The 121896-nt window shown below is 27.4% G+C and overlaps 1 protein-coding gene and 1 long non-coding RNA gene across 2 annotated transcripts; one reads left to right on the forward strand and one right to left on the reverse strand.

Moving 5' to 3' along the window:
• The first annotated feature begins 50296 nt into the window (after positions 1-50296).
• LOC136978764 (uncharacterized) lies at positions 50297-61675 on the forward strand. Its single transcript, XR_010881279.1, has 3 exons — positions 50297-50429; positions 52323-52424; positions 61500-61675. It is a non-coding gene; the product is annotated as an uncharacterized lncRNA (long non-coding RNA).
• A 463-nt stretch (positions 61676-62138) lies between these two features.
• On the reverse strand, positions 62139-116809 carry Rpn3 (regulatory particle non-ATPase 3). Its single transcript, XM_067274577.1, has 12 exons — positions 116736-116809; positions 109955-110072; positions 106138-106334; positions 102405-102575; positions 98815-98951; positions 93345-93535; positions 91058-91161; positions 88865-88979; positions 86274-86497; positions 80353-80508; positions 70867-70917; positions 62139-62347 (listed from the first exon to the last, which is right to left on the reverse strand). Exons 2-12 carry the CDS (start codon positions 110061-110063, stop codon positions 62273-62275), a joined length of 1530 nt encoding a protein of 509 aa, XP_067130678.1. The 5' UTR covers positions 110064-110072; positions 116736-116809; the 3' UTR covers positions 62139-62272.
• Between the last annotated feature and the right edge of the window lie 5087 nt (positions 116810-121896).

Genomic DNA, 121896 nt, shown 5'->3' on the forward strand with positions numbered 1-121896 from the left:
TAAGATCTATTCAATGATATATTACTATTCTAAAATTAAATTTATTCATATCGACATCAGAATTTATGAATTTAACCGAATGTATACCATAAAAGATCATCTCGTCTCAGATAATTTAGAATTATTCAATTTTAATTTTTTTCTAAGCCAAGTTTCTGTTTGGAAGTATTCTATATATATTACACTATAACTTCCTTTGAATGGCTTCATTCTACAACAAAATTATTTGAAAAGTGAACTTTTAATGCAGATCTATGAAATGAAATTTTTTAAAAACTATAATTTTATAGGAAAGTAAATTTAATTCATAAAATTATATATATATATATATTTAAAAAAAATATCAGTTAAAAATTAAAAAGGATCTGATAATAAAAATTATTTGAATAGTTATCATTAACCTGTTAATAAACAAATTGAAACTTACAAAATTTTCTAATATTATGGTTATTTCTGCTTCATAAAAAAATTATTCTCGTCTTAAAAATACAAATCATGAAATAAAATTCAAAATTTTTAAAATATAAAATGTTTATTTGAATCCATATCAATACAACTTACCTATTTGAATCACATTTAAAATTTTCCATATTATTAACTCGAATCACAGCAATATTTTAATGTATAGGCCTATAATAAATAAAATCATGAAAACCAATATAATTCTTATATCATACAAGTTATAATGAAAGAAGCCACAAACATTTCCCATATAATTTTTTTAAAATATATTAGGCTTTTATTTTTAGTCTTCTATTCAATTTTCTAAAACTTTTAAATTATTTTGAAGTATATAAATATATCAAATAAAAAATTATATTAATTTTGATAGCTCAATTTTTAAAATAGTTTGAAAGCTTTTTTATCACCAAAACAACCCTTTTTTAAAATTTAATTTTAAATTAATCATTTACGTTACTTGATGTAACATGATAGAAATAACTAAATTAATATTACTCATCAGTCATTTGTAGTAAAAAAAATTTAGTATTTATGATGAGATATCAGGTATAGATTACATATAAGATAGATACTGAAATTATTACTAAATATTAATACAAAATGTCATGCTTTTTCTAAATCATCTTCTACAGAAAACATGAAGATAGGCCTATACTTACATAAACTATTAAGCTATAATTTAATCAAATATACTTTGCAATATTTCTTCTAATCATACAAATTATTGAATGAAAATATACTGAATATCTTCCTTATAAATTTATTTTTAATAATCAACTGGCTGTTATTTATCTTACTCCAAAATCTCCCCTAATAAATAGGCTACAGGTATATTGTTGTAACAATAGCAGGTTAAAACTCTAATATTAACTGGGTTTTAATCGTTTAATTATTATTATTTTTTTATGTGTCAATAAACGAGATTTTTGGATAAATTCTGATCAAATATTATGTTTTTCAATTAAACTGGTTTTTTTTTCTTTGCGTAATATGATAGCCTATACTTATAAAAATTTTATTCGTTTAGGCTATCTTATCAAATAGCCTATGATTAGTTTAGAGTCATCAGATGACTAAGTCTCTGCTGACATTATTATTATTTTTTTAAAGAATAAAAAGGTACAGTCGGCTTGTAAAGAATGAAAAGCCTAAGATAAAAAAATAATTCGACGTGTCTAATAACTATAACAGTAAAAATGTCCATTAAAATACTGATATTTAATTAACTAAACTTGCGATTGTTAGAAATATTATGATATTTTGTGGCTTAAATAAAATCAAGATTATATTTTAAACAAAAACATTTTAACAATTAGGACAGAAGGGAAAATATTTAATGTGTAACAGATATATTCATATCTTTACAATATGCTAGGCTTCGAGACGGTCAAAATGAACGTCTTAGAAATCTAGTAGATTAATCTTTCGAATCTTGAATATTCGGGCGGCTGATTATGTCTTATCAGGATCTTCAAGATCTGCAAGATAAGTCTTTGACCATTTTTAAATTTCTAGTTATACTGATTAATATCAATATAGCCATAAATTATGCTAAAATAATTATTAAAAACTGTCTTAGATTGTCTATTAATATTATGTTTATATTTAAATTATGTTTGAATTAATAAAAACACAGGATTTAAATCTAAATAATATTTTTTATCTGAACTACAAAAATATTAAGTATTATATATTTCTCTAATTAGTATTTAAAAGCCAAAACAATTTCTGTACTAAAAAAAAAATAAATAAAAAGAATAATTATTTATTATTTTTCAATATCATTCAATATGATAAATTACTGAAAATATTCTGTATTTTGTAAATACATAGATTTATTTAAAGTACTAAATTTGAAAGCAGAATATTTCTAATTTTAGTTAGTTAAGCAAGGTAGTATATAAATTTTTAAACGCTTATACCACTTAGAAACTTTAGATACATTAGTTTTAAATTTTAATCTGTTATTAGGTCTAATTCTTGTTCTTGAATTAAATAAAATATCAAAAATATTTTTCAATATATCTTAGAAATAAATAAAAAATTAAATTCTGCCAATTATCAATTTGAGAACCTCTAAACTTGCGTATTAATTCAATTTAACATACAGCTAAACTCTAATTCTTATTTTTCTTATAATAAAGAAGTGTGAACGTTGAGAGAGAAACAAATTAAATATTTAAATACTATTTGTATTTTATTTAAAATTGTTAAACAATTAAATGAAATACTGCTCGAGCCTGTAAGCAAAAATTGCATTTATATTTGGAATAATTCTGCAGTTTTCGTTGTGTATGCAAATTTTTAGAGAATAAATCTCGATAATGATAGATTTTGGAAACATATACGATGTAATTTACATTATATACGTTATTCATCAATATTAAATATACCTTTTAAGGTTTTACTGAAAGATATAAAGTGATGTAAAGAAGTTTTCCGTATGTAAATTTATTGAAAATTTTTAATTACAAGAGCAAATCATAATTTACTTATAACTTACATTTTAAACACTCTCTAAAACTTTCTAAACATGAAAATGTTAAATATAATCTATTTAGTTAGATATAATTTTATTTTTAAATGACAAATTTTATCGAAAATATTTTTAGATTATTTATTATTTTTTAAGTAGGAAAAAAAATCCTTGTCGTGTTCTAAAGTATTATTGAAATGTTTAATAAACGAAGAAAAATTTAATGATGATTTTTAATTAAAGGAAAACAATTTTAATTGTTTACGTCAAGATAGACTTTATATACAAATAATTAAACGATTTAATTTATAATTCATTTAATAAATTTATTAGATTCAGTTGTTTTTAGAGTATTTTCTTATTTATCACTTTTAATTGGTTTTAAATTAAAATTTTTAAGTTTGATAGCTTTTTAAGTGTTTACTTTTTCTAATTTCAATAAATTATGTTACGTAGACCTATTACTTTTATTTTAAATATTTTATATTACTTATATTCTATTGTTATATTTCTATATCCGTATGTTATAAACAATGCGCAACAATTTAGCCTATTTATTTTTTATTAATTATTTAGATATTAAACTATTATTTGATTAAGAAATTACAGTTTAAGGCTATTTTTGAAAATTTTATAAGCATGAATAAGTCTATTTCTTAAAGACTAATCATTCAAACTATGTATAAAAATATTTTAATTTATCTTTTTCATCAATTTACTTTTTAGGAAATGAAAACGAATTTTAAAAATCGAAATTATCAACGCTTCTTCAATAAAGGGCATTTTATTGTTTATTATATAGAATATATATATGCTGTTTAATTCTTTCTAATTATAATGAGAAGGTTTGAAATTGTAAAGTAATTATTAATTAAAAGAATTACAAGAATATTAGGCTTTCAGCAGTCTCACCTGTGATGTTAGAGGTGCTGGATCTTTAGCTACTGGCCATTGGTTTGTGTATAGAGATTTTTTTTATCTGAGAAAAATTTCCGGTTTGAAATTAGAATAAGTAGGGTCTACACTCTAATCTCTAAAACCTGAAATGATTAAAAACTCCGCAAATTACAGCGCTATTTTTCAACACGAACTCTTAATTGTATTGTTTTAAGTATTCCTGTCTATTTTTGTATGGACAATAAGATATAAAAATGTATAGGTTTGAAAATAATAACCGCGATGTTAAAAAAGAAAAATAGAAAATGCATACAGTATATTACAAAATAACAAGAGAATAATATGGCAAAATGCATGCATTTATATCCTAAAAGTCTATCCAATTTCCATTTTTGTAAGTTTATAAGTAATTAGAATAAAAATTTATTATGTTATTTTTTAATACCAAAAATTTTAAAAGCGATTGAACAAAAAATAAAAAACTATAAAAGGATATTATGTAATTTAATATATTCTTTGACGGATGCTAATTGATATTACGACAATGCAAATATCCTTAATATGTTATAAAAAATAATTTTAATTCAGAATTAAAATAAAACCGTTAAGATTTGTATTACATTCGATTGGCCTATGGATATTAAATCCGATATCACAGCAGCGTTGTCTTTAATATTTTAATGGTTTTATATTTGAAATATTTCTGAATTTTTTTCCATTTATATATTTAAATTTATAAAAAGTATTTAATTAATATATATTTATTTACAGTTCTGCATCATAGGATCTTTATTATATGGTAACCTAAACAAGCATTTGCTAAAATACAGACTAAAACATAAACTGAGGTCATTTAAGTACTTATAAATTTTTAATTTATAAGATGCTTATGTAGTAAAATTTTCATAGTTTTAAAAATTTATATTTTTATACACAGGGTGAACCAAAAGTAGGTGGACAGTAGGCGAAATGTGGTTTGCGTTAGGATTATACTATAACAATAGCGTATATTTAACTTGGTTCTGGTTCTGGTTGAAAAATTACATCAGAGATGCGTTTAAAGAAATTAATACACAAAGATACGTGTGCAAAAACGTTTGTCGAAGCGTGAAATGGTGACTTTAAAGCTGTATAAATTGTGGACAGCAGTTTGAGCACCTACGTTGATAAAATTGTATTGTATTAATAAATATAATTTATATGTATTCTCAAAATTTATATTTATATGTAATCTCAATAAATGTTGTCATATACTGCCCATTTACTTTTGGTTCACCCTGTATAAATAATTTGAAAAGAAATATATAAATACATATATATGAAGAGTTTTGAATTTCTTTTTATTAATTTTAATTTATTCATATTCTACGATATTGTTTTCATAATTGATAAATTACATATCAGAATTAATATAATCTATTTTAAAAATATATCAAATCTAATATAATCTTTAAAAAACATGGCAATACAATCCTACTAAATTATTTAGACTTTTAAAATATTAATCACGATGTAATTTTTTTATTACTAATTAAAAGTTATTATGTAGGCTTAAGTGTTTCTTTAAATCTTTTAAAGTTGTACAGTTATAATATTAAAATTAGAACTTATTGCCAGTAATTAGAATTATTAATTTATAATTATAAATAATTCGTTGAAAAATTATTATATTGTTATAAAATTATGTTTAAATAACTTTTTTTAATCTAATGTATCTTATTGCTTACTAAAGAAGGAATACAAAATATAAATATGAAATCAAGTGTAGGCACATCTCTTGTTTTTATGTTAACTTCATTTATTATTTTAAGTTTTTATATTAAAATAGTCTATATGAGTATATCATTGCTAGTACTAGCAAAATTTTATAATAATATAAAAAATGTCAACTTTAGATATATTAATTACAATGGTTCTAATAATATTAATATTGTGTATGAAATTGCTCAATATTCGTAGAAAAAGAACATAATTATAATATTAATGTAATTACAATAATCAAAAAGTATATTATTAATTTACATTCCTATTAAGAAATATGTTAAATTTGTTTAATATTTTTATATTCCTGTATTATTATACAGTTAATTATAACATAAAGAGCGTGATGAGAAATAATATTTTCATCTTCGATCTAATGTTTGCATCAGTTATATTTTTCTAAAGAATTTTCTTTTCTTAAAGAATTAGAAAAATCAATAACTTAAAAACATAATAAATTAATATGTTTTCCTATACAGATGTAGGCCTATATCAAATTTTACAAATTCTTCTTCTTGATAATATCATTAATACTCTAATATGTTTAAATTTTCCTTTTATTAAAAGACTTTTATGTAAAAAATGTGATAGAAAAATAATCTTACAGACCTAATTTCTTAGTGAAGACTATACAGATATTTCAACGTATATTTAAACTTATAAATCATTTTAAACTGCATCAAAATACGCAAAAATACATTTACAGCTACTTATATTTGAAAATTTAGATCAAATCGTCAATCACGTCCAAATGTAAACTTTCAAAACTATAATAATATGTGTTTAATATATTATGAATATATTTTTTGATTGTAAAAACTTACAGGTTAACTTTAATTTATAGTCGATTTGCTTTTCATAAAATAAAAAGTATTGTCAATTTGATTTCGATCATTCATCCTTGATAAATTTCCCTTCCGAACCCTTAAATTATCACTTAATTAATCAGCAAAAACACGTCGCGTTTTTATATTCTGCAAGCAGTTCTAAATGACAATTACTTTTAATTATCTGTTTCTATTCAGTAGGTCTATTCATAATTACAGTTTGAGATCTCTATCTGAGGGCGAAGCTAATGATGTAATATATAATTTTTTCTTATTTAGAATTGACAGGGAATAAATGTCACATTCATTTCAGTTTCATTCATAGAAATTGTTATTTTTATAATAATTTTTTAATCAAAAAAAGGTTTATTATACGAACCGATAATTTGATGATTATTTAGAAAATATTCCGTTAAGAAAAAGCTTAGAAGGTGAAATCAGTTTCGTAAATAATATGAAAGGAGTATCTAACCTCTTTTATAACTATTATTACACTTTAATATTCATATTTTATCAAATTCAGCGAGTAGTAATATTTTTTATGCTTGCTTTGTTAAGTTTTATTATAGTAATATTACTCAAGTAGTCATATTATAATTTGGAATCCCTATAATTTATCATAATGAATGACATAATTTTGGATATTAGGTTTTTTTTAAACTCTGAAGAACATTTAATAACTATTATTACAATAACTTTTTTTAAATATTTCAAACCGAAACAATTGTGCCAAAGTTTTTTCTACTCGATTATTATTATTAGCGTATTGTAATGTTCTAAAGTCTGTAATAATGTTATATATATAAAGAGTTAACTAACTATAAAATAAATTCAAAGTCTAAGTACTTGTAAGATCTATAAAAGAAATTCAATCTTTTATTTTCAAATTTTTACATTAATTTCAGATTTTCGAATATTGAATTATTTAAAAATAATTCGAATAAAGTATTTTATATTTAATTTCTGTTAAATGCTTTGATAATTATAGAAAGGAATTTAAATAGTTTTATTTTTTGGTATATTTTTATTGATTTTTTTAAAGATTTAAATGAATAGTCATAATATTAGATACGCGCTAAAAACATACTAATTGTTTTAAATGTATTCTTTAATGAAGAATATTATACAAACGAGATATTAAAATTTAAATGTTAAAATTAAGAAACTGTATATTTAATTCAAAATTACTTAAAGATAAGAATTTAATTTTATTCAGCTACTATTTTAAAAATTTGATAGAATCAAATCATTCTCATATAACTTATCAGTTGTTAGATATTCATTATAATGAGGATAGCGAGCAATTTTCTTTTCTTTTGGAGAGAATCTGTGTATAAACATCCTTGCTCAAACTTAAGCTCTGTAAATTAATCGTATCGTTGCATTTTTCGTTTATATGATTACTCAATTAATCCTTGAATCCTTTAGCACGACAAAATAAAAAGTAGAACGGATATCACGCAAATCCGAAGCATTTTCATTAATAAATCAATTTTGTAAAAAAATTTTTAAAGTCGAATAAAACTGATCAACGATATAAATAAATGTTTTTTATATAATAAATTTCAATTAATGAATTTATTACGAAAGTTTTATTAATTTTAAAATTAATTCTGATCGATATTACTGACTTTTTAACATAAATGTACCTGATTTGAAGCAGGGAACAAGTTACTATTTAGAATGAACATAATATAAATGGAAGCAACGATTATGATAGGAATTTTTGTATTGTCTAATGAAATACAGTTAAGAATTTTTTATGACTTGAATTTTATTTGATATAATTTTTATGGTAATTTTAATCTTGAAATTTCTAAAAATCACTTAAAATTATGATAATTATTCAATGTTTAATATTATTTATATATTATTAAGTATTGAGTAAGTATCGTCACTTTAATAAAATCATTAATCACTTACAATAAATTATAATAATTCTATATTTATTTTTATATTGGTAATTAATGTGAAAAATCATATTAAAAATCATATTAATCAAATACTTGTGTATATTAATGAATAATGAAAGAATAAATATAAAAAAGAAACAGTTATTTTAATACAATTATATCAATACTTTTAGTCTATCTTTTTTAAATTATTAGTTGAGTTGTAATTTATATAATTTCATTTATAATATTTTAATTATGAATATATTTTCTTGAAATTTTATGAATTACTTAAAAAATATATTTCATATTACGTTAGGAAATTTTCCTGATTACTTAAGTAAATAATACTTTTCTTACAGAAAATTTTTAAAATCGCATCCAATAACAAACACATGTACAGTACAGCACTATCCTTAATAAAATTTATAAAAGAACTTGCAAGTTTTATTTTTAAATTTAAATGGATATTAACAACTTTTTAGATTTATTTTTAAAATGCGAATGATATAAATGTAAATATAAACAGAGATACGAGTCAGAAGTAGTAATTTTGAATATGGTAAAGAAGTTTTTCTTCCATTAGTGGTAACTTCCATCAACTTTAACTACCAAAGTTACCTTACTTGTGTTTATTTTAATCGCTCGTTTTCCATTTACAACGATATAAATTTCTACTTGACATTAATTTATGGTCATTAAGTGGCGGCCATAGCAGTGGTCTACAAGCGCATCTTTAAAGTTTATGCTTATCTTTTGCGTACTCCTTTTGTGGAAACACCCATGTTTAGTAGAATCTTCATACTATGTTACTACACAGAAATGATTGATATCCTAAAGTTACTAAACTTTTCTGAAATAAGAACTGTTGCAACAATAACAAGTTATTCTATAATTTTAATTATTTATTGCAAATAAATAATAATTTATATAATTTAATCATATCTTAAAGATAGACGCTAAAAATATAGCTATATCATTCGTCAATTATATTTATCTTACCATCTGGATTATTTAAAATTAATCATTAAGATATTTTAAAACAATTCAATTTGAATTAGTTTAAACTATAAAATAATGTCGAAAAATCCCAATTATAGTTGATTATAAAAATTTTATAATAATTAATATGCCTATTTAATTAAAATTAAAATATTTATTTGCATCAAAATATAAAAGATTACATATTATTAAAAATAAATGTATTTCAATTGTAATACATTCAAAGCAAAATTTTGATTTAACATTTGTTTTTAAACGTTTTATATTTTAAATAATGAAAAATATTATAATTAAGAAAATTAATTTTTAACAAATTACTGGATACCTTATATTAAAACATTTAATTTTCTACAGATTATGCATTTTTAATTTCTTTCAATGTTTGTAATTAATTGATTTATTTATAATTCATATACAGTACTGTACATTCAATATGTAGAGTAAAATATTTGTGAATGTTTTGAATGCTAAGTAAACTTTGTATAATTTATTATCTACTAAATATACAAAACAATAGGCCTATAGACCTATTGGCCTCTTTTACATTTACATTTAAATGGGTCTATCATCTTGGTTACTTCTTTCGATTTAATTTTTAGAATACAGGAAATGTAAAGATGCAATATTTTTCTTATAATTCGATATAATAAAAGTTATATTATATTAATTAAGATAAAATAATTATCTAGTTTTTCGGTTAAATTAGTGCTTTTACAACTTAATAATAAGAATAAATTATTTAAAAATTTAATAAGAGTTAGATCGTTTATAAAAAAAAATACTTATAATTTGTTGAAAACGAATATTGTATCTAAAAATAGTATATATTGACTAATCTGTCCAATGTCCATTCAAAAATGATATAGTAAAAAAAAAGATAATAGAGCAGACAGCCGTCTCTAGTGCAGAAGCAGAAGTGAAGCCCAGATCACGTGAGTGTCCTGAAACCGGTAAAGGGTGGATAAAAGAGGGTGAGTTTTTTAAGTGTCTATCGGGTCGCAAGAATCCACCGTGCCTTGATGTAAGCACACATAGGTTCTTGATTCCCAGACTAGGTTGGCCCACGTGTTTCTCTGCCATGTTGATTTTGCCCCACCCTCGTGCAACAGGCAAGTTTTACTTATTTACTTTTTTTTTAAATTTGTGATTCTATTAAAGTTTTAATTTAAAAAATTCTGTTATATTGATTTAAAGAATCGATAATTCTTCTTTTATAAATATTAATTTTACAAAACACAGACTCAATAATATTTATGCACACAGACTAAAATAAATAATTGGCATTTTAAAAAAAAATCTAAATCCTAGTAACTCGGATTTATATTTATTATATTTAATTTATTAAATTAATTATTTTAATATTTTGTTTAAAATAATTCTTTATGTAATATAATAACATGATTCGAAATTTTAACTTTGTTAATGATTTGCTGTTAAATAATTGTTGTTTCAAAGACTTGCAGGACTAAGTTAATAAAAAAATTTCGGATTTTAATTCGACGAAGACAATCGGAATAATATGCATTCAACATTGTAACTTGTCGATTTTAGAAGAAGGAATTTACATAGACGGTTCAATCAAAAACTGCGTTATAAGAGAACTGTAGGTCGCGAGGACATTAAATATTGCACGCGATTCATACACGCATTTCATTTTTTAATTGCAAAATCCATTTTCTAAATTTTTTTTCCTTGAAAAGTCGAATTGTCTAAATGATACTGCAGGCCTATAAATCATAATTATTCTAAATAAATATATTTTTAACGTTCATAAAAACCTTTGAAATATAGCTTAAAATTTCCGAAAACGTGCAATATGTCTATATTATTTCAGACGTATTGCTTTTTAATATTAAACTTCGGTTTAAATTTTACATAACATTCATTATTAATATAGTTTTTCATTTTTTTTTCTCGTATAAAGCAGACAGACAAACAGACTTGCAGTGAATATTAATGTAATATTTTGTTGTTAGTTAATTTTTTCAAAACGAAAAATCTTTAAAATATTTTTAAAACATAGCTCTTCAGTTTTCATTATATATATAATGAAATATTATATATAATATATATTATAAATGATGACAGTTTTTAAAATAAAATTTACGAATTTCGAGTTTAATATATTAGAATTATTGAAAATTTTTACTTTTATATTTATTTATATTTCAAAATTAAATATAAATTTCATACCAGGATGATATTCTTGTTAGTTATTTTATAAATTATTTAAAAATTTATATTTTATTACATTATACTCGCAAATTTAAACTTAGGCTATAACAGTGGTTTTAAAAAAAAACATTTGATTATTTAAATTATTTACGGTTATTTATTTATTCTTAATAAATATTTATTAATTTTTCTAGTTAAATATTAACAACTATTGCTGTATATATTTATATTTTAATGATATATTTTTAGCAATTAAAAATATATTATTTTTATGGAAAAAAGTTTGGAAAAAATTTTATTTTATATGTTAAAAAAATTTACATCTCTTTTGTTATACGGTTAAATGAATTGTGATAAGATTGATAATTTTTTTTATTTATTAAATAGCAATAGTTTATTTTTTTATCGTTTTTGATATTTATATATTTTATTAAACATCATTGCAATATCAAAAAAGTTCATAAAATTTGAAATTCAATAACAGAAATTAACTTAATAAGCAATAAAATATTAAATATAACATTTAATATTGACTTGATAAAATATAGCAATCAGTGCAAGAAGTAAGGAATAGAAGATAGCATTGCCATAATACTAAATTGCATAAGGAGTAAACTTAGAATATTTTTACGTTTCAGAACATTTACTTAAAATTTAATGAACCAAGCTACCAGTTTTTGTGCATAATATGCAGAATAATGTACAAACTTTGAAAATATGGAAATTAAAGCCTAAAAGAAAAAAAAATTCTTGTAATACAAGTAAATTTAAAATTAATTGAAATAAGAAAACTCATTAAAAAATTTAATTTTTGCTCACGACAATCTGGAACTTTTTGTTTACAGGAGAGTTAAAAGCTACTTAATATGTGTATTGCATTTTTAATTTTCTAGAAAAAATTACTAGAAATGAATATTCAAATTATAAGAAACAACTCTTTATGATGTTGTGCACGTTATGATTACACAAAATCTGTTTCTTCCTATAAAACTAGAACTTTTATGAAAGAGTCTCACGAATATTCAAAAACTGGCTAAGAAAGAAAAAAAAAAAAAATCTCTTCTTTAGATATAAATAAATATTCATGAATATAATGCATTCAAGTATTTTGAAAAAAGTATAATTATATAAATATTTATATTTTTTCTTATTACTTTCATTCATACGACGTTTTAAAAAGATCGTAAAGTATATTATATAGTATTATCGTAAAAAAGGGAAATTTATATTGTTATGTCTTGTTATAATTATTTAATTAATTTTACACGTTATAATTAATTGCATAAATATATGGCCCTATTATATAACACAGTATACATACATTTAGATGTAAATTATATATGTAGGTAGACAGAGCCATACATTTATGAAGCTAATTTTTTTACTACAAGCGTGATTACACTGAAATTAAAATCTAAACATATGTAAGTGATGGATTTACTAACTTATATCATAAAAAATAGATATAATTATAAATTGTAATTATTACAATTTATCTAAATGTAAAATAAACTTGTGTATATCTTAAATGCCAATAATGTACTGTACAGTACAGTACAGTATAGTAGCCTATCTGTAGAGGCGTATACAATCTACTATTAATAAAACGAGTAAATATTTTAAACAAATAATAAATGAATGCACTATACACAGTAAGTTATATATAAATGCTAAATTTATGTTTTAAAATTGATGTGTTTGTCTAGGCTCACGGGATTTTTAAAAGGCCAGAGTTAAAAAAATAATGATTTTTTTTCGTGTCATAGTCTATTAATTTTTTAGAGTAACACAATACAGTAGACTAAGGAGGAACTGAACGGGTACAAAATAAATATACGTTATATATAATATGTTGTTTCGTTTTAATTTTATTTAATTTTTTAATTCTTTCCGAATGGGAGGATAAATTCCCAAAACTTTCCATCTGCACGGCCTTGACTTGGTTCCTTTTATAGAGAGCATAATAAATTAGTTTTATCTACAAAATGTTACGCATATTTTAGAACAGATACGAACGCTATAATAAGAGGATAGTTATTTTTATTCTTTCAAAAGAACAAATGGTTTTATAGTATGTAATATCTCGCCTATTTATATATTAAATTAAATAATATATAATGTTATAAGTTTAAATGTATTTGAAAATTACGATTAAAATTGATAAGGATCTGAATCGGAATATATTATGTTTACGTCTAAGATTATTATTTTACAAAGACATTGTGTTTGAACTCTTGATCTTGAATAATATTTTTGCGAAGGAAATCATTAGGCCTCATTTATAATGGGTGTAAACGAGATACCTATGGTATAAATATATTTTAATAATAAAAATAACGTTGAAAACCATTAGTACTTTAGAATAAAATGCATTCGAGAATTATTTTTGTCACGTTTACTTTAAAAATCTTAAGACATTTAAATAATAATTAATTTTTTAAGATAAATTTTATTAGATATTTAATGAGTTAATTTTAATTTATTTTTCTTAAAATTTTGGGCGTAATTTATAAATAAGAGTTATTTTCTTGGACAAGATAAGTTAATAACGTATCTTTATTACTTAAATTAGTTTATAATGAATAAATTTATTAATTTTTTAAAGAATGATGATTTTAAATTAAAGATACCTTCCATGCTTTGAGTAATGAAAGCATTTAATGTTTAATGTATCATGTCTACCTTATTTAAACATCAAGTACAAAAATAAATTGTTATAACGTGATATTATAAAAGATGTAATGTTCCCTACAGGATATTTAATGAGCGTTATATCTATTAAAGCAATTAAAATCTAAAGCTCAAAGAAACAAAATTGTAAAACTCTCATAATCTTTTAAAAGATTAAAATACTTAGAATGGTAATTGTGCCGATTATTGATGTATTTTTAGTCAGCCAATTTATTATCTTAAGCTTCTCACATTTTGTGATGTTCTTAACATCAAAAGCCGGCCAACATATCCAGGATTTGGAAGAAATTATCTCACGAATGTTCACGATTTCTCGATCAAAATTAATCTTACAGTTTCTGGTAACGAAATTTTGTAAAAGACGCAGCTTAATAATTATCTATTCCTCTTCATCATCATAAAGACATTTCGTGACTGCTAAGTCGCGATAAAGAAAATCGTTAAACAAGTCGAGTAACACACGGAAATTGTATTAACCTGAAATTTCCAGAGCGCAAGAAAATTTAACGATTGCTAACGTTTCACTTTTTTTTCTCCTTCTTCTAATCAGCGGTTGAGCCTTCTGCAGGCTAGTTTGCTTGCTTGTCACGTGATGCTGATCATTAGCAAGCGTATCACGTGACTGTTGGCGGCGTGCCAAGAAACTTGGTTGTGTTTGCCGCATGTAATTAACAGAGGACGTTCTCTGATTCGTTAACAAATCTGCAACGGATTTGGGTGAAATTTTAATGACGCCAGCTTCTGACGAATGAAAGGACAGCGAACTCTCACATAACGACCCGTTAGCATACCGTAGTGTATAAGCGAAACTCGAATATTAATGCGCTCTACGTTGCAAAGGATGTGGGCGTTTCGAATTTCCAAGTGTTTGTTTGGATAGTAGTGAACATTTGAGTGCCCACTTTACCGTCCACGTAGGAGGGTCAACAGTTATGTCCTGTTCAGAAATTCTACGTTTTAACTCCGAGCGATTTAACATGAATTCTATTTAAGCGTAGCGTTTCCATTATATTATCAAAGAGGTACCGCGAATTGTTCTCCATCCTTAGTTTCTACTGGACCATCTCTAAGGAGCCTTTAAGACGATTATGTAGTCGAAATTTTGTTGATGCAAATCATTGTTTTACTCTCACTTATTTAATTAATATTCGCGAGGACCACGAGTAAAATCATAAAAATAAAATATCCATTTAATTATTTAACAATAACATTCACGTTAAAATTTGTATCAAAATTTGATACTTAAATTGAGCAATAGTTTAAAAAATTAAATAAAAATACATCATGAAAATTCATTTACTCCATTCGAAAATTTATTTTATCGAAGAATGAATACCATAGAATGATGCAAATTTGATTCATTTTAGAAATTTATAAACGTATTTTTAAGTATCATCAACATGGACATAACCTACAACCTATATCATATTCTATGTGTTTTTATTTGCAGTGAACTTTGAATAATTGTATTATTTGTTTTTCATATCAAGTGTTAAATTGCCTAGATCTTAATAATGGTAGATATTTATGCTTTATTAAATTTTAAGATTTGTAAATAACGATTGAACACCAATGTTTACGTTTCAATGAAATTCATGGTGAAAAATTTTCAAATATCAAATATATATTCGTTTAATTATTCTCAATTTCGTTTCCAAAATAACTTAAAACCATATTTTAAGTTTCTATCCATTTATTTGAATTTTTCTGAAGATATTACACCTTATAATTATAAGTTTAAACAAGAGAATCGAACGGCCTAAAAATCAAATTCTAGTCTCCAAGATATAAAAAGTTACAATTAATCTTAAATTTATATTTGTAAATATTTAAACATTCAATTTGTAAAAAAAATATTATAAAACTAAGTAATTTATATAACTTACTACAGTATCATTGTCATTAAATATAAGTATTTAAATTTGTAATAAGTAAAATTTAAAAATTTTCTTGATAAAAAAGAATTTAATGAACAAATTTTATTCCGTTTTTAATCCTAATAATAACAAATTTAGATCATTCATTTTTTATGCAAGAAAAATATTAAAATCATTATTATATTTATTTATATTTATATAAAATGTTTAATTACTAGACTACTTAATAAAATCAATTTTTCTTTAATGAAAATGAAATATTTATGCTTAATATAAAGGAAAGTTAGCATTTTCATCAACATTTTTAGCTTATGATAATTCGATTAACAATGTTTTAAATAAAATAACATAATTTCTGTTGAAAGACTTTGTATTACAGATAAAATTGAGTGCAAAATGTAATGTAGTTTAGGATAATATTTGTTATGAATCAAGTATTTTGTAGTGTATTTTGTATTCTATAAGTTTAATTCTCGAAAACATTTTGCCCTTTTTAAAAAATTACAAATGTCTAGCCTCAAAAGAAAACTTAATTATAAAAATAATCTTCTTTCAAGCCCAATAAAATTGTTGAAGTGGAGTAACAAAATAAATAAATAAGATATAAAAGGTTATTCTGCAGTGAAATCGCAGCAGCATTAAAATATTGAACTAAATGAAGAATGGCAGAACAAAAATATTAATATTAGTTTGTTATTAAAATTTAAAAATCAGAATTATAGAGTAATATATCAGTTAAAATTGTACTGTACAAGCGTAATATTAAATATAAACAAAACTTTGTTTATTTGCAGGTTTATTAAAATATAAAATAATATATTCTAAATAGATTTAATATCAATTCATATTATATTTTACATTAATTTTAGATTTTGATTGTCAATCATTTTGTTTAAATTATTATTTAATTTAATGTGAACATGAGTGTGGTTGTAGAATATTCTCGGTAGAGCCATAAATTTTCTACAGGAATATGAAATTTGGCCAGAAATCAAATGTCAAATTTCCAAAATTCTGTTTATAAATAGCTTAGACAATTGCATGTCTTAACTAGTGTAGGGCAGTTGTGGTTTAAACATAGTAGAGAGAGCGAGAGAGAGAGGCAGAATAGTTGATAACATCAATCTCCAGTATTATATATTAAAATATCGGGCCATATTTTAAAAATGAATCATTATTATTTCAGCAATCCGCTTTAAAACGAATTGCGACATTTTGATATTGTCGAAGTTAACGTGAAGTAGAAAAAAATCTTATTCGTTAACTGATTAAGGTAATGTAATTTTATTTTATTAATTATTTTTATATTCATTTATAAGAACAATAATAAAATACTTTTTTTAATTACATTAATCTGTTAAAAATTCAGATAATATGAACATATTTTATTATAAATGCCAGATTTTCCTTTGCTTCATAAACAATTATTTTCAAATCAAATTTATGTAAAATAATTAGATTTTATTAAATAATTGGTATATCGTTATGAAACATATTTGTTTTAATTTAAAGATTTTAATGTGTTTTCTAATGAGTTCTTTTCATAAGAAGAACGGAATAAACGATATTATTTTATTATTTATTTTTTAATAAAAAGTATACAAAAGTAATTTATTAGATAATACGATATTTAATTTATTACAATGAATCTTATATAGATTTATATAAGCAAAATTTAAAAAACTTTTCCTGAAATTTAATGGAAACTTTTCATAATCACAATAATTCGTTTGTTTACAATAAACATTTTAAGCATTTTTCTTATTTCGATTATTCTATAGTTCTAATGAATTCTACTTAAATTAATCAAAAGCATATAAAATAAACACTCAACTTTATTGCTAAATCGAAGATCTTGTTATCCATTTATAATTTACATACAAATCTCAAGAACCTTAAAAATAATAGTTATTATTATTAAATATGCAAATAAATACCTTCTGAATTTGTTTAAACTTGAAATTTTCTTTAAATTCAGCTTTTAAAATATTTCTTAACGGGTTAATCCGTTAACTTTACTATGAATATGAATATTTATATACCTTAAGATCAAAACATAGATATTTAAATAAAAATTAACAGATTACAATGACATAAATTATTCTCGTATTAATCAAAACTTAAGGCTACGCAAGACTTCAAAGTCCTCTATTTAACGAGAATGCCGAAAAGAAGTCGAATTCATAGCTTTTTAAATTATGTTGAAAAATATTCACGATAAAATATAAATCAAACTACAGGAATTTGGTAATCTTCATGTCATTTGCAAATTGCTGAATCCAAAGATCGGTAGCCAGATTTCCATAAAACTTTTCAAAGTTTTGATGAATTGGTTGCTTCGAAATCGATAAAATAAATTTATTTGCTAAAATCTTATTTATAAAATCGTATCAAAATCGACTAAAGTAATTATGGCAAAATTAATTTTAAATGCAGAACTTTGTTTTAATATAATAAATAAATCTTAAATTCATTTCTATACAGATTATATCTTACATTAAATTCAAAAGAATCTACAAGAAATTAAATAAGTCGGAGTAGTTTAGATTACACCCATTTATATTAAGGAAACTCTTCTGGATTCTCAGACAAAACAGCTAAAATATCCTTAATTTTTTTAAATTTATAATTTAGTTATAGTTTTAAGAGTAATGTCAGTATATACTAAATATAAATTTAATAAAATAAGCATTTTTAGCTACATTTTTTACTAGTTTACTACTATATTTTTACTACTGTTAAATAAATACTACTAAATAAATATTGCTCCTTAAGAAAATTCTCTAGTTTCTTCTGGGAATGTAACCTGAATATATTCCTTTGATATATCTTAATACAATACTTTAGTTAATTAAAGGCATGAGATGTGTTAAATAATATAAAAATACTTTAGATGGTCTTAAGAATATCAAGCATTTCTTGATTTCGGATCACAAATGATTATTACTTCTAGAATAATTTTACTCCATTGCTTTACTAAATTAATAAAATAAATGTAAACTTATCCTATTAAATACATATATCTACCTTTATTTCGCTGTTCACAATGGGAATTAATTTAATTCTGAAACTTCGACCTAATTCTAAATCTTATTATTAGATTAATAGAATCTACAAACCATTTTACTCGAATATTAAGTCTTATTTAAACAATTTGCAAATGGACATGTCTACTTTATGTTAAAATATTAAATATGAACTTAAAATTCTAATTTTTGAAAAATATTTTTTAACAAACACGATTTAAGAATGTGTGATAAATGAATAAACATTTATTGTATACTAAAACAGATTAAATTAACTTCTTATTTTGTAACATTTAGAGCAGATTCAAAAATTAATTTTAAAATTATCTTGAGGATTATTATTTTTAATGTATTTTGCGATAATCAAAATAAAAAAAAATCCAACGTGCAAAATATTTCTGTAATAATTTATTGAATTTTTATAACAATTATAATATGATTACTCTTTAAATGCGTAAAAAACCTTGGTCTATATAATACATGAAGGTAGTTTGAAATTCGATTTATATTAAATAAATAACAATTTTAATATGGATTATTTCGATATAGGCCTATATATTACTTATATGTTATCAAAAAGACAAAATATTGTCGTAATAAAATATAATTTTAAGGACGAAAATAATGAAATAAAAATAAATTCTCTCCATGATTTTTTAAAGAATTAATAATACACGTAACACGTGTTATTTTATTAAGGAAACAATGTAATAAATAGAAGATAGAAAGTATTTAATATTAAACAAATACACAGTTTTTATGATAGATTTATTTTTTACAATCATTAATTTACTCTTAACTTAAGTTTACAATCTACAATTAATTTATAAAAAGTGAAAATAACTCAAGCTATAATTTGTAGTGTGTAGTATGTAATTATAACATTAAATTTTAATTGATAAACCGGATTATAAGTCTAAATAATTGGTTTACATATTTATATAACGAGAAAAAATCAAAGTAGCTCTTGAAAATTTTTAAAGTCGTTCAGCCATTTAAAATTCGTTAAAATTACCGATCTAGGTTAAAAATATGAATGAAAAATAGATTTTATTCTTCGAAATGTTTAAAATTTTTTCTTTGATTCACATATAAACGAAATTTTTTTAAATATATATATTTTAAAACTTGGATTACTCGAATAAGATATTAGTAATAAAGAAGTGATAACTGGAGTATTAAATTAAACGTTAAAAGTTAAATAATTAAATACCAAAATTGGGTAAATCAAAATAGAAAATGTAGAATTTTCTGTTTCTTATTTAAGAAAAACAATTCATAAGAAAGTTAAGTTCATTAAGTTATAAATAATTCTTTAAACATGTTTATCATTTAATGTTTTATTAATATTCTATATGCAAAATTTTAAGATAGACAAAATTAATATGAATTTATCTTCTTTAAGAAAATAAAATGATCATTTATATACTAAATAATCTGTAGGCCTTGTTTTATTTTTATAATTTAAAAAAATATATATGAACTTATTAAATAAAAAAATTATATTTAAGGTGAAATTATTTGTATAGTAAATTGTCATCATCTGTATATGAAAAACTGTAAATATTCTAACCAGTTTGTTACTACTTAGGCTATATAATATAAGAAAATATAACAACACAATTTCTAAAATGATTAGTAAATTCAATAAGTTAAGTTTTTATTTTACTCCTGAAAAATATTTCACAAGAAATAATGCAATTTAATTAATTCTGGTGTAAGTTCTTTAACTAGAAATTAATAATTAGCTTAAAATAGGATTATTTTGAATAAAATTAATGCTAAATTAGCTCTTTAAATTTATTTTTTAAAGTATATTTGTGTCTATTTAAAAGATAGAAAATAAAATAGATTTTATGATGTTAGTAAGTGTTTTTCATAGTTAAAAATATACCATTTTAATAATTTGACTTAGAAATTCTATGAAAAAATATTTTATTTGATATATAATGCATAATTAATATTTAAGTGAGTTTACGAGCTTTAAAACATTAATAAACGTAGAAATTAAAAAGAAAATTTAAAATAAGTAAATAACAACAATAAATTTAAATAACGAAAAAAGAATCAATTAAATTAACTGAGAAATAATTAAATTTGAAACAGATTTTTTCACAGTTTTTAACTGAAAGGAGAAAAAAATAGATTGAATAATGCTTGGCATGTGTGCATAGTTCCACAGGAACAGCAGGTCACGAAAACACGGAAGTCAAATATAGAGTTAAAAACCGATAAAGAGGAACCGTCCCCACTTGTTCCCGGAGTATCGGATCACATGTTAATAAAAAAGAGCCCCTCTCCTGCATACTTAGAGGGGTGAGGCGATCCGAAACGCTTGTCAAAAAAACATTCGTGAGAGGGGGCCGTTTGGGTGAAGCGGAGCTATTTAAAACAAATTCTGCTATACTTAGTACTTCATGCAAAATGGGGGTATAAAAACGTCAACCGGGGGATTTAGGAGGGGATGTTTGTGGTCTCCCCTCTTTTAACAAGGGTGAGCGGGGTGTGTGGGGTCGGGAGAAGTGAAAAAACATTAATAGGCCAATTGACGTTTTTTCACGGCTTACAAAGGTCGATCCATGTCAATCCACCTTGTTTGTTAAAAGAGGGTTCACTTGTAGGGAAAAACGATTTATCAAATTTTAACTATATGGGCAGGCCTCTTGTGTTCCCTGGGGTGGGGATGTAATGGAGATGTTTTTCATCCCCTGTGGGGACCGTGACCGGTTTTTAGACACGCGGCCTCCACTCTCTTGTCACAATTTTGTGTAAAATGGGCGTTTAGGGTAGAACTGGATTTGCTCTTTTATGTTTATTGACCACACATGATGATCTCGAATCGCTTTTTTATTTCGTTTTTTTCATCTACAGCTATCAATTTGTTTTGCTTCTATTTAAGTTTTGATTGCTCTACAGGATAAAATGATTATATAACGCTTATAACTATTACACAAAATTTTAATTTACTCTTTCGTTGGAATATATTATATAAATTACTATATACATGCATATATAAAACATAAACTCGTGATTTAAAATTCGAGTTTATAGAAATTATGTTGCAAAATTTCTCCGAGAAGAAAAGTTTTTCATCTAAGCAAACAGAAATAAAATTAATATGTTACACTACAGTAAAATTTTATAATTATTTTGATATTAATATACATTATAATAAAGTTTGTTAATATTTATAAGGAAATATTAATTTACCCAATAAGTTGGTTCCAGTTTTTCACAATTACACAAAATCTGTTTGAGATAATCTTCTATTTAAGTAAATATAAATTATTTAATCACTTGAAATTTAACAATTTTTTCTTACAAAAACTAATTTAAATTCCTGTAATATTTCCTAATTGATCTAATTGTTCGGTAGATATACAGAAATAAATAACTAAAAATATAATAATAACCTTTATCGTCGTTAATAATAAGAAAATTATCATCCGTGTGAAGTTTTACAAATAAATATATGCATTAAAAAATTTGTAAGACATGTTAAATCAAAATGAAATAGTCTATAATTCTCGTCTCTACTTATGTATTAGTATTTCTCTTGTTAATTCAACACTATTCTAATTTTAGATTATCTGAACAGAATAAATAGACAATTTCATATTTAAAACGAGAAAGGTTTCATCCCTCTTTCTTCCACTCAAACTGAGAAATGTCAAGAATATAATTTTAAGTAAGGATTGTTCAATAAGCTTATTTCACAAAACTAATCCTTTCCTTTTTAATAACTCACATAATTAAATAGGGATAAGATCTCTTATCAGGAAAGTAGCACGATTGTTATGTAGCGTGATGAATTCGACACATGTAATCTTATTTTTAAAAATAATTCCATTTGTAATGTATTTTATTTATTCGTTTAATTTTTATAAAATTATTTTAGATTTTCACGTGCAATTTTTTTTAAAAATATTTCGAATATTAATCTCAGAGATTAAATATCCTTTATATCAACCATTTTAAATGATATGTCTGCATTAATTAAGATTCTTGGTATCCTAGTATATCATCAATAAATGTTTCTGGGTAAAAGTTTCCATTTTGGATGTACAGTACCATAATTTCTATGTGTCAGATGTAGTACTCTTACTTAATTAACAATTAAATATTTAGATTAAGTTTACAATTTAAAGCAGTTAACTTTGCAATAGAGCACTAGAATTCCGCATAGGCCTAAAATATTTAAAAGTTTAAACTTACAAATGTTTACATAAAATTGGAGACATATTACTTGCTTTTAATTTTAAATATGGAAAAGTTACTATGCGCATTAAGTTGTATTTGTTAGAATTTTTAAAGATAACACTTCAGCACTGTTCTAATAAAAATATGTTCTATATTATTCTATTTGGGTTTATTTTAAAGATTTCAACATAAATTTTTTAAAAAATCCATTAGTTAATTCTCTACAGTTAAGGGCTTATATTTAAATTATTGTTAATCTGGTAGATATATACACGAATATCTTATATATTCATGTAGGCCCGAGGTTATTCACAAACATTAACAATATTTATAAATAACTGGTGTATTATAAGTGCTCTTTAATATTTATCGTTGTTTACCAAAGAATTTAAAATAAAGAAAATTAATACAATTCTCTTGTTTGTTTTATAAAGAGTGCTTTTACATTTGATAAGGTAATTTCGATCGATATTATTTAAGTAAAAATGATATATTTAAATAAATGACAAAATAACCTGTATTTAAATTGAACTTTCCTTACTAAAAGTAAACCTTTTACTAATAATCAATATTCAATCTTCACTCTAAAACTGTAGTTGATTGCATAAAGATTTTAGCAGCTAAAACTTTTGATAGGCCTACTTTAACTTCATTAAAATACGATAAACCAGTAACTGTTGAATCTGTACTTAAGTTTTCAATAATATATACTCTAAGATTATGCTAAAGAGATATTTAATTGAAAATTAATTGGATTAGTATGAGTTTTAATTATCATTGATTGGGACTATGTTATTAAAAATATTGTCTAATGGCAGCATGAACACTAGTCGACAATCATATTTGCATAATACGCATTACATGAAAGAATACTCTTGCAGGCATATTTTCAAATGTCTTCAAGGCTATTTCTTCGATTATGCGATGTGGAAATAAGAAACAACGTGACCATCTTTCGTTTCGCATATGAACTGATGCTGTTATCTCTCACATGCCAATAGCCTTTGAAATAACTTACTTTCATTATCACGAATAAAAATGAAATATAAAAACTATGTTAATCATATTAATAATTTATTGATTAAGCATAATTTTAAATATATTAACAAGTCTTATAATGAGAATAAATCCGTTCTATTAAAGACGAGATACCATAATATTTAATATGTTACAAATTGTTCTTAATATTCTTAACAAATTCAAAATATTATACATGAAAGATTTGAATTATATTATAAAAATATTTATAAGAATAATTTTATATAATACCCATACAGTATTAAGTTTCTAAAGAATCATATGGAAACATTGCAGATAAATAGAATAAACAATGTTTAAATTATTGTTGCGTGGATTATATTTACCAAAGAAATCAAATTTTAATATACAATGTTAAAAAGTTTTAAAAAAATCAAACTTAAATTGTATCGTTTTTTCAATAAAATTAAATAAGAAACTTTTTAAATAAAGACTTCAATTAATAGCGGCAAATTATAATACTTTATTGTATTAATTTTCTTAAAATAATATTAAAATCTGTTAATTAACAATCGCAGTATACAGTAAATATAGGCTAATAATCAATCTTAAGATTCAGAAGAATGATTAATTGAAAAATCGCTGTTTTATATAAACTAACTCTATATAACAGATAGTTTTCTTTGTAATCTTCTATTTAACAAAAATATAAGCATTTTAATGAATTTTTATATTTTCTTACTTATAATTATGTAATAAAACGATGCAATAAAAAAATTGTTGTTGAATATAAGTGAATAAATAAGTTTTTCTCAAATATATAATACTAATCTTTACGCATTTATCTTGAATGACGGATTATTCCTTCAAAATTTATTAAAATAGAAATAATTTTAACTTCTTTTAAATTAAAATTTCTATCGAAAACGTTTAATAAATCACTTTCTTACTACAAAATAACTTAATATTAGTTTAATAATAATTTTTATCTTATTATTTAAATTAGATTATTACAACCGAAAGCAAAATATTTCCATGCTAAATTATATAAATTTTAATATTTAGGTTTTTATGTAAGCACTTTAAATGATCACTCAATACAGAATTATGTTTTCTATCGCCTACGCTATATAAACTAATACTTTTATTTAGATTTTAAATTCTCGAAACCTTTTAGAATATTCTTATTTGCTTATAAATCTTATAAGTCTTTCCTGAAACGTAAATATAATATCCGCATTGGATTTTGATGTATCGCACCATAATTACTTATTTGTATATGGTATAGGTCTACATTCTAAGTCTGATTTATTTACAGAATATTTCATTTTGCATAAGAATCTTACGTGTTAACTTTCTAGTTATATCGCTTGTAAATTTTAATAATATATTTTTTATTTGGATGTTAATCATAAATGTTTGAATTTATACGTTTGATAAATTTTTAAATATCACAGAAAATAGAAAATAATTCTACTTTAATTGTAATTTTTCATTTTGATTTTTAAGTAGGCCTATTATAAACTAAATGTTTAAGATTATATTGTCAAGTAATTTTCATTTTTACTACTAATATTTAACAATTTACTTATTAGCAGTTTGCTAAACTTCAATATTCTTATGAAAAGCATAAAATATCAAGCTATAAACCAAGAATAAGTTCTATTACTGAAATATTTTATCTTTTGAGCTTTAATAATTGAATTTTTTACTTCTCTATCATGCACATTATTAATAAAAACAACACTTAAAACTATAAAGAACACTAATAATTAAAAACAACGAACTTTAGAAAAAAAATAAAAGATATACTAAATTAGATTGGTGATGTTCATCAATACAATTTTCCGAATGTATTTCAGCTATTTCTAATTTTCTTCTATTTACAAATATTGGCTATGCTGTTACTACAGTTCTCCAAGTTTATTTAACTATTTATTATGTTGTTAATAAATGTAAACAACGTAAACACTAACACAAATAAGACGTAGTCTATGTGTACACAACCAAATAATAAATTTATTCATCATAAGAATTTTTTGATAAAAATTATGTAACTGTAATTCTAATTATTTCTATGATTTAAAAGAACTATCGGTCTTTATCTTATATTTTAATTCAATCAAATCATTTAATTTTTTTCTTGTATGCAGTATAAGACCGTGATAAATTATATATTCTTTCATTCTATGAAAGCTTTATTTCATTTTATTCTTGAGCTTATTTTTAAGTTGTTTCACAGTTATATATTCATTCAATAAACAGCCTTTTTAAATTTAATATAAATTTTCTATTTAGGCTTCTTAAACTTGTATTAATACCTCGTATAATATTTAATATACTTCTATAGGTGTAACTTTGAAACAAATCCTGATAAATCTTGCGAAGAATTCCCGAATGTTTGTAGACGTTTATCTTGCCTCTTTTTTTGGATTAAATTAAGCAATTCTCTAAGAAAGATAATGTCTTTTTTATTTTTTTGAAACACTTTTTTTTGTTCTTTTTATGTTTTGTTCTGCCTTAAGACATTCTCTAGACGTCTCAACTTCCATGTCACATTTCTATGAAAACGAATTATCCTTAGCGTTCTGGGTATTCAATGTTTCCCAATGTTTTTATGTCAAAATAATATAAAGTAGATATAACTAATGTATTTTTTAAATTACGATTAATTAGCTTTCTTATGGAAATCCGCCAGAAAAGAACATCGAGCAAGTGTTTTTCTCTCTTGCTACCGCGAAGACACGAGTTTGAAATGTTCCGAACGAAGATGACTTTGCATAAGTAGTTCGAGTTCAGTTTTGTTTTTCATTATACGTCTATATTCTTCAACTTTCATTTTAGATCAGGTCCACAAAACTGAACGTAGATAAATATTCGATTACGCAGAAGCTTTGAGGATAAACCTAATCTAACACAACAGAACAGTTTACTTTTCGAAAACTATTCTATGTTTATAAAAGTATTTTGTTTATATTTAATTAATGCATCAATAAATTAACTTAAACTTTTCAATTTGGATTATTAGTGAAATTTATTTTTCTAATAAATGATGAAATGTAGGCATTTACAGTACATAAGATTTTAAAACAAGTCATTTTTTTTAAAGATAATGATGATGCATTATGTAATTATTAGTTAGTTATGCAATTTTTAACGTTTATAAGTTTAAAAAGTCGAGTTACATATTAAATAAAAATTGCTATGCCTGAATTTTTAATCAAATTCTATTACTATTTTATAATCCAACCTTTGCAGTTTGCTTAGGCCAAGTTATTTCATGTATTAATAGAAAAATGTAGTATTATAACTATTTAGATATAATAGAATTCATATTTAGTTAACTCTAACTTTGAAATTGACTTAATAAACTTTATAAATATTAAAAATTATTAGATCAGTTTGAAATTGTTAGTTATATTTATCTAATTGAACATGTAACAATAAACGCAGATTAATGTTGAATTTACACTAATTTATATTAAATATGTAAATTTATATCGAATTTTTTTTGTTAAAAATACCATAAGTAAATTTCTCTGCTATTATTCTTTGTGGTATCTATCAATTCTTTAAGTTTTATTTAGATCTGCCGTGTTTATTTTTCCAGGCCTGCATTTATTATACGCTTGACGTGTTAAATAAATCTTTAAACATTTTTTGTATTAATATAAAATAAGATAGTCTTTATCATTTTTGAAGAGTTTTTGTTTGTTTCCTGATGAATTAATCTATATTTCCCTTATTTCTTTATTTTAAATTCTGTTGTTTTCATTATATTTTGATAGGCTATATATATATGCATATACACATGTATATCATAGTATCAACAGTAAGTAATCAAGTACTATATCATAGGCCTATATCCAGACTCAAGTATTTTAATTTTACTTACATAAATCTAGAGAATCAGGACCAACGAATGAAGACATATTAGATGTAATTTACATCCTGCACGCACAATAATAATGTGATACAAGTTTGTTACTTTTGGCAGGTATAATGTGATATCTGTTGAATTTTTTTTAATGAAAAATAAGAGGAAGACATTAAATACAGTTTGCTTTCTATCAGTTCGGTGATGGATGCCACTTTTAATATTTTGTTGTCTTCTAAGATTTTGTGGTTTTTATAAATATGGGTATTAGACGAAGGGACATCGGAAGAATATATTTAAGTGGTGTTAAGAAGAGGACTGTAGCAAAGAGAAGAAAACCGAAACAGAAAAAGAAAAAGGTGCATTTCATAAGTATTTCAGCAAACCTTTCTCAACAAATGTAGAAGAGCAAGTGAAGTCATAACACAGTAAAGTCTATAATAAACTTTATCTACAGATATATCTCCAAGACTTTATAGATCTTGGCTGCGAGCCTGGAAATCCGCAAAAATGTGTTTCCAATTGGGCGCCGCAGTTTCTAAGGCCAGCCCTGATAACATAGCCATTCGTAAGATTTTCATTTAATTCTTTATAACTAATCATAATCAGTTGTAGATAATTGGTATCAGAAGGAACCTTTTATAATATTTTATATTAATTTAATAAGAAGCTTTTGAGCGACGTCTACGTGGTACTCGTATATATGTATGGAATGGTATAGGCTATTTATTTCAGTCTTAAATTTTATTTAAATTAAAATATAAATGATTTTTATTAAAATCTGTTTAAAATAAATAAATACAAATTTATTTTATTTTTCTATTTAATATTAAAAAAAATTATGTTCTATTAAAGATAACGGTTTTGCGTTATTAAAGTATTTTAAATAAACATAAACTAATTAAAAATAGTTTTTCGTTTACTTTACTTTTTTAAATTTCTATTTTCATTCAAGGATTGTATATAGACTATTTAAATCAAGAATATTTATTGCTTTTATATATGATTTTCCTTCATTTGGGGTGATTAAATATTCATAAATAAAAAATTTATAAATAAAAACAATCGTAAATTATAATATTTTAAGCTATTTCATAATTGATAATCCTTTAAGGCAGTGTTTCTTAATCCTTTTGAGCTAGTACGCTCACAATTTTTGGTGGCACCCTAATGAGCCAGCGCTCTTACATTTATAAACGAAAACTTGAATATCTGCTATTTTTAACCTAAAAAATATATATAAATAATATTAAAAAGTAAAGAAATAATTAGTTTTTTAAATTATTTTTCCATATTTAGTGTCTATATATAATAGCTATATCATATATATAATAGCTATATCAATAATATTGGATATAGTACGAAGGCGCAATGGACTATATCCCGATTTCCTTATTTATTACAAGAATCTGTTTACTCTTACCATATACAGTTTCTAAGAGTTTAATTAATTTATTTTTAATGAAAATAATGTAAAAACCTAAACAGATTACTGTATTTTTTAATCAGAATTCTTAGAAATGAACGGACTAATGTTATATTTGATGATAAATATTTCGAACAAAATATTATTGTTTAGCAATTACAGCTTACAATAAGGTATTATTAAAAAATGTTTTGTTTTTATTAAATTTATTTTAGTTTAGTTTAATAAACAATAAATAACATTGTTGAATTACATTCATATTTATTCTCAGTATTAATCAAGAATTTAAGTTCCTATTGAAGAAATATTGCTGTTTATGCAACCATATTTTTATTTAATTTAACATTCGTAATGTTAGCATTATGTTACGATAACTTAATATTTGAAATTTATAAGTATTATAGCTTTAAAGATCAGTAATGTTTATAAATCCAATATTATAATATCCATAATAGTGTAATATACTAATAAAAGGTTTGAAATTTATCTTATTTATTTATTTACTAACACTATAAGTACTTATAATAAAAATAAGCGCTTATAAAAGTTTAGATTTTTGCATTAAAGATCTTTAAAGATAGGTAATATTTACAAAATCTAAATTTTTATGCAAAAGATTAAATCTAAAACATAGGAAATTAAATAAAAATTATACTTATTTTAATTATTAATCATTGTTATATATAGGCTATATAACTTACTCTTAATTCTCAGAATTTTAAAAACACTATCATGCTGTTATATTATAATAATTGAATTTTCATTTTGTTAAACAAAGATTTGGAATAATTTTTCTTAATAAATTTTCATGTAATTGAACATTCTAAGAGTTATTTTAAATGTCATTAATTGCTATAATAATTAATGACAATTGAAATACGTAGTCCGATATTAATAAATTAAAATAGGAAATCTTAAAAAATCTTTCTTCAATTACCTTTCTTTTTATTTATTTTAAATATTTAAAAAATATATATATATATAAGATAAAACTATTTTTAAACGAAGAGTTTTACTGTTTAACTCATAGAACACAATGTAGAATTCCTTAAAAACTCAGCCATTTATCTGATAAATATTAATTTGGTTAAATTTGATTTTTATTAGCTAATAAAAACAATGATTTTATTATAAATATTATAATATTAATAAATTTTCTAATTCATATTTCGAAAAGAAGTTCGAAAAATCAGCCTAAATTATTTTCAAACATAAATATGAGTAAATCTAAATTTGTAATACTCCAAGACCAGTATTTTGCTAATTTTTAAGATTCGTGTGTTATTAAAATATATTAAATAGAAAAAAAATAAATAACGTGAATGATTTTGTTTTATCAAACCTTACAATAAAATATTTAAATAAGCTATTTACATACAAATTTAAAGCGGAAAGAATAAATTTGATTTATCTATAGAAAAGATTTCATGAACGTAAACATAAAGTTTTATCGAAAAACAGATTGTATAATTTAAATCCTTATACTTATTGATAAATTTATAAAACTGGCGAAGTTATAAGCTAATTTTCTGTACTTAGACCTAAAAAATAATTAAAGCCTGAAAGAAAATTACAAGAAAATAAATATCAGATGAACTTATGAAAGCATTAATTACTTTAGCGTATCGTATTACTGTTTATTAATGTTTAATTATATTTTTATTATTAATAGTAAATTAATTGTCGGTATATTCAAATTTGTTTTCTTTTCTGCACTTATAAAATAAATAAACAAATTTTAAATATAAACTGTAATAGTCTTAATTATCACGTATTGAAACAAGAATTCGATCTAAAAAATGCGTTAATACTGGATATTAAACGGTAAGAAAGCTTGATGCTTGATATTTAATATTAATTTAAGTTAAATTATAAAAATAAAATAATATAAACCACTTATATACTACCCAAAAACTATAAACCAGACAGGAAAAAATACGAAATGTGCCAAAAGTAGAATCTGATCTTACATTCTTCAGCAACATGTTCTTTTAATTTAAATAATGGTGTAAATTCAGGTTTTTCTAGGTCAAGTAACTTATATTTCTTTTTACAGATCAAAATTCTTCATTTTGAATAGATATTTTATTCACATACACTTACTAAAGTTTATATTTTAGAAGTTATTTAAAATTGTTCAGAAGATCAACCATTTAGGTATTACGTGTAGTGTACTGAATTGTACTCTACAGTATATATAGGCCTACTTTTATTGTACTATTACAATCTACTGCACTGTGTGTAGAAATTTGTATACTTACATATAAATAACTCTTTAAGAATCTTAAAATTACCTTTATAAACTTTATTATATTTAAATTTTTCAAGGTCTTTTTATTAATACAAAAGATCTTAAAGAATACTTCTAAACTTTTACAGCAAATTAATTGTCATTATTGCAAAAGAATTGTATTGTATTAATCACGAGGATATTAATATATTGATAAATATGCATTTTATTTAAGAATTTTGACATTCTCTAGTGAGATTAAGACTTAATAATATATAGACATATATATATAAAAGAAAATTTATATATAATAAATGTGTAATTTAAATGTATAAAGCGAATGCGCATATGTATAGTAAATATATAGTTTTGTATATAATGAATGAACTTTTAAACGAAATATTTATAATAAAAATAAACAAAATAAAATTTGTTACATAAAAATAAAGTAATATTAAAAATACAACACATATAACTTGTATAATCGTTTATTTATAGATTAATTTAATGCAATAAAATTCCTTATTAAGTTGGGAAACAATTCCCCTATCTAAAGATATAAGTAAAATAATTTACAAAACAAAAATAGATAAGGAAATTATTTCATTTTTCAGTAAATTATTCAATTGAATCATTTATAGATTAATCAGATTTCATTAATAAAATAATTTCACAAAACAAATTTCAACGAATGAATTTTGAATGAATTATCTTAGTTGATCATCTAAAAACATTCATTAATAATCAAAAATAACTTATATTAAGCTGGAAATTATTTATATTTTCGATCAAAAATTTGATAAAATCAAAAAATATAAAGAAATCCATAGTTCTAATTACTGACATTTTGTTTTTTGCCTTGAAAAAATCTGAAAATAATTTCTTTTAAATAAACAAATAAATTATAAACAAAAAATATTACTCGTTAAATAATAAATTCACAGATAATACTTTATTATATATATTTAATCAAATATTCTATAAAATTATACTATAAATTGAAAAACCTCAGATATCCTTACTAGTTACATAGTTAAAATATTCTATTTCTGCATAAAACAATATTTAAAACGATGGATATATTCAGTTTACAATAAATGAAACCGGAGATTTATCCAACTCTTTAATATAGCATAAGTTATTTGAAACAAAATTTTTAAATTATTTAATATAATATAAATTTGATTATTAAATCTAAAATCTAAAAAGTTTATCTAGCTTATATCTTCAGTACTGAAATATAAAATTTGAGATAATGTATTTAACATTAAAGTTCGATTAAAATTAAACTAGAAAATTAGAAAATAAAATGGCATTTCCCTATGAATTCTTATATTTTGGAAGTAAACGAATTAATTCCATATATTTATATAACAGAACGTATAGTTTTCATATAGATATCAACAATCGCTTACTAGTCTTTTTCTAACTTATTGTATTAATAAAAATAAATTCTTAAGTATGAAAGCTGCTTTATGATTATTACTTTGTTACAGGATTCGTTTAATTGTAATTTTAAGGATTTTAATTGTAATTATATATTATAGTAATTTTATATTCGATAAATCTAGTAATTCAGTTATTAGTATGTGTTATTTCATTTTTCTTTAGTTATATATGCTATCTTTTTACTTTTTATTCTCCATGTTTTGTTTAAATTAAAATAACACGACCATTTTAATTAAAAATGTTTTAATTTTTACTTGAAAAACATGATTTCGATAATAATTAAACTAGTAACACTTTATATATATTTTATCTTAAAAATTTCTACATTTTTAATTTAAATTATGATTATTTTCTGTATTATTAAATTATAAATATTATATATACCCTATTAATGAAGTCGTTATTGAATTGTTTAAATTAAAATTGTATTGATATTAAGACATAATTTAAAAAATAACGATGGGAAATTATCTTGATTTTAGTAAAATTCGTTGGCTACAAATCTATTAGAAACAGATAAACTTAATTGTGTTGTTCATAATTGTTCCTCGTGTAATAAATTTCATAATTATAAAATTTCGTTTATTAATTTATTTTCTTAATAAGTGTTCGACTCGTTAAATTAATGCGTGAAATTTTATATAAAACTTTAGCATACTCCCTTCCGTAAGGAAAATTTCATTTTAGATACTTTGCGCATCTACATTCTCCCTTGACAGTGATTAAAACAAATTATTTTAACTTATCTTTATTCCATGAATTTTTAATGTTGTATTTGTCAATAAAAATGAATAATACTTCCTGGATTAATGCCTTATAAATTATAATCTTAAGTTGACTTCAATACAGTGATAACGTACAGTACAATATGGAATAGTAGAATGACAATGGAAATTCTTATTTATTGTTTTATTACTTTTACATTTTGTTCCTTAAAGTTAAAATAAATTCCATATTCGTTGCAATATATATATATATATAGTTCAAATTACTAATAGATCTAAATAATCACGAAACTTTCTAATAAAAATTACTTTTCTGTGATAAAAATTTCACTTTCATTAAAATAACTTGAACCTTTTTTTAAGAATTAAAAGTTAATCCCTCTAAATTATTCCATTAAATAAATCTAAATTCCTTTGCTTGTGTAAAATTCTATAAATTTAATATACTTAATTAACACTTCTCTATTTTTTATGGATAAAATTTTAAAAAAATCCTTTACGGATTTAGAAAATAAAATTTCATTTGTCTCAATGATAAGTCATTCTTTCTTTAAATTAATATCGAATTACAGTATAATAAGAATTTAAAAAATCGAGACGCAGATGTTTAAATGCCTATTTAACTTAATTAAGTACTTGAAAAAATGATTTTATAGCTAATTTGATCTTTAAATTACGAAATATATTTTGTAACTTAGTAGATATCAATTAGATCATATGTAAACTTTTTTTTTTCATAGCATATGCGAGACTCGGATTAATGGCTTATATGAAAAAATATTATCAAAAGATCATAGATATAAATACATGTATATTTAATTACACAGAAGGCGTTTTATTAAATTGTTAAAATGCAACGTAATCTTTAAGAGCGCATTCGATGGTGTTGTAGGTAGAATTAATAACAAAATATCGCGTTGAAAGTCGGAAAAAGCATAAAATTTAAGCCACTTATAAATTATGTTAACATTAAAAATAACATTTGAAATTATACGGTTGTATCAAATTTGATTACAAAATATTCTTCAATAATTTTCCGTTTTAATTTCTACCACCGCAAAACTTACAGACGGCCTAATATCGCGTTGAATTACTTTTAAAATAGTTTATAATATAGTGAATTTTTAAAAATAAAATAATTAATATAGATTTTATTATTATTTTGTTTATTTTACTTCCATTTCGTTCGTTGGATTAATTTCATTTTGTTTATTTTAGAAAATAATAAATTATATACAAAATTTTCTTTTCGGTAAGTCTATATTAATTAGTTTTATTTAATTTTCTTTGAAATTTATAACTTAGCAAAATAATTTCCATTTATTTAAAAAAAATAAATAAAATAAGTCCTAAATTTTAATAAATGAAAATTTCCATATTTTTATTACATAAAATACACAGAAACAAAACTAATTTTAGTGGATTTTCTTCTTAAAATACATTTAAATATTAAAGAATATTTTATTTATTTAAGTACATCTATTAAAATATTTGCATAAATTATTAAAATGATGTTTTATTCGGTAATTCAGTTATTACATTCGCCAATTGGAAATAAGCTTCTTGGAAAATTTAATAACAAGTAGAAGTAGGTTTTAAATGTTAAAATTTGGGCGAATTATAATTATAAAAGGCTACTATTAATAGAAAGTGCAAAAATATTATTCTAAAACTTGCGAATTCAGAAAGTTATGACAGAAAACCCAAGAGGATTGTCAGTTTCATATAATTATATATCTTAAGATGGCTCGGGAGGTACCTAATTCTGAATTTATGTCGTTCTTGATATTTTATAATTAGAACTACATTCCAAGTTAATAATAATAATAATAACGTAAAGATTGAAAGACATTTTTTAAAGAAGAAACTTATAGAACTCAATAAAATTATTAATTAATTAAAAGAAATATAACGAAAATTGAATTATACTGCAAAATCGTTAGAAATTTATCTAGAATTTACAGAAAAAGAAACTGAGAAAGTTCTCATTTTTCATTTATATTTTATTACAATAAACTTCATGCATTTTCTTTATATTTCGACTTATTAATTATTATTTATTTCTAGGCCTAAATTTTGATGATGTTTATGTATACTACGCACCAATATGACTTAATAATGAATTTAAAAAGAGCTATAAAAAGCTAGGCCTACACTTAATAATAAAGAGTAACAACTTCTCTATTAATTTACCTAAATATAAAGAAGATAAAGTAAGAATAATTTCACATTTTCGTTAAGTATTTTATTTTCATCGTCGAAGGAGAAGCAAAAAGTAAATTATCGATAACAAGAAATATAAATTTGAAGCTAAAAATCTCATTTGAGAATTTTAATAATTAAGTGGGATAATGTAAGCCGGAAAGCTGGATGTGTGTATTGCATCTATTTCTGTTGAATTGTAGTTTACATATATCATTTACAATTTTTCATTTTATTATTATAAAATTTTGTTTCTTCTTGCAGATTTTTGTTCATGTTAAGTTTATCAAGAACAAAATAATATACGAAAATCTCATATTAAGATTTTAACTAAAAGAATAAAATGAGTTATTCTTTTAATAAATTTTTTTTTATTGTAAGTTTAGGAACTTAAAACTTGAAAAGTAGTGTGTTAATAAACGCAGAACTTCTTCAAAACTGATATTTATTTTGCAATTTAGGCAATAATTACGTAAAATAAGCCTAAGCCCAAGTTTAAATAGCAATACGAAACTGTAAATATATAGTTACTAAAAATATGTTGAATTTTATTAGAAATAAATCAACTTCTTTTGGATACGAAGCAATAATAAAAAGTATTTCTTATCTCTTGATAACAATATTTCTCTGTTTTTAACATTTAATTTACAGGCTTTTATATTCGGTAAATGAAAAGAGATTTAACAAATAAAGTATATTATAGATTTAAAATTGATTTTCTTCAAAAAATATAAACAAAGCGCATAATTTTATTGATTGTTAACATCAAATAATTTTCTTTAGATTAAATTCGCGTAACAGAATAATAATTAAAATGAGAATAAAATTACAGAAACCTTTAATGTGTTTGTAATTTTAACAAAAAGTAATCTCCAAATTATTCTACAAATTAACCAAAACAATTAATTTATTTAATTAGTATTCTGATTATAATTGGACTTAATTCGGTAAAGTTTCAAACTCAATAGTGGCAAAGTATAATAGCCACTGATATCAAAAACATAATTTTGCTTAAGAGAATGTCAACTTTTACTACAGTAAATCATATTTCAAGGCTATCGTGAAATGTTAGTATATTTTTGAATTCATTTTGCAGTAAAACAATAAATAAGAATCTATAAATATTTCATCATTTCTGCTCGAGGTAATGAAGACTTTCCTTTTCTTGTTGCAAATAACTCAAAGCACGAGACTCGTTGACTATCAAATTGTTTATCTTCCTTCAATCAAATTAAAAATAATTTAATGTATCCCAAATTGCAATCTTAGAAATCGCCCTGCAGAAAGCTTTCCATGCTTCATGACTTACGTTTTAAATCATAGGGTATTTTAAACTCTAGAGATTTAGAAATGCATTGTATAGTGTAGAATAGGTCTTCACTAAATATTTCCAATGTAATTTTCTTATAGATAGAAGACATGAATTATAGATGTCATTTTAAATAGCCTATATATGAATTATTACAGACAAAAGACTAGTTTACATAATTTTCTCCAGACATACAAACTAATTTACATAACTTAAGTTTTAAAAAAACTTGTTTAAACCAGTTTAAATAATTTAAAATTACAAATTCCTTGGTTATTAAATCAAATATAACAATTAATATACAATTGCTTATTAAATTGAATTATAATTTCTCTTATTTCAATTAATCTTGTCTTAGTTTTGATAAGACAAGATTAATTAAGATAAGACAAGATGAAGATATTTGAATACAAATATCAGCTTTTTACACAGAATAAGTATAGTCTACTGTATTGCCAGAACTAAAAAAGTATTAGAATGAATATCCATCAACATTCATTAAAATTATTTTAAAAATAATATTAGAATAAAATATACGCATGAAATTAAATAGAAATATATAAATAAAATATTAGACAAGAAAAACAATTAATGCATTGGGTGATTTAGAATAAAATTCTATTCTAGTTGGATAAACGTTGTGTAAATATCAGATTATAAAAAAATTTTAAATAATTTAAACTTTTATTTGTCTAAATATACTAAACCTCATGCTTACAACAATAATTCTTTTATTAACTTCATATTTCTTGCATAAATGAAAGATTTAACGTTGTAAGCCCGAGGTTTGAGTCTGGTTATACTTCGACGATAAGTACTAATCGTCAAATAATTAAAAATATAATAAATCAACATCTAACCAACGAGGAGTTGAAATAAATTTATAATATAATTACAGTTACAATTATATTATATTTTATATTCGACCCAAAATTAGTAAATTTAGTTCTCTGTTATATTTTTGAAATTAAGATAGTACTTTTTATACTATTGTCAGTGTAAATAAAGGCTAAAGTTTAAAGACATTTTGTAAAAACAAATTTTAAAAAATTCTAATAGAGAATATTTTGTTTTAAAATTATTATAGTCATTTTATTTAAATAGTCCCTTCTTTTGTAGAAATCATTTCAGTTCTACTCACAACTAAAGAAATTTAATTTTATATTTATTATTATTATTTCTATTTAATAGTATTAACTTAAAAGGAAAACTGAAATGAAAATAAAAAGCGATAAGAATTAGAAATATATTTTTAATAAAGTTTTCGATATTTTATTTTATTCTATTCTTATATTAATGCTTTATTTTATACATTTATTATTTTTACTAAGTATGTAATTTATTAGTTTAATTTTTCCTCTACATTTTTTATTACTTCCCCGTACGCGATTTTATATACCGAATCTATACGCTTTTTTTCATATAAAACTTATTTATTGAAGTACTTTCTAGTTAATGTCAAACATAAATTTCCTTTGAAATTTCAAACTTGTGTAAAAATTGAAATTTGATTTGGGGAAAGTCTGGTAAATCAGAAATTTTGTACTAAATTATAATTAAATTTATTAAAAATGATAGCCTTTTCTATGTATTATTAATTTTCAGTAATTTAGCTCTTATTTATTAAAAATATTTTCATTATTTTTAATAAAATAACAAAGAAATTTCTTAAAATAGTTTTTCAGATGAAGAAATTTTTAGATTTTCAAATAGTAGTTATGTATACAAGTTAATAAAAGTCTTTCCTTTAAAATAAACTGAAAAAGATGAAAATATTTTGAACTTTTATTAAAGTTTCATGTAACATGAATAAGTGAATTACCTTTTGCATAATTCAAACTAAAACAATAGCCTAAAAAATGTATCAAATTCCTAAACAGAAATTTGATATTTTCTTCAAGTAAGAAAATATTTGCTTAACCCAAAAACCATAATTTGCGTTCGTTTAAAAACTTGTTAAATTGTTTATTTAGTCATTATTTAAACATTAAATTTTGTTTTTAATATTTAAGCTTTATATCTAGAATACGATTGATTTATTCAATATATAAGCATAAGTTATAGAGAACATAAAATGACTTAAAGTTTTATCAGTTAGATACATTGTTATAAATTATAAATTAGATAAATAATTTATATATAATATAAAAATTGTGTGTATTTTCGTTTAATAAGAAAAAAGGATGATCTATAAATGTTACGAATGATATACAGATGAATGAAACGACGTTTAACTTCCTTAAAAATACGAGATTTTAAAGGTTTAGAATTAATAAATCTTAAAAGAAAATTAAATAATTGAAAAGTAAAGCATTAGAATAAGTATTATATTTAATGATTTCAATGGTTTTTATAAGGAAAATCTATTTAAAATCAATTTTAAGGTTTTTCATTAATAAGATACATTATAAGATTAGCTTTGTAGGTCTGAGCTACAACGAAGTAATCTAAGAAATTTTATAATAAGCTAAGAGAATTTCTCTGTAATATAAAAATTATATTTCGCAGTCTAATTTTATAGTTTTCATCGAGTTTTGAATTCTACTTTTGTTATAGATTAATGCATAAAAAATATATTAAGCTAAAATTATATATAATTAGCTTACATAAATGATTTCGTTTCTAACTCAAAATGGAAAAAATTAGTTAATTATTTAATTTATAAGTATTTATAAAAAATTATCTTTAATGTAATCGTAAAATTTAAGTTTCTTTTTATTTGAAAAAATAATAAAATAATATTTTGTAATGTAAGTTTTGTATTAAAATTAAGAATTTTCAGAGAAAATCGCAAAACTGAATTGAAAATTTCGATTAATTAAATGAGTATTTAAAAATGAAAGAAAATTCAACAATGGTAAAGATTATTAATTGTATCTTAAATTTTAACGATGATTGAATTAAACCTTTAGACAATAAATTTTTTAACAGTTTGGATTCTCCTACGGAGCATAAGACGAATTTAAAATAATTAAACATAAGTAAATTGAGAAATTTTAAGAATTTTTCCCATAAAAGAACTAAACGTCACAATGTCTGATCATAAAATGAATGTACAGTACTGTACTGTACGTTATAAATTTTTGATTTTGTATGTATTTATTTAGTTTGATTAATACGTTTAAATATATTTATATAATGACACAAGATAAAGTAAATTTAATATTAAATTCAAGAATAAAAATCTTTGCCTTTTACGTTTACTTAAGAGTAGGCCTGATAAATTTTTTTGTAACCTGTTTTCAAGTTTTAGAGAAATTTAAAATGAATATATCTAGAAAAATGTGTAACGTAATTTAAATCTATATTGTTATATTTCTCTTATTATTATATTATTTAATATTTTTGAAAATTTGTAATAAATATTGCTCTTGTTTATAGAGACTTGTTTAGTTATTTTATGTTAATTAAATTGTTTGTGTCATTTATATACAGTAGGATATAAATATGAATATATTATTGTTATATTTCATTATTTAATTGTTTTGTTTGTGTTTATTATTCACGTATGTTTGTAGTCTATATATTTCTCTATATTTTGCATTTATTTATCTAATTACTGTATATTTTTCATTTATTATGCATGTATTTATTTACAGTTCTTATTAGGCCTATACGTTTAGGTATTGTATTTTCATCTTTGTAAATCCTGTTATCGTTCGTTTAGATTTTAATTAATTAATTAACTAATTTTTTATTGGTTTCTACTTTTTGATTTGGTACTGTATATAGCCTTTATTACTTTCGTACCAAAGAATTATCAATTATATTTATAAAACCTTTAATAATGGCATTAAGAAAATGAATTTAGGTTTTCAAACAACAATAAACACCTTATAGAATAATAATAAATGATATATTTATAATGTATTATATTATAAGTAAACAATCTTCTAAATTTCCGCATTATATAAAAGTTAGAAGCATACATTTAATCATTGAATATATTAAACGTAAATTTGCTTTCATTTTGCCAAAGAAAATTTAAACAAAATATTTGTTTTAAAAAGATTATACAAAGTTATATTTTTAAAAATATTTGATATTTGTACGTAGGCTTGCACTATAATTTAAGATCTATATATGAAAAATGTTGATATTGTTTATTCTATCATTATTCGTTCATCGCATGTTCGGTTGAGAAGTTTGAAGACTTTGTTCATTAGTAAAGTGTATATTATGATAAAATATAATTTTAAATTCAAGAAAACGAGCTTTGAAAAATAAATTGTTTTTATGTAAGTCGGAAAAATATTATTTTGTGGCATTAAGGAAGTAATGTAAACTTCCTTGATGCCAATTTATTAAAAATTTTTTATATTTTAAATTTATAGAATTAATACTCTATTTAAAAAATAAATTTTCAAAATATAAACATATAAAACGTCATTTTATTATGGATATTATTATCATTCTAGAAAACTTTTAGATTTCCTTTAATAAATTGTTTTTTGTTTGCTAATTCTGAATTGTTTCCTCTTCTGTTCTTTGCTTATTCTTGAACGTTTTATATTTATTTTTGCATTTAAAAAATGATTTTCAAAAATTTAAGTTTAATTATTTATACAATTTAACAAATCTTCGAAAGCGCATTATATATATATATAAAGTAAGCAATGATTTTCTAAATAATTTTTCTTAACTTTCTTTCCTAAAACATTGAAGCGATTGTTCCTATTACATTAGCTAAGTTTGAATATTTCAAATTCATTATTCATGTATTTTTTCGTTTTAAATGTTAAAATATTTATGTAATCTTTAAATTATTGTTCAAAAGTTATAAATACAACAATGAATTTAAACATTAAATAGTTGTAAAGAATTATGCTTAATTTAATTAATGCAGAAAAAATTTTATAGGGTCTATCCCTATAAATTTTTATTAAGATATTATTATAATTTTGTAGCTTTATAGAAGTATTACTTATAATTCTTCAATAATAATTATTATTTTGATTATTTTAATTGGATAATCATGCAGTTTTGAATTAATGCTTATGTAACAATACCAATTAAAATAATCAAAATAATAATAATTATTTAAATACTATTATGTTCTTAAGTTATTAAATAATATGAAATATATGCTTTATTCTTTATATATTTATTTATATAAGGCATACAAATTTTTTTAATGTCGAATAAACTTTTAGAATTCACTCGAAGGTTTATAAATCTATATTAATGTTTTATAGGGGACTAAAATTTATTTTAATTACGACTTTAATGTGTAATTATAAAATAAAATCATCTCCTTTATTTAAATTAAAATTAATGTGCACATTTATTAAAATAAAAGCTATTAGTAGTTATCAAAATTCGTTTAAAGTAACTTTTTTTTTAAAAAATCTTTAAAAAACAAATGCACTTTTGATTGATTCTCTGTTTGAAAATATGCTTTAAATTCATTGCTAAATTGAAATTTTTCGCTAATCAAATTATCAAAAGAAATATAATATGAGAATTACTTGTAATTCATTCGGAATTCCTCACCAAAACAGTTAAAATATATGCCAAAATAGTTTCGAATTTAACATTTGAATTAACAATTATTGGAATAAATAGTCTTTATGTAACTATACTAAATCCGTCTGTATTTTTAATTTAATCTTTTAATATAAAAATAAATGAATAAAATAATTCTTAAAATATTCCGAAGAATATAAAATAAAAGTTTATGATTTTCTGCACATTTCCATAGACGATTCAACAAATTTTTATATTAAACGAAGAATGATGTATTAGTAGTATCGATAATACATTACTGTATTTTATTTTAAAAAAGTAATGTAAAACTTAATAACTTGTAAAGTGCGCTCTGAGTGAAAGCCTTACATTAAATAATTTAACAACATAATGCTATTAATTGATAAGAAATTATTTTTATTTATAAAATTAATAGTAAACTTATATCTTAAAATGAAATTGAAGACATTTTAATTTATTTAATTCATTTTACATATTTATTTCTTAGAATTTTAGGCTTTTATAGTTAGATACTTCCTTTAAAATTTAGAAAACCCACAAAATATCTGTACTTTTTTCTTAAATTATCTAATTATAGATATAGAAATTATCTAAGGTATATGTTTTGCCTTAATAATATAAACAGTATATATATATATATATACACATGGATTAGATTATTCCATTAAACTATACAGTATTAAATATTAGACTAATATTAGGATTAAACATTAGCCTAATTTTAATGGTTTGTGTCTATTTTATATAATGATAAGATGTAGGCCTAATTTTTGTTAATATTTTCAATAAAAATAATAGTTTTACTTGTTATATCAGAGCTTTATTATAAACGAATTTATCTGAAGTAAGTCACATTTAAACTTTAAACAGTATTTAATATCCAAAAGAAAAAAATGGGAGTAGGCTATTTGTATTTAGTTATTTTGTATAAATACGTAGATCAATTTTAGAGTTAAAAGAAGTTCATAAAGCAATGAAGAAGCCAAAATTTAATGATTTTTAGTAGTTTTACAATTGTCTAACAAATGTTTTAACGTCACTTATTTACTGAATAACATTTGAAAAACTGGTTTTTGCATTATTCAAAACCTATATTATTGCCTTTTTTTTTCTTCTTTTTTGGTCTGAGATGTTACATTGAACATTGATAATATAAATAAAAGCAATAAGCTAGATATATGTTCCATTACTCTTATTTATTTATCTTTATTTTTGTAAAGAAAAACATCCGAACCCGTAGAAAACTTGAAAAACTTAAGGTCAATGAACCTAAAACTGTAATAGACTATATTATAGTTTTCGTTTGCTTGTAAAATACTTAATTTATAAATTTAGGAAATATTAATGTTTAATTTTTAATACTCGAATAGTCTAATAATCTAATTAACATCCTATTATTAATAGTTTGATAGATTTAATCAATTGGAATAAGTAATAATATTTAAAATTATCTAAAGTTCAATTTTTGTAAGTGAATATATGATTTAAGAACTTGAATTAAAACTTTAAAACTGTCTTATTTGAAATTTATAAAAGTGTTTTAACGAACAATTTATGTCTAAAATGCCCAGGCTCATTGTAGAATATATCCTAGACGTACTGTACTGTACCTATAGTTAATAGGCTAAATAATTGGCTTCTTTCATTGAATGGACACTGGGTTAAAGAATGTACTACCGGTAGTGATTTGAGTGATTTGTTTAGCTACTAAGAAGACTCAGTTATCCATAAATAACTTAGATAAATACGGATAATTGAAAGAATATTTGAATTGTTTGTTACATAGTATGGATAATGTCAAAGAAGAAAAGGTTAATGGTACTCTTTATCAGAAAAATAGAAATAGTTAGGAAGGAAATAGTGTAAAATAGCAATATAAAATTTGACAGTCAATAATATGATATTTAAATAAATATAAACAACGTATAATAAATAAACACATTAAAACTGATACAGTAAATGAAACTGATTTTTACTTAGACCAACGATAGATAACCCTTTTTCGAAAGTGGTCAAAATTGAATTCGAGTAATTAAAAATAATCATAACAACAAAAATTGCTTACAAATTTTACTTTATTTAAATTTTCAATCTATATAAAAAAATAACAATAAATTCTCTATAAGTAAAAATAAAATAATAATATGATTATAATGGAACCAAATATTTCGTTTAAATATTGCTGCTGTTTATTTGATATCGTTTCTACCCGAGGTTTATATATAATTAGTAGCCTTTAAAGCTTTACACGATAACCTTTACTTCCACGCTACATATAAAAAATATTTAACAGATTTTAAAATATTGCATGCTTTAAAAAACCTAATAATACTTTCTAAACATTCAATGCGAGCACCTTGAAATCATGGCGCAGGTCATAGGTTCGCCATCGCTGGTCTAGACCTCTATAAGGTTGTATTGTACTATTAGGTATAAAGAAGTATCATACTATAAAGCAGTAATTAATTATGTTCTCAACAAAAAATAGATTAGAACTGATTAGAATAATGTTTTAAGATATTTGAGATAAAGAATAAATACCTACAATTAGAAATACAAATTTACATTGAGGCCAGTTAAGAACATAAATAGATTAATTCTAACGGATTTAAAGATTTGAGTATATTATCATACTAAATACTAGGATGCTGTGAAATTATAATTGATTTTAAGAAGAGCTATACTTTATTAAAATGTATTAAGTTAGTCAGTTACTATTGGACGGGTGGTTATAGTTTTTGAATTATATGCATTTTGTAAATGTATAAAAATAAATTCGATCATTATTCTGTTTTAAAACTTTTAATTACATCTAATTATCCAAAACTTAGATTTAATGAATTCAAAATTTATTCATAAAGTACCTAACTACTTTAATTCATTATTTTCCATCTAAACTTTTAGAATATATTATTATTTGCATCTAAATTAATTTTTCTACTTTCAAAAAAGTTAGTATAGATTTAATATTTTATCATAATCTATTTGTTCCATGCAAGGCCAATTTAAAATTAATTTAAGTTTGAATGCTATGTAAGTTAAAAAATAAAAAATAAAAATGATTTGTATCTTATTTAAAATCATTCCAATAAAAATCTGAGGTCAACATTCTTATAAACTGAAAAAAAATATATTTATTACATTTTAACGAAGTATTTAATAAAAAAAATTAAGAATAAAAAGTAATGAATACCATTTTCTAAAAATATATATTGTAAGATGAAAAAAACTAATGTAAGAAATATTTTCATCTGGCATTTTTCTTTTTTTACTAACAGCTGATGTTTTTAAACAAGGAACTGATATCATAGAAACTCTTCATGTGTGATAGTTTTTCTTCTGTAAAGCTAATCAAAAGAATGAACAGTTGAGCACATAAAAAACTTAATAGATTATTAAGATAAGTATCACTTTAAAAAAATATCATTCATTATAAGTTAAATAAAAGTTATTATATGTATAAAAATAATTGTTAATAATTACCATTCATCCATTTTAAATAGGCCTACATGAAAGTGTTTAAAATATTTCTTTAGAAAAATATTCACAGCTCTCAGAGTTCAAATATCAAAAACCTTTGCTAAATAAGAATATTCTTAATTATTTATTTTAAAAACAATATTGGCTTTAAATAATCTTTGTTATTTAACATTCTGGATTAATGCAGATTTGTTATTATTTGTAAAATTAATTGTTTTTCTTTTCATCCTTTTTTTTCGTTAGTAAGATTCATTTCAATTTAGTCATATGGATTAGAAATTTGTATTTTAATTCTGATATTAATGTTTATATTTACATTACACTACATCTGTTTACAAGTATTTCAAGAATGTTTATGATCCGATGATTAATTCTTACACCTTTAATGAATTATTTCCTTTATTTGTACGGTTTATAGTTTTACTTTTATTATTTTTCTCTAGGCTATTTTTTAAAATTCAAATTTTAAAATTCTTTTAAATATTTTATATTAAGCAAATTTTAAGCAAAACCTTATTTTATAAACTATTTAAGCAAATTAGAATGAATTTTATGTAGGCCTATTATAGGAAAATTAAGCTTTTTTTCTATAAAGGTTGTCTGAGCATAAAATATAGCGTTAATTTAAAATGTCATAATTGTTATTTTATAAAAGTTTGCATATGTTAATCTTGCACAATGTTACAGCTGCAACTTTTATTTATAAATTCATAGTTAATCTAGCAAATATGTCATTAAATTTATCTTCCAAATTTTGAAAATTTTAGTCCATATTTTTTTAAAATCAACTTTAAATTTTAATTAATGTTCTCTCGAATTTAAAACACTTCAGGCCTACTTGCAGGCCTAACAATTGCAAATAGGACTATTTATTCTAGTTTTACCAACGTATAAAGTCTAAGCATTTAATACTGATAAAAAAGTCGAATAAACTGTTAAAATGATTTATGTATATTAAACTGTTATCTATCAAAATACAATGTAAGTAGTTTATATAGTGTAATTTTTATTTCTGGTAAATTGTGAATGTCCAACAATTTACAGATAAAATAAAAATTTCTTATGAGGGTCTATCAACGTTGTACACATGGAGGATCTGGAATTTAACTCCTCCAATTTTGGAAGAAATGAAAAATTAAATCGAATTAAAGCTAAACAGTTTATGGACCATGTTTATTTTGTATTCATGCAGTTCCTCCTAATTCTACTGTATTGTGTTACTCTGTAAAACACTGCAAAAAGTAGTAAACTACACCATGAAAAAATGTATTATTTAACACATAATAATAATTATTATTATCATGTGTTAAAGGCTTGGAGCCTATGTTTATAACCGTCTCGAGAAAAATTAGTTGATGTATTTATTTTGATTTATGAAGAATTCTTCCTTCTCTTTTCAGAATTTTATCATTTTTTATCCGAAAATAACTATCATATTTATAATTCCGCTCTTACGAATTCAATAGGCCTAAAATGTAAATTCTATTCAATAAAAATATCGTTTTAAAACCTGTTTCGAAATAGGCTTACAGACGATATTTTACAACAAACAATAGATCATAAAATTTAATTTCTTTGACGCATGTATACATTAAATAGGCTTAAAATCGTTTTATAAAACCAGCAAATTCGTAATAAACAGAAAAATAAAATTTAGATACGTTTTTGCTAAAGATTTTCATTTAATCATATAGATTTCGAACGTTTAACTCGTCCAAATAAAGGAAAATTGGCCTATAATAAAAATTTAAGAAATTTATTAAATAGAGTATTTTTAAAAGTAATTATTTATATTTAAGACTTTATAAAATAATAAGTATATTTCTGCTTATGTAAAATTTTGTAAACGAACAAATGAGAACATGTTCTGTGACATTATAATGTTTTCTATACGTTTGACTGTAAAAATGAGTTATATTCGTCGCTATAAAGAAAAGAATAAACCAGATTGAGAAGAAGACATAGGTAAATAAAAAGTAGTTCTTAGTTGAACCCATGAAACTCAGACAAGGAAGCAAAAAGTGCGCCAAGAGTGTGGGAAACTTGGAACGGGATCTAAAGGGTTAAAGATACACCGTTGTGTTTACGTCGTCTGGTCACAGCGGAGAGACCAGTTTTTCTGATGGGCTCTGCATGTTACTGTATGTACAGCCTGAACTCTTTCTCTCTAACACAAAAGAGTCTACGGTTTGCCTGCTTTAACCTGGTCAGTTTGCTGTCTACAATGTCATACTGTAGTTGCGCCAAAGCCCATACTTTTAACAGCGAGAACAGGATCAGATAAAGAAAATTTCTCAACATATTTTATTGGTAAAAATATTATAAAATTTAAAATTTTAAATTAATAGGCTCTAAACTTATTTATTTATTTTTTTATTTCTTTAAATAGAATGGATTTTTGAAATTTAAAAATGTCTGATTAAATCTTGCTCCAAAAATTCAATTTTTACAGGATTTAACTCGAGAGATTCTTAAAGGATAAAAGTTTTTATTTTACAGAAACTTCAAAAGTTGAGAGATTAAACATTTATCTTAAATTGCGTTTGAAGTAATTTAAAAATTTTTACTTGAGTAGCATTCAGGTTTCCTTTACAGTGAAACACATAGAATTGGGATTTTACACAATCAGCACAGAAGATAGTTAATGATCATGTCCTATGCAGAAGTCTAGAGATTTACGTCATGACTGGTGTTTCTCCACTGGCATTGATCCTGTGCATCCGTTTTGTAATATTTTAGTGTCTGCATATTGTTGAAGGATGATGAAGAGTTGGTTAAATTTCGCTTAGCTAAATATCTGATTTTAATTCCTGAATATTCAGGAACTAAAGTTGGACTGTTTCATAATAATATTCTGAAGAATTATCTTTCCTAAATTACTATCGGTTAATTTGAAAATAATTTGATGCGAATTTTTTAAAATATGCTTTGTTTGAATATATATTAACTTTTTATTTCGATTTTAAACGAATATTTTTATTATTCTTTTTCTTACTTAAATATTTCATTTATTTAAATTTTATTTTGTTAAATGATTTTATTTATTATCTAATTTTATTTATTTATTTTTTTAAATCAATAAAAAGCTTAATATTTTATTTTATTTTTTAAGATTTAGCTTAAATATATAGGCTAATTAATATTTATCATATATCTAAGTCTAAATAGAATATTTAATAGAAAATGTATTTCTTTATATGCTTATATTTTAAAGCTTCATATAAATTAATATAGACCTATATAATTGTTTAATGATAATTTCTTAAAAATTACACTTTAATAATACGTAGAGTATTATTAAAGTTAATCAAGAATTAACTTTTATTTTAAAACAAAGCATTGTTGTTTATGCAAAAGCTTAAAGGTTAATTGATCATCTCGGCTTGTCTTGTTAAAGTGTTAAAAGATTCTTAGCCTCAAGGCTTAAGGTATTTTTTTTTATGTACTAAACCAGGTGGTTCTTGGTCTGCGATGTTTAACAAGTCTAGCCTTGGGCTGTTTTACTAGCTCATCCACCAGATGGCGCTCTTGTTTATCGCCATCCTCATCAAGATGGCGGAAAGACTCTAATCAAGATAGTGGAGGATGCACTTCAGCAGGATGTTAGGGGAAAAAAGTGGCCTTTCTAATTTTTACATAGTAGTTAAAGCCATTGTTCTAAGCATAAGCTTTTTAAACGTTACTTAATCTGATGATATAAGAGAAATTCGATCGAATAGCAAGTCAATGCTTATAAATGTGATACTAAATCAAATAAAAATAAATAAATAAAATAATTTTTAAAAAAAGATAATAAACGAAATAAGGGCAATTTTGAATCAATATGTTTTGTCTGATTCGACGTTTATAAATTTTAATTAATATTTAAAAACTAAGCAATACAAATTTTAATACAAGAGTGATGATTTTACAATGATGTAGACAGTTTTGTATTATTAATTTATTTTTCTTTCGAAATTCTAGGTCATATTTAAACATTGGTAAGTTTTTCTCAAACGAATACTTGTTAATTACAATTATAATTTATACCATGTTAAATTTTAAGAGAATATTTTGTATAGAAATCCCTTTATCTGAAAGATCATAAGTTTGAAACCTATAATTAAAAACAAGTAGTCATATCAATATATAACTGTTATAATTGATTATATTAGAGTCAATAGAAGATAACAATCTTTAGGAAATCTAAAGATGGAGAAATCCAATTAAAGAACATTTTAATCCATTTTGGCTTATAGAGTCAAACTGATTAAAACATTAGCTTCGATTAACTTAATTAGAATAAATAAAATTTCCACGGTAATTTCTATAATAAATGTACAGTACTGCGCAGTTTTAGTGATAATTCGCAGCAGAATTTGTATTAAGAACTCGTTTTATATGTAAAATAGAGAAATTCTTATTTTATGGAGGATTCTTTCTGTTTCTTAATCTAAGAATTAAACCCTTATCATGTTTTTTATTAGATAAATTTAGTAGATTAATCAACTATGTAACATAATTTCAATAATATAATTTATTTATGATTATACTAAAATGCATTTATTGAAAAATGTTGTTGTTATTGAAACAAATTTATACAATTTTATGTTATTAAAATTTTAAACATGCAACCTTTTAGTATAGTTTTTAAATGAGGAAAAAACAGCATAAAGCATAGTCCCTTATCTTGTAACTAATCTCCAACCTGTTCTTGTTATATTTTCTTATAAGTGATTAGAATAATAATTATAAATTTAATTCAATATTTTAAAAGTTTTATTTCACAACAATGTTTCTATTTATTTATATAAATATATATTTTTTTAATAATTAAGAGTTTCAGCTTGTTTATTGAAAACCTTCAGCGATGCTGTTAAAAACTAAATGATATTTATGTACAAAGTAAATTCATTTACATTTTATATTATTTTAATTAGAAAATTTTCGATTAAGATTTTGATAATATATAAACATTATTTATGTAATAAAATAATTATATTTGTAAATAGATAGATTAGAACTGAGAAATTACCATTAATAATAATAATAAAACGTTTAACTTCTGTATAGGCTTTATATATACAAAAAAACCCTCTTAATATTTCAAAAATATAATTCATCTCATTGGTTAATTTACTTTATTATTTCGAATTCGATTCTTCTTATCATTAATATAATTTTTTGTTTGTTTATTTTCCTGTTTTTAAAGGCTTCTAGTGTTATTTTAAGGCATCCTTTTAATCTATTTTGTAAATTATTATTACTAAAAATTTATTAACTTATATTTAAAAAAATATATAGACGAATAAATAGATTTTAAATTTGAATTTGGTAAGATATACAACAATTAAGTTAAATTATACTACATATACTGTACTGTACATGTATTGTACTGTAAATATAAGCTTATACAGTGATGTAGGCCTACATATTTCTAATTTACTTTTGAATTTTTCAAACAATAATTATGAGTCAACAAAAAAATATTTTTAATATTTAAAAATGATCATGCAATGAATTGTAACATAAAAATTATTTTTTAAGTTTCATATTTTATATAATTTAAAATATTTTAATTTATATAACATAATTGTTTGGCAGATGCAACTGTTTTGCATGCAATCTGCCTGAAAAAAATTATTAATATTTGTGCTAACAGTTGTCTTAAATGTTATTCTAAAAACTAATTTTAATTTAAAAATATTGATTTTTTTTTAAAAAAAAGTTGAATTTGTATTGTTATATTGTGAAATTTTTAGTCATAATATAATTTTAACATGTACTGTACTGTCTGTACTGTACAAGTTAGAGCATCTGGTAATTTTCTATAGAATAGCTATAGAAATCAATAATTGTTATGATATTTATTAATGTTTATTTATATATTATAGGATTATTTCTCATTGAAATATATATTACGAAAGAAAACTGAATTGTGGATCGATCCAAATGAGGAAATATCCTGATTGGTGTCACTACTAGAGTCTAAAAAAGTAAACTTTTTAATAATTTATAAATAAATAAATTTTATTTTCAATTAAATTTATATTAAGTTGTTTAAATTAAAAATGATAATAATAATTTTCATTGCGTGTTATTATAGAAAAAAATATATGAATTTATGCGAAAGCAATATCAGATGATTTAAAATCGAAGTGTTTTAATTATTCGTAATTATTTTTATTTTTTTAAGTTTTACCTGTTTCAATAACTTATGACTTATAAATAGGAAATTAATCAGCATTAAATTATCAAAAATAAAAAAAATTTCAAGAAATAAGCCAGGATTTTTCCTACTCATTTCCTTATTGAATAACATTAAACATTTATCATTTTTATGCTAATTTAAACTTATTTAAATAAACAAAAATTCTACCCTTGAATTACTTGTTCATATATAGCGTAAACAATATTTTTAAACATTAAGACCTTTTATAACTGTAAGTTAGTATAAATTTATAAAAACTATAAGCCTAAATATATATTAAATGTTAAGAAAAATTAAAAGTCTGTTACAACTTTTGTAAATAAAATTTTAAATTATTCATATAGATAAAATATTTGATAACTAAAAATGAACGATACAAATTACATTTCTAATATAAAAAGTTACAAATTATAACGAAAAATAATGACTATATCTATAAACAAGTTTCCTCATGGACATATTTAATTTGATCAATTCTACAATTTAAAAAATAATAAAATCTCATAATTACAGCAGTAATAAAACTATTTTAAATAATGTAAACACTATAGTAAGCATATGATCCTGTATTTTGTCTTATAAATTATTTTAAACAATAGAAAGAATAATTCTTTACTAATTTTATTATTTATAATAAACTGTAATACTAAACCTAGTAGTATAGGCTTAGCTTATATTGTATAATAAAAATCAATTTTTATATTGTCTAATTGTTAAAAACAAATACAATTTTCTATATATTTTGATCAATCTTACTGGTATTTCATCATTTAAACTATAAACTTTTAAAATTATATTTAATTAAATTCATTATATACAGACTTTTATATTTTAAAGTTTTTTATGATACATAAAACTAGCAATATTCTTTAAAACAATTATTTATTTATTTATATTTTAACTTCCATATGTTTCACAGAAATTTATATATATGAAATTCAAGTTTTATTTAGCTTTTCGAGTAATTTACTTTATTTATTCGTTTAATAATTAAACATAAGCAAAGTTGAAGAATTATTTCCTGTAGTATTTTACAGGAAAAATAATGTTAATAAAATAATAACAAAGAAATTAAGAGTCTGAAAGGAAGTATGTAGAAATGAAAATATTTAATTTATTATATATACAATAAAAAAGTAAAGTAATAACAGATGATTTATGTAAAAAGACACAGTAATTAGGTATCTGATAAGATGTTGTTTTGAACCTTTCGGTTCTATAATAATGTAATTTTTTTCCATTTAAATTTTAAAAGTTCTTAATATAATTTCCGTATAAAACATCTTTACCTGTGTCACTTTATTTGATAATTTAAATTCTGTACATGCAGACCATTAGTAAATTTATTTTGATAATATGCCAATATCTAAATTAACAAAAATAAAACATATATATATTCATGTTATTGTATTTAAGTAATTTATACGTTTATAATTATAAAAAATATTACGAATAACGTCTTTAAAATGCATATTTCGAAATTTTACATAAATTTTACATTAAATAGATTTGAAGGTTTATTTTGTAAAATATATTTGCAATTAAAAATTAAATAAATAAATAATTTTGAAACAAAAATTTTACAAGTAGTTTTTTTAACTTGAAGGTTTCTAATTTTTAAATGATTATTATTCAAGGTTATTTTTTATTTTTAATTATTCAACATTCATTTTGAAATATTTTATATTAAGAAATGCAATTTAAATATTTAGTAATAAAATCTAAAGCCGCTTTAGCCTATATTTCGAAAATTTTTAAAGCTATAATTAAAACTGTGCTATAAAAATATTTTTTAATTTGTCTTTTTGATATATATATATATACATATATTTTTTAAAATATTAGTTATATAAAAGGTCTATAATTAAATGTTTAAGAGGGAAAATTTTAATAAATTCTACAATAAAAATATAATTACACGAAGAAGAACCAAAGGATAATTTTGTCATCAGTCATGCTAATCAACTTATAATTATCGTGTTGTTAAAGGCAACATCAAAATCCAAATATTTTAGAAAACACTTTGAATAACGTTATGATTACGAAACATTTTTCACTTCTTAGAGAAAATCATCCAATGATTTTATATAAAATACATGGGTTTAAATTTTGATTCTCATCCTTTTATATATATATATATATAATAATTTAAAACGATTTTATCAATATTTTTATGAATTATTTGGAGAAGTTTGTAGGGCATTACACTTATTTACTGTCCTTTTTCGAAATTCTTGAATAGTCCTATTAGCTATTACTGAAGAAAAACTTGTTTTGATTATTTTTTTAAATATTATAACTCGAATAGAATAATTTATATGATAAAACTGCATCAATAGAATCTAATTGGGATAGAAAACATAATCTTTTAACTATATTTATGGCTTAAACTGTAGTTCAAACTTATTGAAAAAGTTTAGTTTAATATAATTATCTTTATTTGAAATTTATTTTTATAATAAATGTATATTTTATTTTATTAAAATATTAGTAAATAATTCTTGATTTAATTTATAATATTTTAAGACAGTTTGGTTTTAAATATTAAATATAATTATTTCTAAAGATTACTATAAAAGATTTAAAATGAAATATGTTTAATAAAAATTAAGATAGAAAAAAATTTTATTTTATATTCATATTTAATCAATAAAAATTTGAAAAAAGTAATGCAGAAGCATTTAAGAGATAAAAATGTAAAGTTAAGCAGTAACGATTTGGTAAATGTTTTGAAAGAAAGCACTTAGAAAGGCAGTTAGAATGCTTGGTTGCATTCTTTGCTGATGCGAATAACGAGATGGTAAAAGTGAACAAGAATATGACAACACTCCCTCTTAGAAGTTGTCATCGAGAGGCGGGTTTACGCATGCTCAAAATCTTATCTTCCGCGATGTCACATTTTAGCGTACCAATAAGAGAGACACCTGTTATTTGAATGACAGTACGGTTCTAAGATTCGAAAATTGCATCGATCTGTGTATTCCCTAGTTTAATTTAAATGTAATTACAGTTTGTGACAGAGAAACGGCTGCTAAAGAAAATATTTGTTAGCAAAAGACGGTAGATGGGGAAGAAAAGAGTAGGAATTACCATCCCGGATTATTAATACCAAACTACAACCGGGATGGAGATCCATTCCATGCTTACAAAATTCACTTAAAGAGATTCGAGAATGCAACGTAAATAAACAACGTTGATTAGACGAAGAAATGCGTGCCGGAAACTTTATTTTAGATTAACGAACATCTTCTGTTGTATTAACACGGCATTACATAAAGGGAAACATAAAAAATAAATAAATAAATAAAATGAACAAGTGTGCATATATAAGTAAATGCAGAATAATAATAATAATAATAATACTCCATAGAATTAACGATTTGGTCAGGCGCGAAGAAGAAAACGAAGTGCAGAAAATTAGTTTTATTCGTATTAAAACTCGAAGGAACCGGAAAGGTATAAAATATTTATGGAGGTGTCATGTGATTAGTCGATCTTGTCCAGGATGCTCGCGGTGCACGACGGGAAGGGGACGGTCCTTCCTCCATTCTCTGGTAAATAACGGGTCGCTTTAAGTGTCAACAGGGATAGCATCCCAGATATCAGGGGCCGAGATCAAAGCAACTTTACGCGATTAACTCTCTCACTTTTCTCAAACAATAATAAACTAGTTAAAAATTTAAAAAATCTTTCTCCGTTTGTTTATTTTCCTAAAATTATACCTTTCGAATATTCCAGCGTTTGAATTACATTTATTTCTTTGAATGTATTTAAATTTCCTCAAGCTTTTTTTATTTTGGTTTTTTATTTGTCACTCTCGAATGTTTATTTAGCGTACGATTAATAGTGTTTAGAAGACTTTTACTCTTAAAAGGATTTCGTTTAATGAATGAAAGCATCGAAGAGTATTGAATGCGGAAATTATCATCGCATTTCTTTTTAATGCTTATATTTGCTTAGTAAACAAATCCATCATTTGTTCTTAAACTAGTCTATTGTTTTTTCTGGTTTGATTTTTTAAAAGCGTTTATCAAACCTTCCATTAATTAAATGTATTTATTTTAGAATTCATTTTATTTATTAACCGTGAAAAAACATCGAGTAAAGACGGGGCTACGCCGAAAACCCAAATGGAACGCAGGCGCCATCTACCGGCCGTCGAGAAAACTAAACAAAGTATTGAGCTAAATAAATAACTCGTACCCGTTCGTAAATACATCTTAGGCCACGAAGCGATTTCTTTTTCTACTAACAATTTTTTTTTTTTTGCCTCGGTCGAAGTTATTTTTGTAATAGTTTAGTCTTCATTCCGCTTAGTTAGGTGTACAATGGAGTTGGCTATCGATCGAAGGCACGGAGCCAAACTGACTCGAATGCTTTATCAATTAAACTTTTTATAGCGGCAAAGAGAGCCTTTTGTTAACGTGATTGAGAGTGCGACTCCGCTTCAAAACATTTGTTAATAATTTCACAAACTTAAAGGAGTTTAGTTTTAAGACACAGATAAGACTCGGCCAAGAATTTAAAACCGATGCACCAAAGTAAAAAGAGAGGAGTTTAGTTTTAAAAAAATAAAAATAAAAAAAGTTACAAGGGTTTTTTTTCTGTAAAGTTGGCAGTTAGTACGGAACGTGACTCGTTTCTGGTTCGTAAACGGGTTCGAGTTACGGCAGAGCTGTCACTGTCCATCTGACCGTGACCGACGAGACTAATCCGCCATCTTTCGAAGTCCCGCGTCCAGTGACGTGGGTGCATTAATTTTGGAAAACGTTGGAGTTCTCGAACCCGTCCGGCCGTTTACACCTTAGAAGAGAGTATCCGTCGAGCGTTGAAGATAAGGCGTAGTTGTTTGGCTGATGCTTTTGAACAGTCTCTTAGATGCGATTGTTGCTAACAGGTCAAGTGAAGTCCGTTAATAGCGAGTGGACTGCTCTCTAGAATAATGGAGTATAACCGCTTTAATCCGACCTCGGAAGTTGAAGAGATATTCTGATTTATCCTAAAGCCTCGCTTAAACGAGACAAATAACATCGCTTCAACATCGATGTCGTATATCTGATGATAACGCGCCAATTTAATTACATACTAATTGTGCGCTTAATTTCGTTGTCTTAATTTTAAGCAGTTCCAAATAGCCCCATTTCCTTCTGCGATTTTTAAAAACAATAACCGAAATAAATCTCTCCTCTTTTTTTTTTGTACTTTTAACACTTTCTAACTTGTAAATTTGCGCTTGTAACTTTATCGCTTCATTCTTTCTACTTTTTTCTTCTTCTTCTTGAGCAAAACAAATCTTCGAACCTTGATACTTATCTTTATTGCGTATTTCCTAATCGTATTTTTTTATTTTTTCTTTCTTTAAGTTTAATATACCACACGGCGTTTCCTAAGTGATTTCCTCACTTTATCTTTCTAGTTTGATTAACAGCTGTATAGAATTTCATTAAAACACGGATGGAAATTTTTTAACGTACAAAACTAGTTTAAATATTATAATGTGCGTATGTATTATGTTGCAAAATAAATGAATAATGTTTGGTGAAAAAATATGAAAAAACTCATCGGACAATTTTACATTCCTTGGAAAATGCATACAAATTTTCAATACATCTTAAATATTACTTAGCAATTTTCTAAATAATGAAATAATATATGAATAATTATAATTTTATAATAAATACATCGATATAATGTTAAATAGACGAAGAAATTTTGCATTTATATTAATAACTCTGCAGTATCAATCATCATCAAATTATTTTTTTATATAGGCCTATATACAATATATATAAAACGTGTTTAAATTATTATAAAAATAAAATTAGATATTGAAATATATGTGCTTTTATTTTTATTATACTTATATTATTTAATAAAAATAATTATACAGAATGAATAAAAAATCCAGACTAGAATAACCTACTTACAAGTAATTATTACTGCAAAACTATCTTCGCTAAATGTCAAACTTGAATTATGACAAATATTCGATGCTAACAGGCCTACTTAGCCCAGGCCCTTGATAAAGAGGGCTTGCAAAATTTAGCCTTTTACGTAAAAAAAAAGTGTGCGTGGTGAAGATTTTTTAAATCACTTTCGTAGTAAATCCACATTTGTTTTAATTATATAATCTTAAGGCTATTAAAGTGAGGCGAGGCCTCACATTTGATTTATCCAAGGCCTATCTTATTTCTAATAAGCCTTGCTCGAAACTATTTCTACATTCTTCGAGCGTTTTAAAAAGATGTAATTAATTAGAAATCTAAAAAAGTTGTATTTATGGCTTTTAATAGTTAAAATAATCTCTTGTTTGTGATTTTATCTGCCGGTCCAGCAAAAGCGGACACGAACACACACACCTTGAAATATAATTAGGAAGTTTGACTAATAAGAACAGCGTTTTTTTTAATGACTACAACTAGCCTTGTTATTCAAAAAGTATAAGAAATGAATACTTAGTAATTTTTGCATTTATATAAATGATTAAAAAAAAACTGCACGTTTTTCATAATTGATACATGTATACATGGATAAAAGAACAATGTACTTAGCTACATAAATGTTTATTTCGTATGTCGGGCTTGTATCTATATTGTAATAAATGAATTTTATTTTCTCATTTACCTTTACCTGCAGAGAAATTCTTACATTATATTTAATAAGATCTTTGCTAGAGTATGTTTGTGATTTTATCTTCCGGTCCAGCAAAAGCGCGCACAAACACACACACACACACCTTGAAATATAATTAGGAAGTTAGACTATTAAGAACAGGGTTTTTTTTAATGACTACAAGTCAAAAATTATCATAAAATTTGCATTTGAAAATCTTTGATTTGATTAAATCAGACTATGTCAATTGGTTTTTTTACACGTACGAAAAAACGATAAAAGTTTTGTATTTTTAAGAAAAACATTCGAAATTATTTGGATTTTTTAAAAAAACCCTCCGCTTAATTAATTAGGTAGGGTCACCAGGTACAGTACAGTGCAGTATTTTAGGAAGAGCATAACAGGAGAAAAGGGAAATTGTTTTTTGGCGTAGATAAAAACGATTTTTCTGCTTATAAACAGATGTTTGTATTTACTGTTAGGGGAATATTTCTCTTTGGCGATATTAAAATATTTGCATATAATTTACGTTCTAATTCGACGATTAATTTCTTACGTTACCTTCGAGCGCCTTAAAGAACTTTAGACAAAAGCGTTCGAATTACGGACTCGTTTGAATCTCGATAGAAATTATCCGCTTATTAAAATTTCAATAATTAATTCGGCGAAAGTATTTTTAATTAGAGTATTAGGAAGTTTTTATTCGGATCTATCGTTTCTGGAAATTCGACCCTGAGACGTTCCAGAGTCCTGTTCGAGTTAATTTCGACAGATTTGTCGGCTCTGCCAGCATATTTTATTAAGTAATTGATACTAATTACTTTACGTGACTTTAGCTGTTTGAATAGAGTTATTTACTTTTGTAAAATACCCAAAAAATTCTAGAAAAATGTTTATTTCCGTTAAACATTCTTTACAGGAAGAATCAGTCGATTTACCTTCTAAATTGACCAATTTAGAAAATAAATGTTCGGATTAAGAAATAATAATGCGTATAGGAAAATTTTTACCCCCACGGAAACATGTAAAAATTTTTCCATTTATTTACCGCTAATGTAGCGAATTTTTAATTTAAAACTTAAAAAAACTTTGACATTTTTTTCCATAAAACTTTTTCGAAAATGTAATTTCGACCGAGCAGTTAGAGAATATGAAATTATAGTAAATTTAAAACAAATAAATTTCCTCGAGAGTAAATGATTTATTCAGAAACACATCCAAGTCACGGTTGTAGTGTTGTGTTAATGAATTTTTTAAACACAGTTGGAAAAGAATACTCGCTATTTTATTATTCTATATTATTCATTTATGGCGAAGATAATTAAATGTCCGAACCGTAAAGATCAACACGCATTTATTTTTTATTTTTTTCGACTTTCCGCCTAACGAAGAGAACTTTAAATTAACGCGTAAAAGAATTTTTCTTAATGCTTTTAATATAAATATGTTAATATTATTTTTTTGGAAGGGGGCAAGTTAATCGCTTAAAAAACGGCATTTACCTAAATTCCTTCTGGTGGCATTTTTAATCGCCAAGCATTTAATTGGCAACACGTTAATTCGCGTTTTCAGCGGCGATAAAAGACGCGCAACACTTTAGGAATATTTCGATAACGACCGAATTTTTTGAAAAGCGAAAAATCGAATTAAAAAAGGGGGAGGAAGAAAAAGCGCAAAAATTAAACCGCACGACTCGATATAAATAAGGGAAATTAAAGTAAGTCTTATTAAAAGAAAGGAAAGTAGTTTGCGAGCCGCCGGTACTTACTAATTAAGGCCGAAACGTCGCGAATTTCAAAACATTGGCACGCAACCCGAGTTAGTAGTAACTTTGGTCATTTTCCCTCCTCCTCCTCCTCCACCAGGTCGGAATGGCCGAATCACGTAAAGTTCTACTCGCCAACCGTTCTGTGTTTACCCGAATCTCGACGACATGCCATCGACTTATTCGCACGAATTCTAAAAATACATTCTTCTCGCCTTATCGACTCCGAAAATTCGTTTTTCGCCCGGCAAAAAACAAACTCAAAGTTACGCTTTGTAATCCAGTTAACTCCGATCTTTACGGATAAACCGAACTTATTATACTCTCGGTCGATTTCCTGGTTGAAATTATTTTTTGTTTTGCCCCCCCCAAAAAACCACTAATAGACGCTTCTTTTAAACTCTTAAAGGCGTACGAAATTACGCCACTTTATTATAATTAAGTTTAATAATAATAACGCACGTTTTGAAATTTTTATTTCAGGTTATTGTTTGCGCCGATCCGCGGAACATTCCAGCTCAACGAGGTGTGTTATACCCTTTTCGTCGAGAGCCACATCGGGAAGGAATTTCTGATCTTTATAAGAAGCATCCACGCAGAAGAACAAACAAACGTCGACGGAGAATAATTTGTTAATTAAAAATTACAAGCAATGTTAACATTTGTTCATTATCCCCACTACGAATACGAGGAATTTATCAATATCTTTTCGTATCGCGTTTCGTTCGAAGGCGATATTGTTTTTCGGACCGACGAATCCGTCACTTACGCTAAATGCTCAGTTAAACGAACCTCGCGACACTCCAAATCCCCTTATATCACCACTCTCTCTCCTATCCCCGCATCTTACGTCTTTTTTAAAAAATATTTTCCCGGATATTTTGATGTCGAAGCGACACCTTCTCTTTAACGCGTTGCCACTCGCTCCCGTTTTCTTCCGCCGGTTAAATAAACCGCCAAGAAAAAAAAACCGGAAGACGCGAGAAAAAAATCCGACGATGGCGTGTCACGCGAAAGTAACGCTTGGACTCGATTCGATCGAGCCGTTATTCGAACGATCGATCGAATTCGATCGCACGAAACGGTTTGTCGCGCGAGAAAAGGCGGCGTCGGACGAAGAGAGAAAGAAAGAACACTTTTTATTGCTATACACGAAAAGGTTACAGGTGACGTAACGGAACGGAAGAGACTAAGAACCGGCGTCCTCCCCCCGACGGTGGACCGGACCGGGCGACTCTCCGGTGCCGGCCCGGTTGCTAGGGGAACTCGTCGTCTTCGTCGGCCATCTCCTTGGCGTATTCCAGGTCCTGCTGCTCCCGCTCCCGACGCTCCTGAAACATAAAACGCAATCGTTAATCGCTCTCTCCTTCCTTCCTTCGCTATTTTTTTTTCCGGGGCGGATGGACTTTTTGCGCGCTCGTTGCTTGCGCGCGCCGCCCTACCTCGGTGCTGTGGCCGCGTCCTTTCCGGGCCGGACCGACCGGAAGTCGGCCGCGCGCCCGTTTTTATCCGCAGTCCGGACCGGGGTGCGGGACGGGCGCGGAGCGGCCGGCGCGATCGATGGCGCCAAAGGGTTAGAGGTGGACGAGTCCAATCGCCGCGGGGGCGTCGGCTCTCGTCGAAGGTCGACTGAACTCCCCGGTCGGTGGACCGATCCGACCCTCGGCCAAATATTACGGACGGCTTCTTCCTCCCGCATCGTATTTCCCCGGGGCGGCAGACGCCGAATAATTGGAGGAAATCGCGTAACGAGTAGAAGGAATCGATACTACCCTTCGGTCACTCGGCCCAACGCAGTAGATTCGTCCCCTCCGCCCGTCTCCCCCTGGCATTTAAGACGACCCGATCGAGTTCTCGCTCCGATAAGTTTCTATCGACGTGGCCTTTTTATGGCTTTTAAACGACACTTTTCCTTTCCTCGCTTCGTTTAAAAAACAAAAAATGGAGAAATTTCAGCCGGTTTTTGCCCGGTCGACACCACGTGGCGCTGGTTTTCGTCGACCCGAGACAATAAAATGCATAGGCGAAAAAAATAAAGAGCCGCTCTTTAATCAAGAGAAAATCGAAAGTTTTTAAAACCGGATCCGATTTCGTCTGCCGTCGTGGACGGACCGGAAATTGCTTTCTGCCAACGGAAATACGTCGATACCGCCGCGCGTATTTTCCTAGACGAGAGCGGGAAAACGCGCGCGCTCTCCGGGAAAAGCTCTCGACCTCCGAACTTTCGGCGGTTCGATCCCGACCGCCAAACCTTCAAAAGCGGCAAGGGAGCGTTTCTGAGTGGGCCACCGTCTCGACTCGACCCCTCGAGTACGGTTTCAAAACAGAATTTCGCCAAGAGGGTCGACAATAGCTAAACGGCTGTACTCAGTCCACGTTGCCAGGTAACGTAGGAAGAAAGACTTGCATCACGAGGGAAATTATACGGGAAACGCCCTCTTTCCAAGATTTTAGCCACGACCCTAACAGAATTACACACACAAAAATTTCTTCCCTCTTATCGTATCCCTTCGAAAACAATAAAACTCGCGTATTCGCGGGCAACGGTTCGTCTCGGAACGAGCTCTATTTCCCACACAAGTCTTAAATTAATTATTTTTCGAATGGCCGGTGAAGTGAGAGAACGACGTAAAAGGGGATCGATGTAACTGCCGCGATTTTACGAGCTTAACGACGTTCGACTCTTCACGAATTTTCTGGTCGGAAAATCGGAAAGAAAAAAAGAAATAATAATAATAATCTTGCGCGCGTCTATCGAAGCCAATCCTATCGATAAAACGCTGCTAAAACGACTTCCCCCTTACTGGAAGGGGGAAAAACCAGACGGACGACCTCTCGTTCCGTCAGACGAAAACACTTCTATAACTTTATATAATGGCTATAGGTTCTCGTCACGTCCAGATTGATTTAGTAGGATTTCCCAGTCGCCCCGACCTCGGGAGACTCTTCGTAACCGCTCCTACGAACCGCCGTCGTCTAGGGTTTCCCTTTCGCAACCGAAAACTTATTTACGTTTTTACTGCCCGAGAAAAAACTGCAGATCGTTCCAAAAATTCGCCCGACCTTGCAACGAGGAGCGATACTTCCGTTTGTTTTCTTTCCTTGACCTAAATCACCACCGAAGGAAGTACGTTTTCAATAATCGCCAACCCGGACGACGTAGTTGCCGGAATGACGGGAGGAGGGGGAGAGGGAAAAAAGGCGTTTAAAAATAAAATAAAAATAGAAATAACCCTTCGATTAATTAATCAGATCCTAGATATAATGGAAAAGCAAATCGGGCGTGTAAACTTCGGGTCGAAGGTGCGGGAATCGACTTTAATCTGTCGGAATGGTCTAGCAGAACGTAACACAGAAAACGGCATTATTATAAACAAATATTCCCGTCCGAAAGTTGGCCTCTATTGTTCCGTCATTTATTGACAAAACTGACAGCGTCCACTTAACGAATACGGCTGCAGTCATTCGACGGTTCATGAATAAACGATTAACGAGCGACGACGAAGGGTACGAACCCGTGTCGCCATCTGTAGGACCCTGCCGTTACTACCACCTATCGAATTTCTCGTCTTTTCTCACTTCCGCGATACGAAACAATTTTTAAAAATAGGAAATAAAAACTCGTTAAGACGAATATGAACGTAAATAACCGAAGAGGAGGAGCGGAAAACAGCCGGTTCGACTTCCGTTTTGTAAAAGTTGGTTAAGTAGGAAGATAAAAGCGAAAATTTCTTTAGAAAGAGAGCCACTCGAGCCGACGGAAACTCGGAGCCTGCCAATTAATAGCTAATTGATGCCCGAGTCGAGGATCCTCGAGAAGAAACAAAAAAGTAGCACTTCATTCGATTTAAGTCGTCAACGGGCCGGAGAAAGCCCGAACATGTTCGGTCGAGGACTAAACATCACGAACAACGCCTTTTTTCTCCTCCTCCCTCCACAAATCGACACTTCGCCAGAATTAAAATTAAAATAATTTGCTTTTTTTCCGCCTCGTCGTAATAAAGGAGACGTTTGGCGTCCAGGTGGAGATCGAATCGATCGAAACACGACCGCGGTCGAAAACAAAAGGTATAGTATCATAAAGGAGGGAAGCCCGGTCAAAGACGGAAAATAATTAGCCAACGTCAATTACGAACAGGTATAGCACGAAATGAAGAGAGTTTGAAGGACGTAGATTTCATTTCTTTCTTTTTCTTGACTGTCTGGATTCCGTTGTCGTCTTCAACGGGATACTTTGTATACAATCAGCGACAGGCTGTCTACAGAGAAATCCCACATCCGATCCGATATCCTTGACTTCTACCAATGATAAATGATTGTCTCTTTGTGCCATTGGCTCCGAGATATTACGTGCAACCTTCTTATTTATATCCATGATAAATTTGCATGTAGAATAAAAGGCGATTTTCACTTTAAAAGCGTCACAAAATTATTCCAGAAAAATTTCACTCTCGAATTAATCCAGTAAAAACGGATATCGATAGTTAAAAGATGCTAGATAATAAATAACATTATAATATATTGCCTAGGCCACCAACAACAGTGGATATCTTCAACCAAACCAATAATGCCCCTTCAATTATCATCATCTTATATAACTTACCCCATATTTTAATTAGGAAATGGGCCTGTAGCAACAGTTTTTGACCCCGGGCCGAATTGGAAAGAAAACTTTTTTCACGGGCCGAACGAAATATTAAAATTAAAAAATGTTAAATACAGAACGATTCATTTAAGTAAATAAATGTTTAGATATATTAGTATTATATTTCTGTCAAAGCACACCCATTACTAAGTTAAATTGAATATCACCTGTATATCTTGAATTACTGTCTAACATATATTATTCTATGATAAATATTAATATTGTAAATTTATCATTTTCTTTTTTTATTCTGCACTATCACACAGACGAGTACAAAACTTGTAAACCTCTACAATGGAATTTTTTTAAAAAATAAAGAAGTATCGCGAATCCATTCGACCAATTATTGGAAGTTAAGAAGCTAATATTGAAAGATTAATTGCGGGCCGCATAAATTCATTAAGTGGGCCAGATCCGGCCCGTATGTTGGCCATGCCTGGCCTATAGTCTATTCTATTTTACAAAAATCAAATGTTTAATGGGTTCCAAGAAAGAAAATATACTAGGAATTTATATATATATATACATATACATACATACAGTAATAATTATTCACTATATGTTTTTTTTAATTAAGAAATTGTGAATAAGGAAAGATAGATTTGAAACTTCAGTTTTCCTGCTATTTCATAACATCAAATGACTAAATTTGATGTTATGAAATAGCATATGTTATGTAAAAGTATCTATTTTTTCTTTTAAACCTTTATTATTTATGTATATATGTATGAAAGTAAGTCCTCAATTTAATGGACTAATTGGAGGAGGAATGTCCATTAAATTAAATGTATTTTAAATATATACATTAATAATGACTTGTACTATACATGAAGGAATTTATACTCATTAACTCAATGACCCAACCTTTTATCATATTCTATTCACAAATAAAAAAAATAAAGAAAAAATTTTTTGTCCATTAAATCCCAGACTTACTGTATAGTCCTTTCATAGTAAAAAAAACAATGTTTATATTTACTACACCTAATAGACCTATTTTCATTTAAATCTATTCCTGAATAAGGACAATGAAAAATAATAATAAGTATTACTACAAAATTACAAATATGTTTTGTCAGATTTTTAATTTCTAATGAAATCTGTTTCACTTGACAAGAATTTCTTATCCTTGTTTAACAACTTTACAGCATTTTCTGTATCTGATGGCAAATGAATGATAAAAACATATATTAAGCGTGCAATGCTATGATATTGTAAATGCCATTTTTCTCTAAATACATTTGACTGAAGAAATGCAATGTTTTTCTGCTGCAAAAAATAATATGGCAATAGTGGCACTGTAAGTGGCTGTATTTTGAATTTAAATGTATGTGCAAAGCATAACAATTTTAAGTGCTGAAGTGCAATTCATGTGACTTTTGGCACTTAAAATGATATAGTTTATGTTTAAAATTTATAATTTGTTAATTAAACTGAAAAATAATCATTTATTTTATCAATTTTGTACAACCACATCATGAAAACAAAAAAAACAACCTAAATGTAACAGTAATGAAGTTCAGATATCTATCAGATATTTCTGTAAATAAATCTAAAAGTAAGATGTACAGTACATATTCATGTATACTAGATTTTTGTTTTGTCACTCATAATTTGGAAGCAACTGTTTTTCTTTTGATTTTGAAGGAAATTTCTCCAAAATAAAAAAAAAATAGGCTGCAGTTGTCTTTTTTAAATGACAGAGTGGTTCATTGTTATGATAACAATGAAGAGTTTATCCCATTCATGGAATTGCATTGCCTAAAATACAGTTCTAAAATAAGGCAATGATATAAAAATGTAAATATTTGTTTTTTTTTTAAAGTTCTTTGGATTATTTATTATTATTAATTATAAAAAAAGCTAAATTAGTTTCATTTTATTGTCAATGTTTCAATCTGGCTGAATACATTTTCTAGATTATACTTTTTCTAATGATAAATAATAATTTTTATTAATAGATAAGTTTCCAAAAGTAAGATTGTTTATTTTTGTCATCAATATTATGTAGTGAAATAACTTTCTATAAGTCCAAAATTTTTTATGACATATTTCACATTTGCCTAATTAAATTGCTTTTTCCTAACTATTAAAAACACAAGACAATCACTTTAACAATCATATAATGAAATTATGGGCTCAAAAATGTACTCTTCATTGTGTTCTCATGCAGATTAAAGTATCCATTTAAGAAATTGCCTCACAGGCTAATAATCATTTTAATTTTATCAATAACTGTCATTTGTTTATCAGAAACAAATTTATTTCCAGTGATATTAAATAATTACTAAATAAATATTTGTTTAATTCCACATATTCAAATTGTTACTTTTCATCAATTTTTATCTGTCATAGCCTAAATCTTCATAATTCAATTAATAAATAAAGTGATGGGTAGCACACCTGGTTCAATCTTGTTTCATTAGAGTAAATGTCATGATTTCAATTCCAAAGTTTCAAATGTTTCAGTTAATAAATAAAATCTTGAATAATTCCTGTACCAACACATTATGTAAGAAAAAACATGGTTGTATTATCTTATAACAACTTGTATAAATTTAAAAATTCTAAAAAATAAATAAAACAGCATTTTCAGAAAAGCATTTCAGCAACTGACAAAAGATTCACTTTAACAATTGAATGATCATAATTTTTATTCATTTTTAAATGAATAATTAATAATGACTTTAAAACAGACTAACCTAAGAATGCTTCTTATAAAATAAATTACCAATAATCTTTTCTAACAAGAACTAAAATTATGTCTAAATAGAACATGAAAATGTATGATGTTCTGACATACAGGGTGACACAGACCATCTGTCACCCCTTTTAAAATGAAGGAAAGAAAGTTTCACCAAAAATCCTAAAAATTTTGATAAGTAAATTGAGTATCTCTATCAAATAGTGATATTTTCAACTTCCAATACTGGCTGAAAACAAATTATTTGGGTCGAAAGTTAAGTTTTTAAATGGACCATGGTATTTTGAAATTTACATTCCGACTAAACTTGAAGAAAAATCAATTTTGTCTCAAACATTTTTTCTACTTGCATTGATCATAAAATGATGTTGAAAGTGTGATGAACTCTTCTCAGCAAAGCTGTTTTGTCACACTATTTTTCAGCTGGCTGAATGTTAAGTGTCAACAAATGTAAAAATTACACTTGTACTTATTTTTTATTTCAAAGAAGCTTTCATTCCCAGTCACACATCAAAGGTATGATCTAAGTAGCCATGTCCTATGAAGTTCTTTGAACAATAAATTCTTTTTCAAGCAGAACAGAAGCTTGCATTGAGAAAAGTAGTTTGAAAATTTTGATTGAACAACAGTTAAAATCAGTGCCAAATAGGCTATGCCTGAAGAGTTTACACAAACAAAAATATTATATAGCAGTAGTAACAATTTTTGTTAGTTCAGTATCAATACATATGATTTATTGTGCCAACATTTTTATTATGTTTTGCCTACATCAACAGTACGTTAAAAAAATATTTTGTTACATAAGAAAATTTGACTTTTGGCCTAGATATTCCATTTCCAGCTTATAGTGGTAGTTGAAAATCCCATAATTTGAAATAAAGTACCTGATTTACTTATTCAAATTCTTAGGAGTTTTGACAAAACTCTTTAAAAGAGGTGTATGAATAGTGTATATCACTCTAGTTAGCATTGGCTATTATGTATTGTCTCCAAAAATTTTAATATGTTATATAAAAATTCCCAATACTTCTCGGCATGAATAATGGAGAAAGAATACAAAAAATACTTTTGAACAAAGTTATAATTAGAATTACATTGTATTTTTAAATATACTGTTATTCTAAATTTGTTGTTTTATAAAATTTAAAAGTATACTTTTAACAAACATTAGAAGTGCTGTTTCATACAAATGCAAATTTTAACTATGGATTAAAAGAATATTTCAACATTTTTTAAAAAATATTAACACATTGCAAAAGACAAAGATTTTGCATGATTTAATAATCAAGTAAAACAGAAAACTGATTTGAGTTTTTATACAGATAAAATGTTATATATATACACAATAAACTACTTGAAAATTATTAAAAAATTATAGATAGAAAATGGACGGAGAAAGTCCGTCCATTTTCTATCTGTAATTTATTGATATTATTCAAGTAGTTTATTGGATAATTATTTTCTATCTACCAATACCAAATTATCAAAAGATTCAAGAAAGTTAAATCCTCCATTTAGATGAGAGTCAATAACACATATTTTTCTGAAATGAATTCAAAACCTGATCTGTCACAGCAATACATTTATCAGATAGTCATCCAACTTTTCTACTAAAATAAAAGTATAATTATTCTCCAATTTAGATATAATCAAAAAAGATAAATCATTCTAATAATGTTTGAAACAAATTAAAATTTTCTTCCTATTTCCTATATAATATAATATATTTAGATGTAAAAATGTTATTTTTATCTTTAAATTTTATAAATTATTATCTATATTAGATAATTATTGAAAATCTAAAGCAGTTTAATTTTAGGTAATCAATAGAATTTAAATAAAAGAAAAAAATGAAAGTACTTAATAGATCAATATTTTTAATATAAAAGAATGTATATTAAAAGATAAAATTTTATATATTTAATTGTATTTTAATCTACTTTTGGTTTATTCTATCATGAAGTCAATCCAAAACAGGATCAAAAATATTTAAGTAACAACTCCTCTCCCGAGCAATCTCAGACTAGTAGATCATCATCTACATACTGAATATAAAGGGGTGGATAATGTATTGTGAGAGGGGAGGTGAATATCTTAATTCCATTTTCCTCATAATTAATTCTGCCAATATGACAAATAGAGGAGAACCCTTGGGAACACCCTGTTTCTGCAAGTAAAATTTGTTATTAAAACAAAAGTAATTGTTTCTGTTATCAACAAGAGGCCTCACATATATGTAGCACTTGTTATACAGTAAACCCTTTCTTGAACAGTAGGGCATTCAACAACATAACAGCTTCAAAGTAAGGAACTAATGGGTATAAAAAACAAGGAAGATGAAAAAGATAATAAAATTACTTTCTTTGACTTTTGTATGTAAGTAACCAATCTAAATTTAGTAGTGAAAAAAATTACTTTTAAGAATAATTTGTGTTGCTATTTGTTCATCACATAACACAATATACATTATTTTCCATAAAGCGATATTTAATATAACTTACCTCAGCAGATTCCAAGTCTTTGTTATATGATTTAGGAGGAAATCGCATAGCCTGTTTAGAATAAATTATTATTAATAAAGAAATATGATGATAAAGTAATATAAATTAACTAAATAAATTTATAGCTTAAAAGAATTAATATATATCTAAGTTAATAATTAGAATGCGAACAAAAAATAATTAAAAATTTTATGTTTTTACATTTTTATTATTCACTTTATAAACACAGTGTTTTTTTTAACAATGAAGTAAAATATTTATGCCATAAATAACCACAGATCTTACACTTGTCTATCTATCGTATCTTTTACAAATCTACCTTATAAGAATCAACTATAGTAGATCCTTAATTTAACAGATTAATTGGGGAACATGTCTGTTAAATCAAAATATTTTAAAAACACACAGGTATTAATAATGAACTTCTAACTTACATCATGTATTAAAATGTTATAATTTATAAGTATAAATAGATTATCACTATCAATATAATGTACAGGGTGTTTATAATTAAAGTTCCACTTTGAAATGGCTATAAAATGAAAAACTACTGGACAGAATGTTATCAAACTTTGTAATAGTGTACAGGACGTCATGGGATTTTATTTCATGTGAAAAAAGTTCAAAAACTCACAACCAACGGAAAATGGTGCTGTCTGCAATATTGTTAAATGAAATAAGACATGAAGACGTTGGTTGAAAATGTTTTTAATTGTTTCTAAAACACGTAACAAAGCATGTTCAATGTGGCATCCACCATTTTCTGAAAGCAAGTTAAATCACATTACTGTGTTCTCAACAGTAGCTCTTAACATATCAGGAGGAATTTTACTTGCTTTTAGAAAATGGTGGATGCCACATTGAAAATGCTTTGTTACGCGTTTTAGAAATAATTAAAAACATTTTAAACTGATTTCTTCATGTCTTATTTTGTTTAACAATATTGCAGACAGCGTCATTTCCCGTTGGTGGTGAGTTTTTGAACTTTTTTTTTCACGGGAAATAAAATCCCATGACGTCCTGTACACTATTACCAAGTTTGACAACATTCTGTCCAGTAGCTTTCATTTTATGGCCATTTCAAAGTGGAAGTTTAATTATAAACACCCTGTACATTGGAGAATTTATACTCATTAACTCATCTTTTAGCAAATACCTGCAAATAAAAAAAATTTTTTTTTAAACAGAAATGTTTTTGTTCATTAAGTCAAGGGTCCACTGTATTTTAAAATTTTATAGCTTTGATAAGCTTTTTGAATAAGTAAAACTAATCATCTTTTTACATTTACATAAAGTTCATTTGATGATAGATAATTAATATGCAATATATCCTATTAAAGAAAGTTACTTGGCACATTGAAAGTAATAATTTTAAGCAAAATGTGTGAAATTATTAAAAATAATCCTTTCAAATTTGATGTTTTTCAACTAATAAGGAAACTATATTGATAAATTTATATATTGGAAATCAAAAAATATCTCAATAGTAAAGGTATGGACAATAGATAACAAAATGAATGTAAACAGGAAAAGAAATTCATAGATCAGCATCATCATTAAAAAGAAAATTTATTATAATATTCAAATATTATAACATGTGTAATCTAAAAAAATTAAAAAAAAAATCTAAGAAAGACTAAACTTTTTCTCTAGATTTTAGTTTATTACATAAATGTATATTCATTATATTTTTTACATCAATTAACAAAACTACTTTTAAATCATGTGGAAGTGGCAATATTCAAAATACATGTTTAATTTCCATTAATATTCATGCATATTATTAATAATTTCAATTTTTTTTAACCTCTTGTAGTTAATATGAACTTGTTAAGTCTGTACTAGTGTTAAAAAAAAAAACAACTAAGTAAAATTAGTTTGGATTTTATTCTAATTAATGAAAAAGATAATTCATAATTTATTAAATCATATTTTAAATATTCAGACAAATTTCTTTTTACAAAAATAAGATTTGTCATTAACATTCATGGAAAAATAAATTTATTAAAAAATATACTATTTTTTAGTAAAATTTTAAAAATGTAATTTATAAAAACCAATTCTTCCCCCTATTTTTTTTTTTTGGCTAGAATTTGCTCTCCTCTTTAGAAAAAAAAAATTTACTTTTGCAATAATTTTTAATTTTTCCTGACCATTAGTAAAATGACAAAACTTTTAAACAAATTAAAATATTCAATTTTGGATTTAAAATAATAATAATAATAATAGAACAACAGAAGAAAACAATCTTCACTAATGACTACCAGTACATATAAGAAGTTCTTCACTGATGCCTTTTCATCAAAATACAGAATTATTACTTTGTCTTAAGCAGAAACCTGTTAAGTGGCATCTTTTAGTGTTACTGTATTGAGAGTATTTGTCACAACAGTACTTACTAATTATTAGGGTTTCGCCAATGGGATCCTGGCTGTTTTTTTTAACCCAAGAAATCCTGCAAATTTCTCAAAAATACACTGTTTTCTTATTTTGTGTCAATGTTGAAGAAATTTTGCAAATAGAAAGTATAATTATTAACCATAAACTGTCAGAATACATTTGTATTTATTAATTTTAAGCCTGCTTATTAGTTTAAATTTTTGCTAGTTATGACATGTCAGATTGTCAATAATCAATATGTAGCCTATTTGTGACAGGACTCTGAAAATTCTTTACTTGTAAGAACCTGTAATATCTGGAATAATTGTGCCGATGCTGTCTTAATTTTTAACCATGCCCGGTATCTTCAATAACTGCATTATGCCAGGTTATGAAAATTAGGCCAGGATACCAATGAGTAGGAAGTATGCAAGTATAAAGTTTTTCTTCATAAACCCGATTATTAAAGCCAAACTAACTCCCAAATTATTGAGCTGTAAGCTCGATGCTGTTATTTAAGCAGCCGAGGTAGACAAATCAAGAATACTAGATGGCAAAAGAAATACTGGAACGCAACTCTAAAACAAACTAGAAATCTTCCAGGCTATGGGTAAAAAAGCACATAACATCCATCTTCTTTTAAATGCATTAAAGATGATTCCACCCACATCAATTGAATTGAAAAGGGAATTCTCGGTAGCAGGACTTTTCTTTAGTAAAATAAGAATCAAATTGAGGGATCAGAGTATTGACCATCTATGCTTTTTAAAATCTTATTATAAAAATTTACAATAATATTTTGTATTATGCTTTATTTTAAATAACGAAAATTTCCTTCTAACTTAGAAGTTTGATCTAAGTTCATTTTTTCTTTAAATTTTCAACTCAATTCAAAGGCGCTTTTTTTTGTAAGCAGTTTCTAACAAACTTTAATAAACTTTTTCTATTTGTGAAAATTTCTACGTAATTCAAAAGTAATTTTTTATACATATTTTACACAGCATTACTATTATTATTTTGAAGATTGCAGGATGTATTAAGTTACTTAAAAATGAAAAATAATTATATCATTCAATTGTAAGATTTATTTTATATCTTAAAAATAATTAATTACATCCTAGGATCCCAGGACAAACAAAAAACCAAGAAATGAGAAACCCTAATAATTATATTACTTTATTCTAAATTTTTAGTCATTGATGAAGCAGAGATTGGTTGTTAGATATTTTTCAAGTAAATATTTTACAAACACAATGCCTTTTACTCTTTTAAGAGCATAATACCAAGGACCAAATAAATTCATTTAAAAAAAAAACTTTTGACTACATTCAAATAAAAATTAGATCAAGAACTATTTTCTACAGGAATGAATAATTTTCAAAGCATTAAATGAAGCAATCTTTTGTATAAATGATCTATCTATTCAGGATTAACTATGACATCAAAAGACATCTGCACCAGAGTGCATGATGCCATATCATCAGATCCTAACAAAGATTTTTATATTTTATATTATAAACAGTTAAAACACTGTCAAAATTTGAATTTTCAGTTAAGTAAATTTAATATCAATTATATTAGTATATAATAAACATATACTTTCATTTAGACTCATGTAAAGTAATTCAAATTTTACATAGAAACAAGTTTCTCTTGATAAAATATAGTAAACACAGATAAAATCATAATGAAAGGAAACAAAATGACTACCTAACTTTTAAATATATCATACATAACAGTTTATGTGAAAATTAAACCTATAGGTAATAATCAAAAATATCAACCCTAAGCAGTTTTGAGAAAAAAAAGGAACCAATTTTCAGCTATTGAATTTATATATTCTAGCAAAAATCTGTTTATGAGAGGAGATCATGTCTTACTCTACTATTCATTTACGTGCTTATTAATTCTGTATTTCTATTCTGTTGCTGTTCTATTTTAATTCTCTCTTATTCTACTTCTAATATACTTTTATTATATTTTTGTTCATTACCCATTAGCTCAAATTAAAGAGAATTGAAAACATTCTTTTTAACTGAGTGTTGGAGATATCACAGCTGTGTTAAACTTACAGTGAATTGTAAATGGAAATCAAATACAGTCCTACACCTTACAGTTTTTCTGTTTGACTGTGAGTGGATCACAAATACTTCATTACAAAAACTTAAGTTTTTGTAATGAAGTATTTGTGTTCAATTACAATACTTCAATACACAAATAGTGTATTGAAGTATTGTAATTGAAGTATTTTAGTGTATTGTACATTTTTGGACAAACTGAAGAATCTTTAAAAATGGAAAATTATTCTTTACAATTATTAATAAATCCAATTGAAATATACACAGTCAAATCTTGATTTTTGAAAAAATTAGTTCACAAACAGAATTTCAAACTCATAATTGCATCGGTTGCTATATGATAACATGGTTGCCAAACTAAGATTAGAGAGAGAGACAATCAACTCCCTATACTTCCTATGTTAAAGAAAGTAGATGGCTTGACTAATCAACGACAGTATTACTGATTCAGAAGTTAGAGGCACTGAGATTGCCTTACATCATTAGATCTCATGACACAAATCATTAATGATACCAGGTGTATAAGCTTAATTCCGCTGTTTGCTAATAGATGGCATTAGTGAGCGTATCAAGCTACCATGGAGATGCCATACCTTTTTTTTGGTGATTTTGACATCTGTCAACATTAATCAGTGCTCATCATCAAAAATTTCAAACAACGACATACATTTTTTCTTTGGTAATCATGTCTAGTTTTGTGCCAGAAAAAGAGCATATGCAGTAAGCTCTGCTTTTCTGCTTCAATTTGAAGAAATCGGCTGCCGAAGCACATCAAATGCTTGTGGAGGCCTATGGCGACAGTGTTTTATCGGAAACCACATGCAGAGATTGGTTTCATCAGTTCAAAGACGGCAATTTTGACCTGAGTGACAAAAAGTGTGAAAATCGGCCCAGGAAGGTTGAGGACCATCAATTGCAGGCTCTTTTGAATGAGGATGATACCCAATTGCAAAAAATGCTTGCAGAGCAATTGGGTGTTACTCAACCAGCCATTTTAATGCATCTATGTGCCACGGGAAAGATTCAAAGATCAGAAAATGAGTGCCGCATGAATTGAACAATAGGCAGATGGAGCAACGCCAAAACACATGCAAAATCTTGCTCGCCAGACAAAAAAGAAAGTAATTTCTTCATCGGATTTTAACTGGCGAAGAAAAATGGACATATTTTGAGAATCCTAAACACAAGAAATCGTGGTTGATCCAGGCAAACCATCAACATCTTCCCAAGACAAAACAATGCTGTGCATTTGGTGGGATCAGCAGGGTATTGTCTTCTATGAGCTGTTGAAACCTGGTGAAACTGTCAATGCCCACCGCCACCACCAACAATTGATCAAATTGCACCATGCTCTGCATGAAAAAAGGCCAGATTATCAGCAAAGACAAGACAACGCACCATCACACGTGCCAACATTGGTCCGAAACTACTTGGAGACACTCAACTGGGAGGTGATACCCCATCCTGCTTATTCACCAGACCTGGCCCCTTCTGACTATCACCTGTTTTCGTCGATGGGCCACGTGCTCACTGAGCAGCACTTTGATTCTCACGAAGACATCCGAAAATGGCTTGATGAGTGGCTTGCATTGAAAGAGAAGGAATTTTTTTGGCATGATATCCACACATTGCCCAAGAGATGGAAAAAATACGTCGCTAGTGAAGGAAAGTACTTTGAATAAATTTGTTTTTGCTTTCTATGAAAAAAACACGTGTTTTTCTGACTAAAAAACAGCGGATTTAAGCTTATACACCTGGTATTGATACTTAATGTGCTTGCGGGAAAGATACTACTTCTGTTTTTTGGCACATGCCACAGCTGAACTTAAATCAAATTAATTAATAAAAACTGCTTAAATTAACATTCATGTAATATAAATGACATCCAAGAATTAGTGTTTAAAAGTGTTTAAGTCAAATTAAATAAGAAAAATTTATAATACATAATACAGTATTATATTATATATATAAGGGTACTCCTCACTTTACGACTAAGTTCCGTTCCAATGACTACATCGTTAAGCAAATTGGTTGATAAGCGAGGAGCTTGCGCCGAGAATATAGGATCATTGTAAAATTATACAAATTATGCACAAACTTCAAATTTATTCAAAAAAGACATGCATATGTACATATTATCATTTGTTTATTTGGTTATCTAGAGCTATAGACAGTCCAGGTAAGGGAGATGACGATGATGAAATAGAAGCTGTACCTTCAAGAGCGGAGGTTCTGGATGTAACAGTTGAAAAGAAACTCTTAAGTGCGGTTTGCTTTGTAATCTTTTTTTCTTAATAAATTTCTCTATATCACTTCAAAAGTTCACTCATCCCATGTTCAACTTTACTAAAACGTTCAGTATTTGGATCCATAGCCTCAAGTTCCAACATAGGTGCATTAATTTTGGAGAACACACCAGCTAACCCATGTACCATGAATTTCTTTTTCACTTCTTCAGTTCTTTCCTCTTCCAAATGCTGCATCACTTCTAACTCTATTAAATCATCATTTGTTAGCTCTCCATTGGCATAATCCACTAATTCAACAATGTCTTTCACTTCAACATCTAAATTAAGTGCATTGGCAAGGTCCACAATTGTTTGAATTACATCAAATTGACTAAAAAGTGTATAGTAAGCCTATAGTATGCTCAGTTTGCATGTCACCAATTGCCACTGATCGACACTCAAGCTGAGAAAGGGGATTCCCCGAATTGCAGGTCGAAACACGATTGGTCGTTAAGCAGATAGGTTGTAAAGTGAGGAGTACCTGTAATACTAAATTGCATTTGTAGTTATTTTTATGCTTGAAATACAGCTAATAAGATTTTTAAAAAAAAGGAAGGACCTAACAGATGGCATAATAAGTGTTAAATGATATACATATACTGTATTTACTTGCGTATAAGATGAGGTTTTTATTCATTTATACCAGCTTCAAATTTCTAGGTTGTCCTACATGCGCGAGCAAAAGATTTTTTGCGTTTTTGCAAATAATTTTTGTGAACTGTGTATTTGCATTTTTTACTGGATGCTTACCCTCTTGTATTTAAAAACAAAGTATTTTATCTGGGTTGTTTGAATTGTTCTTGTATATTGTCAGAAATAAAGATGAATAGCAATAGGAAAAGCAAAGCTTTTGAATTGAATTCCAGATTGAAATTCCAAAATCACACAGGAGCACGATATAAGTTTTAATCCATTCCCATGTGAAAACAGATGATTATTCAAAAATCAGAGAAGTGTAATTGACAGAGTGGATTCAACTGTTAAGAATTGGCAAAAAACGGTTCCTGATTGTCCAGCTTTACATGAACAAATTAGGTTGTCAATTTTACAAGATTTTTTCTTAAGGTTTAAAATGCAAGTAATTTTTGCTGGACAATGTGGTGCATTTACATTCATTTGATATTTTACTTGTGATTAAATGAAATAAAATTAGAATTGTATTAATAAATCTAATTTTCTTTATTTTGATGTTTAAAGTCACACCTCATCCTATATGCGAGGTCATCTTATATGCAAGTAAATATGGTATATGTAACTAGTGATTCATGATTCATTACTTGTTTTTATAAATCCCCTATTTATGAGTTTTAAAAATAAATTATAATGATGTACTAAGATATAATAACTTAATAATTTATCCTTCAAATCTCACTACTATGGATCAGGTTATAATAATCCAGAAATATATCACAAATTTAGAAAACTAAAAAATGCATTTTTCAAGTCTCAATGTTAACAGCCATATTTCTTCTGACCGATGAGGACTAAGCAGACAAGGATATAATCCAATATATATATATATATATATATACTGGAACCTCGGTATACGACCTTAATCCGTTCCTGATGTTTGGACTTATACCAAATAGGACGTATACCAAACAACCTTTCCCATAAGAAGTAATGTAAAAATGATTAATCCGTTCTCATGTAAAAAAAACCCTCTTGATATGATATATTAATGGGGTTGTAAAATAATTTAAACACTGTTTGAGCACATTAATAAAAAAATAAATTTTATTATAGATTTTTAAAGTTATTACAGTATATTGTATTATATTATTTAAATCATTAAATCAAAATCAAATCAAATCAAACTCTCCTTAATACTAATAATCTGTTTAGAAATTGATTAAACCCCTTTCGCAACGTTAGCAGATTTAATAATGTCTTTATTTTTCACGATTGTCGATATCGTCGTTCTCGGAATACGGTATGCAACAGTTAAATCTCGAACACCCATGCCACCTTCATTTTCTCAACAATCTCTTTTTTCAGTTCCATTGTGATTCTAGTCATTTTTTTTAGTTTTCTGTTGCTTTTCATTTGCCTTTTTGCAATTCATGATTAATAAAAATAATAAAATTTTACTTACAAATTAAAATCAGAAGAAATTTAACAAAGTTATAAACCGTGGGACTGCGAACGTCTAGTCTGGTCTAGTACACCGATAGTGCTACTTGTTCATAGATGGCGCGTATAATTGAATTAAGTCGTATACCAGAGCAAAATTTGTTTCGTCCAAACAGGACGTATTCTAAAGCAGACGTATACTGAGGTTCCAATGTATATATATTCCAATGCTTATCGGTTACAATGTTAATATCAGTTATAAAAAATTTTATATGTAACAATTTTACTAATTATGTTATGTAAAGGTATGTAGATGTTTGTTTTTATTTTATGTAATTGTTTATTCAGTTTATTGTATCATTGCAAGCATTTACTGAAGAGGGGCTAAAGCTCAAATGCATTTATATTTAAGAGTGGTATTAAAATATATTGGATGATATTCTTGTCTGCTTAGTCCTTATCAGTCAGAAGAAATGTGACTGTTCACATCAGGACTCAAAATTTTAAGTTTATTACAATTTTCTAAATTTACAATGTATTTCTGGATCATTTATCCTTCAATTTTTTACATACAGACAGAAAACTCAAGAAAGCATTTTTTAAATATCAATGTAATGATGTATACATCTTGATATTAAATAACCATAAAATTATAATAAATGACTTACTTTTACAGATTGATTATGGATATTTAAACAAAATGTTATTCTTTGATGAAAAGCTGTTTGAGGTTCTCTAGTGCAGTAAACATCAATATTTTCTTTGGATTGCATATATCCCTTATGATGATCAACATTAGCTTCAATTACACCGTCACGAATATCCTACGAATATATCAAAGTGCTCTCATTTAAACTGAAATATTTGTGAAATAAAATTTATTATTTTTAATTAAATTCAATAAGTAAAGTTGAAATAAAAAAAATGTGTGTAGATTCTAATAAAATATTTAATAGATATTATTTTTTTTCATACAAAAAAAAAAAAAAAAAAAAAAAAAAAAACAAAATATTATATCCATAATTTCTCTTAAAATATATAATTACAAAAGTTTAATAATTTATTTAAAATACTTATCAAAACTCATTAAATTTTCTTTCTGTCAAGACCATCTATTAAAAAATAAATAGATGTTCTTTAGACAGCAGAATACACTTTTTCAACTATACACTTGTGGGCATTAGTGGAACATTGTGAATATATGCCAAATCAATGTGCTATAAAATGCTACTCCTACTAATGTCAATAAGTCGTTAATTGTTTTATTGTCTTGTAAATGAAAACTCTCTTCGTGAATTTAAGTCAATTAAATTACAATGTTATTATTTTATTGTACTTCAAAGAATGTTTTCTTTAATGTTTAATTAAGAACTAGTTTTGTTAGATCTGATTAATTTTATATTTTAGTCACAGTTTAACCAGCATGCTGGTAACCACAGGGGTAACCTTTGTTGACTAGAGTATCAATGTGTGTGTACCCCAAGATCAAATAAAATCACTAGGGTACCAATTCGTCATTACTCTGGTAAAATCTGACACTTTAAAATATTAACAGACCACAGATGTCAGCACTTGACAGCATCATATTGTCCATCCTTTGTTTCACATATTTTTGTCAGGTGATGTTTTGTTAACCTATAAAACAGTTAGTGAATGCTTTTTTTCCTACTTTATTTCTTCATGATAATTCTTTTTTTTATTTTTAGCATATTCATGCAATAATATTACTATAATAAGTTCATTCATGCTATGATAAGTTTAACATGTCATAAATATTTAAATTGTGACCTTCAGTTGTGACATTTTATAAACTTTTTATTTTTTAAAAATTTTAATTCAAAATATCAGCAAATGTCACTTAAATTACTACTGATAATCATATGTTTATTATAAAAATTTTGATTTAAGTACAATATCATGTGAATAAAGTATATTACTTGATAGCAAAATAAAAGTTTTGATTCCAAACAAATGTTTGATATGTGTGATAATTTCGAAACAAAAAAATGTACACACACAATGTTATATGGAGTGGTACAAAACAATAATGTAACCAGAGAATGTTAAATCTGACAAAAAGTCGCAAATTTTCAAGTTGTAAATTTCAGTTCTAATGTATTATTTTTTTCTTTCAAATTTTTAAATAAAATTTATTGCAAAATATTTCATCTGAAACTAGATATATTAATAAATATATTTGATTTTTTTCATATGAATATAATAATAATAATAATTGATTTTTGGTAAATTTTTTAAATAACATTACGTGAGTGACCTATGTTTCCCTTGTTCATCTTACAAGGTACACGGAAACCGGAAGTCAGTTGGAAAATAGTTTAAAAGTTCTGTTCAAAAAATTTTGAAGTAATGGATAAACAATGTATGGGGCACTCAAATAATGTCGACAAAGAAAAATTGCAGGAAGAAATTGTTAAAAAGTGATGAAAAACACACAATATATATAACCAAACATATCAAAAACTAGCAGGTAGAATTGCCCAGGCAAAAAATAAAAATAAACTTAATGGTTATTTCATACTCCTAACCCTTCTATTATATTATAATATTTGATTTATATTTACAAAGGTTATATTATGTAAGAGTTCATCATATCGAGTGCCCACTCTAACACATTTTAAAAATTCTTTAAAGTGTGTACAGTAGAGGAATAAAGAATTTTTAAAATGTGTTAGATTGGTTACCCAGTATGATTAGCCCTTACATAAGATAATCTTTGTAGTTATATAATATCAAATACTATAATATAGCAAACATTAAAACAAAAATCATATAAAAAGTTTGGCTATTTCAGCCTACCATCATCACGTTTATTGCGATACTCAGATGATACGAAATGGCACAATTTCATTGGTCAAGTAAATACCAACTGAAAATATGAAATCTTAAAAAATTCAAGATATCACAGTTTTTCCTAATGTTAACTCTAAGAAACTGTACCATTCACAGCTGATTATCAAATGGTAATTTGCCAACAAATAAGATTTCAGAAAAAATGGACCAAATATTTAAACTTGACACACTTGAAAATCATTTAAAGCGTAGTGTGTTATCAATTAACGAACATAATCTGTTCCAAGACTTTGTTCGCTATCTATATTGTTCATTAACCGATTATCAATTTACCATAGGTTTTTATGGGAATTTGATTAATTCATTCTGGAGACCCCCAAAAAATAAAAAATATGTACTTTCTTATTACATTTATTTATATGTAATAATAAAATTACACAGTTTTGCATTTTTATTAGTCATGCTTTTTTCCATTTGTGGGGGTTAAAGAATCTGTCTAATGTCGATTGTTTTTGTCTCTTCTTCAGGATTTTTCAGAAGTAATTAATAGCATTGTAATTGTAGAGATCTCCAAGTCTATTAACCTCACCCTGGTTTGGATGCCATTCTCAGATTGTTGTTCTGACATCCTCCCACATCTTCAAAAAATCTTTAATAGAAGATATTGGCATTAATCCTCTTTTTCAGAAGAAAACATATCTCGCCAAGTTTCTTGGTGTTCTTCATTCAAAAGTTCTTGGCATTCTTCTGTCATCAGATCCATTTCAGGTTCCATTATGAGCTCTTCAATGTTCTTTATTTCTCAGATGTGATTTTTGTTACTCCTTTAGCTACTTGACTCTTCTTGATTATATTGTATCTTTCTTAGATAAGATTGAACTGTGGCTTACTGTAGACCTGTTCAAGCCATACTGCCTAGCAACATCAGACATCACCTTTGCTATTATACTTTCACCTTTTGAAAATAAAAATTGATGCAAAACTTAACGAGTGCCCGCCCGACAGTCTAACAAATACTATAAAAGAATTGTTTCTGTCAGAAAAATAAAAGGCTGGAATCACAAGAGAGAGTTTCAAAGTTTGGAGGAATACTATCTGATCAGTATATACCGGGTTGAGCGTCGGTGTCGACATCTCCCGCGCTCTGAAAAGTTTCGAATTGTTGCCTGAAGATAAGAAAGCTGAATCGGTATTCATTATTTTACATTGCTTCTTCTTGTGTTTGTTCTGTGAGGTGTTTGTTGTCCAAGCATAAAAATCTTTCGCGAAAGTGTTCATCATCTGATCACCCACTGTATCTTGTGCTCCCTGGTAACCTTGTATTATGTAATTTTCCTATTCAAATGTCACCACACCACTGGTCTGATAGAAAGAAGAGACTGTTGTCGAAGTAACTTGACCGAAAGTAGTCGTTGACCTTCTCTGTTCTGGGAGGAGGTCAACGACTATTAATTAATACTGATCTACTATTAATATTTGAAAAGTGATCAGTGTTAGACAGATTGTGATGGCCCTGCAGGTGATAACCTAACATCCGAAAGACTTTGTATGACTTGTTTAAATAAAAAAATTCTTGTAAAAATACCAAATAATTGCATTTTATGTGATAATAAATGCTTAAAAATTTTGGCAACAGATTGTATAAACTACGTGGAAAGTATGTTCTCATAAATATTGCATTTATGGAAAAATTATTCTGCTGCAATTTAAAAAAATTGTACACCAATAAATTCCCACTGTTGTCCTCCTATCTAGCTATCCTTCCTTAATCTCAGGAATGGAGTTAGATAGATGAAACTTGAAACCAGACATGAAAATTGTAAGAGAAAAGGACCAGATTACCTATATACAAACTTCTGATTTGTACAGCAAGTCACATTATTTCAATATGAAAATTTCCCCTGAACAGAGTTAAATACAACTGGCACGACTCTATTGCTAACAGGAAGATATGATGTACAAGTACAGGGGCAAAACACTATTATACGCAGGCAAGTGATATGTGCTACCAGTCGCAGTAATGGCGTAATTGCGCAAAGTAACATTACTTGTTCTAAATATTTTGCGCTATATCACTGTCGCAGTACTTCAGTGAATATAAAATATATATTTTTTAAATTATATACTTTTTTTTGTAAGAATTTATATTTAGTTAATTATTTTATTAACTTTTTTGCCAATAGATGGTACTACGTGTAATCCAGAAAATCAAATGTAAATAAAAATTAGTTGATTTATAGAAACGCAATTGATATTTCGGGTGGGATGTACAACATGATCTAAGTTAGAAGTATTTGAACGTAAATACTGAGTTTCGTAGCAATTGGTCAAACAGCCTAGGAGTGTATAGTGAACAAACAAACATCCTCATTTATATGTATTTATGAAGCAAAAAAAGCACTGAAAGCATACAAGCATAATGCAAGAGTGAGAGATGACTTGCATTTACAATTTAAGTGCATCATTTTTTCAGTGCAAGCACAGTTTGAACTCTGAAGCATAATTCAAAATCCAAGGCAAATTTTTGTCAAATTTAGTGGTCGAAGTTAGTCATTTGAAGTATGAGGTACCACTGTATTATTGTAAATAAATATGAAATAAATCAAATATTAAATTCTAATATATATTTGTTATAAAAAAAATAAATAATTAATAAATTTATTAAACCTAAAAATTATCTAATAATATGAAATTATACACAAATTCAAAAAATTTCATAAATAAACCAGAAATGAATTGCTTAACTTTCCAAGCAACATTTAAAATTTTGGTGGTGCACCTGTTATCATGTTTTATTTTAAAACTTTTTTATATTTTTAATTATTATAAAACTGCAAAAAGCTTAATTTTGAGGGTAGGGATGAGTTTTATAAAAATTGTAAATGCTAATAACGAGTAAAATTGTCATTAAGTCCAACCCTACTGAAGATACACACAACCTCTTATCTCCTCACCCCTTTGACCTTTAACCACCAAAATTTAATAGCATCAATCTCCATAATAAACAAATCTTCCTGCAAAATTTCAGAAATTATTGACAAAAAGCACAGGAGTTATTAAGTTTCAAACAAAGTGAACAAAATCATGCTCCCCACATACACACACTAGCATCCATACATACAGAAATTATCCCTAAAATTTTTGCATTTTTCCATGTTACAAAATGTCCTAAATCCAACAAGTAAAACGGCAAAGCCATTCTTGGGACGAGACTGTCTCAAAGAGTACGAGCAACGCAAGCGCAAATGTTGCACTTGTGCTTGTTTGTAGAAACAGTCTCACCATTTTGTATTTTATTTTGACCTGGTTCTTGGTCCCCTCACTATCTACAAAACTGGTTTTTTTTTATGTGCACATGATTTGGGCACCAAACACTCTATGCCAAATTGCAACTGCTGACATATACGCCTTTATACCTCTAAGGTCTCCAGCCATTGACAGCAGTGCAATTTTAGAGACGAGACATAGTCTTGTCAAAAATGTAAAAATCTTGGGAGAGGATAGTCATTTTTGACCGTTCAACATACTTTCCCTCTGTTATATATAAACAGCCAGGAAAGTAAAAAATCAAAATAAATTTTATTATTATGAAATGATTGCCAGATTATATCAGGCTATAATAAAACTACTATTTAATAATTAAATATCAAGTAATTTGGCCTCGACATAGGTGGTTAGATGCCATCTTTTGATAAATTTAACAATTAATTTAGAAAGTTCATTTGGCATTAATCTAAAAATTAAGTTAACAGATTTTTATATTTGTAAATCATATTACCTTAGCAACAATGAATTCAGAATCTTCTGAACTATCCAATTGTAATTTACTAGCAATATTAGCAAGGGAGATCCGAGAGTAAGATAAATTGATCATACGAACACCAGTCTTGATTACATTATGTCGTAGACGAATAATCAAAGTAAATGTATGATCATCTTGAAATGTCTTACTGAATCTGTCCACCACTCCATTGAAGTTAAACAGATTTCCTTGACGAACAGCTATAAAAAATATAATTAATTAATTCAAACAATAATTACAATACACTGAAAACCTAACATTAAAAAGTAAATATAAAATGTAGTGAATTTTTAAAATTTTTTCCATTTGAGCTCTGTTGAGCATTTTTCTTTCCCCGATGAAACATATAATATAAAAGTAAAATTACTCTCCTAACAAAAAGTATTTGATAGGTTGGTTGTTTCTTACTTCATTAAATCAAACTAAATAAAATTATGCAGTGATATACTAAAATCAAGTTAATGGCTTTAGAAAAGAAGGAATAATGCAACACTTCATTTTGCAGACACTGCATCATCAAAAATGATCATGATTATCTCAACCTATTGATAGTATAAAAGTAAAAATGCCTGTCCAGACAATCATCAGTTTTCTTTACTTTACTTATATGTTTTGGTACATGCATTATGCCAAAAACTTAACAGCCTATCCATAAAAAATAAAAAATAAATCATTGAAATTTTACACAATTCTGCACAATTGAGGCTATTCCTTAACAAAACTTGTTCAAAGTCTTGGATGTGATTAATCTACTGTTGTCTACAGCCTGAAAAAGCTGAAAGAAATAGCAGCACAGTAAATAATATTCATGTAAGAAATGTCCATCTGTAAAAAAAGTAGTAACCATTTCTTTACATCAGAGCAATTGGAAAATGTGAGGCAATTATCAACTTGAGCCTGCTCATCTATTATCCAAAAAATACTAACATGGATTTAATTGCTTATTGAACAAAAAGAAAATGTCTTCTTGTTGCTGCAATGGCAAGAAGTTATGTAAAATTCACTGGATCCAACTAGAAAATATTTATGATCTCCAAAGAGTCTCTTTAATGTCCAATGATGATCTCAGATTTGTACAGCAGCATTCCAGGAAAGAGTCAACTGACTGTGTCATTAAAATTATTAAGAAAGGAAGTGAAAGCATGGTTTGGAAAAGCATTTCTTCTCAAGGTTATGGCCAAATGTATTTTGTGAATGAAACAATGAATGCTGCACATTAGAAACAGGATATCAAGAGAGAAATGATGCAACCTGTAACAGACCATTTTCCAGATTCATCTATATTCCAACAAAACCTGAATCATGCCACACAGTCAGAAAGTTAAGAATTTTGTTTACCTTTGGTTTCATACATATCCACTACTTAATGTTAACAGGTTGAGTTTTTTCATTAAAGCTAGACTCTTAAGTTTTAAAATATGAGGTATAAACAAACTTCATATACCTAAAAAAATACTGCAGATTCTATACATACATACATATATATATATATAATATTATTTATAAAACTAGTGCTAGATTTTAAAAAATGCTTAATTTAATTAATATGACTATTTAGGTTGGTTAATGCAATTAGAATGCATTATCTGATTGAAATGTTCTAAAAATAGTTTTCTTGCTTCTTACAATTTTTTGAACCTTAAGCTACTTTAAATTGATTTATTTGTTTAAGTTTGAAATCAAGGTTTATTTAATTCTAAAGGTTCAAATGCTTTTGCTTTATTTCATTTAAAACTTTATTACTTTGTATTTATATTCATCTGAATATTATCAATTTGTATATAAAATTATATTTTATTGGTCAAATAGCACTAATTACTATTACCCGATTAATAATTTGCAAAAAACTTGCAGTATTTACATATTGTAAAATGACTAGATAAAATCTCTATATTTTACACTTTTCTGATGTTGAATCATCTTGCTTCAGCAAATATCATTAGTTTTGGATCATATTTTATAAATAAAATGGATATGATTTCACTGAAGAATAAAAATAAAAGATAAAATTTATAATATATCAATCAATTACCATTTAGGGAAATCCCTATCATCAAGAATACATAAATAATTACAAAAGCTTTTTGTAAATTCAATAAGAAAAATTATATAACAATGTATTAATAAATCCATAATTTCAAATATAATAAATTTAATGTTTCATGCATGATTATATTTTATATCTAGATTTTTAAAAATTTTGCGATAAAAATTTTATATTATAAAATAGCAAATTTATTATCTATTAGTTCCTATTGTTATGTTACTTTACAATGAAAGATAGGAAAAAAATGAAACTTTTTCTAGTATTCTTTCTGTAGGATAGAAACTTCAAAATTCAATCTTTCAAACTTTTATAGTTTGACTTTTCTTGCAATGAAATATTTTCACACAGATGATAATGAAAAAATAACAGATAAATAAATATACTAACATTACATTATTGTATCTCTATTTATGTTTTAAATCATTTGAAATTTTTATGAGTTGTTAATTAAATTCAAAATTAGTCCAATTACATACAGTATATATAAAGTATTACTACTTTACTAAATCAAAACATTTACCTTGTGTTAACTGGAAATATGGTGCAAGAGATTTTCGAAGCGTTGGTTGTCTAAACAAAGAACGATCTGGAATTTCTCCTAATAGTAATTCAACTGTAATCGCTAATTTGTAAGCCTAATTAAAAAATAAATAGCATGCTCTTTAACATTTTATATTTATACTTTCAACAATTTACTTTTAAATAGATATAAATATATATACTTCTACATTACCATATTTCTTAAATTTTTTAATATGCCTTTAATTCTAAGATGCATCATGAGTTTGAGATTAAATTTTAAAATGTTTTTATGAAGGAAAACATTTTTAAATTATCAATTTTATTAATTTTTCTTAAAAGCAATACAAATGGCATAAAACAGGTAATGTTAAACAGAAATATTCCATGCTCCTCTGCATACACTATACAATAATATTTGTTTTAATGCTGCATTATAACTTAAAAAAGCATTTTAAACATTAAAAAGAAATTTAAATTAAACACCAGCAAAGATAATTTAAACTAATGTGGCTATTGAGTAGTACACATGTATTTATTATTGGTGCATAATGTTTTGAATTGCAAATGTAAGATTTCATTGATTCTAAAAAAATATCTGTTTTAAACAAGTAAAAATAAGAAAAAAGCACATCTTAAAATTGAAAAAATATGGCAAATCTAAAATTTAAATTGAAAATATAATTAGATATAGAATTTTTCATATATTAGCTGCATGTGTAAAAAAAATATGATTTAAAAAAGGAAGCTAAAAAAAAAACACGAAAATTTTTAATATTGAAATATAATGCGTTTGTGCATGCCTTCTTTTTCAGTTTACAATTAAAATAATATTTGCAAAATAAGTTCTATACTAATACAATATAAAAAACAGCAATAGAATGAACTAAAAATATCTTTTGCAATATTAAACTAAAATTAATCAATAAATTTCAGAAAAAATTTCAATAAAAAAGAAATATTTGTAGAAAACACAAACTAGATAATACTAAAGAGAGGGAGGGGGGAAAACCTCTAGCATAAAAAACGTGAATTTGATGAAAAAATGTTTTTGATTGTTGTTTCTGTAACCTGAAAATGACTGCTTAAAGCAATCAAATATGTTTGTTTTTCATTAAATCTATGTCTTTTATGCTGGAGTTTTGGTTTTTGTTGGTGTTTCTTGAGAAATATTTGTTTGAATAACTTGCAACAAAAATGCTAATAGTAACATGTAATGCACAACTAACAACTTTGTAATATCACAGAATATACACTTTTAAGAATTAATAAATTTTAAATTCTTTTTAATATTCATATATATAACTTATGTAATAAAGTCCAGATTCTGTTTGCTAGGAATCATTTGTGACAGAAATGAGTAAAAATTTTTGTTGTTTATATCACCTATTTCAACTAAAATAAAATAATAATAAAAAATTTTAATTTTGTTATTACTCCACATCTTAATTCTACACACAAGTAGGGTCGCCAGATTTATGTGACTAGATTAAAGGACACTTAATATGACCATTCTCCAACTTCTATTCCATCCCATTTCATATCAAAAAAGTAAACTTCCATTATTTTTTTAGTTAATATTAATACTAAACATTCTGTTTATATATTTAAAAATTTTTTAAAAATTTTAATTTAAAAATTATAGTTTTCATAATGACTATAAATACCTGTAAAAATTTAGTTTAATTTTGAATTTAAAATATTTAATAGTAAACCAATGAGAAGATTGTAAGCAGAGTTTAAAATCTGCTATTCATTAGCACCCCTTCCCATTAACTCCACATCTGCGATGGTCAAGAATTCGGAGAACTGAGGGGTCACGAAGGGGAAGGAAAAGCTTGGACAGAGGAGAGAGGAGAGAAAGGTCACCACTTTTTGGACCGGACATGTGTGTAACAGACGTTGAAGTCATCTGTTCTTGTGATCGCCTTACTTTTTAGTTTAATTATTATATTATTAAATTTTGTAATATTACAAAGATTATATACAGAAAGGCATATGGCTATGAAGAAATCCTCCACTGACATTACAAAACAAAGACATTGAAAAATGATGATAAAGAACAAACTGTGTCCTTTCTCGTTTCAATAAAAGACAAAGAACAGTTTTTCTAAAATAAAATCCTACACACAACTGTTAAATAATTCACTATATAATTAATAAATTATTCAAAATTTAACAAAAATCGACATACTGTTTGTTTGAATCCAATAGCGGTATGTTGTGGAGCTTTACGAATAGCTTGCAGTAAATTTTTATGAGCTTTGGTATACTCTAGTTGAATTGCATTAATACGACCTGAAAAAAATTAAATATATCAAACATGAAAAATTTATTTATTTTTATTTAAAGTTTTATACATTATTTATGTATATAAATATGTATTAATATATACAGTATAGCCACCAAATAGCGGACACTGTTGGGACCAAGAAATTTGTCCGCTATTTAGAGGTGTCCACTATTTGGAGGTATACACCAGCGACCATAATGTATTTTAACCCAATCATTATAAAGTGAAGAATATGATGGATTATGAAAACATGAAATTAGCATTAAGAATGTGAAAATACCAAAAAGTATACATAGAATATATAATTAAAATATATATACAGTATATTGTTTTATAATATTTATCTTTTTACCTGTAAAAATCCCATTTTAATTAAATTCTAAATAGCAAACAATTGTATAAGACATTTGCATTAAATGGAATGTAAAAACTACAATACAATGTAAACGTTGATTAATTATTAATTCATCTACATGTGTTGCCTTTCACGGAAGGGCTGCTATCAGCCATTTTCCAGCAAAATAAAGCTTAACCACACAAATCAGGGTTCTCCAGGAATAGTTCCATCATGTCCTTGGTCTTTCCAATCTCCAAAGTAATTGACAAATCTCCATATGACACCCATTTGTGAGATTAGATGGGATGCCAGCTTTGGCCATCTATAAATGCAAGGGATCTGAGGCAGCAGTTACAATATCTATAGGCAAATCTGTTGCAAGATAGCATAAAGTACCTACAGTATATCCACTAGCACAGTGTTTCTCAAACTTTTTGGTCCGCGACCCCCTTTTGCACTTAAAAATTTCGAAGGACCCCCGAAGAATGAGTATGTGTAGAAAAACATCTCGGAGAGAGGGGGTTAATTTAAATTCAGGAGGAGTTCATTTCTTTTATTTAATTAATCTATTCCATGTTAAAATTTCTCTTTGTTGCGTGCCGCTTTGCATTGAATTTTGTCAATGTTAAGACTAACGAAATTTTTTAAAAATTATTTCTTTACTGTATTTTTCACAAACAAAATAAATATATTGAAGAATATAAAAACAAAAAAAGTTATATTTCGGAAGTTAATCTCGTCTCAAAACGTTCCGATTCAGCACAACACAGTCCTCAGAAAAACAAGCAAAACTTACCACTCACGATAGGAAAAAAGTCTCATTCAAATACTGGCGCGTCCTTAAGTACCCTCTCATGATCGCGCCAGTGCTGCCAGCTAAAAACACATATCAACTAAAATAATATCTGAGTATCCCAAGACATAGCAAAATATTGCAGCGCCACAGCACTAGCGGAAATTCGAATTAGCCTACTGAAACGCTTTCGGTTGATCGGTTTTCGGACAATAGATGCTCTACTGTATTTCTAACTCGACTTGCCTACAGATGCAACGCTGCTAGTGAACACCGTTCCAAATGACAATGCTGTTCTATCATAGTTTAGGCGGAGAGTGGAACTCGGGGGATTGCCCAATAGCGCACAAATTTATAAATATTATATTTAGGCTCGTATTTTAATATTTATATTGTTTTTATTATTTATATGTGCAATAGTAAAAATTAATTTATATATTTTTTATTTCTATTATTTCTAAACATGAATCCATAGTAAATTTATAAAATATTTGAAAAAACATTGATCTGGCATAAATTTTTCAGCGACCCCCCAAATATTTTTCACGACCCCCTTGGGGGTTGTGACCCCCACTTTGAGAATCACTGCACTAGCACATGTATCCAGAAAGAGGTTGTCCTATAAGGTACTAAAGACTCCTCCAAATTATACCACTGTTACACAAATAAATGTTCCTTTGCTATAATACTGTGATCACTTATTACCTTAATCATTATATATGCACTAAAAAAGTTTAATTCAATTACAATGCCTCCTCCTTGGTGCATAACTTTTTTGGTTCAATAAATGTAATTTCATTTTCAATTCACTAATGGAAAATAGAACTAGAAACCTAAGCTAATGCTAAGCTATAAAATACTTTCTCACAATTTATAATAAATTTATTAACATTTTGATATTTATTTTAAGCTTATTTACTAGCTTAACTATTTAATAATACAATAATAAATGACATAATAAAACAAAAAAATTTAAAAAGCAATTCTTAATAAATTTCTAAAAAATAAGAAAATTCAATTACATATATCTCTGTTTACAGAATTTTCAATTTACCTACCTAAATAATAAAGGAATCGAGCCCATTCATTATTTGATGCTACTTCTGGGAAAGCAGATTTTTCCACAAGTTTGAATGCTTGATAATATAAATTATAATGTAGATAATTTCTTAATAGGCAGTTTAAAAGTACTGCTTGACCTTCAAAATCATTTCTCAATGTAGCTGTTCTCAAACGACCATGAAGGAAACTAAAATGAAAAACACAAAAATGGCTTATTCTTTTTACTCATCCCATTTTGAAACATTTATTAATTTTCATTATTGTTGATTAATTGAGATTATCAAAGCTATTACTACTGATAACAAACACTTCAGTGATCAATAGTGGTATAGTAATTAAAAGTACAGTCAAACCTTGGTTCTTGAACATAATTCAATCCTACAAGTTGTTCTAAAACCAAAACAAATTTTCCCATAAGAAACAATATAAAATAGATTAATCCGTTCCTGACCCCCAAAATAAAGCCTGTTCTTTTTAACCTTTTTAGCTATATTCATTACCTTTTGATAAATGTTCATTAGACATTCTTGCATTTAATTAATAAGGTTCTCCACGAAAGTATAGAACCACTGCAAATTTACTATACGAAGGTCAGGAATTACACATATGATGTAGCTAGCTTTCTTATATTGTTCAGGATTTATAAAAACATAATTTCTCAAAACTCATAGTTTCCTATATTGCAGCAAACAGCAGAAATTGAAAAAAAAAAAAAAAAAACTGACTTTAAGCACCACAAAAATATAGAATTAACTAGTAAATTAATGCAAAAAGAATTATATACTACAAACTACAGTAGAGCATCGATTATCCGACCCCCGATCAACCGAGTTATCGGTTAACCGACCGCGTTCTAGTCGACAAATTCAAATGTCCGCTAGTGATGTGGCATTACAATATTTGGTTATGTCTTGGCTACTTTAATATTTTTGTTAAATTTTTGCATGTTTTAGCTGGCAGCACTGGCTCGACCATGAAAGGGAGGGCTAGTATTTAAACCAGGCCTAATACACTATACTAATAATGTATTTTTTCATACTTTTTGGTTATCCGACCAACCCCAGTCCCCAATTAAGTCGGATAATCGATGCTCTACTGTAGTTTAATTTAGTAATTTATTTGTGCACCTCCTTTACTGATAACATCAAAAATGCAATTTGGCATGCTATCAACAAGGATTTTATGATCGATGCCTAAAAGGAATTCCAAGTGACAATTGCTTGTTTTATGTGTTCAACGTTGGCATATTGACAAAATATATGTCATAAATTCAGCCAACATTTTCTATAGGGTTGCAATCAGGAGAATGAACTGGCCAATCAGTTTATTTTCAAACCACTATTTCATATCTTGTGATACATGGATAGATGCATTGTCACGTTGGAAAATAACAGGAATATAGATATAAGAACTCAATCCAAGACTAGAACAATTACACTTTGCATCCCAAATTTGCATTGGCACATTCAAACATCACTAGACTCAATGGATTTTATTGTGAAACACCGAATTTTTATTGGCAGAACTCTAGGGTTCCACAGAATACAAGTTGGGAACTCCTGTATTAGATGAATGTCAATTAATGCAATTTTTATTAATTTGATTTAAATTCAACTGTGACACATACTGAAAAACATAATTAGTCTTTCCTGCAAGCAGATTGAAATCTAATTTAAGTAGCAACATCATCGATGATTCATTTCATAATGTCCAATGATGTGAGGTGATCTTGGCACCACTAACTTCTGAATCAGCAGTCTTGTCATTGACTTTCTTTAACATAGGAAGTAGAGGGAATTAACCATCTGTCTCTCTGTAATCTGTGGCCAGCTCTTGCCAAGGAAGTTGTTCAGCAACTGGTGCAATTGAGTTCAAAATTCTGTTCGTGAACTGTTTGTTCAAAAAGTGAGTCATTCAAAAACCCAAGGTTTGACTATACTCATTTTCTTACATAATATAAATTAAAGTATTTATTACATAACATGAAAGCAACTTCAAGATTGAAATGATTTTTAAAATAAATTTTATTTGTTTTTGTAGATTATTAATTAATTTATGAGTGAGTCACAAGCACATCATTTAGATAGCAACAAATTTCATCCAGTATAAGACAAATATATAATGGGAGTAGCCAGCACAGGATAAGAAATGATGACTAAAGATAAGTTAGAGTAAAAGAAAAATACATAAATAAACAAACATCACTTTTCAACTCAGAACAATTAGACCAACAATATTCTAACTTCTTTATACCTTCAGTACAATACAATTTCTCTAACTCAGCAAAATAAGCATTTGTCTGAGCTTTGACCTCTATATTTGAAGTAAATTTTTGTCCAATGAATCATTTTTCCAGATTTGTGAAAAGACAAAAGTCATTGGAAGCCAAATCTGGTCAGTATGGTGCAATTTGAAGTGCAATTCATGAAGCTTTACAACTGCAATTGAAGAAGCATTGGGTGCATTGTTGTGATGGAGAAGCACTTTTTTTCTTTACCAAATGCAGACGTTTGGTCTAGTATTATGCAGCATTTCTCTAGTAATACTGCCTAATATGCTATTGATGGTTTTTGCCTTTTTTTCTACGTAGTTTGAGTATCACACTCTGAGCATCTCAAAAATAGTGAAAAACTGCAGAAACTTGGAGGAATTGCACTTAAGCATGTTCATGTCCTGAAAAATGTTCATTTGAATTTGTTTCTGGTCGACTGTTAACATGGCACCCATTACGCTGAGATTTTCCATATGCAAATGTAAAGATGATCTATTGAGAGCTTTTCGATATCAGCAAGCTCACATACTTTTGCTCACTGATCATTTAATATAGCACATGGATTTTTGCAATGATTTCCTCAGTCATTGCAGTTTTTGAGTGATCAGAACATTCATTGTTGAAAATGGAACAACAACCATGTTTAAATTCAGCAGGCCCTTTCTTCACCATAGAAAACAATAGTGAAGAGTCTTTCAAAGTGGAATCCAATTCCTTTTTTATATCTGTTGGTGTTAAACCTTTTAGAACAGAGCATTTTATCACAGTGCAAGATTTGATTCTATCCATTTTTTCGAAAACACCAAAATTTGTTTGCTTTGTATAATAAAGTACTAAATGTATGTAAAGGCCGAATATAAGAATAACGAGATTCGATTTAAATTTTTTATTTTATTTACCAACCGATTTTCGAAAGTTAGCGTTAAATCAAACACAGAAACAAAAAACGGAAAAACACCCGACAAATTTTCTTGTAAAAATTAATCATAAACCTTCGTTCCCATGGTAATACTTCCTTGTAGAAGATGAGTTAACTGTTGAAAAATAATTATATCATGTAATTCACTATTGGTCAAAAAGGACTTCCACCCTTGACGTGCATCGTGAAATCTCGAACCCGAGATCCCGGAATAAAAGGAAAACGAATGATGACGCAACCGGAGAAAAGTTTCCACAACCGTCAAGTGTGTGTGTGTCGTGGATTATCGTCTCCCGCTGTTGAAGCCGTCCATCCCATCTATCTTCAGTCCATTAACTCTTATATTCAAGCGAACCCTTGTTCCTCGGACTTTGTGCAAATCTCAGGATCACTAAGGTATTTATCCTACTCGCGATGTTTTGTAAACTCTCTCTCTCCAATCACCATACTTCCAAATATGTTAATTGATGTATTTATAGTAGCAGTAGCACAAAGGGGATGAAGATCCAGGACTACTCATAGGTATTGCCTGGGTGTGAAAGGGGGATAGGAAAGATGAGAAGAGTTGAGGAAGGCGGGAGGTGAAGAAAAAGATAGGATAGGATAGATGGTGAAGTAGGAAGACTCATCTGCGCCTGTATCGCATTTATTAACCAAACAAAAGATAATATACAAAATATATACAATGAATACATAAGTTACAAGTTGAAAAAAAAAGATGACAAGGAAAAAACTAAGTAAGGCGTAATGGGTGCATTAATACAGTAATAAACATATAAACATTAATACAGTAATAAACATACAAAAGGTCCAATAACAGTAGGACGAACTAGTTAAAGGTAGGGTCCAGTGCGCTGGTAGCGCGGATGAATTTTTTCTAGGGCTGCAAAAATATCCGGATCTTCCACGAGAGCTTGTGGTGGACAGGGCTAATTGAAGCCCTTTTTTAGCGTTACTCTTTCCAGATTAATCCGGTGATTGTCATGTTTGGTGCAGTCAAAGATCAAGTGAGTGGCATTCTGTAAGGAGATGGCATCACAGTCACAATAGGGATGTTCCCTAAGTCCAAATCAATGTAGGTATTGCCGGAAATTTCCATGATCTGTCAGGAGCTGTGTGTTATGGAAGTTGGCGCAGAAGTTCTTGTTTTGAAGTCTGGACGAGATGTTTGGAAAGTATTGGTAGATGTATTCCCTATCAATCTCAAAATAAACGGGTATTTTTGTTTAATATTAGAAGAGTGTGCGTTTCTTCCTCCATTGCCATCATCCGGCATCCCACGATTCGGAAAATAACGCGTATCTATCCGCGAGAAGTTTGATAGATTGGTGTCAGTTCCTGACGTAAACAGGATCCTATGATCCTCGTCCATAAATAACTTTGACCGCTCGATCCCTAGTCATCCTTTCGACAAACGAGGTCGGACCTCAAGGTCTTGTGCCATTAAGAGGTAGAGAAGGTAAGAATCATCTTCCATCTCCTACCCTCGGTTAACCTCACATGTACATGTTTGCAATTTCATGGTATGCCATCTGATGAATCACACTTGAGAAATGCCCTTGTCATTTGATATTTCCAGCACCATCTCTACGTCTTGCCAAGAGCTTTTGAACTACACACACACAAAAAGTTTATTACTCACAAATTGAAATTGTAAATTTATTTTTATTTGGAATATCAAAATCATACAGACATGAAAATTTTGTTATAAAAATTTGATATGCTACACATTTTAACCTGTCCCGTGTTATTTCCAAGATATCTCGGGTCACGACCTACTGGCCTTGACTGGTTGACCCGAGATATCTCATTTCAGCATCAGAATGTTTTTGAAACTAGATGTCGCTAGTCGTTATAATTTTTATATTAAAACTAACTTCTGAAATATAATTTTTTGTTTGTTTTTACATTTATTAATATATTTATTTTGTTTCTGCAAAATATAAAAATAATTTCAGATGATACAATAGCCAAGATTATTTTTTTCAAAAACGTGTAATTTTGTTAGGCTTAACATCAACGAAAATTCAATATGGCACAACACGCAATGGAGAAAAATTTAAATATCAGATAGGTTAATTCCAAAACCATTTTTGACGTTTTTAATCTATTACTATAAGAAAGATTTCAGTATGCATTAAAAAGCAAAAGATTTCAACTGTATTTCAAAACTAGTCAAATAGAAAGAGAGAGAGAGAGAGAGGAAAAGAAGTTAAGTAATCTAATAAAACAGAAAATATTTTAAATAATTTTAAAATAAAATTAAATTTCTTACGTTCTAATTTCATGTAATCTTCCAGCAAGTTCATAACATCTAGTATGATAGAAATAACATCTTGCAGCCAGTGTGTCTAATGTACGACGATTTTGACCTTGTATCTTTTGCATTAGTTGTTCAGAGCAATTAACAGCCTATTTTAATAAATATTAAAAATAATACAAATTTATTAAAACTTTTAGAATATGCAAACTTCTCATTTCATAAAATAATCTTTAAATAATTTAAATGAAAATCTGTTAAGCAACAATAAATTTCCAATTAATTCAACAATGTTAATTAAAAGTATAAGGATTTCAAATATGAAAATCTTATTGAATAAACATTTCATTATTCTAGATTAATAATTATTTTGTCAAATGAGATTTAAGATTCAGATTTGATAAGGACTATCTATTTTGACAACTGATAAAAATTAGAGGTTCTTAAAATTGACATTTTATTTATGGCTAACAGGAAACTCATAAAAAAAATTTTCTACTAACTCTGATCTTTAATAATGTTTTGCTAATTATGCAAAACATACAACCACTACATATTTAAAAAGCTCATTTAATTTGAAGATAATGATCATCCACAGTAACTTTCTTTCTATATTTGATGCTTTAAAATTATTATTATTTTAATAAATCATGTATGCTGGAATACATGAACAAATCTTGAATTCACCTCAAGACTAAGCTCAAACCTCTGATTTAGACCAGTACTAACTCTTTAAACCAGTCCTCAAATCTACAGTAAGTTACTAGTAGGCTATAACTAAAATGTGATACACTACCCCATACTAGCATGTAGCATAAAAAGTTGCTCAGGCATTAACCTTATCATCTTTCAATACATGATAAAAATAGGACAGCCTACAAAAGGAATGTGGCCAACAGAATCTACATATGGCATTACAAATTTTCATTATTAAGTTGGCTTGGTAAGAATTCTACAGTACTGTACAGTACATCAGATCTACAAGTAAACACATTCCAACTGAAATCAAAACTTCCAATAAAACATTAGTAGTTTACATAGTATAGCATCATGACAGCATTGCTACTCATGGTATATGATAACAGAGTACTGTGGTATACTTTTGCTTATGCTCTACTGCTCACATTAGTGACATGCAATCAACATATCAGTTGTTGGAAACAGTATGTGGCATAGTGTTCATTTATAGAGAATTATTATTATATTAAGCTCTACATTAAATAAATTCACAATACACAAGTTTCAGTCATAGGTGGCAGCCTGCTGAATCACAGTAATTAGTACAAAGCAATTGTTAGAAGCACTGTTTCATTTGTTTATCATTTTGTAATATGAGTCATATTTTATACCCAATGTAAAAGTTAACCCTTAGTTTTGGAGAGAATTTTTTCATAGTTAGAAAGCTAACTTACATGCTAGGATATACAGTGCTTGTAACATTCATAACTGCTCTCAAATATCCATGGGAAACAATATCATGTGAATGAAATATCTAGCCATGATGTAAGAGTAGGCATTTCTTTCTCAATAGATATTTCATTCATATTTTTCCACAACATTTTGAAAAAAATATGATATTCTCAGAAGTTTATTTTAATCAGATATGTTTTGGTTTTCCAGCATCTTATCATAAGTCAAACCAGACAAACTAATCTTTCAAGTTGTCATCATGATAAGTCACACAGTCACAATTACCATTTGAACTTTAAAACTGAATCCAGTATTTTTGATGTAAATCTAGCCTTATTCTTTACAATTTTTAACTTTTAAATTTACCTAGTCAAATTGTTTTAATGGAAAGAACAAATAAATTTTGTATATATATATATATATATATATATACACATACACAAAATTTATTTAATATATATATATATGACTATATGAGCTGTTTATTTTGAAAGTGGCCTAAGTGCATTTATGTTAAAATCAAGATATTTAAGGGTTTACGTTTTAATAAATTTAAAAATATTGGTAACTAATAAAATGGTAGTATAATGTTTGTGTTTCTGTGTTTCTAAGGGTGTATAATTTATCAAGCCAATTAGCATTATTAACATTGTTTATAAAAATAATGTGTTTTTTGATGGCTATAAATGGACTTAAGCCACTTTCAAAATTAATGAAATAACTTTTCTAATTTTTAAAAAGGGATAAGTCCATGGAAAAAATAAATTTCCCTTGAAATAAAAAGAAATATATACTATGTTATAAAATTTAAAAATATTCAACTTTTATTCACTATTAAAAAAATGTTACATTAAAATTAATAATCCTTTGTAACTAATTATTCATTCTTCTCAAATTTTTGTATGCAGGAGAGATTTAAAATAATTATGATGTGCGGAGGGTATATAGTATAATAGATCCATTAAATCATTGTATTTTAGCATTGCAATTGGCCTTGTTTTTTTGTACATTGGTGTCAACTCAATATTGTTAAAGTTTCTTGGTCTCCCCCGACACGATAGTAAATCCAGCATTTTGAATAGTGCATCATCATTCATTGATGTCTTATAGAATATTTTATATGATTGAGTTCTCAAAAATCGCATCCAACATATTTTTAACCAATTTACCCTTTCTCCATTAGTATTTTTTAATCTTCTAAAAATTGTGCTCTCTAGAGGCTTAGTTGAAATGAAATCCTCTTGTTTCACTTCATTTAGAATGAACTTATTTTCTAGACACTTTTTTATGACTTTGACAGACTATAAAAAATTAATTTTTCTATGTAATATTCTTAATGGTTATTAATTTGCTATTACAAAGGATTTATCAAACTACAAATACATAAATGAAAACATCTGCTGAACTTGGTGTTGATTTATGATTTCACTCCTTTCTTAGAGTGAATTCTGTATGTACTTGGCAATTTTTTTTTATACCTTTTTAAGGTTTTTTAGGGGGTAAAATTATCAGGAAACTCAAGAAAAGTAGATTGCAGGTGCACAGTAGGGTTACCATTATCAATTTGCATCATATTGGTAATCTTTCTTACTTGCTTGTTTGTGTTGATATATTATATTAAAATTGTATATTTAATGGAATTATTACCTGAGTTAATCAAGCAATACTACATTAATAATAAAACATAAAGCTCTTATGTCATAAAATTTTACTGCATAATATACTCCATGTCCGTTTGCAATTCTCAAAATGAGACTTACGGCACTTTCAAAATAAAAATTTTTATCATTCTATTAACCAGCTAATTTTTGTTTTACAAAATCTTAGTGATTTTAAATATATTATTTACAATTTGTTTCAAAATGAAAAGATAATGTAGAAATGTAAATATTAAAATAGCTAGCTTAATTTTTTTTTTTAAATGGACTTAGACCACTTTCAAAATAAACAGCTCAGATACGAAATAAATTCAATGATATTTTATTTGCTTTTTTTTCTTTAAACATGTATAAACTGATTCTTCACTTTCCATCATTTCTATATGATGTCCATTCACTCTCTGACAACAAATTGTTTTGCTTTCCTAATTAAAAAGTTGTTGTTATTATGTGTTTAGTGTAAAAATAAAAACGAGCTCATTAAAATTCACATTGTAAGAAAATAGATTCAAAAATAAATGAAAAACAATAACTTACACGTTTCATTCTATCAGGATTTTTTTGTGCTTCTTGACACTCTGAATCAATTAAGTGGAGAAGTACCAGAAGATGTATGTAAACATCTAATTCTGTTAATAGTGGTGTTTGAGCTGCTCTTCCACTTCTTATTCTAAAATTACTGACAACTTGATTGTCAACGTCCATTTGCTATAAATCAAAACTTATATGTATTTTAACAATTCTAGAATAATCCACAGAATTATATTTTAAATTAAAATTGGAATCCATATTTTTTGTAACAAAAACACAAATTTTTTAAAATTTCATTGAACATTTATTAATATTTACTAATTTCACTTTAATATAAGATTAAACAGTAACAAAATAAATATTCTTATAACTTACTACTAAATACAAATTTTAACACTTGAAAATATCATTTATAGACTACTGAATTTATTCAATAACTAAAACACTACAAAAATAGTTATAAACAAAATATTTATCAGTAATCAAATAATTCATATTGCTTTAAATATTATCATCCATAAAAAAATTACTTCATGAAAAAGCCTATATAGATTGTTTTATGAATTTTGATTCTAGAAAAGAGCTGTAATAAGTACTTTTACATAAAGTAATAATGTTTCTTAAAATACATAAACAAATATATATAAATTTCACTGGCCTAATTAATGAAGAAAATGTTTAATGATGTTTAGAAGTTTAAAAACCTAATAAAGCGAAACCTGTCTGAAACAAAACCCGAATAAACTGTTAAAAAATTCTACATTCGTAACGTGGAAAATATTTTCTATTTTTCTATGTTAAATTTGAGTATAAGTCAGAAGCCTGTTCAACACAAAACAGAAGAGGTTTTTGGTCATAAATAATGTAATGTAACCTGGATAAAGTAGAAAATTAACATTCCATTTTTAGACAAATAAGTAAAATTACCTACAGCTTTAACAGTCATCACAGAACAAGACAAACTGTATTCAGAGAATGATTTTGAGTGTTGTCAGAGAAACGAATGTCATGTGACAAGGCAACATATGGATACAAGGTCTTTGTTAGAATTAACCAGGAGTAGAATCAAATGAGTTTCCAAGAACAAAGTTCTTTATAACAAGCAACAAATATAATTTATGAAAACAATGAGAGCAAGATGTTGCCCAATATTTCTTACTGGAATACACGATGTCTAAAAGGTTACTGTGAAGTGGAAAACGTTTAAGAAAAGTTCTAATAAAATTGAAGTTTTATACAATATTGAAGTTTCTCCTGTAGTGTGAGAATGGGAGGTTCCAATCTACTCTGTCTCACAGGCCATCTAAATATCGTTGAAGTTTATGAATACATGAACACCTTTATGGATTATCATCAAGAGTCCCAACACCAGTTAGGATAAAACTATTCCCCGTCCTAAATTGCAAATTGGTCTTTTCGTATGAAAAAGTACATTAAAATTCTACTAGAAATTTAGAAGGGTATAACTTAAACATTCATAATGAATACATGGGAATTGTGGACCAGCAATGGAGTTAAGCACTAATCAAATCTAACAATAATAATTAAAGAATATATTTATTAACCTGAACAAATTTATAATACAAATGAATTAAATGCTAATATATTATAAAATAACATATCAAAAAAATAAACTGCTAAACCTAACTGATTTTAGAAAGAGATAAGATGAATGGCAATTCCTTTCCTGACAGAGTTACAAAAGTCATATTACCTGTGAACATATATATTTGACATTGAACATTGAAACTCTTGGAAGAAGTCAAATGTTCAATTATGCTTTCTTCTGTCTCGTCTTGGTGAGTGTGAGAGAACTAGATGATCAGGAGCACAAAAAGAGAGCTGGGGAGAACAAGAGAGAGAGCCTTTGGAGGTAACCTCTCACCTTTTATACAAAATTTCCATCCAATAGAATTATTTGAAATAAACCCTCCACACTTCCAATGTGTGACAGAAGTCAGGCGGTCTTGCAGATAGTGTGAGATGTCTCACACTAACTATTGCTTTTGGAGGAACTAAGTTGTTTCCTCCTGTTGAAGAGGAAACTCCTTTTTCAACTTTACTTAATTTTAAAAGATAGATAAAGTTTCTATCGAAATAATTTAATAATTATTTTAACAAAATTTTCTAACAGAATAATCTCCCAACTCCAGATTCTCACATACAGCAAATGCTGGAAATGTCCCCTGGAAGACAAGGGAGTGAGGTCTGAAGATTTAGCAGGCCAGATTTCATGAGAGGTTATTAATCAGCAAAGAAGTCTTCCAAAAATCAGATCTGTAAGCAAGCAGTAACATCATCTACTGCAAAGTGGAAACACAGGACATAGAACTTGCAGGTCTTGTACACAATGCTGTACATACAACTTTAATGTCATTACAAATTTCTCACAGTAACTCTTTGAATACCTGTATTTATAATAAATAATGAACACCTTTAATTTTTTGGCATTTAAAATATTTCAGTAAAATAAGCATTAAAATTTATTTCTATGAATTAAACATCACGATGAATCTAAAAATGGCCCTTTAGAAGGATTGAAAGTACTAATACACAATATACAACAAATGGTGGAAAATCAAACAATTATTATTGAAATAGTTAAAAAGAAACAATTATAATTGAGTTTATAAAACTAAATCTGTTTTTTAAAAAGAATTTAAGATATTTTTGTTTATAACTTAGTTATGAAAGTTTTCTGTTTAAAATTTTTGAAGATGGTAGGTAGCTAATTTATCTTATTCTCATTTGTTCCATTTTTACTAAAGAATGAAATTTTCCAACTTAGTAGTTCATCTTTCTTATCATTCTTTTATGATTTTACTAAAAGTGATACAAAATATTTTGCAAGAAAAATTTCATAAGTAACTTTTCCAAACATTTCATTAGTTTGTGTATGCAAATATGGCATTTATAAATCCAATCAAATGACTACTTATAAATTTGTCTAAAGCTAATGGATTGTTTGTTCTGATATTTTTTTTGTTGTAAGTCAGATACGATGCTATTTCTTTTCTATTAAAGTATAAAAAATGATTTTGTTAAGTTTGCAGATAAAATTCTCATTTAGTTGTTTTTAATTTATTGGCTGAATGTAAATTAGTAGTCAATTTGCAACAGCAAATATTTGCTTGTGAAGTTTAAAAAGTTATTCGAATTATAATTAATAAGAGTCATTGCTACAAATTATTTCATTTGGTATGTGAGGTAGGTAAACTTTTCTTGATTCAGTGGAGTTAGTATCTAATTTGTATTTATCTACTGCTTTTTCTACCTGAAGCTGGATTGTATGTACAGTACTACTACTTTTGTAGATGTTGTTTAAGGATTTTCCTTTTGTTTTTGTAAATACATTCTCAATTTGGATTACAAGTGCAATTATTTATGAGTTTTAATTTGTAATTTGGTTTTATAGTTTAACATTTTGTTTATAACTTGAGTTGTCTATTATGTGATGTGTATTTTTTTTGTGCTATGTCCCCAAATCAAGGGAACTCTGCTATGGAGAAATTCATAATGCTAGACAATAATAAGTAGATGTATGTTATTGTTTATAAATGAATAAACAGCCTTAAATTTACAATAATAAGATGCAAATAAAAAAATTTCGATTTTAATACTAAAATTTTTGATACAATTTTATGTAACAAACGTCTTTATTTACTTAAAATAAATTATATTTTACAATTTTAATTTTAAAATAATCAATAATTTCACAAAATTTTAAAGCTATTATTACCTCTTCTGTTGAAATAAATGATAAGAGAGCTTCTCTTTGTGCTGATGACTGTGTATAAAATCCATTAACTACAGTTTTCAATACTCTTGGATTCAATCTTTTCCGTGTTGATACTAATACACGAAGAACTCTCAAAATAAATCTAGGTTCTTTGGACAGAACTGCCTTTTCAATGTGTCTAGCATGTTCTTTAATATCTGAAATATTCAATAAAGTAATTTTAAAAACATAGAATTTTAAATTAATTAAAAAATTTGGTAGTCTCAAAAATGTTTATTTAGAGAGTTAATTGTTCTAGAAATTCCAGAATCTATATACATTTTAAATATATTTGTACAACACATTATATAAATAGTTACTTAATATATGTACAAGTATTTAAATAATCACTTTATTATAAATGTAAGAAAGATTTCAATATGGTCATATATTTTTTCTATTAGTAGATATTGGTACCTTTCCCACAATGGTGTGTAAATTCCAAAATGTGCACTACTGGGCATAACATGCTCCACAATGTACATGAAATACACAACAATAAGTACATTTTACACTAAACATCTGGTATAGTATCTGGAATGAGCAGATTTTTCATCACATCCATACTCATTAATGGAACTCTGACTAGTGACTGCCATCTTAACATTGTAACACGATAGTAAATAAATGAGTTGACAACTTGTTATTGGAACAACTTCAATAGGTTTGGTATTAATAGGATGGTGTATCAGCTCATTCCTGAGCAGATATATGTTGGTGTTTCACAGAATGATTGAACAACTGACTAATAGGATAATGCAGTTATATTCCTAGACCTGACCCAGTGGATTTTTTCTATGAGGTAACCTAAAAGCATCAATTTATGATGCATATCCAGCAGTGCCAGGTGTTATTGGCAAGCTGCAAAGGCAAATATAAAGGGCTTGTAGGACAATGACATTAGATATAATATATGCCATTCATAATGCCACTGCTAATCATATGCATCTTTGTATTGTCACAGTCACTTTAAACATGTACTATAACAAAATGAAGCTAACTGTTCCCGTATTCACATATGAGTGTTATTTTTTTAGAGTCAGAGATCCTTATTCTAAATCAATGGTGTCGAACACAGTCACATGTGGCTCTGGGGACTTTGTAATGAGTCGCATGGTCCTGAACTTGATGATGATGTTACTAACATTCATATTAAAAACATCATTATCATAAAAAAAATTACATCCAATATTGATAAAATTGTTTCTGCCAGATGATGCAATGTTTCTAGTAAAAATAAAATTAATAAAAATTTTTAAAATTTCTCTAATTTTAAATTTTTTTGTAACATTTGATGATAATACATAAAAATAATATATTTTTAAAATTTTTGTAAATTTATTAAAGAAGAAATAAATGTAAAAGTCAAATGAGTTATTTTCAAATACACATAAAAGACCTTTTTTTGTCTGTGGCCCACAGACTCCAAAAAACTGTATTTGGTGGCCCATGATCTTTTATGAGTTTGACACCACTGTTCTAAATCTTAAAATCATACTTTTCCATTATCCTTGTGCTCAGGAGAAATAGGAAAATTTTTGTATTGCCTTGGAACTATTGTGTGATTTATACATGTTTTTTTTTTTTTTTAAATTACTTTATTTTACTGTAAACATCATAGTGGGTGCCTTAATTAATGTATCCAAATGCAATGCTGAAAAAAATCTCTTTGCATCTGGAAAACGCCAAAATGAACACCCTGTGTATGTTCATTATATATATTATGATCATATACAGTTACGATATCTCATCATTTTCTCCTTTTATATATGAGTTCACAAAAATTCTAATATTTGAATAAAACCAATATAAGTTTTAAAACAGCAATTACAGATCCTTTTTAAAAAATTAATTTCAGTTCTCCCTCATTCAAAAAAGCAATTTTAAAAAAATTAACAAATCCTCACAATGTAAATCATATTTTAGATATAAATGAATAATTATTTTGCTAGTCCTTAAATGAAACTTTCAATTTACAAATAAATTCTCTAAATTAGTGTAGTTATTATTTAAATCAACAGTTTTCAACATATTATATTTACTCTAATTAAAGTTTTTGGAAAAATTGACAAGCTGTGTAATTTTGTGATTAAATCTGTTAGGAAGTACTATGTCTAATTTTGCTCACTTCTATTTGCACTTCTAGGGAGATTTACAGTGCTAAAAATGATAAATCTCAAGCAATAGTTAGAGGAACAAAAGTTAGAAGGATAGTTATTTGTTATAAAAATGTGTTATCAGTTATATATACCAAGAGTGATTTTTCAGAATTTATTATCTATATTTTTATCATCTTAACTATTCTCTTAATTCCAAATAATCTAAATTGACATTTTTTAATCTGTTCCTTGCAACATAGCCATTTAGTTTATAGCTCTTCACTTCATAAAAAATTTTGTATTTAATTTTTATTAAATAGAATATTTCTTACCAATACAAACAAATTTCTCTGTATAGCAGACACAACCAAAATTTACTTCCTAAATGAAATCTTTTTATAACAATAATTTCAAAACAGAATGAAATTAAATATTATATCTCTGTGAATAAAACAGATTGGCTTTATGATTTAAAAAAATTAAATCAGATGCCAAATAAAAGCAAGTATACAAAACATTATATAAGGCACATTGAAACATCTGATCAAATACTTAATAGTTTAGTCTAAAAATCTAAAGAAGAATGATTGAAATAACTGTTTTTACATGTTTATGATTAAGAATACATTGAATCACTAAGTTATTGTCTAGAACTTTCCATTCTAATATCTTTCATTTAATCTTTAAAATCCATAAAATCAACTATCAAAAGTTTTTAAATTTATCTTAAATAAATTTCAATAATTGATTTTAGTAAGATCCAAACAGAAAACATCTGAGATGTAAAAAGATTGTGCCAAGTAAAAATTATAACAATTTCAATGACAGTTCAAGTTTTTTCTTAGGAGTTTCTTTTTGGTAAAAGTAAGCTTGGCACTTCAAAGTGAAATGTAAAAAACATTTATACAGGTTAAAAATCTTGTGAACACTGCTATAAAATGCCAAGCTTATCTTTATCAAAGAAAAAAAATTTGACTGTCATTCAAACTGTCCTAATTTTTTACTAGGTGCAACTTTTTTACATCTCAGATATTTATGTTTGGATATCAATTATTTTTTGGTTAATGAAAGGATTCAGTCAGCAGCTGTCAACTGAACACTTTAAATATGACATTAGTAAAATTATAAGGTTTTAGTTTGCATAAATTTAAGCTTTTAATATTCTGGATAACATTTTGAATGAAAATCATTTGTCTTGATGTAATTTTATCTTTACAAGTGTAAAATTAAGTGATAAAAGTAAAAACTCAAAGGGAGACCCCCCATGAACTTTGACCTATAAGTTTCACAAGCACCTCACTAATAACAAGAAAGGCTTAAGTTTAAAATTTGAGCTTTCTAGACCAAGTAGTTTTTCTCTAAGAGCATCTGCAGTGCTGGACGAAAAAAGAAGAAAAAAATACAGCTTTTTTGGTGATTTTTGCACTTTTCAATTGCTTATAATTTGGCAACTCTTTTATAGAAAAATCTGAAATTTTGCACACTACCTAAGAAAACATATCTTTCAAACAAGATATTCAGACTTACTATAGGCATTTGGGGTGAAGAAACTGACTCCTAGAAATCAGAAACACTGATTCCTGTGTATATATATACACATACACAGTCAGTGAATTCTTAATTTGTATGAAATGTCTTAAATTATAGTTAAAATTAATAATTGAAGATCAAGATTTTACCTTCAAGAGTAAGGGTATCCACATCTTTAGTTTCAGTATCTTTATTTTCATTAGTAATATCATCATCTGCATTTCTCATTTCAACATCATTTGAATGTTCTGTGACCATCTTGAAAAACTAAATTATTAGAAATAAAGAATTTTATTTTGTTTAATATTGTGTATGGACAGACTTTAAATAATATTAATTATGTATTAGTTATAAATGAATTTATAATTTGTAGATTAATAAAATAAAAATGATTACTAGATATAAAATTACAAACACTAATAAAAAGAGAAAAATAATATAAATCAGACACCTTCTGTGCTTATTCCAGCACAATAAACATACCTGCTAAAGGTATAGAACATTTTGTTTAAAATTTTTTTGATTAATTGCATTTAATTTATGGAAAAGAATAATTTTTGACAAAGGTCTCTGAAAGCGTCTGAAAACATTCATTTTTCTAATAAACATGCCTACTGGAATAAATACAGAAGGTGCCTGTGAATTAATAGAATAATAACTTATTAATTTAAATACATCTAGACATACAAAATTAATTTAACAGAGAATAAAGATTAATTAAGCTGAAAAGTATTGGTGTTAAACTAAGTGTTAAACTTTATTTTGTATTTTCTATTCATATAATAACTAGATAATGTTCGATACATTAATTCGCGTAACTTCTATCATTAATTAGTAAAACAATAGTTTTGTTTTCAAAAACAATTCTTACTTAATTGTATTGTAGCGAAATACACGAAAAATCAATTTTTTCTCTATTTCTCTACAATACAATTAAGTAAGAATTGGATAAATAATTATTTTGAAGTTTTGTTTTAATTGCTAATATTGATCAATGCAAATTAACAGTATTATTTTAACACAAAATTTTAAAATAATTTAATGATACGTTAATTTATTATAAATATTTAATTCCTGTTTGATAAATGAATAACTATACAAGGGCGTCGCCAGGGGGAGGGGCAGAGGGGCAGTTGCCCTCCCCTAGAAATTCGAAAAAGTTATTTAAATGCTAATTTTTAATTAAAATAATCTTCTTAAGCTTCTTGTAAGTTAAAGAAAATGTTTTATTTGAGATATTTCTTTTCCAGTACATAGTGAATGATTAAAACTTTATGAATCGTTTTTATTTTACCTACATACAATTCATATCCTCTATCAATTTACATCATCATGCCCCCCCTTTACCCATTGGCTGGCATCGTCCTTGTAACTATAAATGCATAAGTGTTTTTAAAAATTGCAAACTCTTGAAGGCGGATGGAATTACATGCAATTTGCAGTTTAAGTAAAACAAGGTGAGACATGTAAATACAATCAAACTTCCATATTACGACCTTCTATATAGTGAATTTCTTTGTATAACAAATTTTTGCACCATGCACTGCTCTTTCAGCCCAAAATACATGTAAAATTGCTTGTCATAATGTTTTGTCAAACTTTTTCAATATCAGATGATGATGATGATGCCAGTTTCTAGTAGGTGGAGCTGTTCTATCAAGATCAGTGATGTTAGAAGCCTCTCTGCATTGGGAAAGAATACTGTATTGCATCAGACACCATCGTCTGATGCAATACAGTATTCTGAGTCTGATATTTATTATTGACTCCATCACTTTGCTCATACAGTTTATTAGGGCTAGTGGCTGATAATTTTGTGGGTTTATTATACATTTATTTAGTTTCTGGATTGTGATAATTAGTGCTCTCTTTCAGGAATGTGGACATTTCTATTCTATCTACAAGCAATTAAATATAGCAAGTGGAGACAATTGTGCTGTTGAGGATAAGCATGTGGAGTGAATTTGATCTGGCCAACTGTTGTATTCCTGATTTGCTTTAATAGCTGCTATAATTCATATATTGTGAGTGGACTGTAGGAGTATTGTAGGAATTTGTTGGTATACTACTGAAAAGTCACTCTGCACTTATATATTTATTAACAGACATGTTTCAATATAGACTACAGGAGGTAAATATGAATGACAATTATAAACAATGTTGAAAGTGACCCCCCCATTAGCATCAATACAGGCTTGGATCCTTTTGTTTCTAAATACCATTATCAGTTGTTCGCTTGAAATAGACTGAATGAATGCTGTTATTGCTGCTTTCAAATTATCCGATGTGTGTGGATGATTTCGATACACTGCAGATTTTGCTGCTCCCCATAGATAAAAGTTTGGTGGATTTAAATTTGGTAAGTGTGGGGTCACATGTCTTTCAAAATAATGCAAAAATATGATTAGAAAAGTGCATAGTGACTTTCCAAACACCCTATACAAACCATATCAAAGTTTATTCAGCTTTTCTTTTCAGAAACTAAAATGATTGGGTATACATAGCTGTGCTTGAGTTGAATGCAAATGTTCTGTGTTCTGCCCAAGCAGTTTGTTATAGTTTGTTTATCTCCTAATTTACTGCTGTATTCTGTCAAGATTGGGATTCATTAAGTGGTGGCGTTTCTCCTTATGGCATTGATGCCATTCCACAATTGACATTGTTCTGCTGTTTCGCCTAATAAGATGATGAAGCATCCAAAGATTCTTTTTTAGTTTTTCGGTATATCTTTTTGGCATATGCTTTCACCTGCTTAAATCTTATGTGGTTCTCTTCTGTTGGTGGCACTTGAACTTATGTCAAGCTCTGTGTTGAGCATATTGTGCTGATATGCAATCCAGATTCCACCAGGATTTATAGTCTTGAGATACAGTGTGTTTCAGAACAGGACTGACTTCCAAGCTGCCTGTAGAATTGTCTCTGTGGTCTTTTATACTTCTTAGTGAACTGTATGGTTCCTCTGCATATCTGCATTTATTGTTAAGTTGACATAACTCTAAAGACCCCAGTTATACTTTATCACTGACCCAATATTGTCTAGTGTCACAGTCAACACTCCTCTATTTTAAGGAGGTGGAGTCGGTCAGGATGGCAAGATGATGTGAGCTGTGTATGTGTGGTGGCATTAGACACTGAGGCAAGAACTCTGTTAACAATTAACACCTGTTTACCTGTTTACCTGAAATACAAAAGACACTTTACAAAAGTTTAGATCTCCTTTTCTTATACACTAACCCAACAGGATACAAAGTGAGTCCAGATGACAGTGATGGGTTGGGATATGATGTTCCAGTACAGTGACACAAAGTTCCCAAGGTTTGTCATTCCTAATCAGTGGGTCAGTGTTCTAGACTAGCAGTCACTAACCGGTGGTCCGTGAGAAAATTTTGGTGGTCTGTGGAGAAATTTAGACATTGATCAACTCAAGGTTACATGAAGCATTACGAAAGAAATGCAAAATGCTTGGTTGCTTTTTCTCACTCATTGGAGGTGTTTTATTCTAATCTAAAACCAAATACAAAATGACTGTTATCAGTAAATAATCAACAATAAATACTGTTGTGAATGCAATTGTCATCCTTTGTAGAAAAGAGCCAAGAATCTATAAACTTATTTCAAACAAGCATCAACAAACTTCACACTAATTTGTTATATAGTAGAGAGTCGTTAATTGGAATCAATTGGGGACTGGGGTTTTCAGATTAGTGATTTGTTCCGATTACCGATTATGTACGAAAAAATATATTAACCTGTCCGATGTTCAAATTTTTCTCCGTTGAGTGTCGCTTCGTGTTCAATTTTCGTCGATTTTAAGCCTAACGAAAATTTTTATAATAATAATCGAGGCTATCGTATCGTTAAAAATTATTTCTGCATTTTGTACAAACAAAATAAATATATTGAAGAATATAAAAACATAAAAATTATACTTTAGAAGTAAATCTAGTATCAAAAATGTTCAATTCAGCACGACACAGTCCGACTGAAAATCGTTCCGATTACCGGGGTTCCGATTCCGACTCTCTACTGTAATTAAACAAATGAATTTCATATTAATAAAGTAAAATGAAACTTTTATGATTATTCTATAGATGTTTGTCTTGTTTAAAAAATTGATGTTAGTGGTCCACAGGATTCAAAATTGTGAGTTTAATGGTCTGCGAGGCCAGAAAGGTTGGCAACCACTGTTTTAGACAGATAGTCCACTGATAAGAGAAATTAAAGAACACAGTTCGTTGGCAATATGTATCACTTAATTAAAGTTGACTGTGTTAGTGGAAAAGCTCTCTGCTGTTCTTGTGTTTTAGGCATAAACATTTCACATTTCCAATTGGATATTCTGGTTGGGTATGATCTCCATCTTCCTCTTTTTTGATTGGCTCCTAGTTTGTTGCCAGGGCTATTTGGGACCGAATTCAGAGATTGGACACTAGGTGGAGATACTTATCAAATTTGTTGAGATTTCTGCCTGTAACTCAGAGTTAAGCATTTTTACCCTGGTTATAAATGCAGTATTACCAGCTGCACTCATGTGACATTTAGTATCATTAAACATTTTATTTTTCTGTTTTCATAATCATAGGAGAAAAACTTAAATTTTACTTTCTACTCTTTCACAAAACAACTTTTCTTACAATGTTTTATCAACTAAGAACATTTTTATATAAAACAATTTTCTTCTTTAAAAACAAACTTTGGTTTGGGTTTCAAACTCAGGTTGAGACCTCACAAAATTCTTGTCAATTTCTCCAGATTATCCATTTTGGAGTTGTACCTTCTAACAACTGATTCTTTGTGGCAAAAAGATATGGGGTAGTAGTTACAGCTGCTAAGATTTAAATTTGAATAAGTCCACATCCAATTTGCAAAAATTTCTGGCAGGCTTATAGTAAAGTCTGAAGGTGAATAGGAGAAGTTTGGATAGTAGAAATACAGTTGCCAGTGTTGTACAGACAGAATGTGTGGCAAGAAAAATTTTGATAATTTGCCCTCTGTGATCAGTTTATTCCATATAGTTTTTATCCCAGCTTGCACTGTGGCTGATAAAGTCTCCCAACAGTATCTAGGTTTTTGGAATTGGTTTGTGAGAGATTCTAAGTTTTTATCTACTGTTTCCACCAGAAGAAGATAGATGTTACCCACTGTTATTAGTTCCTGATGATGAATTTGGATTGCTACTGCCTAGAGTAATGTATTCAGAATGCTGTCAGGCAGATGCTCACCTGATCCCAAAACCCAGGTGTTCCTCTCCCTAACCCCCTCTGCCCAGGGCTCATCCTGCTGACAAAACAGCAAGCTGATACAGGATCAGACCATCCCAATGACCAGGCTGTGTTAGACCTGGCTGTCCATCTACAGGGCAGGGCCAAAGAATCATACTGGGCCTGGTTTTCTTTTCCAAGCTTTCTTGGGAGCCATGCCCTCAGCTTCCAGGATCCTCCTTTCTGGCTTATGGGTCACTGCACTTAGTCAACATGCATGTAGGCTAGAACTTAAGCAGTGTCTAGCAGCTTACATCTAGGTCTAAGCAGAAGATATACAGATAGGTGGTTTTCCAAAGTCTAGTAAGTTAGTGCTAATCTCTGAGAAGACCATGATATTGTCCTCCTACTGATGACAGTGACAAGAGCATAGTAAGTGTCCAATGGCTTGGGTTGTAGGGGTGCCACTCCCTAAACACTGCCAAAGGAGTTGCCCTGTATAGGGAGAAGTGAAAGTAATGTGACTAATAAATATACTGCATGTACTGATTATTCAATAGAATATTTGATTGTGATATAAGAATGGAAACAAATGAGAAAATACAGTAAAATTATGTGATAATGAATTTTAATGTTTCCAAGTGTGTAATAATAACTTACATAGAATACAACATGCCACTCGAACAGTTTAACAGCATCGAACGTAAAAGTAACTTTTACATTTGTTGCTGTTAAATGCATAATTCTGTTCTCTTTAAAAATTGTTCCAAACAATTCTTTACCTGAGGAAAGGCCAAGGAGGGGTCTGAAAGCATTTGTAGTGACTGTTAAATTTTAATTTGCACTGGTTAAAGCTTTTTTGTGAGTGGTGTGTTGTACTGTAAACCCCCATGCATAGTTGTTCTATATTATAACTTACATAGAACTTCTAAAACATGAAAAAATAGAGAATTTAATAATGGACTAACATTTTCAATCCTTTTTTTTCCGGATCTTCCTCAGATCCAGTTTATCTTAGAAAATTACAAATCCAAAACGAAACATATTCACAAGTTCCAAATGCATATTCCTTTTACAGAATCAACCGAAAACATATGATAAAAAAATATGCATTTGGAACTTGTGAATACATTCATTTTCGATCCATAATTTTCCAAGATAGACCAGATTCGAAGAAAATCTGAAAAAAGAGAAAGATCGTAAACGTTAGTCCATTTCTACATACATGATAAATTGGAAGCAAGGGTTCTCAGGTGCGTAACCCCTGGTGATCTATTATTTCAGATTAGGGAGCTCAATGCAACAATTCCAAGGATTTTCTCTTAAGATGACTCAACTGTATTTACTACATACATAATTAAATGCATTACATTTACTAAAAAATAACAGATTGGTTTCAATTCTTTTTTTGTTGTATCAACTATTCTCATCGACCTAACATATATTTCAAGTTTTTTGGATTACATATTAATGTAATTATAATAAAAACGATGTAATTTATATAAATAAAAGCTAGAAATTAATTAGAATTTAGCACTTAATTATTCGAATTTTAGAAAACTTTACTCGGATTATGTCTAATAAAGTAAATAAAATCTACTAAGACACGAATCAAAATCAGATATTGAAAGTATTTTAAACAAAGCTCTTATAATTAAATTAATCATAAAGCTTTTATCTCTTTAACAGGTAATAACAGGATTCATAATAAGTTTATGTCGCTATTTACCTTTACACGTTTCTCTTCGAAGTCTACAAATCCTCAATGACAACTCAAAATTTTGCCGAGCAATGGCGGGTGACTCCAGCGCCCTCTTAGACATTTAATATTATGTGAAAATATTTAAGAAAAATAATTCTAAATTTTATGAAAATATTAAAGTAATTGATTTTATGATAAAATTAAAATTTATTTTAATCTATGAAATTCAATATGTATAATTTACATATTGTGTACAGTACATATTGAATTTTACTATTACGACGAGGGACCATAAACTTTAAATCATGGATTACAGTGGCGTGCCTTGACATTTGATGACAGGGAAGCTGTGGCGACCGATGGTGAGCCAGTGATAGTCTGAGTGGGTAGGAAAATTATGCCAATCAGTGTCCATTTGCTTTTTGATATCGGTGTTTATGATGCTGATGTAATCCTCCGGTGTGATATAACGGGTTTTCTTGGTGTCATTAGGAAGGCTCTTAGCAAGTTTGTCCGCTTGTTCATTTATAGTTATTCCTTTGTGTGCTGGGGTCCATACGAGACGTGTCCGTAGATTATCTTTATTGCGACTGTTGATGTGATTTATGATGGTGTAAATGATAGATGACGACTTATCCTGATAAGCGTTGATAGCGGTAAGGATAGCTTGGGAGTCCGTGCACACAGTAATGTTGCTGTTATTCTCAGTAGCGTGTTGCAACGCACATAGGATAGCGAAACCCTCCGCCGTGAAGATGGTGGCCTCAGGGTGCAGGGTGTAGTGGGCTTTGATGCTATTGGAGTAGTCGGTGAACGCTGACGTGACATTCGTGTCGGTTTTGGAACCGTCGGTGGCTAGGAAAGTAGAGAGGTCTTGTGCCGTTGCCCACTCGTGGAAAGTGGATTGGATAACAGGGTTTGGCAGGGAAGAGTCCTGGAATGGAAGATCGCCGATATGTATGTCGAAAACGGTGGCGTCCGGGAGTGTAGAGTTTTGAGCCGGGTGCTTATTGATAGGGATGTTATGCATGTTAGTCCAGTTCCGGATGTAATGGGTAATGGGACTTTTCACAAGGGTGGCGCCTTCGTTGCTGTGGATCAGATGTATAATTTTCCGGGAAAAGTTGTCCCTCGGTGCCTTTTGGAGATAGGAACTATAATGTTTTATAAGATACTTTCTGTAGCGGCATTCTATAGTAGTGGTGTTGGTCGCTCTGCGGGTAAGAATGTTGTTTGCGGTCATAGGGAGACCGTAACTGAGTTTAATAAATTGTATCTGTAAGGATTCTAGGATTGCCATTTGGGTTTTTTTGTTATGGTTGTGATGCTGGGGATGACGTACATGAGAAGGCTGCCGATGGTGCTGTTGGCGATGCACAAAAAATCCTTTGGTTGGCCACCGTGTTTTTTGTTGCAATAAATTTTAAAGATGTTTAGTAACTTTCTGCTCTTGTCCCGAATGTATTGTATGTGGGCGTTCCAGGTTAAACGTGCAGTAATGTAGACACCAAGAAGTTTAATTTTGGAGACCTCTGGGATTGGTTGATTATTGAGAATGAAAACTTGGTTGCCACGTATATTGATGGGTATGCGCATAATTGCGCACTTCCGTGGCTGGCACTGTACAGAGTTTTTCTGAGCCCATCTGCCAAAATTGTTGAGAAATTGGACCGTGTTATAGTGTAAATGAGTCGGGTCAGTACCATGCGTGACAGCTGTAACATCGTCTGCGTATACATAGATTTTAGTGTTTTCATTTTCAAGATGAAAGATGTCATTCATGAAGATGGCAAACAGGAAGGGGGATATCACACTACCCTGAGGAATTCCTAAGCATTGGGTACTACTATGGGAGAGGTAGCCTCTCCATTTGATTTGTGTCTGCCTGTTGGACAAGAAGTCTTGAAGCCAGAGAATTGAGTTGCCTTTTAGACCTTTTTCTAGTGTCTTCCGTATAATTAGAGTGATTGACTTTATCATAAACACTACAAATATCGAGAGTAGTAATGTTGATGTAATAGCCTTTATTCCGGAGGGTATATATTTGTAACATGAGGTGCGTAAGTAAGTCCCGAGTGCCTTTGCCGGGTAGGCCTCCAAAGTGCTTATAATTAAACCAATTATTGTGAGTGGCTATGCGCTGCCATCTGTTTAGTATCATCCGTTCCATTGTTTTCATGATCGTGGAAGTGAGCGCTATTGGCCTATAGTTATCGATCATAGTCGGATCTTTACCATGTTTGTGGATGGGGAGGATTATGGTGTTTTTCATTTTCTGAGGTATGTTGCCCGTCGACCATATGGTGTTGTAGACCGCCAAAAGGTGGCTTCTGGCCTGGTAATCAAAACCCTTTAGCATGTTTGTCATGATGCCATCGGCCCCGGGAGTCGTGTTGCGTCCTTTTTTAATTGATATATCCAGTTCCCTGTTAGTGAAGGGGAGGTTGTAGGGATCTTGCTGATATGTAGTATTTTTAGGACGACTGATGATTGGCTGCTGATCTCGTAGTTCAGGGATGAAGAAGTTGAGGAATTTGGCTGCTTGATCTTTCGGAATTATTAGTGTGCAGTTGTCATGCTGTAGGATGAAGTGGCTTGTTGGGGAGTTGTTATTGTTGCGAAGGCGGCGGAGAATGCTCCATATGTTATTCTTGTAATGGGGAGAGGACGCCATGCATTCCCAAAAAGCACGCTTCTGGGTGATGATGCAGCGTTGTAATTCCGCTGTGGCTTTTTTTGCTTGGATCCAATTGTCACGATTGATGTGTCTTTGATATCGATGATAAGCCTTACGCTTGGAGGCAAGTGCTCGTTGGCAATCGGAGTTCCACCACGGGGGTTTAGGTGGTCGACTGCTCATTCTGCGATTCTTCCGCATGGCGAACAAGTTATCATATTGTTGAACGAGGTCATCGTAGGTCCATTCGTTATGTGCTGCCTAGGTGATAAAGGTATTCATGGCGTTTACGTCATTCGTGTTACCACTTCTGTCAGTCTGTTGACAGCTCTTGGTCTTGGCAGGATTGGGCGCGTGGAAGTTTGGGTTATTGTTGTTACGAGATTGATTAGGGTGGTGAGAGCGAATGAGAGGAAGATCAATAGTTATCATACAGTGCTTGCTACCATAATCTTGGAAGTAAGGATCCCATTTCACTTGGGGTGCGATATCGGTAATGGTAAGAGTTAGATCGATGGCGGTGCCTGGACCGTTATCATTTAAGTGTGTGAGACGTCCATCGTTGAGTAGGCACAGCTGGGAGAGGTTGATGAGGTCAGCCAAAATACGACCACGTGTGTCAGTGGAGCGATTGCCCCACATCACGTGATGGGCATTAAAATCTCCATCTAGTATAATAGTCTGGTCCGATAGGTGACGGAATAAGTCGTTAAATAATCCTGGCAGAGATTGAGGAGGAAAGTACGCATTTATTACCTCAATCGCTTGTGGTACGTAAATTTTAATACTGAGCCATTCTGGATCATCCTGACCATTTGAGGTTCGGGAATCTTTATAAGAACACGGAATGGAATGATGAATGTAAGTAGTTAGGCCACCTCCTGTGGTGCCAGTACGATGAGTATGGAAGGCTGTATAACCCGGTAAGTTGATGTGATTGCTATGTTGGAACCAGGCTTCTTGGATGAGTATGATTTGATAGTTTTTCCAAATACAATCGGTGTTTAACTGCATCATTTTGTTTCGGAGACTGTTGGCATTCCATTGTAGGATTTTCATGAACGTTACGATCGAGTGTGGATGACAGGCGTTTGTGAAGTCATGGGTGGTGGATTGTTGCTGATTTTCCCGTTTTTGTTTTTGGGTTTTTTGGTGGTTTTATTTGGGTTCTCTGTGGAGTGATCGGGTGGAGTCCCTCGGTCGTGTCGTTTGGTGGTTGTTGTTCTTCCTGAGGAATCTTCGACTGTGGTCCCCGTCTCGTTGGGTTTCGTTTGTGGTTGCAGTTTGGGTGGAGAGCACTTCAACTCCGTTTGTACGTTGCTAGTGTGAGCGTCAGGTTCCGAATAGACCTCACAGGCGGTCTTGTTGTGTTGTTGGATAGTACTGGGGGTAGTTTGAATACTTTGTTTGGTGAGAGACGCAGTGAGTTTGCTTTCTTGTAAGATTTGTAATAACTTGGAGAGTATGTCGTTCTGTCTGGCTATAGCTTGTTTTATAGTGATTAGTTGTTCCCACGGGTCGTCGGTCGAGGTTGGTTGGGTCGCTGTTTGGCAAGGCCGTCCGTGGGTTTGATACTGTGAGTTGGTTGACTGTTGTGTCACATTGCTGTAGGAACCGCGAATGTTATCAGAAAGAGGGTGCATGGCAGCCCGGGCGTCCTTTCGTGAACAGTTGTACATACGTTGATGACGTAGTATGGCTTTTTCATGTTGGATTCTGGAGCATTGTGGTGAGGAGAATGAGTGATTGCCGTTGCAGTTTATGCAGCGAGTAGATTCAGCTGTACATTGTGTTTCATGTTGTGGATCTCCACACCGTGTACATCTTGGAATGCCTCTACAATAATTTTTGGTATGTCCCAGTTTTCCGCATTGTTGACAAATTCTAGGACGTTCCTCGTAAGATTCCACGCGATACGCCATCAGGTAAAGCCGCAGATGACGAGGGAGATCAGTCGTAACTAGCGAAACTTTAATTGTTCCGGTTGGGATCATTTGACCGTCTACTTTTCGACTAAAACGTTGTACACTAATTGGGAGTTGGCCGTCCTCTTTGAGTAATTGGTAGATTTCCTCTGCGTGCAGCTCTAATGGGACGCCTTTTATTATGCCTGTGAAGGCATAGGAACCTCTAGTGAGACTAATACGTACCGGGATATCGTCGATCTGAGAAAGTTTTAGTAAAGTTGGGATGAAAGATTGGATCGCTGTTACATAAATTTTTCCAGTTCTGGTAATAGTGATGTTCGATATTTTCCCGTGTATATTTTCATGCGAGCGTTTAAAATGTTGATAGATTCGTTTGCCAGTTAGAGAGGGGTGCGTTCTTTCCGTTTGTAGGACACATGTCGGGTTGTTTAGAGTAACAGTTCGGGAGTTTATCCGTTGTAGGAGGTCCGCGTTAGTTGGTTCCTCATGATAAAGCCAGTAAGTGGGGTTTGGTTGGAGAGACTCAGTCGTAGTGGTCCGCGGGGAGTCGACTGACCACATGTCACGTCCGTTCGGTTGGGGA

Source organism: Centruroides vittatus, unplaced genomic scaffold, assembly GCF_030686945.1.
Source record: "Centruroides vittatus isolate TY-2023 unplaced genomic scaffold, ASM3068694v2 contig_1154, whole genome shotgun sequence".
Taxonomy (NCBI): domain Eukaryota; kingdom Metazoa; phylum Arthropoda; class Arachnida; order Scorpiones; family Buthidae; genus Centruroides; species Centruroides vittatus.

Excerpts from the sequence above, each read along its gene's own strand:
- Rpn3 (XM_067274577.1), bottom strand. The coding sequence starts at position 110,063 with ATGGTCACAGAACATTCAAATGATGTTGAAATGAGAAATGCAGATGAT. Across the intron at positions 98,952-102,404 it reads ATCCTGATAGAATGAAACGT|GCTGTTAATTGCTCTGAACA; the intron begins GTAAGTTATTGT and ends TTATTAAAATAG. Across the intron at positions 62,348-70,866 it reads AAGACTTGGAATCTGCTGAG|GAGCGTCGGGAGCGGGAGCA; the intron begins GTAAGTTATATT and ends TTTATGTTTCAG.